The 144,179-nt window shown below is 38.0% G+C and overlaps 2 protein-coding genes across 2 annotated transcripts in view; both read right to left on the bottom strand.

Annotated features, from left to right (window-relative positions):
• The window catches only part of Amnionless (amnion associated transmembrane protein), a 162,200-nt gene extending 146,860 nt beyond the window's left edge, over window positions 1-15,340 (bottom strand). The window contains exons 1-3 of the mRNA XM_083123228.1: window positions 15,286-15,340; window positions 12,205-12,477; window positions 8,710-8,918 (exon numbers count right to left, since the gene is read on the bottom strand). Of these exons, the coding sequence (XP_082979354.1) occupies window positions 8,710-8,918; window positions 12,205-12,477; window positions 15,286-15,316 (513 nt within the window). The 5' untranslated portion in view covers window positions 15,317-15,340. The remainder of the gene's footprint in view (window positions 1-8,709; window positions 8,919-12,204; window positions 12,478-15,285) is intronic.
• Window positions 15,341-39,797: 24,457 nt separating this feature from the next.
• On the bottom strand, window positions 39,798-141,105 carry LOC145987798 (U4/U6.U5 tri-snRNP-associated protein 1). Its single transcript, XM_083122503.1, has 16 exons — window positions 140,840-141,105; window positions 84,266-84,511; window positions 82,981-83,174; window positions 76,646-76,774; window positions 71,480-71,596; window positions 70,185-70,335; window positions 69,280-69,440; window positions 64,515-64,728; window positions 61,056-61,186; window positions 59,286-59,459; window positions 54,082-54,163; window positions 52,143-52,341; window positions 49,621-49,761; window positions 48,075-48,156; window positions 47,429-47,547; window positions 39,798-40,063 (listed from the first exon to the last, which is right to left on the bottom strand). Exons 1-16 carry the CDS (start codon window positions 141,063-141,065, stop codon window positions 40,036-40,038), a joined length of 2,394 nt encoding a protein of 797 aa, XP_082978629.1. The 5' UTR covers window positions 141,066-141,105; the 3' UTR covers window positions 39,798-40,035.
• Window positions 141,106-144,179: the final 3,074 nt, after the last annotated feature.

Raw genomic sequence — 144,179 nt, 5'->3', positions numbered from 1 at the left:
TTTTTGTTTCTTGTGGTGATAAATTAAATAATGTGACGATAACGTAAGGAGAAAAATAATTATCGAGGCAAGACGGAGAATGTTCTGTAACCCTGTTATTGGAAATAGCAAATATCCCAGGAAATATTTCAGTTTACACTAGATAAACTTAGGTTTTTGGCTTCTTGAATAACGTGACAATAATTTAAGAAGAGAAATAATTATAGAGGCAAGACGGAGAATGTTCTATAACCCTATTACTGAAAATAGCACGTATCCAAGGTGGGAACCAGGGGGCTCGTATCCCCTTTCAGAAAATGATTCAGTTTGCCCTAGATAAAATTAGGTTTTTGACTTCTTGAATAATATGACGATAATTTGAGAGAAATAATTATCGAGACAAGACGGAGAATGTTCTATAACCCCTGTTATTGTTAATAGCGCGTATCCAAAGTGGGGATCAGGTGGCTTGAGCCCCCTGCCAGGATTTTTTTCAGTTTATACTACATAAAGTTAGGTTTTTGTTTTCTTGAATAATGTGACGATAATTTAACCCTTAGTACGCCGCGCGGTGTGACGAAAGTAAGCCCAGTGTCGCCGAGGCTTTGAGCGGGAAATTTGAATTTGTATACATAATGGAGAAAAATCGTAATAACTCTGGCACTATCGGACCAATCTACTTCGGATAACTTTTGTTTTGCAGGCAATACATCGGTGCATGCAACCATGTAAAATTTGGATGCCCCAACCATGGGTGGGTTACGGACGGGGGCTGCATCCCCCGAATTTCAATGAAAAAATCATAAAAATGTGGAGTTTGCCCCCTCTTCTCCAGCTACTTTGGGGAGAAAACCCGAACTTATGCTTTTTTCGTTCGCACTTGCATCTTGTGTAGCTACTGTGAATCTATTTCTCCCTTTTGACTCGGCTCTTTGTGGAAATATGTCCGGAAGGAAACGATTGTGCGTTACGGAAATCGATGAGCTGTTATATGATACGAAGTGTTTATGGTGAGGCCTTTGTTAGTCCTAACAGAGGAGGGAAGGGAGCCTTTGCAATCGTTTGTTTTGTCTATACTTCTGGATAGACGCACGCTTTAGACTCATGCTTCTGGCTATTGTCAAGCTTCATTGCATTTCTAACATTGAGGCGACAGAAAGCTGACACCGCCAAACCTCATCCAATCCCCTCTCTCCTTGCCCCCCCCCCCCCCGCCACTACTTCAGCTGGATCACCAGGTCTAAACACAAAGAAGAATGTGTGCCTTATCAGTACTAAATCACAGCGTTGGAAGCTTGGAGGAAAACAGCATCGTAAATACCAAGCATTTATTGTGTCAACTGAAGAGCGAACACGTGTTTGGGTGAGCCCAAACACCTGACATATTCCAAGAAAGGGGGGGGGGGATTTGGAATTTTCGAAACACGATTGCAAAACATGTTCCCGAACGAACTGTCAGTGTTTCAACCTCAATATACAAATATAAGTGTGGCAAACCCTCGATAATTGTATCTAAAGCTGTTTGTAACATATGTGTTACAGCGGCTACAAGGGACATACTTTTTTTGTAACATATGTGTTACGGCGGCGAACTAAGGGTTAAGGAGATAAATACTTATCAAGGCAAGACGGAGAATGTTCTATAACCCTGTTGTTGATAATATTGCATGAAAACTTTTCTTGCGCTTTCAGTGTTGTCGTAGCACTACGTAGAGACTTGTCAGCATTTGGAAGCTGCAAACGGAGCGCCACACGTACTGAGATGGTTCCGGCACACAATGTTTATACATGGAAACAGAATGTTCCGATTTCACGTTCTTATTAAAATGGCAGTAACAGTGGCAACGATTTAGTGGATAGTTGCTCGCTCTTTTTTTACCTCCACACTATGACATCTTAATAAACTTTCCTTGCACCGTCCCCTCCCCCCCTTTCTGGAACCCAATTGCCACCACTGGCCTTAAACAATTGTGAGGTTCTATCTATACCCCTTAAAAAGATGGTGTTCAGCTCCCCCCCCCTCCCCCGAGAGGAATTCCTGGATACGTGCCTGCCTATATGTCCAGAAACTAAATGCTTGGTGATTGTGGCCAAATCTGGAACTAACGCTGGTATGAGAAATTATTTGCAACATATAACAATGCCCCTTCACATTTACAATACGAGAGTTGTTTCACAGTAATGTAGACGGGAGAGAATAAGTTGCCACAGAAGTCTAGTTCTGAGTTGCAGACTTTAAGCCCCTATCACACGGAACTGGATTTCTAGTAGGAATGCCCTAGTTGGCGCTGAACTGACTTCTAGGTAGAAATCATGGCCGCCTGGCTGACTGCTTGACTGGTTTTGAGGAATAGGACATGTTCTAATTGCTACTAGCTTTCCTCGACTGGATCCTGTGGAACAGCCAATCGGAACAAAGTTTGGCCATGTGAAGATAATCTGTGAATTTGCAAAGGAGCGTTTTTTGTCTGTGGTTTCCGAGTGCTGGCTGTTTATGTTATAGCTTCTCCTTTCTCAGTTTCTCGATAAAAAAGTAAAGAGATGACGTGCAGTGCATTTGTGCAAATATGATTATCTGAAAATGAAAATCCTTATTATTACAAGTGTATTAATAAATGTTTCACTTTTTTTTTGTGAATGAATTCTGCGAATCTCATGTATGAATAATGCAAACCCGAGTTCAAAAGCTTGTTCGGTACGCATTGATTACCATATTTATTTTCGAGCCAATCTCTAGTTCATACTTTTCCTTTTTTAATAAAAACACAAAGCAGTAATTCTCCTACAACATTCTTCAAATTGCTCGTCCACGTCCACCTTTAAGCCGGTTTTAGACGAAAGCATAAATGCTACGTAAATGCTTCCAAAAATCTAATAGACGGTGTTCAAGGCGGAGCTACTGCGGAGCATGCGCACCGTCTGGTCCCCCTCGAACATCCGGTTACGCTTACGATGCTATGGACGTTAATATGAAAGGGCAAAGTGGAGATTCTTTTACAAGGAAATAGGATGTCAGCTGTGTAGCATATGGTTGCATAGTTCGATCGGGAACAAATTTATTGAGTCAAGTATCACTTCGTAGGTTTCCGAAGGACGTAGAGAGACGAAACCTGTTGATACAAGCAGAACGAGAAAGGATTGGTACCCGGAAAGGATTTTTACGACTTGCATTTTGTTACAAGCATGTTGATCGTTTATCTGCGTATTGTGTTGTGGTGAAAAGCGCGCCTCTTATTGAGGTTTCAAACCGACGCGACACGCGACACAGGCCCATTTAGTCTATAAATAAGCATTTACCGCTCATGGGAAATAAAGTCTCAGGCGGCACAATACACACCATTGGTAATGTGAGCGACACGTGCAGCTTGTCGTGTCGCTTCGGTTCGAAAAATTTTATAGATCACTGAGAATTCACTTTATTTTAAGTGGCACGGAGATTACACACCGAAGCGACAAGCAAGGCCCTTTACTCTAAAGGAAACAATTCACCTTGCATACGAGCACAACAGCGAGGCGACCCGATGTATGGTACTGGGAAAACAATAGTCGAATCCAAGCGACACGTACATTTTCTCGCGGTAAATTGGTTCAAAAGGAAGCTTTCAAACTGCAGCGATACCGGTTTCTTGGAAACCAACATTAAAAAATAAACAACACCTTCCGAACGACAAATTGCAGGCGTCGCTTGTCGCTCGGAATGGGCCGTTTTATCAATACCGTGCATTGTGTTGCCCCGGCCTGTTATTTGCGCAAGCGTGACTGGTGAATGGTTTGCTTTAGATCGAATGCTTCTGTACGAAATCCCGATATCGCTTGTCGCTTCAGTCTGAAAACTCCTTTGTTGCTTGAAGTAAATCCGTGCAAGTGAAAGTGGCATACCATATCATAGGTTTTCTCTAAATCCCTCAGGCGGAAAGGCGACGTTGAAAGCACATATATTCACTAGGATTTGTTATGTGTCATTACTTCTGCAGATTTGTTGGCAAAGATTCACTTAAGCATACTTTATAATATAATAATATCACTAGTTTTATTTTTTATAAAATTATATTTCCCTCACTTTTTCATTTACAAAATAATTGAATATATCTAAACGTCCGTCGTGCGTGTACATGAGATACTTGTATGTACGTAGCGTGCTATACAACTGGCGGCCACAAAGACACGTCATATTTTAGGCCCGTATTCATAGTCGTTTCTCAAGAAAGGAAAGCGCCTTGAGACCTCTCTTAAGATGCCATGCTGTTTCATAATCGTATCTCAAGATTTAGCCCAAGAGATGGTTTGCTTCACCATCTTGGATAAGAAGAGTCTGTGCCAAGAAAGTCTTCCGGACGTTTTTTTCCCGTTTCATAGTCCCCTCTCAAGATCCATCTTAAGATTCGCTGTTTCATAGACACTTCTTGGCAGCGTAAGAGCGATATTCGGTCTCTCAAGATCCTGTATTCGCCAAGAGAACGAAACAGGTCTCTTGAGATACAGAAAGTTATCTTGAGAAAATAAAAATGGACGTTGCAGTTCGAAACTATGATGAAGAGGATGGATATTTTGAATATTTCCTCATTACAACAGCTGTTTTGTCCAGTTTTTATGCCTCAGTTTTGCATCAGGTATATAAATTGAACTACTCTCTACGTAATTATCTTAGTTTGAGGAAACATAAACCTTGTTAATTGTGTACTGCCTCTCTTCCTTCTGTTTATTGATTCATAAGGAAAAGTGTAGTCCTGTATTATAATAATATTGCTTCTGCATGAACATTATTTGATTCTGAAGTAGTGCATCGATTTTGTTACCCAGTTGTGTAGCAAATTAATGGAATAAAATAGGATTTCGGGGCCGTTAACCCAATGTACTAACTAACTAACTAACTCCCTAGCCTTCTTAAACCCGAAGGTTCATGGCTGCAGCAACATAGGCATTCCATCTGTCCCTATCTTGAGCAAGTTCTATATACTCTTTTCCATCCCTACCGATTTCCCTTAGGTCCATCTCAACGTTGTCCCTCCATCTTCGTCTTGGTCTTCCTACAGGTCTCTTACCATCAGGTTTCCCAACAAGAATCCTGTAAACTCCTCTTTCCTCTCCCATTCGTGCCACATGGCCTGCCCACCTAAGTCTTCTTGATTTAATTATTCTAATAATATCTGGACATGAATACAAATTATGTAGTTCTAAATTATGTAACCTTCTCCACTCACCTGTCTCCTCATCCCTTTTAGGTCCAAAGATTTTCCTAAGGATCTTATTTTCAAATACTCTCAATTTATGTTCCTCTTTCAATGTAAGGGACAAAGTTTCACACCCATATAATACTACAGGCAAAATTACTGTTTTGTATATTTTAACTTTTAGTTTCTTAGATATTAAACGAGAAGACAAAAGTTTATGAAGAGAGAAGTAACATGCATTTCCTGAATTAAGCCTACTTTTTATTTCCTCTTTAATATAATTTTCATTTGTTAATATTACTCCTAAGTATTTGAATTTGGAAACTGGTTCAAACAAGTTGCTATCAATAATTAGATTTTGATTATTACCTAACACTTGGTTTCGGCCTGTAAGCATATATTTAGTTTTCTCTTTGTTAACTTCCAAACCTATCTCTTTAGCAGTTTTGAAAAATATTTTAGCATTATTCTTTATTGTATTCACATCATCCCCCAGTAAGTCTACATCGTCTGCATATGCTAACAACTGAGTCACACCATTTAATTTTAGTCCTTCTTTAGTTTCTTTTACCTTCCTAACAGCATATTCTAAGGCAAAATTAAAGAGCAATGGAGATAATGCATCTCCTTGTTTTAACCCATCATGAATTGTAAATTTGTCAGACATATTAATACCTACACGAATTTTACTTTCTGTTTCACTGGTGCATATTTTTATCATACTAACAAGCTTCTTAGGTATTCCTCCCTCGACAATTGTGTTTTGTTTTCTTTTCTTTTTAATGGACATATTTCGATGTTTTACGTAATATTAAATTGGTTCCAACTCGCGGAAAACACAAATAACGGATGTATATGATCCTAAAGTATGACCGGCGTAAGTTAAAACCTTCCATCTTCGGTTACTTTCGCCTCCTTTTATTAGTAAAAAACCGTTTATGTGCACACAAATATAGCGAAAGAACACGTCAACTCCAAACCTAAAATAAATTAATGTTGCGACTCGAAACAAATGGACATGGTGTTTATACGAGGGGCGTACTATAATGATTTACACTTTATTTTTTTCAGGTCCCATGGTCCACCATTCGAGAAGTGAGGACTGGCATATGAAGCTACGAATCTAGTCTACCGATTGCAGGCAGCAGTGCCCAAAAAGGATTCTCGGTGTTCACACAGCAGCACGTTCCGTACATCATTTGTGAGCGGACTATTGGACAACATGGAAAGCGATTATAATGGTCAGCGTTGGACAAGTTGGTTTCTATGGAGAGAGGGTGTGACCACAGCAGAGATTTACAGACGAGAGTACGCGGGATGTGGCAGGACCTCGAACCCCATTTCAGCAATGGCCGTGGTTGATTCCCGACTGGTGTGGGAGCGTGCGTTGTCGTGTTGCAGGAGCACTCCATTTGACCATTTTCCTGGTCGCTTTTTCTGAACCCATCTGGCTAACACTTTCCCTATATTAAGGTGATCGTGCACGTTTCGCTGCCGGGTGTTTCTGGACAGGCCCGTGGTTTCCTCCATTTCAGAAAACGTTATGCACCTGTTCTCAAGAATAACTTGGTCAACCAGTGTAATGTTTCTTGGTGCTGTCACAGTCACTTTCCTTACAGAACTTGTCTCTTTTTCTGTTGACGTGCGTCCTGTTTTCCAGCCTTCCACTCAATTGTAAACGGTTTTCCATGAAGGCGCATGTTCACCACACACTTCTGCCAATCGCCTGTAAATCTCTGCTGTGGTCACACCCTCTCTCCATAGAAACCAACATGTCCAACGCTGGCCATTATAGTCGCTTTCCATGTTGTCCAATAGTCCGCTGACAATGATGTACGGAACGTGCTGCTTTGCGAACATCGAGAATCCTTTTTGGGCACTGCTGCCTGCAATCTGTAGACTCAACTCCGCGTCAGGTTAAGTTTGCAGCAGGTTTTATGTATTAATCCGCGCGAGAAAGGAGCTCAGAATCATCCGTGGCAGTCTTGCCTGAACCACCGAGCTCTTCGTATCGCAGACAATGAGAGAATCGGCAGTATTGCCAACCCCTTATCAAAACCCGTACATGCATATCAAGCGGAATGCATTTTTGCTTCTTTTTGTCTCCTAAACCATACAATTTTAAAAGTAATTTCTGCGCATAGATTATGTAATAAATGTGTCCCTACTTAATATAAATCTTAAGACTTGTAGCTTCATATGCCAGTTCTCACTTCTCGAATGGTGGACCATGGGGCCTGAAAAAAGAAAGTGTAAATTATTCTAGTACGCCCCTCTTATATGTGTAGTTCTAATCTGTCGTCGTCAGCGGAGGCGCCAGGATTAATCATCTAGGGGTGCTGAGGGAGTCCGGAATGAAATTTAGGGGGTGCGATGTTGAAAAGAAAAGAAGAAAACATAAAAACACCGTTAGCCACCACATCATAAACCAATCAACTCTTATTAGGCATTTATGATAATATAAATAAAACCATTTATCACATTGGACAATTAACTGAAACCGGTCTTTCCGATGAATGTAGTGGTAATGTGGTCGCCTTGTAATGAAGGTGTTCCAGGTTCGATACACCCTGTGAAGGCACATTCCACAGTGGTTCAGATCCCACTTTCAACTGTAGGTCGAGCCTTTCTGTGCATAAAGTGGACGTAAACTCAAGCAAACAACCAATTATTGAAAACCTCAGACAACTTGAAAGAACAATCCTTAACAACAATGTTGACGAAAGAAAGGCAACCGCCGCTGATCTTTATACAGATCGTCAAAGAAGTAAATGCGGCTTCTCTTTCAGAGCAGGATCATTCAATACTTACCATTCGGCGCTCAATATGACATGATATAATATGACATTGTAAGAGTTAGTTAAGAGTCATAGTTTTTGAAAAAGTGATGCTGAAGGGGGTGCGAAAGAGTTGCGCAAGCACTCTTTCGCAGCCCCCTAGCGCCGCCTCTGGTCGTTGTGTAAATTCGTGGATTTCTCACCTCTCCTGTTTCATTACGCAACTCACAACAATAGAGTAGCCTACTTAAATTGTGAAAACTGCAATCGGCGTAAACAAATGCTGTGCAAACTTTTATTTTTTTGTTAATTCCGATGTCTTCCTTGTTTTTGATGATTAGATTAGTTATCAATCGTGTCTCGACATCATTTCTCAGGTTAAATTCAAATATAACGTTTAATTTAATATAATAACAGAGAATCGAATTCCCCATATTTAAATAGGAAAACAGTTGACTATCTCAAGCACAGGGACACAACTATCATGCTGCTATGTAGAATTATATTCTGTTCCGGGAATCTGTGGGGCGAGCGAACGAAAGCGAATCTCTGCGCAAGTAGCGAATCCAGAGGACTCGACTAATGAACACATGCAAGGGAACGGGATTGCGTGGAGGGGAAAGAGCAACTTCAGTTACCAGACTTTCCAGCAGCGTGTACTGCTTCGCTCCGCCAATTTGCTTTCTCCCCTACTCTGCTTTTATGCGCGGCCTTCCTCCACAGATTCCCGGAATAGAGTAGGCCTATAGCGTTGCCTCAACAGCAACACAGAAGTTACTCACCTTCCCATCCACAAGCATTGAACCCACGGACACAGAGACATCTGGTAGCTTCACTTTGAACGAATTTCCTTCCGGAAAGACAACCTCGTCATATGAACAAGGTATTCTTTCTGCATGCGGCACAGGGGATTTATCTTGATTTTTGCCGTTACTGAGCCAATTGCTTGGGTCAAACCAAGCATGGGCTTCCGTTCGAATGAATTCCACATCTGAAGAGATTAAAGAGTGAAAAATTAGAGCAAAATTTCAACTTGGTTATGCTGAGTTAAGCCTGAATCACACGGAACTGGAAATGCAGTAGGAATGCCCTAGCTGGCGCTGGACTAGCTACCCATTTGCTAGTTTTCGCCTCACACGATACTTGTTATCCTACTTGTCGATACACGAGTGAAAATGTAATGGCGGCCGCGTGAGATGTAAACAATGTATCACTTCACATTTTTAAAAGCCAATAACTATTGAACTGAGAGGAATAACGTTTCGTATAAAACGTTATTAGGTATAAAACAATGGCACTGCTAAAATACATACTTTATAATGGTTACTGTACACGTATGGAACAATATTTTAGTCATTTCAATTGTAAACAAATACCGTGCACGGCATAGATGGTGTAATTCATAGCATTTATGATAGCAAAAATGTTAAAAGGAAATGCTTTCGTCTTAAAGATGGACGATCAATTTGAAGAATGTTGTGCTTTTATCAATAATTTAAAAAGAAAAGTATGGACCAGAGAAAAAAAACTCTGGTAGCATATCAATATTCATACTTGAGATTCGCAGAATGCATTCAGAAATTTTAAAAAAAAATTAAACACTAATTTAATACACTTGTAATAATAAGGATTTTCATTTTCGGCTAATTTTATTTGTCACGTACACATCTCATCGCTTTTCATAAATACCTAAATATTAATGAACTGAACACGAATGCACTGCACGTCATCATCTCGTTGCTAACAGAAACAGCCAACACTCGGAAAGCACAGACAAAAAACTCCCTTTTGGAAAGTCACAGATTATCTTCACATGCTTAAACTTTGCTCTGATTGACTGTTCAACAGTATCTAGTCGAGGAAAGCCAGTATAGCTCGACCACAAGGAAAAAAACCTTCCGTCCAAAGCGTTCGCGCAACTTCCCTGCCGTTATCGGTGTTCGGGGCAGTGTTGCTAGGTCAGATTTGAAAAATTCGGGAGATTGTTCCTTGGAAACCAGAAGTTCTGCTACAAAATCCGATGATCTAATAGAAGAGGATGAACGACGTTCTTGGGGGGAAGGGCGGCATAGTTGTGCGCACTGGGGGGGGGGGGCAAGGGGGAGTTGCGCGCATTGTTTACGGTGTAAACGTCACAGATACTTTTGTAACAATGGTGCTAAACCCAGCACCCTGTGTTTGGCGAAAATATACCGAAGATCTCCATTTCAGGAGTGGACATGTTTCAAACAAAAGAAAGTAAACCGCCCGAAGGAACCGACCAACATCTTTCATCTCTTCCGCATTTTCCGGTTAAAGGGTACGTGGAAAACACACTCAAATTTACCCTTTCTCAGCATCGACACAAGGGGTTGGGATGCCTCTATTATCGCGAGGAATTTTTATGACAGGAAATGGTAGAAAGTTGTGTTCACAGATGAAGCTAACGTGCAGCCTTTCGTTGTCAGCGATTTTCCACAATCTTTCAAGTCGAATGCTAACAATAACAAATCAATTTGCCTTCTGATGGTGTTCGTGTGCAGCTATCGATAGGGTGGGGCACGCGTCCTGCACCATAATGAAAAAATTCATTACGTATGTGAAATATATTTGGTGAATTAGACAGCATGTCTTCCTCAATAATTCAAGATAGCAACGCTTATGCTAGGGTGCCACCCATCCTCCCCATCTGCTAGAAATACACACACACACCCACAAACACATACATGTATAACATCATTTGCCCACGCTACGAAGTCAGTGTTTCTACCTCGTAAGGCAAGGACGTTTCACTGTGTTTGTGTCACTTCATCCATTTCATCAGTTTTTCATTCATCCATATTGTCGTACTTACCCGTAGAGGCACAAAAGCGACGTAAAATAACTAAAATAGAAATAGAGTTTAGGGTGGGATAAAATACAGCCATCTAAAAATAGTAATGTAGTAAAAGTAATAAAATAATGTCCTAGCACAATTGAGTAGCGTTTGACATAATTTCACAGTTCAAACAGCACTTTTCAGGGCTGAGTGGAGTTCCACTCCACATCTCCCCTCCATGTTCAAGTAAAGATGAGCAGGAAACGTGTTTTTCAGCTGGCCGTCGGAGGTGCCATAGCAATAGTTTATTATGGAATCCTACCGAGAAATCAATAGGTCTGGCAACACTGACGTTGGCGACTCTGAAGGCTTCTTCCTCCTGTCTTTTCCCCCCACCCGCCAGCGCGATGGGGTCTGCGCAGGTTTCTTTCCTTGTGGTTCCACTATAGCAATTAGAACATGTCCTATTCCTCAAAACCAGTCAAGCAGTCAGTCAGGCGGCCATGATTTCTACATAGAAAGTCAGTTCAGCGCCAACTAGGGCATTCCTACTAGAAATCCAGTTCCGTGTGATAGGGGCTTTATATATTTTAAAGAATAGTTAGTGATTGTAGTGATGTTTTGTCGCTACTTAATTCTTGAGATTCTGGCAACAGTTATTAACGATCACTGCATGTGCACAAATCGAAAAAACATTGCTGGCGCTGTAGGTTACTTTGCATCTACATTATTCTTGATTATCGTGGAACGTTTTTCACGGATGAACTGCTTTTCTTCTTACGATAACATCTCAAAAAATTAACACTTTACCCTGTCTAAGATATATCTGGAGCAAGGCCGTGCATAGCGTCAGAGAAGGGAAGGAAATCAGTTCAAAGTGATCAGTTACCAGCCTTCCCAGCAGTGGACACAACCCAGTTCCTCCCACGTGTTCATTGGTGGAGCCGTCTCGCGTGACTACTTGCACAGACACTTGTTTTCGTTCGCCTGCTCCAGATATTCCTTGGACAGGGTATAATTTTAGTTTTGGACCTTTTTCAAAGCAGCCACCTCCTCCAGTGGAGGCCCCGGCTAAGGTCCCCTCCCAAATGCTAGTCTGCCTTTACCCCTAAGTAATTACCAAATCAACTCCTTTCACAAATCTAGATTCTGTACGAATAATCCAGGATTTATGGGGGGGGGGGGGGCAAGCCATGGGAGGGGTACAACATCAGGCCTCCATCTGCTAAAGGGTCTCCACTGTGGGAAAATTGCTTTGAAATGGGTGAAGAATGAAAATAACACGAGTTATTTGAACTGTGGTAAAAAAAAAAGTAAAAAAATATAACTTACCATCTGACATAACTGCATCCAAGAGTTTCAAACTGAAATCGACCCCACAATGTTATTATCACCCTTATATATCCGTAACTGTGTTATCGTGCAACAACAACAACAACAACATCAACAACAACAACAAATAATAACAATAATAATATACCTCCACCGCCGCAGCCTGCAGTCGAGGCAGCAGAGCCTGTCAGAACAAGATTGCCAGATGATGGTAACAAGATATCCCCATTGAATGGCAGAATCATTTCTCGCAGAATTGTCTGTCCACTAGGCAAAGCTATGGTTACATCAGCGCTTGATGGAAATATGACACGATCCGCCCTGCAAGGGACACGCTTCTTGTTCCAGTTATCTCGATTGTTGAAGTTGGTGTTCTGGAGCCAGGTCTTTGAAGTTTTATCCGAACCCACACATCTTGCAACTAGAAGAAAAGGTTATATTTTAGGTGTGGCATTGTTTCAGCACATTTTATGCAAAGATGCTAATCGGGATAGGAACTAAAGTCTAAAGTGTGATCCCGACAACTGTTACACGTGCCAGTTATCGTAACGCACTTTTTAGTCAATGTGCAAATTAGCCTTTATGTAACCAGCATCAGTGGCGTACGCAAGGGGGGGTTACCGGGTTTAAGCCCCCCCCCTTGAGCTTTTGAAATATTATGGAAAATGCTGTAGAAAAAAATTAAAAATGGCTAATTTATCACAGTCAAAGATCTGCGACAGTAATAATAATAATAATAATAATAATAATAATAATAATAATAATAATAATAATAATAATTTGAATTATTATTCTCATGCAGCATGAAGAAAAACACAACATTCCAACACAATCTAAGTGGCCGCAAAGTTCAATTTTGCAATTTTTTTTGCAAAAAGTCGCGCAGTGACTCTCGCGAGAATTGTGAAAATTCCTTGCTTCGTCCTTATTGCAAACGTTCTTCCCGGTACTGATTTCACACCCCCTTGTGAACTCTCAAGTGATGCTGAGTCTACATCCACATCATTAAATAATGTTGAAGAAGTCCTTTGTGAATCACCTAGAAGTGATAAATGTGTTGGAATGTCTATAAACTTACTTTTCAACGAAAACATAGACTCAGTGGAATTTAACTTCATCATCATCCTGGGCGAGTTCCATAGGTAAAGGTAATGTAAATTCCCCCGTGCATATAGCACCGTGCCATGAACGCACACATAGTGGTGTGGTGGGCCCCAAAGTTTCTCGATCTCGAACTACTTTGCAGGTGATGTGATCAGCACCGTGCTCCGGCAGCCTTCATCCCCCAAGGTTGCTACGAGGCTGGGTGCGGAGACAAGGCTGGATAAATTCCAACCAATTCCGGGAATCGAACCCGGATATCCCACGAAGTTGTCAGACTAGACCAGCGCGGCTCCTTGAATGAGTTTCATATTTCGATTATTTCAATAAATTTAATATATTTGCTTGTTTTTATGGATTTTCTTCACACTTAAAATGTCTCACTTATCATATACAAATAACCGTTGACTAGACAATTATTTTGAAACAAAAGAAATGAATTTTTTTTCTATTTCTTTCATAAATAGCAGCTGCATTAGTAGTAATTATTAGTAGTAATTAAATTAATTAATTAATTAATTATAAGAATTATTAATTAATTTATTATTATTAATTAATTAAAGTATAATAAAACAATGGTAATGTGAATTTGTAGAAAGTTTTCGAAATAACACCCCCCTTGATGAAATCCTGCTTACGCTACTGACCAGCATGCTCGCATTGTATGGAATTATGCATTCCTTCTTTGCTGCCTTATGCCATATTTGAAGTTATCTGATTTTTGAAAGGAACTTCGGGCCATTTAAAAACAATCAACCCCACTTGGGCATACCACTATTATGTGACCAAAACCAGATGACTTGTTTGGAAGATTTTACTTCGACAGCTGCTAATTAATAACAAGAAAACTGACGTTCGATTTTATTCTTGTTACTTAGCGTCGCTTTTCTGCCACTTTTGGTTAATCGCGAGCATGAAGATGAGTGATGATATTATGAAATTGATAAGGGGACGCTCACAAAGAACACGACTTCCCAGGCCGGAATGCAAACCCGAGACCTGCATTAAACCTACTATAAAAATTCTAATTATAAATCTTAGAAAAAATGCCTAGAAATAATACTAACAAAAATATAAATTCTAAATTTTAGAAAATGTACGATATTCTGAATTGAAAATGCTTAGAAGTGAAACTAATAATACATCTTCCTTCGATTAACTTATTAAGTAGTGGTGCAAGAATCTTTTTGATTTCGAGGAGCAGTGGGGGGGAGTTCAACTTACACACACACACACACACACACACACATGCACGTTAATAGGTCGGATGTAAATTGTCGCTGCCCCTAGGCCCAGTGTAAAATGCCTTCCGCCGATTCCACATATTTTCTGCGAAGGTTCTGTGTATAGAATATATATATATTATTCATTAGTAACATAAACGTACATACGTCCAATGTGGTATTTGAAAAATCTCCCGTGGTGGAGAAATTCCAGCAACTACTCTTATATCATGAGAGAGAGAGAGTGTGTGTGTATTCATTCCTAAAGCAGTGGCGTGCTCAGAAATTTGGAAAGGGGAATTACGTACAATTTTTTTAGTAGTCACCCGTTGTTTTGCCATCTCTTCTTTCTTGCTTTTGACGTTCTTTTTTTAGGAATACTGGGCCAAAGGGTGGTTTATGACCCCCACCAACCTTCCTTTGGGCACGCCACCGCTCTGAAGTACAAAAAATAGTTACCCGCCGAGGGACACAATAAATATGACCATGCGTACGCCCTATCGACAATCACTACCAGATCTAAATGAACTTTACTTTATGGAAACAATCCATAATTGATAGAAAATATAGTCGCACTATATTCAGTAGCGAATACTACATTTCAGAGAAATGTACTTGTTATAATTCACGGGACCTTGGTGTCGAATGTGTTGGGTGTCTGACTCATATGTACTTAATTTCTTTGCTTGGCTGACGATAGTGCCATTGAAGGTTTGTGGTTCGAATGCATATAGAATAGGGTGTGTAAGATGAACCGATTAACACAATATTACATCCATGCCTTGCCAAAGAGTCGAACCTGAGACCAATGTAGGTTTTAACTTGTTTTAGATGTAGCTACTTAACATGCTGCCTAAACAAATAAGTAAAAAAAAGCCGAAGTGGGCAGTACACGTAGTACTTACCAAGGGCAAATATTACGAGATGCCAGAACATGTCTGTCGAGCTCACTTGCTCCTCCACACTGCGAACTAGTGACCTGTAGTGGGCGGGTACGAAACTTTAGCCAACGTGTTGCTGCTGGTGTTTCAAAACCGACGAGGATATATGAAACGAAGCATTGGGTTTCCAACTAATAAAAACAAAGCTGATCACGAGTTTCGTTCTGTTTGCATAATCATTGCACATGCTTCCCGGATTAATCGCGAAGATGTAGATGATAGGATAACTGATGACTGCCAGTAGCCAGTAGCCGTTGCCTTGTAATCAATAGGTCCCGGGTTCGATACCCGGTGGAGGAACATAGGGTTCGGATCCAGTGGCGTAAATAACACCTCCGCAATCAACGCGGTGCGGGCGGGAGCAAGAGGTTTGGTAGCGCAGTAAGAATGATAAATTAAGTAAGACCGACAGTTCAAAAAAAGATTTTATTTCGGCGTTAAAATAGATTTTCAACCAAACATATTGTTATATTATACCCTTAGAACTGGAAACAGAAAATGTTCATCAAGAGAAAAGTAGAAAGGGGAATACCAGATTACAAGAAAACCTTCTACGTCGCCGAAGGGTAGACGATAGGCAAGAAAATGCGCTGGCAACGCTTTCACCCCTCCCCATTATTCACGACCCCCGTTTCACATTAAAAAAGAATAACAATTCAAAATGTCGGGTACTACTTTTTTTGTACAAAGTAGTTCTGGGAATTTTCTCAACATCAGAGACTTGCTACCAAGGTATGACCCACAAACCCATATTGAAAATAAGAAAAGCAAGACAAAATACTTAGTCCTACTATTTAAAATGAACTTTTTACCCTGGCTTCAAAACGTGTGAGTGGCGTGGCATAATAGATGACGTTCTAAAGGCACCATTTCCCCCTTATTTTGGATACAACGCAAGATGTTACTAAAATTAACCTTAACCTTCCGTACCAGTTTTTACATTGATTCAGATTACATGTATATATTTTCTTATTTGTATATATCTATTATAAATGAAGGCGTGAATTAATATTTTAGAAAGGAAAGCTAAAAAAATAACAACAACAAAAAAAAAACGAGTAGGGGCGCACAACTGAAAGTTGGGGGGGGGGGGTGCAGACCGTGTTAGTTACGCTACTGTTCGGATCCCACTTTAAACTGTATGCCCGATTAGAATGTACATAAAGTGGACTTACAGGGCCTCCCCGATGGCTTGTAATCAAGGGGTCCCGGGTTCGATACCCGGTGGAGGAACATAGTGGTTCGGATCCCACTTTAAACTGTAGGTCCAGTTCCGATTAGCCTTACTGTGCATAAAGTGGACTTAAAAACCCCAAATCAACCATAAAGTGGACTTACAACTCAATCTATCAATGAACTTAGCCAGTCAAGGTAGGAGGGCAAATCAATGCTGAAATGAATTTCTAGCTATGGGCCTGACTGAAGACAAAGTCGAACTGGGAGCGGTGGAATTTCTTGGTAGAGTGTCTTGAGTAAAGTACTCTCCCTCCCTCCTTTTTTTTTTTTTTTTTGCAAACAGTTTTCGGATTGCCATCAATTGAGCAGTTTATTTTTATTATTAGCCAGCAACTATGGGAAAGTCCAACCCAAGTACTTAACAATCCCTCGAAAAGTGAGGCAATAGGGTTACTATTAGCTTCTTTAATTGACTGTTACAGACTTAATCATAGCCTACTAATCAATATTGATAGAGCTCCTTTCCTAAGAACTAGTGGAATAGTGCATTTAGAAGAGTTGAAACGAATTTCTATACCATATATTTTAGAATCCTATTACCGTGTAAATTAGATGTAACACAATAATAGATTTTCTATCTTCATAGGAATTTTGTAACCAACAAAAATGATATTGTGTTGCAATCTATGAAGGAAAAATACAGATTTGATATTTGTAGACCGTAATTTGCCAACGAAAAGCGGATGAATTGAGGGAAAGGGTGTGTAAAATCTACATGGGGTTAGCTGCAGACCAGGCTATTCTTTTGGCGAGCGTGACCCTAACAGAAACACGGCACCATGGTTGGAGACGTACGAGTTAGACCGTGACTGACTAAGATAAATTCTCCTTTCATGGTGTCCTTTTAACAATTTCATTTCTATGAAATAGGAGTAGATAGTGCAAAGTTTGAATTTTCTAAAACTCTATTTGGAATTGCAATATGTAGTTCATACCAACATTATAACACTGTTTTATTGGGGTCTCCCCGATGACGTAGTGATAACGTCGTTGCCTTGTAATCAAGGGACCCGGGTTCGATATCCTGTGGAGGAACATAGTGGTTTGGATCCCACTTTAAACTATAGGTTCAGTCCCAATTATCCTGTCTGTGCATAAAGTGAAGTTAAAATACAAACTCAAACACTGTTTTATTGTGCGTCTCATTCTTCTGTGATTATAATCGCCGACCTCCATGGAGGTTATCACTGAGCGCTACGATGCCAGGGTTGTCTGGTTGGTAAGCTTAGGATGGACTTCTCCACATGTAAACTCTTCCAGATGTAGGACAAACAATGAAGGTGGACTCATCCGAGAACACGACACGTTTAAGGCCACAGATTAGTTTAAGGCCATCTAACGTGCACGATTTGCGCTGCTGGTACCAGTCAATCCACTCTTTGGCATTGGTGCTAGTGACCAAGGGTTTCGGTATAGCAACCGTGCCATAGATATTGGCCCTATGAAGTTCTTGACGGATGGTTTTGGTAGAAACTGGTTCAGTCAAGTGTGTATTCAATTCCGTGGTGACGTTTGCAGCGGTGGTTTTATGCTTTTTTGACACAATCTTCTTCAATACCCTAACATCCCTGTCAGACAGCTTCCGCTTCCCCACCCAGTTACTCCTCCTGGATGCGGTTCGTCCTTCATTATGTTATGCTGCAATGAGCCTTGATACCCTACAAATATTCAGTCTCCGTTACTGATGCAGCAGCGAGACGAGAACCAACGATTTGCCCTCTTACACCATTAGCCAAGAAGATGGTGGACATGCAGCAGTAAGTTACAGTTCAAGCATGGGTAATTGCACACCAGAATGATCGTGAGAGCTGTGAGCAATGGACTTAAAACTAAACAAGAAATTGATGTAAGCAGTCGTTTTCTCCACTTTCCCACAGTCGACGGCAACAGTTAAAATCATGTCTCACCAGTCTCACAATCATTCTGGTATAGAATTACCCACACTGCAACTGTAACTTACTGCTGCATGTTCAGCGCCATCTTGGCTAATGACATAAGCTTGGGCACGTGACACTTATCTGCAATGAAACAATGAAGTTTCCAGTTTAATATACAATTCACCATTTCCCTTTACATTGTACAGTAACACACTACTTCAAACATGAAGCCATATTTCTGACTCACCATGTATAATGACATCACTATTACTAGGGAACAGATTTATATGTACATACATACATATTTATGTATGAAGCTGAAATCAGTTTTAGTTTGTATTATCTCTGTGCATCATAGTATGTAGACTCAAAAAATTCAGTTTTTATTTTCCATATGTGTACTTATATTAGGTTTTGGCTCGTATTTTACATATTTTATTTATTTTTACATATTATTTCCATATTTCAGAACATTTATCAACATATACTCCATATAACTACATGTCCAAGTGTGACCGAAAGAGTTGGGTGAATTTCTTGCAAATAAATGACAAAGTCCGAAGTGCCTTTGAACAAATGAAAGTTTACGACCAGCCCATTGTTAACTCCACCCTCGCTACTAATTTCGTACCTGATAGCAGCACCAGAAGTAACAATTTTGTGACATACATATGGGATTCGCTTCTGGTTTCTCTTAAAGATAGTCACAGTAATACAGAGTGATCCAAAAGTGCAGAACGGGCCTAATAAAACCGAAATGCATGCGGTTATTGAAATTTTATGTGTGTACATGTAGTTTGGGGATGGGGGAGAACCTACCGAACTGCTTTTGAAATATGGTCGCCATCTTGGATCAAGATCACTTTTTTTAAATGGGAACCTAGGCATGTGACACATATAATTACAATGGAAAAAGCTCACAAACACGGTGATAGCATTCATTTTCGCAAAACTTTATTCATGTTCATGCTACAGGGTCTTAAAAAAGTATTTTCAACGGTTTCTCTCATTGTTGCAGGTGCACTAAGAAATGGAGCTCACACAAGCAGAACGTGTGGAAATCATCCTGATGTGAGGGGAAAGAAGCTCGAAAGTCATCGCTGATGAGTTCAATCAGTGCCATCCACAACGAACTCCCATTGTTGACAGCACTGTGCGGAAACTGATCACCTAAGTTCAGAGAGACTGGATCTGTTGCAAACAGGCCAAATCAGGTAGGCCTAAGGTAGCCACAGATAAAGCGACACCAACAGCTGTGTTGGCGGCAGTTACGTTGAGTCCGTACCATAGTGCCTGTAGTCATGCTGCTGTTACTGGTGTGAGTCATGCTTCTATTATGAGGATTCTGAAAAGGCACAAATGGCATGCATACAAGATCCAGTTGCTTCAACACCTGAGTGAAGACGATCCTGACCGCAGGGTCGAATTTGCAGAAGAAATGTCCCGTAAGGTGTTACAAGACCCTACCTTCCCTCACAAGGTGTTGTTCAGTGATGAAGCAAACTTTTATCTCAATGGGGAGGTGAACAGACAAAACATGAGATACTGGTCTGAATCGAATCTGCATTGGGTGGATACATCTGGGACAGTCCTCCATTCAAAAGTGATGGTATGGTGTGGCATATGGGGAACCCCTGTGGTAGGACCTTTCTTCATTGACGGTACCCTCAATACTGAGGATTATTTGAACTTACTGGATACAAAAGTGTTTCCATCTCTCTTGATCGAGGATGGCAGTTTCCCCGAGTTCTTTCAACATGACTTCGCTCCCCTGCATTTTGGGCACAATGTTAAGGACTATCTGAACATCCAGTTTCCCAATCGATGGATAGGTCACAGGGGTACTGTGGAATGACCACCACGCTCGCCGGACCTGACCACCCTCCATTTTTATCTGTGGGGCCACGTGAAATCACTGTTCTATTACGTAAAAATTTGTGATATGGAACATTTGAAAGAGATAATTGTCGAGTGCTCTGCGAGCATCACACTCGACATCTTATCGAAAGTCCATCAGGAATGGGCGAATCAACTCAATATGACACTGGCCAACAATGGTGGACTCATTGAGCATATCCTCTAACATACTGCAACAATGAGAGAAACTGTTGAAAACACTTCTTTAAGACTCTGTACCATGAACATGAATAAAGTTTTGCAAAAATAAATGCTACCATCGTGTTTGTGAGCTTTTTCCAGTGTAATTTCATGTTTCACATGCCTAGGTTCCCATTTTTAAAAAGTGAGCTCGATCCAAGATGGCAGCTTTCAAGATGGCGACCATATTTCAAAAGCGGTTCAGTAGGTTTTCCCCCATCCTCAAACTATCGTATACACATAAAATTTCAATAAACCGCATGCATTTCAGTTTTATTCGGCCCGTTCTGCACTTTTGGACCACCCTGTAGTTACAATACTGAGAGAAGCACAATCAATTGTTTTAAAAAATCAAATGGTAACATACATAGTGCCTTATGCTATTAAAAAGTAAATTTTTACAATTTTAAGTCTATATTTAACTCCATATTTTGGTGAAAATAACTAAATATGTATTTACATATTTAGCACATTTTTACTACATATTCATCCATTCCCTGATTATTACCATACAAAATATTATGTATTAACTTTTGAATTTCTGTGTATGTCCATCTGCTCCACACTCTAAAAATTTGTTGTGTCGCTACATGATAACTCTTTCAAATATGTATTTGTTCATATGATACGAAACGGACATCCACTTCCTTGCACCCTGCTGACCCCCTTGGCTATAATTTCAGACCTGGGTACGTTCGCAGAGAAGGTATTCTTGAAGGCATAATGTCAATGCCATCACCTTGTAATCCAGTAGTGTGGGATTCGATAGCAGGTGGATGAATATTACACATGGTTCAGATTCCACTTGAAACTGTATGCCCAGTCTCTATTAGCAGAATCAGACCTCTGTAGTGGAGTAGTTAACATAGTGAAATATGACACTAGGAATCCTGGTATCAAATCCAGGCCTGGGTATGTTCTTTGCGAGTGTCCCTTCATCAATTTCATCATATCATCGCAATTAGCCAAAAGTGGCAGAAAGCAATGCTAAATAACACAAATCAAATCAATTAGCATAAAATGGGCTTAAAACAAACAAAAACATTCTCAGGGAAGGAATTGATTAATTAATCCCAGCCGAGAAACCTCATGAATAGAATAGTACTTATCAGAAACAACAGTCTCTCACACAAAGCAGATACCAAATTATCAGCAAAGACTGTTCATAAAAATGTTTACTTTGAGACCCAATAACACCATTACTTTAAAAAGCAAAACATGTACGTATATATGTAGTGTTTGCCAAAATAGGCACCTTTTCTGAAATTTTGTCGATGTCCACCTGGTTGGTTGGTGGCCTGGGCCTTCTGCCACTCCTGGTTATACCTCAGAAGGTTTGTCCTGGTACCATTTCCACCACTCCATAGTGTGTTGTGTGCTATAAGACCTTGTCCACCATCATGCGAGTGCTTGCATCCACTACAAGAGGTACTGCAGACAGCACATGCTTTGTTCTCTGGTAGCCATAGGTAGCCGTTCCCTTTGGGAGGAAAATTAGAACACTGGGTTCCCAAGTTCACAGTGGAGGGGAGAGAAAGGCAACAAGCATATAGGGAGTAGATATTTTAGATGACCAGAGGGAAGAATTTGGCCTATACGGGTTTGAATAGCTTCAGCTACGATTTTTGCATCAAACTGACGTTTAGCAAGAATAGCCTGCAGGTGTCACACAATTTCCACCAACTGAGGTCTCAAGTGAGCCCTAGTTTTACGTGTGTGAAATTGTATATCATTGCTACTGTAAAAGGGGTCTGTTGTCTTTGAAACATTCACGGCAAATAGGGGTTGTATCAGTGGTGTATGCTGGGTTTAAAACCTGGGGTCTCTTTTTATCATAATGTTCAAATGAGAAGCTCTTTTTCGTTAAGTTTCTTGGATTTTAAGGTGATGTGACATTGCGATTAAAATACATACATTACAATTTACTAATAATTATAAAAATAACACTGTTTCATTAATACAAAAACAATAAGGAAAACATTTCAAATATTTCATGGTTATTTATAAAATATAGAGGCCCATATTGTGAAATATTTATGTAAGCCTACGTGTGAGAATAAAATATATGCGTATAATAAACTTCTTACCTTGAATATTTAATTTGGACAGGAACTCCATTCTTCTCTTGGCAACCTCTGTGGTAAAATGGTTATTAGCACAGTGCACTATGATGCCAGGGGTCCCGGGCTCAAATCCAGGCATGGACATGGTTATTCTTTGTGAATGACCCTTCATGAATTTCATCGTATCGTCACTCATTCTCATCGTCGCGATTAGCTAAAGTGGCAGAAGAGCAATGCAAAATAACAAATCAAATCCATTCTTCTCTTCTTTGCGATGCCAGAGGCCTGCATATCTTCACGATTTGAAGTTTATCCTGATGCAAAAGCCGAGTAAATTGTTTCGTCAATAGTTTGTTAATTATGTCACTCATTTTTGTTCACTATACGACGCAGCACAGATCATTCAAAACATACGACGTAATTCAATCACTCAATATACTTAAGAAAATCCACGCAGTAAGAAACCTAATTTTCTTAAAATTCCTTCAACGCGATTTCCACTCGCAAAATGTCCTTTGTCATCTCCAGCCCGTCAGTCTACCCCAGACAGTCATAAACAAAGCAGCAGAGGGGTTGAAAACATCGTAATGCGTGATTGGTTGAAGGTCAGCGGCCTGTGAGTTCTGCATGTGTTCGATGGGACAGTGTTGTTTTGGCCTAGATAACAAATTCCGTATCACATGCCAGCCACTCTTTTCCTGTTCCTGTAATAGTAGTTTAGTTTCAAAATGTCTCTTACCTGGGAAAATTCCATGCGCATTGGCATCGCTGTAAGGTTTTGCCGTCGTTGTAAAACGAAGAGTTCGCTGTCTAAGAAGCCACTACAAATACGTCACCGACCGCCTCCAGGCGCTGGTCGGGGAAGAATTTAACCGCTGAAGTCTGGTGGTAGTTTTGAAGTAAAGGAGTCCATCCCCATGTATAGAGCGAGCACAAGGAAAACAAACCTTGGACGAAAAATCCCCGTTCAGCTCAGGCCATAAGGAAGCATGGTCTACTATCCCCCTCCTCACTGGAGTACGGTGCACAGGAGTCGCGGGTTTTATACTTTCATTTTTTCCCCGCGGTCGTTCTTTGAGTGAAGCATCAGTCACATTTGATAGTCGATTATTTTCTGTATTTAATCTGGGCTTCGGCGATAGCCTAGGAAGCCTAGAATATACACACCTGGGTTGTACATTATCTTATGATATTCTGCACAAGCAGAAAATATACTATATACTTAGTTTCATAAAAACATATAGGCCTAGTCAGCAGTGGCATATGCTTGATTCAGAACCTGGGATATCTCACAATACCCTAGTGTTCAAATAACCAAAAAATGTGATGAAGGGGTCTTCCTCCTTAATTTGTTGGGATTTTGAGGGAATAGAATCTTATCTCCATAGCCCAGTGTTGTGTCAATAGTTCATTAAGGGGATTTAAAGCCATGTTAAAGAATAAGCCCAAATTCCCAGACACAACCGTAGAATTTAGATAGATTCGATAAGAAAGAAATTTTCTGATATGAAAGAAACATTGTTTTATTCACTAGAACCTGGAATACCTATAATTTTGTTACGATTAAAGGTATTTAAGTAAATAACAGAAAATATAAGGTCTCTGTCATGTTCAAACTGCTGCGTACAGATGGTGTTGGAGTGATAGTTCTTGTCAAGACCGGTGCATTTTTGTCTTTTATGGCCAGCAAACCAAGATTTTGTTGTGAAACAACTAATCCAGTGTGTAGCCGCTAGTACTTGAAATATAATGTGAAAAGGTGAAAACATTTCGTATCTTCAGAAAGTAGTGGTTATGTTTATGGTTTTTGAAGTGCCATATCATCGTGGTGCTAATTTTAGCATACACTGTTGACAAAATTTCACTCCGTGTTTTCTAACGATATGATCATTACAATTGTTTGATTTCCCGAAACTCAAACCAAGCTACCAGAGAATAACTAATGTAACTACTACATATAGTCCAGGCAAATTAGAAAAAAGAATGGAAAAAATTCCAACAGAGATAAAAATTGGTAGATATCACCAGTATGGTATTTCAAACAACATACTAAAAGTCCCTGACAATCCGAGTTGTGCTCTGTCCGCCATATTGGAAAATGGCGGATGAACGGTGACGTTTGATCATAATTGCTTTATTAACTAAAAATGATGAAGGCTGAGCTGAAAATGTGTTCAGACATAAATTAAAGAAAATAAAATTTCCAATAACTGTAAGAAGATAAATTTTTGGAAAACAAACTGAATAACCTTTTCGGCAAGGCAACAATGGATATAACCCAATATTGTATTATTTGTGAACAAACATTGAGTGAAGGTGACACTGTGGTTGTGATAAAAGACTTAAATGCTATAAAGAGCAGCAGTTTACGTCAAAAAGATGGAATATTTGAGAAATTGGAAAATGAGACGAATGTGAGGTTACATATTAAGTGCCGTAAAAACTATACTCGCAAGTAATCGTTCACCACAAAATTCAATACTCCTTAGATCAGCAGTACATATATTTGACTTCAAATGTGATTGCTTGTTTTGCAGTGAAGTTTGTGATTTTCAAGCAGAAACGGAAAAAAATGTGAACAGACAAGTTAAAATATTTGAAGTTCGATCCTTAACATTCAAGGATAAAATCATTGAAGCTGCCATCAAGAGGAATGATGATTGGGGAAGGACAGTGCTTGATCGAATTTGTACCGTTATTGGTCTAATTGCAGTTGAGGCTAGGTACCACCATCCTTGTTTCACTAAATTTTGCACATCCTCACCTACATCGGGAAAACGTGGTAGGCCTGAAGATGAGTGTATTTCTATAGCATTTCTGCAGTTATGCTGCTACTTTGATAATGATAACGACGAGTGTCAGTACTCGATGAATGAACATATGACGAAGATGAAGGAATATCTTCCACAAGATTCTGATGTCTCAGAAAAAACTCTTAGGAAAGGCCTATGTGATCACTATGGAGAGGACATGATAACAACAACACGTAAAGGGCAAACCGCTACAGTATGTTTCCGTGATACAGGATATAAAATATTATCCACATATATATACTGGTACACACAGAAAGAAGATCCAAAGAATGAAATACTTAGAATTGTTAGAAGTGCTGTCGCAATAATTCGGGAAGATATACGATCTGAAACATATGCCAAAGATATGTATCCAAATCCACATTAATGCTTGAAGACAGCTGATGATATGGTTCCAGAGACATTAAGGGTCTTTACAGAAGGTGTGATTATGAAACGAATAAAAGGAAATGAAGACTCCATCAATGTGTGTGTATTGAGCATGCTATTATATCAGCAGTAAGACCACGGTCATTCAATTCAATGATTCAGATTGGACTTGCAGTTCATCTACATAGACATTTTGGTTCAAGAAATATTATTGATATGTTATCAAGCATGGGTTTATATGCATCGTACAATGAAGCCATATTGTATCTTAGTTCTGCAATGTTAAGTGATGAGGAAATTGTTGCTGACAAGGAATTATTGAATCACTTTGTTTTTGATAATGCAGACGTCAATGTTCGGACCTTGGATGGACTAGGAACTTTCCACAATAAGGGGAGCATTACGTGCACTACTCCTGCAAGATCTGTTCATCCCAGAAAAGAAAATGTTCGATTCAAGAAGCAACCACCAGCATGTTACCTTGCCAAAGTTGGTAATGTTCCATTACTCACATACGTTGTTCCTGCTGTTCGTGGCCTGCAGAAAATCAAGATTAAAGAAATTGAATACACCAAACAGGTAGCACCATCAGTGCATGTTGCATCACTTCATGATTTTGTATGGATGTGTGGAAATCACCTTACCTTGTCACCAAGTCCAAGTTGGAGTGGTTATATGGAGCTTGCCACTGAAGGTAGCAAGGAATATCACATTTCTGAAATAAGTATATTACCATTTATAAAGCTGATGCCGACAAATCCAAATGCCATATACTCATCCCTTATGTTCGCAGTTGAACAATGCATGAAACATAGTCAAAAGACATGTATTGTTACTTTCGACCAACCTCTATATCTGAAAGCCTCTGAAATTGTTGCGGCTTCTCTAGACAACGGAGATATGTCGTCAGTTGTCCTTCGTCTAGGTGGATTCCACATGCTTATGTCGTACATGGGAGCGATAGGATATATGATGAGGGGAAGCAGATTGGAAGAAGCTTGGTCAGTAATATATATTATTCGTTACAAGTCACGAAATAAAAAGTGTAAAACTTCAATCAACACAAGGCAAATTTGATTACAAAATAATGGGAAAAGTTTCCACAGAGTTAAATGTATTTTTTACATTATTAGATAGGTTGGTTAAATCACAAACATTTATCTTCTTACAGTTATTGGAAATTTAATTTTCTTTAATTTATGTCTGAACACATTTTCGGCTCAACGTTCACCATTTTTAGTTAATAAAGCAATTATGATCAAACGTCACCGTTCATTCGCCATTTTCCAATATGGCGGCCAGAGCACAACTCGGATTGTCGGGGACTTTTAGTATGTTGTTTGAAATACCATACTGGTGATATCTACCAATTTTTATCTCTGTTGGAATTTTTTCCATTCTTTTATGACATTTTGCCTACTTTTACTGGACTAATATAGGAGAACAAGGGGACAAATATTTCATCGGGGATGCGAGAAAAGTGGAATAACTTGAAAGGTAAGTCCTATACTTAATTGTTTGTTGCTTGATATTCTCCATTAAAAGCAAAACGTTTGTAATATGAAACAGATGCAGAATGTATATGTATTTAATGTTGAGAAAATATAATGTAACTTAATTTCTGATGAATATAGCTTGAACGTAGAGCAAGAAATATGCTTCTAATATGGATTACACTGATTACATATGTTATATTAAATCAGTATTGCACGAAATGCCCCATCACCATTCTACCCGTTCTATTCACATGTACATTGAATTGTTTACAATTACAAACCAGGCGATTGTTTCACAATTTCATTTTGCCCTTGTATGTACATGGTTGAACAAGTCGTTCGGACATGTTTTCGACATTTTTTCTTTCTATTTAGAAACTTGGAGGCATTTTATACAACTTGCAAATATTCATGTACATGTTAGTCTAAGTAAGATTGGATTCAAATAAATTTGGTATTAGATTTCTGAATGTTCTGTTATCTTATTTCACTGAAGAACGTCATAAACCTGTTGTGGAAAGTGTATAATTCTCTGTTCTCTTGACCTTTAAGCATTTAGGATAGCTCGTAGTAAAAGTTTATCATAACTTCATGCTTTAAGGTTTGTTCTTAAATTGTAAAGTACGACAGCTAAGAAACTAAAGTCTCACAATCTACCAATCCATAGCTTGCATGTTCATGGAAAATTTACAAATTAGTATACTTGTATATTAGTAAAGATTATTAGCTCTCATATTGTGAAAGTACAAGGGCAATCACATAATTGTGGATAGCATAGAGCATCCTGGAAATCATATTTTGTTTTGATAATGTACATTTAATTCAATATCCTATTGAATTTAAGTAGTCGTTTGTACTTACAGTTTGCTTTGAATTACAGTTAGGTGTGAGTATGAATCTTGACTACAACATGAAATAATTATTTTCAAACAATTTTGTATTTCCAACTTCTTGTTCTAAATAACCATGTACATAAGCTTGTGATTTTGCAAACTCGAGTGAAGTGTTGCTAAAATATATTAATGCAATTAAAAAAAGAACAGTAGTAACTGAATTTCCATTTCATTTTGTTTTTGTTATCTTACCTCCATCTTCTACCTCTTGCGACAATGAAGATGAATCATTAATTTATGAAATGAATGATGAGGATAAACACAATTAAACCAGGGTTCGACCCTGGATGAACCTGACTCCATAAAGCGTTGGTTGTACTTGCCACATAATATGAAAACATATCCAATGATTATTTTGTATTTTTATGTGAATGTAATGTCCTCCCCAATGGCGCAGCGGTAGCGTCGTCACTTTGTAATCAAGAGGACTGGGTTCGATACCCGGTGGAGGCACATGGTGATTCGGATTCCACTTTAAACTGTAGGTCCAGTCCCGATTAACCTTGCATAAAGTGGACTTTTAACATCAAATCAATCAATCTATGAAAGTAACAATAAGTGCTGCTATTATTTATTACTTCGTGTACTTGTTAGGTACAAATTAATGTTTTAACAAACATTATAAAGTTGGATCTGAGGCACTGAAGTGAACTCCTATCGTGAAGCAAACCAGTAACCCTTTAATTACAAGACAATATCGTCAACCACTGTAGTACCATTTAGACCCATTATTTTTACATCTATTTACAGAAGATAAGTAAGTTTTGTATTTCATTATTAATATTTAACTTGTCTAAGGTTGTAACAATATAATGTAAATATTTTTTAAAAATACATTATAAGTTGTCTCATACACGATGTTAACTTCATTTTTATTCTTCTTTTTCAGATAAGCATTTGGGAATTGAACTTTTGTAAACGAGGACGACAAAATTGATTGACAATGGCAGCTGCCCACCATCGCAGCTTGAAGATAAGATGCTACGAAATACAAATCGTCAATGAGGATTGTGTGTAATTTACATAACAGAGTAATGTACACTCTTTGGAGTGCATAGGCCTACATTGTTTTTCGTTTCTCCAGACAAGAAATGATGATATATTAGACAAAAAGTGTGAATTATATTTTAGAGCAATTTATGGAAAAAACAGTGCCTATGGTGCGATTTGTTTGTCTTGTGTACTAATGAATGGCAAATAATCATCGAGATATTTGTTAGTTGCAATTTTAAGGGATATTTTTAACCAAAACCTAGGACATTCAGTTCGTCCCTGAACTGGATGAGTCTCGCACAGCAAGAAGCATACATCTCAGAGAACCAGATAATGATTTACAGGTTACGAGGAGAAAAAGTACCAAGATACATTGAAACAAAATATTAGTGTAAATTTTGATGATATCCTAAGTATCTAATTTTAGTAGTCCCAATAAGCAGAATTTGTTGTATCTACGTACTTTTGACTTTTTAAACTAAAACTATTGTATTGTATTTGAGAAAACTAGTTAAATATGTTTCACAACAACGATAACACTGTTCACCGATGACCATCTTAAGTCTCATAAAATTATAATTTAGTTAATATATGTTTATACATAAAAATATATGGGTAATAAAGTTTAAACTAATTCTCCGTTACTTAAAAATGAAGATCAGGCTTTTATTTTTGTTTGGAAAAATATATTTTAGTAGGAATGCTGATCAACCAAGAAGTTGTGTATTCCCAAGATAATTGTTGGGGATTGCATGCGTATGTACTCATGTCGTAGGTGTACTAATATAAATAAGGTAGGGACACGTGTAGTTGTCGGTTTTTGGTGATGGAAATATAACATTAAATTGTAGATATAGTTCCCAATTAGCCTTTCTTGGCATAGAGTGTACTTAAAACAAAAAAATAAAAAACATTATTATTATTACTATTACAATTTTAATAATCATCCTTCTTTCAGTTCGGCATTTGCTTGACAAAAATTGCGAATTTGCGGTTGAAGAAAATTCTTTTCCATGCAAAAAGTAAAGAAGAAAAACTAACACTTAATTTAGTTACTAGTTATTTGGAGGATTAACAGAGTTACAGTTACTAATTTCAAAATGTAACTAGTGTTAATTGAAAATCTTGTCACTTGTAATTAATTCGTTACTTCCAAGGACTGGATATCAGCCAAGGTTGCTTAAATGATTTTTTTCTCAGGGAGGCAGTAGGGCTCAGAGCGGGGAGAACGTGGAGTGATGACATCCTACAATTAAGAAAATACTCATAAATCTTCCCCTTCTAGGATATTTTTTCGGCATCCCACCACCCACTGCATGTTCTCCATGTTGTCCATACAAACTTCAGCTCACCTTTCCCCAAACTGGGTGAAGCATCCTCCCCAGATAGGAATTTCCACTTCGAGCTCTTGGGGTGGGGCAGAGTAAGATTTCTTATCTTGCCCTTCAGTTATGTTTAAATCAAAGAATTGGAATTCAATTTAATATACCATGGTGTTGAACTTCAGACCCGAGTCCGCTTATCGAACTGCAAACTGAACTCGAATTGCTTCCTTTCCATGAACATCAATCACTTTGCTAATGAACACTTCTTTGTTCTTTGCACCTTCTTTTAGATATATGATTTTATAAGATGCCTCTTCATTTTAAGTCTTTCGTGGCACCCCTCGATCATGTTTTTACGCTAAAATTTCACAATTCGAATTACATGCAGTTTTTCCAGATATCTCAGGGGTGCAAGTTCTCCCTGGCCTCCTTTTCTTCAGGAAATCATCCAAACCTGAAATGTCTACCCAAGAAAATTTTGAGGTAATACTAACGATAACCATCAAATGCAAGCAAAGAAATTCCTAGAACAAACACGTCTTACTGACTTCTTGTGTAGAAACAGGACTCTTTGTTTTATTTTTTCTAAAATTGTTGTTTTTCTGTAAATTGTTTTAAGAATGAAACATAACTCCACAATTAGGTGAAAAATGCCTATTATCTCATAGTCAACGCAACAGTTGCTTCAAACGTAATTGTATTATTCTTACTTTGTGACTGTCATCTTTTTATAACATTCACAATTAAGTTGAATTAATGATAAAAATCTTTGATAAGAAGAAAGACATTTCATTATCACTGTTACTGTTCTAATTATGTATTATGGGATATAGTGTAATATATACTATAGTTCAAATCACAAACCCTGACACCTTCTGTAAACAAAACCACCTGTATGCAGAAAGCATTGCAAACTCATAGAAGTAAAATAATCCACACGAAAATCCAGCGTTGTTACAGGATTCATTACGTAAGGTAAAACAATGGCAAATTTGTAGTATGGGATACGCTGCCGCAAATGACGTCTCACTTTAAACCCAATGCTCTTTCTTTTTTTACTTATTGCTTCACCTTTATGGTTAACTCTTTGCACCAGTAATCATTTCCCATAAATTTGGCTTCTTTCTTTGAATATATTTTACTTGCATTTTTTAGACAAAATGATATAACATGGTAATGTATATTTCTAAGGTTTGATATAGATAGGAGTGTATTTGAAATTTGTTTGTACATTTTATGTAAATTGTATCTTATGTAAATAAAATATATAATGGGCATAAACAGCCATATGCATTGCTGTAAGTCCAATAAATATATTGATGATGATCAAAACAAGACAAAAAGTTCGTAAATTTATTGCGGTTGGAAACTTTGACAAGCATCCTAATAACGATTTTTGTTCCGCCAAATATAGTGCACTTCGTAAAATAACTTGGTGACATGGCAAGGCAAGATAAGTGTGAACATTTTGTAGTAATATAACTTTCAATGAGCTTAGAGATTTGTGTACATAATGATATTTTATAACATTGGTTATTTTCTAAAAATAATCATGTGAACAGCAAGGAAGTAGTGCAACTTAGTAATATTGCCTGACTTAGCCTTAGAAAAATAACATGCCGAGTTCTATGTGTGAGGGAAAGTCTCCGTGTTCTCCGAGCTTGTTTTCAAAACACCCCTTTGAAAAGGGGTGAGAAACAGATTCTACTCAATATTTATGTAACGTTCTGTCAGTAGTATCCTGAGAAACCAGTAAATGAAGTGGTTAAGTTGGTATCCCAGTGCAGTGGTGTGTCAGTGTCTGCAGTTTTAAGGGTTATGAAAGAGAGAATGACCGGGAGAGTAACAATGTATGCGGCTGCATATTCGTCTGATGTTTTGAGAACGGGTTCTCACATTCAGAGGCTCTTATATAAAATGAATAGGTGAGGCGAACTATGAGTGCAACAGCAGATGATTGCGGTCATGGATCAGCTGACGCGGAGTGATACATCGAATCTGTGAGACCGTTTGTTTACAGAAGGTCTCAGGGATGGTGATTTAGACCTTAATTCGTAAGTAGATTTCTGTATTTTCTTTCATAAAACAAATAATATATTTTTACTAGTTGCTAATACAAAACTAACAGCAACAATTATGGCGACCTTCAGCCAGGATTCGTGAATATAGTGTGGAAGTTATCTTCTGATTACTTTAAATAATGGATCGGAAGCAACATTCTTACAACTTAAGAACGGGAGTTTTCTTAAGATCCGATGTCGTCGATAGTTTCAGGGAAAATGAAACTATTGAAGAAAATGCTGACCCAATGAAGAATATTATTTGTTGCAGTAACATTAAAGCAGATTCCCGTCTTGTGAAGTGCAATGGCTGCACTGGGTAATATTTAGTTCATCTAATGAAAACTATTTCTGCAAATCTTGTAAACCAGATTTTGATCCATTTTTGTTAAAATCTTATACAAGTACAGTGAATCCCAACTTGGACAAGATTATTGCTGCATTTCAAGTTACGGTTACCCAAAGTTTGCAACAAAATAATGAAAATCTTCAAGAAAGATTGCAACAGAACATTCGCTGTGAATTGCAACAAAATAATGAAATGTTGCAAAAAGGAGTTACAAAAGGATATGCAACAAAATAATGAAATGTTGCAAAAGGAGTTACAAAAGGATATGCAACAAAATAATGAAATGTTGCAAAAGGAGTTACAAAATAATGAAATGTTGCAAAAGGAGTTACAAAAGAAGTTGCAAAAGGATATGCAACAAAATAATGAAATGTTACAAAGGGAATTGGGAGTTCTTTATTACCAAGAAGTCCTCTGAATGCCAGTTTTCATAATGAAACTCAATGTTGTACAACGAAAGCTTATTCAAATAATCCAATTTCACAAATGTATTTTCAGCATACACCTTCATGTGAGAAGCCAATATATACTGTGGCTGGTAATACAAATGCTACAACTTCAATGAGTCCAATGTTTTGTAATCAAAATTACATTCCCAGAAATAACATTTTGAATGATCCAATTAACATTGCTTCAGGGATTCTAAGTCTCCAATTTTTTAATCAAACCAGTTTTGTAAACCTGCGCGTGCAGAATGTAATACAAATATTTCTGCAGGAAACCCATTTGGAGAATGCCCGGGTAAAGTTATTCGTGTAAATGAGCTAAGCCAGTTACCACGTTTTGGAGGTGACGTCTCGAAACAATCAGCTAGGGAGTTTATAGACCAGCTGACAACAATGTTAAATTTGATTGGTGTATCTTCACAACATCGCCTGCAAGTTATTCACAAATGTTTCTGCAATACTGCAGCTTATTGGTTCAATAGTGAAAGACGGAATTTTTCATCATATGATGATTTTGTGTGCAAGTTTCTTGAACAATTTGCTTCGAATGATTTGTTAGAAAGCCAACTGGCAGTTTTGCGTTCTCGTAAATACAACACATCTTCTGGTTTATCATTAGAAGCATATGCATTGAAGGTATATTCATCATATTGCAACCTTGTAGAAAAGCCTAAACAGGCTGAGATAATAAGAGTAATTCTGAAGCAATTGCCAGAAACAGTTTCTAAGAATGTGGGTTGTCACGAAATTTCCAACCTTAAACAATTAACACAAAAACTCAGGACAAGAGACCTATATCCTAGTGATAAAACCAAATCTTTGTCACTACCTGGTGATTATATAAGTGGGAAGTACAACTCGAATAGGTTCGAAAAATCTAGGCATTTTGTAAGGCAAGTGTCTGTGGAAAATAAGTCATGCAGTGATTCATCTACCCAAACAGTAGCTTCAGAGAGACTTATGAGCCAACCAGCTGCTAGGAATCCCAGAAACAACTATAGGCAATCTGGAGCTAACCAAGAGAGCTATAGGCGACAAGGTAACGATCGAAGTTTGTACTTTCATAATAACAATCGAAGAACAAACACTCAAAGGAACGCTAGTAATGGCAATAATACAGATGCACCTAGATACAACAGGAATAGAAGATTTCAAAGTCCGACCAATACAGAATTGCGAGGTGACTCCATTAACACTAACTCAGAGATTTCAGCAAAGAACAATGGAAATTTCCGAAATGGAATGAATTGCAATGACATTAGTTTAAATCAAGAATGTTCCTCAGTAACTAATGCTACTAGTGAGAGCCCTCCGAGAACATTAAACAACTAAGGTGGGGAAATGCGCTCCAATTCGCCCTGCCAAAGGATGGCCACATGGAGCTTACTTGTAATTATGATCCTTGCCTTTTGCATGTTAAGTCTTGTCTCGGTGACTTTAATAGAGTTAAATATTTAGGCGTTGATAAAGAAGATGTTTTACCTGTTGCATTTTTGCTGGAGTGGTTTGATTCAGAGCCTGAGTGGACTGTTACAGATAAAGGAACTCCTACACCTTTACTTGAAGCACCAGAAATACAGGGAAGAATTTGTGACTTGTTTCTTAATTGTTTAATTGACACTGGTAGTCAATGTAATTTGTTGAATTACAAGGTTTATTACCAAGTATAAAGCTGGAACCAATAGAAGGAATTCAGTTGGCTTGTTTCGCTGGTGAGCAACGTATAAAAGTTGTAGGTTTTAAATATGTCATTATGCAGTTGGGAGATGAATTTTTCCACCTGGGTTTATATGTAGTTCAACAATTACATGCCGATTTGATCTTGGGAGAACCATTTTTGTGGCAGTACAAGGCTATAATTAATTATCGTATGTCTACTGTTGAACTAATTCATTCAAGTGGTAAGGAAGTATCAGCTCCTTTTATTCCGAGTTCCACAAATAATACTTGCTCGCTAAATTCCGTAATTGAATCTTGTAAAACTTTGACATTTGAATCTTCTCATGTTAATGATTCTGCTTATCTAGCTTCTGAAGAAGATATCCATAAGAAAGTTTATGGCAACGAATATTGTGAAGCTGGAGTTGCTGATAATTTATTTAATGTATTACTGAAGTATCAAGATGTGTTTTCGGACAAACCAAAGGCAGCCAAGGTGGAATCTTATGACATAGAGCTAGATACGAATGAACCTATAGTGGCATCTACGTACCCTATTCCATTCGCTAGGCGAGATGATATGGAGAAAGAATTAAAGAAATGGAAAACGTGGGGAGTAATTCATGAAAGTACTTCTCCATACCGGAACCCTCTCCACATAGTTCCAAAGGCAGGTGGATTGTGGCATCCTGTTGTTGATTTTAGGAAGCTGAATGAACATGTAATTTCACCCATGACACAGGTTGAACCTATATCTGAACTTTTGCCTAGGTTGAGAGGCGCAAAATTCTTTTCGACGATTGACCTAACTTGTGGATATTTTCAAATACCACTGACACCTAGATCTTATAAGTTCACATCTTTCTCATATCGTGGAATTTTAATGGAATTTCATTTTTTGGCTTTTGGTATTAAGAGTGCTGTTAGTGTTTTTGTTGACAGAATGCATAAAGCGTTTGGCAATGATACTAGTTCATTTCTTATAGTGTATGTGGATGATATTCTTATATTTTCATCATCACTGCAAAGTCATTTAAAACATTTGGACTATGTGTTGAAAATTTTGAAAGAAGTAAATATGTCCATCAAATTATCGAAGTGCACATTTTGTAAAACTGAAGTGAAGTTTCTTGGTCACATAGTATCAGGTGAAACCATCGCTGTAGATCCAGAAAGAAATCTAGCAATAACTGAATATCCTACTCCAACAAATAGAAAAGCGTTAAGAAAATTTTTAGGAATGGTAAATTGGAGAAGAAAATTTGTGGATAAGTTTGCAATGATTGCTGCTCCTTTATACGATTTACTTAGAACGAATAAGAAATGGGGAATGGAATGAAGCACATCTCCAGGCATTTAAACGTCTGAAGGAATTGGCTTCGTCTCCGGAGATGTTAGCTCAACCTAACTTGAACAACACTTTCCATGTAAATACTGATGGCAGTAAAATTGGAATCGGTGGAGTCTTATGGCAATATTCTGACGATGGTGAAACTTTGATTATCCAGTATGCGAGCAGAGTTTTGTGAGGTTCAGAATTAACATATTCTGTGCATGAAATAGAATGTCTTGACATCCTTTTTTCCGTGGAAAAATTTTCAATATATCTATTAGGCAGACCATTTGTAATATACTGTGACCATCAATCACTTTCTTGGTTAAATTCAGCAAGATCGTTAAATCCCAGGCTTAATAGATGGGCTTTGAAATTGCAAAATTATGATTATACAATTCAGCATGTTAGTGGTTCTGCAAATACAGCCGCGGACGCGTTAAGTAGATATCCAATTAAGTCACAAAACAATTTGTTTCCTTCCACTTTACATGTAAACTGCACAGATATTGATTTACTTGAAGAAGAATACTTTTTGTATTGGATGAAAGTACAACAAAACGATGAATTATGTCAACGTATAATTTCTATGTTAGGCAAGGGTGATGACCATTTCGAAATTAAGGGAATATTTAAACTACATAAAAATATATTGTTTTATAGATCTACCAACTCGAATGATTGGAGAGTTTTTGTACCTGAAGCAGCTGTCAAGAAAGTTTTGTATGAACATGATTTGGCTGGCCATTTTGGATTTTCTAAGCTTTATAAGAAGTGTTCTAATCTATTTCTGGCCTAAGATGAGAGGAAGTGTCAAGTCATATTTAAGTGATTGTGTGGAATGTGCAAGGACGAAACAAAAAACACAACATATTAAAAAAGAGGAGCTTCACGCGATTTCTTACAAATTACATCACTTCTTATCTTTAGACTTGATTGGTCCATTGCCATTATCTCAAGGATATCAACATATTCTGACTATTGTAGAATTAACAAGCAAATATGTTATGGCTTATCCTCTCAGGAAGGCTACAACTCAAGAAATTATCAACAGAATTAACTTAGGTTATTTCCATCATTATCCTATGTGTACAGTTATGTTAACGGATAATGGATCACAATTTAAATCCAATGAATGGGAAAAATTTTTGAAATCAATTGGTGTAAAGCATATTCTCACTTCACCATATTCGCCTCATGCGAATACAATTGAGAGATATAATAAAGAGATCATTCGTTTGCTTAGACTCTTTTGTAAAACCAACCACAGATCTTGGTCCAAAGTTTTAACAAATGTTATAAAATTACTAAATTACTCATATAACGAGGTTGTTGGTTTCACTCCGGCTGAAATTTTTCGGGATAAAATAACTTCTGTTATTGACTGGCCAGAAGAGATGAACGAATTGTCTTGGAAAGCTAAATATATTCAGTTAATTGAAACAACTACACGTTCAAAATCTAGAAAGAAGACTCATTCAAACACAGAAACCCCTACAATTGTTCAAGGTGATTTGGTTATGGTTAGGAATCATGCAAGAAGTTCTGCCTTGAACAAAACTATCCATAAATTTTATGACATATGTGGGGTCATTTTTGGTGGAGGAAGTGAAGAACAATTTCGTGAACTTGGGTGTCTTTAGATGGACAACAGATAAAGTGTAGACACAATTTACAAAATATCAAACCCTTCCACTGTTCATTGGAGAAGAAACACGAGCTGTTGTTGAATGTTAACAAATAGGTGCGCAAGTTTCGAATTGATTGTCAATCTTTGAAAGATTTGTTATAGTATTAAATGTTGTTTTGAATGTTGAATATTTTAAAGTTATGTAACTGTTCGATGTGTATATTTAAGATCTTGTATCTTTTTAAGCCACCAAAGTATTATGTCTATATTTTCTTCACCCCAGGAGGGGAAGTTATTGTGACTGTCATCTTTTTATAACATTCACAATTAAGTTGAATTAATGATAAAAATCTTTGATAAGAAGAAAGACATTTCATTATCACTGTTACTGTTCTAATTATGTATTATGGGATATAGTGTAATATATACTAATTCATAAGTAGATTTCTGTATTTTCTTTCATAAAACAAATAATATATTTTTACTAGTTGCTAATATCAAACTAACAGCAACAACTTGCTCTGTTTGGTGTATGAACTAACCACACGATTGTTTTTATTTTTTGTTAATATTTTGGATTACTTTGAACTTTTACTACTTTCCATTGCTGATACACTCCTTTTTTTTCTGATAAGAGTATCTAACTGATCTCATAAAAATCAATAACATTGCTGCACACCTACGAATTTTGTCTAAATTCCACTAATCAACCTGACGTCATCTTTCATCAGTAAATACCCTGATCGACAAACCTGTATGTACTTACCTTGATTATGCACGTAGATCTGGAAACATGGCACTCTGTTGCCGTGACAAATGGTGCTGCCATCTGTTATGGAAAAATTACCGCAAAATCACCTTTAGTACAGCCTTAAACTGTGCCAGTAGTTTTAGTTCACTGCACACATCACAATGTTACACATATGACTTCGCTGAAAGAAATTCATGCACTTCTGAATTATGAACAATGAATTCCTTGTTATAAGTTTGCCCGATGACATTTTAGCTCCAAATGGAGGGGTTGTGACTGTTTTTAAACCCCAGTCAAACCCCACTCAGACAAAATGTAACATCTCTCCCCAAGGACAGAGCAAAAGTTTCCCATTACCACAATAATGCACCTCCCTGTTGTTTGAAGGGTTCAATGCCTCCTTTTTCTACTAGTCTACAAATGTTCATTGGAACAGTGATATTCTTGATCCGGAGGGAAACTTTCCTGCCTTATACCAAAATATTCCTTAAAATCAGTTGTTTTTCATATAATTACTCAACCCTTGCAGAAGCTGGCCTCTTTCTTTTCAACTGGGCAACACACTATAGTAGTTGGACTCGTGGTTGAGCTTGATGTAGGGAAAGATGCACTATCCTGCAAGTTTCTCCCTTAGTCTCTCTCCTGCAATTCTTTTGGCTTGAAAATTTCATCCTAGGAACACCTCTGCTTTCAAGGAAAGCTAAGGCTAGCCCTGAGTATAACCATGCATTAAGAGCCAGAATAATGGGGGTGGGGCATGACGACAACTTCAGATACTTCACAACTTTTTTATGAAGCCTGGACAGGTTGTCCATTTCTCAAGCACCATCATCTTATTGAAACAAATAATTTTACGCATATTTTCTAATATTTTTTTCTGTAATGTAGTCTCAGTGTCTCACAGATAGCCTAGCTGGCCTCTTTGTAGTCAGTCAAAAGTCAGTAACTTTACTGATTAGAAACATCTTAGAATATGACATTGTGTTTCACTTTTCAAGGAATTATCCACTTGCAAAATCCTGGACTGAAATTGAACAGTAAAATAATTTAGGAACCTAGGGAATGTGAATGAAACTCATTAACAAAAGCACATACTAAAAAAAATCAATTTATTTTGAAACCATACATAATTTACTAGATGTGAGAACTATTCTACGCCACTACATGGGGAGACTACCGGTAACCAGTCAAGTTTTAGTACGTGCATAGGTCACATTTTAGTTTCTTCTGATTCAATTTGTTCTCCACAAGGAGCACTTGTGAGCACACACACTATATAATGTCCTTCATATGTACATATTTACATAGCCTTGCTTATGCATCTTCAATTCTTTATTTTGGAGATTGAAGTCCTGCAAAAGTAAAGATACAGAAATGTCAGTTCTCGTGAAAAGTAAACTTACGAAACAAAAACATACGCTTAAGCAGAATAATGTGTAGTTTATTACCATTATTTACTCAATTATGCTGCTCCCTCAATAAGCTGAGCACATGGATATACATACTGTGCTATACATGAGCTGCATTTCACATTCATACAATAACATTTGTTTCCTTGCTTTTTATTAATTAGTGTTGCATGAAATTTTTAAAATAAAAGTGATTTTGATCTGCCTCTCTGGTTTATGATTAAACAAAAGAATGTTTCTTCAGCAACCTTACATTCTTCAACTGCAATTTTTCTTTGTCAGAACAAAAAACAAACTTGACACACACAAATTATCTGATGTCATATGTGTTAAGGCTTGGCTGATCTTTGGCAGACGCGGGGGCAGTGTTCTCGAATTTTCCTCTCCTTTCAAAAAACTGCTATGATACACAAAAATTCGAAAAATGACATTTGCTTAGATATCCTTCCAGAGCATTCATGTGATTCTTGTGTGTTTTGCTTTCGCTGCTGTGTAGATATTATCAACAGTTTAATAGCCTTAAGTAATCATGAAACTATGTCTTGATAATATCTAAGCAACAGAAAAAGCAAACCATGTGAAAATTGTGAATTTTCTAGAAGGAATTTTAAACAGATGCAATTTTTTGGATTTTTCGAATATTTATGATATTACGTGAAATTTAGAAAATTTCGCACTTCCGCATCTTCGAAATTAATAGGATTCAACCATTAAATTGTGCAATGCGGAAGTGCGAATTTTTCTAAATTTCACAGAAGCAATTTTAAACCGTGTTTACAGCAACCATCATGAATCATAACAGTATTTCGAAAGGAGAGGAGAGAAAAAAAATGCACTCGCCTTGGCCAAAGGTTCAGCCGAGCCTTAAGAAGTATTTCTGTCCCATCCATCTCCCTCCAACCTTAACATAATTATCAGTTTCACACAAATGTAGCACAATTAAACCAGAACACTTTTTATTCTCTTTTTTTTCCACTTGATCCACAAATTATAGTACAGTAAACATTTCATTTCATGTTCTACTTTCTTTCCCCAAAAAAATTCACCATGAGATGGCCTCTTGCCCTCCGTTCCATTCTTGTATAAGACTGAGTGTGCATCACAGGAACATATAAAACATAAGTTACTTCCCTAAATACTGATAGTACATTCATTCCAGTTTTTGAACTTTTAACCACTGTAATTTTTTAAAATAGATTTACCTACGTTTCGGAGGCTGAATCTGCCTCCATCTTCAGGGTAGCGTGTAGTCTGTTAGATCATAGAAATGGTTGCCTTGGAGGATTATTCTTGGTGGCCTAGGCTCCACCGCATCTGTCAGTCACAAGGACCTCTATACAGGGTGATTCTAAAGGTATAGTACAAACGAAAACCACAGATACCTCCCATGAAATAGACGAAAGTTCCCCTTCCACTTTGCCGAGAGATGCCTCCGTGAGGAGCTAGACAACGCCGAAAACGTGTGAAAATGAACTTCACACCTCTGTACAGCCAGTACCAGTGAAGATAAAAAGGCGGAACAAACAAAGTCAAAAGGAACACCAAAGTCGCCCATCCGAAAAACACTAGGCGGCAGCTGTGCAACGCATTCGCATGGGGTTCCACAAAGGAAATAGGAGTGTCCCGCAAGACAAGTGAAGGGAAAGGGTAGCGATCGACAACGGTAGGGACAAAAGAAGCAATGAAGCAGGAAGTAACAATTGCACAGCGGGAAACAAACACATGCAGCACGTGGGGAGTCCCCAAACACAGTGGGGAGACACCGCAGCAAGAACAAAGCACGGTTCAACAAAAGAGAAAGAGGACCGGACGGGGAATGGTACCTGTCAAGGAGACAACAAATGCGGGACGAGGGATTCCCCGTAGCAGCACCGAGGGGATGTCACACAGAGGTCGTGCGCCAGCAGGACAAATACAGCAACTACGGGCACAGGAGGTTTATTGCCACGCAAAGGTGCACTTACAGATAGGAATAGTACGTAGTACGTAGTCGTACCCCGGACTGACGTTGTTACAAAAGTTGCTCAAATTGACAACCACCACATTCAATGCAGGCATTGCAGCATCGCAGGAAATTCTGGCGAACCCTATCAAAAATCCCTGGTATGGTACACACCTCGGCCGATGCTGCAAGTATCCGCGCTACCAATGTTTCCTTGTCAGGCACCGGGGTCTCGTAGACGAGTGTTTTCACATGGCCCCACAAAAAGAAATCCATTGGTGTGAGGTCAGGCGAACGAGCGGGCCAGGGGATGGGGCCCTCTCTGCCGATCCAGCGCTGTGGGTAGGTATGGTGCAAAAGGGTTCGCACTGTGCCATCAAAATGTGCAGGCGCTCCATCCAATTGAAACCACATAACGATGTCGCATGTTGAGGGGTACATCTTCTAGCAGCTCTGGAAGGACTGATGCAAGAAAGGTGCGATAGAGGCGGCCATTTAAACGTGGTGGCAGCAGGTATGGAGCGATAATCTGTTCATCAATGATACCTGCCCAGATATTCACTGCAAACTGGGTCTGATGGTGTACCTCGACTGCTGCATGTGGATTTTCATAATCCCACACATGGCTGTTTCGGCAATTGAAGATGCCCTCACGGGTGAATGTTGCCTCGTCTGTGAAAAGCACATGGCGCAAAAAACGGGGATCGTCGGTACAAAACTGCAACAGTCGTTGACAGAATTCCACACGTCGTGGGTAATCCCCAGCCTGCAACGCGTGGACTCGCTGTGGATGATAGGGATACAGCAGATCATCATGAAGGACACGTCACACTGTCGACTGTGATACTCCCACTGCACGTGCAATGCTACGGGTGCTAGTGGACGGTGTGTCGTCCACGCGAGCAAGTATGTCCTCCTCGACCACCGCTGTGCGCACATGTCTTGGGTGACATTCGAAAACAACCTGCTGTCGGGTTGTCGCCTCTCCGGATACCGTCCGCGATAAAGGCGTGCAGCTGCTCGGCCATTGCCATCTGCAAGGCCGTAGACAAAATGCATGTCCCTCAGTTCTACAAATGTGTAGCGTTCCATAGTACGGTGAGAATAGTGCCAATTATGGAATACTGTACTGCAGTGCACAGGTGGCACACACACACACACTGGTCACAACGGCTTCGAAACAACGTACTCAATTGTCGTACGTCAAGCACACCACCACCGCACCGGCTCTTGCACTGACACGCTCCCTGACGATGCACTTCCAATCAGCCCACACGTCTGCACGGCGCTGTGGTACAATCAGCTGACGTTCCTGAGCCACCCGTGCCTGTGCTCTTCACTACCTGACCACTGCCGTCAGGTGGGGCCATGTACTCTGGGGCCTTGTCATCGTGGAACACATGTAGCGTCCTTCATTCTTGCCCCATTCACCCACAACATGTACTTCGTCCGTCTTGCTCGAGCCGACGGGGAGCACTACGTACGATCGTGTGGTGTTTGTGTACACCAATGTGGGGTAACCCAGCAGTTGAACAGACGTGCATACCCCCACGTAGCTTCATTACACGATTGTCCCACGCAGTTTATCTGTCCAGCCTTGCTCGGCCCTGTCTCACACCCACGCGGCAGTGTGCGGCTGCGGTGGTGTGAGGCCACGCTTGGTTTCGGAGCGGAAGGCTGCGGCCGAGGAGGGACTCGAGTTGTTCGGCTGGGGTTGCGCTCGGAAGCAAGCAGCCGCGTCAGGTCTGGGAACGGTGGACCTGGTGATCGGGATGGAAACATTCCGACCTCGTCCATTAGTGTCGTCTACCGTACGGAGTGGTGGGGTCCGTACGACACTCCAGCAGCCTTTCGCCCGCTCCCACCCAGCGATGTGCCTCCGGTTTCATTTCTAAGAGGCTGATTGGGCCCCATCACGACGTTTGTTACAACGTCAGTACGGGGTACGTGGTCCTATCTGTACGTGCACCTTTCATTAGCAATAACCTCCTGTGCCCGTAGTTGCTGTGTTTGTCCTGCTGGCGCACAACCTCTGTGTGACATCCCCTTGGTGCTGCTACGGGGAATCCCTCGTCCCGCATTTGTTGTCTCCTTGGCAGGTACCATTCCCCGTCCGGTCCTCTTTCTCTTTTGTTGCACCGTGCTTTGTTCTTGCTGCGGTGTCTCCCCACTGTGTTTTGGGGACTCCCCTTGCGCTGCACCGCCAGCGCCGCCATTTCTGCCCCGAACCATGTACGCGTCTGTTGCCTGTCGAGTGTCACGGACCACTTTGCTTGCATTCTTGGTGTGTTTTTACATCCTACGTCGTCCTCCCGTGGTTCTGCAACCCCGCACTACTTTTCTCTACTGCACTGCTTCAGTCATGGTGTTTGTTTCCCGCTGTGCAATTGTTACTTCATGCTTCATAGCTTCTTTTCTCCCTACCGTTGTCGATCGCTACCCTTTCCCTTCACTTGTCTTGCGGGACACTCCTATTTCCTTTGTGGAACCCCATGCGAATGCGTTGCGCAGCTGCCGCCTAGTGTTTTTCGGATGGGCGACTTTGGTGTTCCTATTGACTTCGTTTGTTCCGCCTTTCTATCTTCACTGGTACTGGCTGTACAGAGGTGTGAAGTTCATTTTCACACGTTTTCGGCGTTGTCTAGTTCCTCACGGAGGCATCTCTCGGCAAAGTGGAAGGGGAACTTTCGTCTCTATTTCATGGGAGGTATCTGTGGTTTTCGTTTGTACTATACCTTTAGAATCACCCTGTATAGAGGTCCTTGTGACTGACAGATGCGGTGGAGCCTAGGCCACCAAGAATAATCCTCCAAGGCAACCATTTCTATGATCTAACAGACTACACGCTACCCTGAAGACGGAGGCACATTCAGCCTCCGAAACCTATGTTAATTTTTTTAAAAAAAATTACAGTGGTTAAAAACTAGAATGAATAAATCACCACTGATTAGCTACAATGATAGTACATTGCAACTGTGTTCATATGATTGTAGTGAAAATTGGACATATTTGGAATATTTGTAACATAACTTTATGTCTTATACAGATATTTGCATTCAATGTTTTGTATTCAATTTAGCATTAAATTTTCTCTTTAAATGATGTACAGGGTAATTAAAAAATATCTAGACACTTTCAAACTGCCATAGCTGTTTAACAAATTGCAATATAGTAATGTGCATTTGTTTTATTACATTTCAGGAAAGAAGGTAGAGTCCAGCGCAGATAATTCTGCCGTGCAATGCGCGACAGAACTAAAGAAGCAGTGTTGCTAATGGAGCAGATAGAAAAATCGCTGCGGTGCGCCGATGCACAGCTGTTACGTACAACAATAAAATTAGAGAATTCAGGTCTATCTAACGTTGAGTTTTAAACGTCATGCATTATACCAGGACTAGGATTAATATGTATTAACAAGTGGCTTTGTATGTAGCTACATACATATGGACTAAAAATTCGCAAAATATGAACTAACACATAAGTAAAATTACCAAAAATGCTGCAAAGAAGACTTCTTCATACGATTCCTTATTTGAGTGATTTCAAACAAAATAAAAAATATATATATATTATTTTTCATTGCATTAATGCACTGGTGGCGTTCTAACTTTTCACTCCCAAAACCCGTATACACTGGTATGGAACTGCAACGGCAGATAATAACATGCCAACGTGTTAAACCGCTACAATTGCACCATAACACTCCTCCTCAAACAGTATTATTATTTCCTCTCTGAGATCTGCGACAGTCGGTTGCCTTTATTGTACATTTACAAAGGATGCCGGCTTCGACAACAATAACAAGTACATATACTGCCACTAGACGATAAGCTGCGCGGCTTTTTCTTTTGTTATGAAGCAGGGCCGGCGCTAGTCATTTTGCCTCCCTGGGAGGTGGCGGCAGATGCCGCTCTATTTCGACCCCCCCCTCCCCCCCCGGTCATTACGCAGCAACGGAAAATTGAAAATCAATATATTCCTAACTAAAACATCAAAATATAAAATAAATAATGTGACTTCTTATGCTATTTCAATACTATTCAGCGCAAAAGAATATCTCGCTCGATCACAGTTTTCAATAGGCTTATTTTTTTCTTCTCTTCAAATTTTGCCGCTCGGTTCGCCCTCCCCTTCCGCCGGCCCTGCTATGAACTTGGTCACCCATCAAAGCATGGCAATTTTAACACAGAAAACAATATGTATCGCATTAAGCAGCAAAAATGACGGCCTCCTCTATGCAATTTCTACAAGAACACCTGCCGGAGCCAGAGTTGAATTGCTTAGAATTTCCCGAGCTTGGCTATGCAAGGTTTTTGATTTCAACTTCGACAGAACTGGAGGCATTATGGAATTTAACGTTCATTAGCAAACACACACTTTTACATACACACACGCAATACACGCACACAACGTCAAACCGGTCAAATACTTAGTATAAAATAAAAATATGGTGCTTCCAATCCAACAAAACTCACCGCCACTTTACCTGCTTTCCCCTTCCGTGACAGAAATAGTGCTTCATTATTACAGTTGGCAACACTAGTTACTAGCTAGCCAATGAACATGCACTGCATAAAAGAAGCAACGACTACGCCGTGCTATATTGCCACATTGCCGTCCCTGCTGACCGGTGGGAACCGCGAGCTGGAGCGCTGTTCAATTGTTTTCAATGAAGTTTGCGCGAGTGTGTCCAGGAATGGAATGACAATATGGCAACAATAGCGAAGGTTTTCGAGCAGGGTAGAACACGTGATGCTAAGAGAGAGGGAGACGAAACGAAAATTCGTTTCTACGCAACGGCAAATTTACGTGTGTGGCACTCTACAAAATGCTTCTGTGTGATGGAGTTCTGCCAGACAAACTCCAAAGGAAGTTTAGTGCAAAGGAAGGCAGCTACAAAAAAATATCCATCATCTGTGAATACAAAATAAAACTTGAGTGCTTTCCTTTCCGTTCATGTACTCTATGGTAGTTTGTTACAGAGCTTTGGTGTTGTGAAAATACCAAGATCTTTTTGAATCACCCTGTATAAACACTTGAATTTACTGACCATAACATTTTATATGAACATTCAAAGTTGAACAACATGAATTGAATTGTTGATTTAAGTCCACTTTGTGCACAGAAAGGCTAATCAGGACTGGACCTACAGTTTAAAGTGGGATCCAAAGCACTGTGCAATGTACCTCCACAGAGGATCGAACCCAGGACAATATGCCATCAGGGAGGCCATTGAACAAGGGGACAATTTCACAAAGTGTCCACAATTCTGGCCACCACTGTATATGTATGTACAGCTCCCAGACAGTATAGTGCGCAACTTATCACACTGATAAACAAGAACTATGAATTACGTGATTACTTACGACTGAAGCTGTTTGTTTCCACTGAGAACAATGAACGGTGATTGGGTCTCCTTCTGCTTCTGCTGCAACAAGCTAAGCGTGCCCAATGGAGTGTCTGTCGAGCTCATCTGCTTCATCAGCTGCAAGTAGAAAGTACACTAAACAATTTAGTTTCTTTCTAATTTTAAACAAACTAAAATTTATTTTGGTAAGAGAGATCTGCTCGACCTCCACCCCACGAGTGTCTTTCACACCGGAAACATAGGTTCGATTCCCAGGGTGGGAGATCTCTGGTGAGAAATCTTCCATAAAAAATTGGCTTTTGAGGCTTACCAGCCTCTAATCAATGGATACAAAAACCTAGATCTCTAGTTATAATTCTATTTTTGGTATTTTTCATAATTTATGACACTATCTTACCTCTTTGGGGTAATCATCACCACAAGGATAAATAATTATTAGATGAAATTGTTGAAGTGAAACTCACAAAGGAACATGTATGCCAGAACTTGAACCATCAGTGACGAGATCATGAATTGGTGTGAATGGCTACCAAGGTGATGAGTTATTCAATGTAATGTATTAATCAGTCTCTAATGGTTACTTAACATAACAAGATAACAATAAATGAGCCACTATCTTCCTATGAAAACAAATAATCTCTTACCACTTCCTGCTCAAGCTTCTTCATCCTTTTCTCAACCTTGTTCTTCCCTGGTCCTTTGCCGTGGAATTTATGGGATAAGTACCTGTAAAGGAAAATAGTTTCTCAATATTATTTCTATCTTTTTTTCTTGCCATTCATAAAATGCATACTATTACATCATGAAATTTGTTACTTTTAAAAAATAAGGTTGTTTGTTTACATACATCTTAATAAAAATTTATTTCCTTCCAAAGTATTGATTTACATGAGCAGTTGCCAAACTGTGTTCGGTGAAGAGATTGTAAAGAAAAATAAATAGCATTATTTCAATTTGGCTTTGCCTGCCTGCCCTTTCTTGGAACCAATGACAATATCTAAAATTCCAATGTTTAATGACTGAATGGAAAATATTAAGTTTCAATCAAAATTTAAGCTATTCAGAATTTGAAAATATAGTTAGGGGGGAAAAAAAGAGCAAATAGTTGGAGCTAAGGAACAATCCACATGTCCATGAGACTTTCAACTTGGCATGCTCTCTTTGAAGGGAGAGGCAAGTCAACATTTTTCAACCCAGTCTGATGAATCCATGTCATAACTGTGCGCCCATGTCTCACAATGTGTTATGATGTCATCTTTCATTGTTTTTAGTTTCCCGACAGATCCAAAGGTTATTGATAGATTTTAACACTGCCTCCATTTTTCCTGCCAGAAGTGACCCGGTAAGGGTGGTGTGTTGCTGAACAGCTTTTGTTCTTTGGAGAGGCCTTGTGTAATACACTTTATTATTTACAGTCCAAAAGGTGTAATTATGATGAAATGTTTCATAGTTATTGACTACATGATTTGTGAAAACAACTGTTCATTTTTTTTTTTTATCATCATTAGGAAAATTAAATTCTTGAAGACTTGGTTTCAGATATCACCTATCTACCAACCTAAAAGAACTAAGTGTTAATTAATTATTAATGCAGAAACTGCTAAGTCATCCAAAAATAAAATAAAATATCACTGACCTTGATTTGCAGCAAAGGTTACTTGTATGTAATCACTTGTGCATATTGAATTTCAATTCAAAGTAGATAAATTCTGAGATATTGTAACAGCTATACTATCACAAATTAAACACATAAAAGTAAGCTACAATAGACAACCAAATGCATACAAATAGACATGCTTCTACCTATATCACTATTTGTGATTAGATTAATTCACTTAAGCTAGGTTCGTCTTCCACAGGTGAACATTAACAACACATTACCACTTTAAAACAGTGAATCACTTCACAAATCAAAAAATAAAACTTTAATAATATACCAAAAGAAAGTACTGTGAACCATTTTTTTTTCTCCATGTGGTTTTATTTTCTGTTAATTTCAGTGGTCATTGCCATCATCCTTTCACATAAACTTGTTCTATTGCTTGGTGGGTTTCTGTTGTGTATGTTTTGTGAGAACAAGTTCCCAAGTTAGAAGAAAAAAAAAAACGATAAGCGCATACATCCTTTCAGCACATTAATTTGTCCTCACATCTAACATTCCCCACAATATGAAAACACTGATATTATTACCTAAATGCTTCTTTTGCATTGAGAACTCTGCCTTCATCATCAATGTAATCCAACTTAACGTTTGGCTTATAACCGTCCTTCTCTTTGAAGTCAGAAGTGGGTCCCTGGTACCTGTCCCGCCTTCCAAACTTATCGTCATCACTGAAAATAAAAACAATGGGTGATTTCAGGTTAAACCACAAAATTCTCTAGTATGCACACACTGTTCATGTTTGAGCATATTTGTTTTACAGAACTTGTAACTTAATTCTATGTTACTTAGTGCAATTAGAGAATTAATTATATTTGCAAGTAATCATTATACAGCATTACATCCATTCAAAATTTAACAGTGATATTCTATTTTTACAATTCAAACTGTATAATGATGCAACGATACCCAAACTTGTACAGTCGTCATAATAAATATGCTGTACGCATTGGCAAATATCACTTGGAGCAATGTCTTAAACACAGAGAAATTAAATCACAGCTTGTATAAACTGTACCAATGAATGGTCGGTCTGGTCGTTACAGGCTTCCATTTCAAGAGCTATAGCTGCATATCCTTTCTGAACAATTGCTTCTCACACACTGAAATGGAAGTTAATATCTTAATCAAAAATAAGCTCTTGTAGCATGCCAGTGGTGCCACCAATTGACAAGTTATAAAGTCAGAGTCATTAATTCTTATTCAACTCTTCTATTATGAATATTTTAAAAATTATACAATATTCAAATTATGGTTGAGCTGATACTACTTTCAACCGATACTCATACTAATGCATATCCTCTTATTGATTCTCACCAACACTTTAACACTAACAATTTTCATTCGTCCAAAATATTTATACAATATTTTCCTCGATTTCAGGACATCATCAAATCCAACGTGCACCTAAATTTCCAACATATAAAAAATCATAAAATCATTGACATATGTTACATTAACAAGTTGACGTTTCAATACACACTCGGAGTATTTTTATTCAGCCATGTATCTCACGTTTACTAGAAGTAACAATGTCACTATTTTTCACATGCTAATAACAGTAATAGTTAATAATAGTAACAATAGCTGACATACAAAGTGATTGTTATTAACAATAAATGTTTTTGATTTTATAATTTAAATTCTTTAAGAAAAATTTCATATTAATGTAAAAATACAAAAATGTAAATTAATATAAAATCAGATTTCATATCCTTCGTATTATCACAAATTTTAGATTTTGATTTGAATACCATTGGTATGTATTGAAATGTATTCAAGAAATAAAAGCTTGTTTATGTGACATTTATGATTTTATTACACTGAAATATCAATCTAGCAGAGTTCTACTTTAAAATACACACAAGTTCACTTAAAAGATAATAACATTAAGTACCTGTCATTAATAACAAAATTAGTTTTCCTACAAAATACTGACACAAAATAAGTGAAAACTGTGAATTTTCTATAATTTCCAGGATATTTAGACTTAGTGTTGAGAACATGTTGTGGACTCCATAAGACAGAGGTTCTCAACCTTCATAAGACCACTGCCTAGTAAATATCTTTTTAAAAAGTTGGTGCCACAATTCCGACAATTTTACTGGCAAATATTTTTGTAATCTTTATACATTAATAAATACGTACTCTTGAAATTAAATGTCAATAAATACGGTATAATCATGGAGTAATAGTTATTAGATTTTTGTTATTAGCGTCACTTTTCTGAGGATGAGTGATGATAAAAGGACAAAACTGGAGAAGGGACACTCACAAAGAACACTTATGCCCACGTCGGGCTACTAATGTGGGACCCCTGGCAATCTCCTGGCCTGTTGTAACCGATACCTGGAACTGGTGCCAGCAGTTGAGAAGCACTGCCGTGAGATGTTCGGATTAGGACAAATATTGGCCAGTTTCAGTGACTGAATTTAAGGGCACGAGTGACAGTTTCCATGTCCAGCCAGAAGCGAGGACCCGATACTGCTCCTTCCCCACAGACCTTTCACTGCGGCGAGCCTGGGTAAGAGAGGTCTGTGCACCAGATGGTTGTAGGAGAGGGAGAAAACATTATACTTATGGGAGTATTATTTTACTTGTTCTCTTGGGAATATCAAACTTCTGATTATGTAGAAAAACACTTCAATGGAAACAGGACAGTTTAAAGATTTGATTTTGTGTTAAGAAAATTCAAAACTTCCATTTGCTTAGCTGCAACTTGCAGTTGAAGTTGTTTGTCCATAAGGAATACATGGGAGTCTACAAATAATTATTCATCATATTGTTTGCAGATCGTATCCAGCTTAATAATAAAAAACTTTAAAAACCCCTTCCACTTGCAACATGGGGAGAAATTCTTACTCTCTCATGTTATGTTTTGTTTTCTTCAGAAACTTTCACTCTTCACTTTAAACTGAAACTTTAGAATACTGGTCCATCCATATGAGCCCTACTCAAATTGACATCGGTTCAAAGTCATGGAGGCTCAGCCTTACCAAACGGTTACCATGAATTACACACAACTTTATCACCTGTTAACAACCATACTTACATGTAGGTTTTGTCTTCAATGGAATAGTTCTGTGCCTGGAGGTGTTGCATACGTGATGCTGAGGGCCTGTTCTTAGTTTCTTTTTCAAGATAACCCTTGCTCACAGCAAGGCGAAGGGCCCCAGCTATTCCAGCCCCCACATCTGGTTCAGCATCTAGGATAGGAACTTCAGCTGGAACAACTTCTACAGGTGTCTCATCTAAAATTAAACAATTTCAATTAGATTTAAAAAATCCTTCAATGTTTGCATCACTAACACTGAATCAGTAGCAACCAAAATTCATATTTCAGAGTACTCGAAAGTTATATTTGTACAGTTGGTTGACCGTTGACTGAAAAATGCATACTAAATAAAGATAAGAAAATAAAACAAAACATGAGGCTATGTGTACTTATGTGTACCTGCAATTCTGGTTGATTTATTGCTTCAAAAATGAAACTTGGTTTCTTCATCAAGGCATAGCTATTAATCAAAACATGAGAGGTGCAAACTGATAAGAAATGGGATTTTTTCCCCAGTATCATCCCTGGTTATCCAAATATTTTTTTCACTAAGAATAAAGCTACTGAGTTATTGATTTATGTCCATATTATAATTTTATTCGGTAATATTAGATTCCAAATATGGGTGTATAAAGGACTTAACAAAAACAAACGAATATATATTTTGCATGCCATGGCTCCAAACTTTACATGGAACTTCTGTACACTGTTGAATTTAGGGCAGAATATGTCTGGTGAAAGAATATTAGAAAAACAACAGCAACTCCAAAAATACCAAAAGAACATTCTGCACTAGTATGGGGCAAAAGTGGGATTAGCATGACAAATGATTGCTAATGATCTGGGAGTGAGGGGTTTCACATGGAACACAACATTTCAAAAATGTCATGCATTCTTATGTAATTTCCAATTTGAATGAACTGAAAATCTGCTTTCATTGGAGAATTATGATTGTTTCTTTTTGTTAAGTTTTTTTTTACACCCTGTACATACAATGCTCAAAGATGACCCAATAGGAAACTTTTAAATATTGATAACTGGTAATTGAATTTAATGCATTAAGTATGTCAGTGATTTCTTCACTTCCTCAATCAACTGATGTGAAAGCACATGGCAGTACCTTGTGCCACTAAATTAGGTTCCTGAAAATAGTATCTTAGTAAAATATTTAGAACTAAGAGAGATGACAAAGGAGGTGAGTAGAGAAGGTTACATAACAATGAACTGCATAATTTGCACTCATTTTCTAATATTATTAGAATAAAAAAGGTGATGTTTCATGCCACATACCTCATTCAGCTGGGTTTCTGAATTTTCGGGATAGTCATACTGTGGTAGCTGCAGGTAACAACTGGCCATTCCTCTGATGACATCAATGTTTTAAACTTTTAACACATTTTAACCATGCACCTCCATTTCAGGCCTGTCGACCCATTTCTAACTACCATAGTTTTGGTGTAATATCCTCTGACTCGTTATTTATTGATTGAGCCTCATACTATTAGCATAATTACATGAAGGAACTTCTAATGGGTAGGCACATGGTATGGGTAGGCACATGGTATGGATGGAAAAAAGAAGGGTTTATAGAATCTTTGTGGGAAACCTGATGGTAAGGAACCTACAAGAAGACCAAGGAGACAAAAAATGGCAATGTACAGATGGACCTGGAGGACATCATAAAGATTAATCTAGCCCAGGATAAGGACAGATGGGACACGTGCAGTTGCAGCAATTAACCTTCAGGTTTAGAAGTACCAGAGGGTCACTTCAGTTGGTAGCATTTGTTAAAATATTCGCAATATGATGACAACATATTAACTAATCTACCTATTCACAAGTATTGGCTATTCAGTCTCTAAGTACAAAAGAAAAACTTACAAAGTTTTCTAACACAATGCTGAAGTAGATTAAGAATTCAAAAACTTTTCCTTACCAATTTCTACTTCATTCCAAGCTCCTCTACGTCCTTCTTCTTCTTGCCTCTTTCTTTCTTCTATCATCTCTCTCTCAAAATCCTGCAAAATAACACAAACATTAATCTATCTACATATATTGACTTATTCACAAAAAAAGAAAAAAACTGACTGAATACTGACTAATTTCATTACATGACATTAATAAAGCAGCAATTTAAAAGCAAAACTAGGTTCTTGTTTGACACCTGACATGGTGTCACGTTAAGAAAATGTTAGTTGAGGATACAGGTAAAAAGGTTATGGTAAAAAAAACACTTATGGAAAAAATCTCACTTTGTAGCTGTAAAAACCTTCACTCTATTAAAACTCATATCTAAAACCATGCATTTCCTAATCTAAAAACACTTAAAAGAAACATCCTAAGCAGCTGTTAGAAGCTACCTGGCCAGTGCTAGAGAGAAGCAAATGTGCAGCGTGTGCTCAACACGGAGAAGGAAGCTACCTTCCCCTCTGTAGTTTTCCCCTCTTGAAGCTGGTACGTCACCAGTCCAAGGTGAACTCAAAACTCGTTTTGTCGGAATCCCCTATCGGAAAGGTGTCTCTGAAAGACTTGAAAAACAGTGAGAGGATATGGTGTAAAATGCAGGATGAAAGTGCATCGGAGCATCGAAAAGCATTTCACAGGATATAAAAAAGGGAGAGGGGATTGGCATGATAACCCAGAAGGGCAAAAGGGAGTTTATAAGATTGGATGCAAATGCGGGAAGGAATGCATGGGACAGACGGCGAGAAGCATGCACGTCAGGTGGGGTGAACACGACAAGGATATAAAGGAGGGTATACCCAAAACAGGACTATCAGAGCACATAGTTAGTGGACATAAGATCGCAACAAGGGAAGTTATCAGGAAAGTGAACAACCAACAAATTGGATAGGAATGTTTATGAAACAGCCTGTATATGAACAGATAATTGGAATAAACTTAACACAGACGACGGCAATTTGGAAGATGGATGGATTGCATTTTTCAAAAAATGGGATAAAGCTGTAAATAATAATGCCAAGATGGGTTTCCATGTTACATCGGAGGTCAAGAGGGCCGCCGAGGCGGAAATTTGAGTTCACCTTGGACTGGTGATGCACCAGCTTCAAGAGGGGAAAACTACGGAGGAGAAGGTAGGCTTCCTTCTCCGTGTTGAGCATAGGCTGCACATTTGCTTCTCTGAAGTACTGGCCAGGTGGCTTCTAACAACAGCCACTTAGGACGTTTCTTTTTAAGTGTTTTTAGATTAGGAAATGCATGGTTTTAGATATGAGTTTTAATAGAGTGAAGGTTTTTACAGCTACAAAGCGAGATTTTTTCCATAAGTGTTTTTTACCGTAACCTTTTTACCTGTATCCTCAACTAACACTTTCTTAACGTGACACCATGTCAGGTGTCCAAGAATACGCATCAACCTGAAGGAGGAGGCAGTCTTGACCTCTGAAACATTGTTTTGATTGATATTTCGTACTCACACACGTAAGTAATTGATCTTTCAGTTAAGTACGATGGTAACGATTTGCATTAATAGTGTTCTAAGTATAACGTTGAACTAAACGCATATTTAAGGTTCCCTTGTAATCAAATGAAATGATTAGGGCTGAGCTAATACTAATATCGATGTATTGGTATTTAGAATTTAATCACCGATACAGGCATAATGACGTATATTTTTCCCCCCGAAATTGAGTTATTGACATCTTTGTGGTCATACTGGTGCCTTACATCACCTGACGAAGTGGCATAGGTCAAATCTCACTAATAAGGAAGTTATGGATATTTTTTATTTAACGTATCTCAATTTGTTAAAGAATTTGGTACGACATAGCGACATATCTTGACTTACGTCGTTATGTCAAAGTAAATCCTGAACTGTATCACAAGTTGGTGTATCTCATTTTGTTTACAGTAGCAAAATGAAACAACAGGAGAAAATTTGCACAAAAAGAGCAAAAAAGGAAGTAATGCAGAAATGCATATTTCAATGTTTACAGTAGGACATGATTATGAAAGCAAGAGGTAAAATGAACATTGATATCTTTTGTTGAAGGAATGTCAGATGTTTCCTAATACAGAAATATATTGGACTGTTCGTAAGTCCGAAATATCACAATTCAACAAGACAGGCAGATATTTCCAAAGAAGGATCAAAGCTACATACTAAATAAGCATTGTTTTTATCAAAAAATCTCAAAGCTTTCAACTTGCCCCCATCGTTTTGCAATCAGTCACCTTAGGACGAAGATGGACGTCTTAGTACTCAGGGAAGATGGCTCAAAAAATATTGTTTCATCAATAAAACTACATCAGGGTGTCTACCTAAATAACAAAACCAAAATTCTTGACATTTTCATGACTTTTTCTTGACCTTCCTTTTCTTTCTTAATCCCCCCCCCCTTTTTCTTAACATTAATTGATTGATTGGACAATCACAAACATCGATGCCCAGGCTAGGATTCAAATCGGGACCTCTGGCATTGTAGCACGATGTGCTAACCACTCTGCCACAGGGGTTGGCACAAAGGGACTGTTATAGAAACAGTTAATGAAGAATCTGCTGTATGATCTGATGAAGATACACTTCTGTCTCAGCTGCTGTACAAATGGGAGTATGTCATCCCCTGTGCAAGAACAGGGTGAGAGTGACTTTGATATCGACAGTGAATTATTCGACGAAGATTTCAGTGATCCGGATGATCCTGATTATGTGCCAGGATAATCCAAACATTGTGCAAAGGATGTAAGGATGTATTCTTCTCCTCGTGTTCCAGGTGTCACATCTTGCTATGCTGGGATCATTTCGTTCAAGATAGCGGGTGCTTATTTACAATTCAAAATGTAAGGTAAACAAAGTGCCAAAGGACAATTCTTTAATACCTGATAGCATCACAATCACTATAGACAACATAGTAAGAAATCCTGAAAATTGCTATGAATACATAAGTTCAGCTACAGTTGTGTTGGCCAAAACAACAATAGGATTGTAGCAGCTGCATTGATGTGTGTAATATTAACAGCCGAGAATATAAAATAAATTGTGTTGATATTTTTTTTGCCTCATGATGCCATTTCTTGATTGGGTGTGTGTTGTTGCAGCTATAAATCTTTGCATTTAAGAAGGCTAGAGAGTTAGTTAGTTAGCTGAGATTTTTTTTAATTTGAGCTACATTATGGGCAAAACGAGGGAGACTGCCCACTGTCATCTCCAGATCGGTAAAGCAAGTTGCAAAAATCTTTGTCCCATCTCAGCTCATACTCATCATCCAACTGGCATGAAGAAACCATCTTTACATTGTGTACACAATGCAGATGGAAGATATTCTAGATTTTAAGGCACTTGAAGATCTGAGGATCCTCCAGCTTAAGAAACTGATGATGGTGTTAGGTTTAGTTGGAAAAAAGATATTCGTGAACTACGATTTCAGAGAAACAAGCCAAACACTATCTACATGAAAACAAGTTTACTGCAAGAGGATCTCGTAGTTAAGAGATATATATATATAACCCTAAGTAAATAGCTGCAAAAATGCCACCTCCATTGAACAAAGAACCTGTGAAAATATTGCACGAGAAGAGAAGTATATGGAGTTATTGCCAATGTGTGCTGGTTCTTTTCCCGTGGTTCGACAGTGATTACAAAAAAAATTACACAAATTTGAACCACTGGATTGATCTGTCATCAAACAATGTTTCCGCTCACTCTATTCCACAAAAAGGTTCATTCTTGATGCTAATGTGATGTAGACAAATAATCTCTCAATATTGTAGTGTTGTTATGTAGTAATTTTGCACTTTTTGTTTATTAACTGTACTTAGTACTGAAAAGTTTTGTAACTTGTCTACTCTATTTTGTAAATCTAAAGAACTTCAAAATAAATAAGCTTCACCGAAAATAACATCATAAATATTATGTGCATGATTTTGTTCACATTTTGATTTTAAAAAAAGATTTGTCAAATCGTGCAGCTGCAAGTTGATACCAATTTGCATGGCGTATGTCAAAGATATTTCCAAGTGATTAATAATTACGACGTGACATAACGATGTATCTCAACAAATTATGAAATTTCAAGCACATAAAGAAGCACCTGAAACATTCAACCACACTATTTTATTGCATAAACATAAGTCACTTTTGCATAAACATAAGTGTGTGTGAAAACGTTTTTTGCTTCTCCTGAAAAGTTTGAAAAACTGAGATACGTCATTATGTCATCCGATGGACGATATGGTTATCAGAATGAAGCTGAAAACGTAGGAGCTAATGTGATTATTTTTTTCTGTGGCGAATGGCCAGTATTTTACTTTAAAAAAAAATACAAAGTAAACGAAGATCACACACAATCAGATGCATTGAACCTAATAGCCAGCAGTTTGAAGCAGTCATTCACCGTCCCTAACTATGAAAGAAGGTCATGGTAATCACTGATTTTCACTGATGATATGCTTTTTTTCCTTAGGAATTCATAATCTTACTTTTTCCCCATTGTTAAATCATTTATAATGCATAATACTCCCAAGAAAGTTGATTGGTAGTAGTTTACTAATTGTATTTGAAGTCCTCCCCCCTTACACTTTCCCCTAAAATCAGGGTTCCACTGGATTTTTTTTATTATTATTTTTGCAACAGCATTATGGGAAGAAACAGATTTTGTGAGTAAAAGATCATCTCACGTGATGTAGTACAGTTCCAATGGAAAACTAATTATTTGAATTACTTTGAACTGTTACTATTTTCAAGCATCAGTATTAGTTCAAAGTGCTATCGGCTCAGCCAAGAAACGATCAGAAATTGTTACAAACATAGAAAGGCTTTCCAAGAATTTACTAACCAAATCCAACAGACACTTCTGGAACACTATCTATTACTTTTACTTCACTCTCAATGCATAGAACATGTATCACTGATTCTAGGGACTCTCAAAAACCTTGTATTCTTCCTAAATTCTTACCCACTCATCCCTAGTGTCTACAATTTGTAAAGATTCTGTTCGTTAACTATGATCTGGAACAATTTTTATCTGTAATGCTTGCCTACAATGCTGGCAAAATGTCCCGCGAACTACTCTTAAGTTCAGGGGCAAAGATGGGGAAACTTAAAATGCACTAAAGAGTTCAAATAAGAGGACATAGAATCAGATTTCTGTAGTATATCTAGAAATACACAAAATTCCATACCAGTAATTCGTCAGCATCCTCATCTCGATTCCCTGATAACCCGTATGTAGGAATGTCTCCCAAAGTTCTGCAAAATTCAGCAGTGGCGTTCAGCACAATGGATCCTCCCACTCCTCCTTTAACTCCTGCTTCCATCTCTTCCTCCTGCATCTTCTCAACAATGGACAATGCCACCTGAATGCAAAAAGAAAACAGTCATTAAAGGCATACAATACTAGTAACAAACAGCAGGATCCACATTACTTCACCAAAGTGATTCACATACAGGGTGTGGCATAAAAATGGGTCTTTTTGTTTTAGTTGGGAGAGTTTCTGTAATGGTGTTGGTGACACTTATTGTCATTTGAATCAGCAATGTATGCCATTTACATGGATGGCTGGAGAGGAGCTTGTGCTGTAGCTGTGAGGGCATTTTTTAAAAATTGTGAAACTGTTGCCTCTCCAACATGGGAATATTGACGTTATTTTAATCTCGGGACGCATGATCTTATTCCATCGGACAATGAAATCAGGATGTGGGTGAAGAACTTTCAAGCTATGGGGAAGTGCACTGAAGTGCATTGAAGCAGAAACTAACAGGTTTCAGATGTTGGAACCTTCCACGGACAATTTCTATCGCAGATTGTCCAAGTGTCAACGACGAAATGGTGGTTGCCTGTAGGATGAAATGTTCAATATATGAATGTGACTGCATATTTTACAAATGACAATGTTTAAGGATGTGGTTGATGTATTTTTTTAAAAAAAATAAAACTTAGTATTAGTTTTGTTGCATTTAATAAAGCCCATTTTTATGCCACACTCTTTACTGTCATTACTATTCTGCTTAATGGTGCACTGCATGCCCTCATCACAAGTTTACATATTAAATAAAACTGATCTGGATTCAAATCTCAGACTCTTTCAAGAATTTCCAACTATAACTTACACTTGACTATGCATTAAAAGGCAAATTGATGAAGAATATTTTCAGGGTGTCCACTCTAGGACCATGAAGGAACTTTACCAAAATTCAAAAGTACAAGTAGATGTTTTTGCTATTTCAAACTCACGTATTACCACCACACATATGCACACACATATATATTAACAATATAAAGGAGGGGGGTGTGTGATTCCAACATATTCAAAAATTCTAATTCAATACAATTAAACAGTATACATATTTAAAACATTTAATTTAAGGTATGGAGTTTACATTTGCCATTTTATCTACTCAGACTCGAAATATATCTACAAACACAAGTCTCATATGTTATGGTGTATACTAATCTACAAAAAATTGTTAATTGTAGAAGAATTTCACACTTATTTTAACTAATCAACTTCGAGATATATTTTCTTGCAATAAAATTCCATCTATCAGATAGATTGTTCTGCAAAGGACACTAACAAAGTACACGAATAGAGAGAATTCTTTATTTTCCATGCAGATTTTTTCTCCTTCCTCTTTAAAAATAAAAGCTAAACTGTGTAATACTTGCCTCAGGGCATTTATAAATATGTATAGACTCGGTGGAATTTGGAATAATAAAAGTTGCAATTTTTCATGTCTACGGATAAAAATTTACATAGAATTCACGGAATTCATGGTAAGTAGCCACCCTGGTTTTGTACACATACAAAAGTTCTTGGAACATATTGGTTACATACTACATTTGGTGCAATACCATACAGTAGTTGTAAAATTGTCCATATGCTAAATTTTTAGAAACATTTAATATCACATTATGAATTACTTCAAGTGACAATTAAGAGTATTTACATTACCTTTTCGACACTTGGTTTTGGATCAGCAACTTCCTTTTGTTTCAGCTTCCGAGCTTTGTTGAGTGCAAGTTGTAACTCCAGCTCACTCTCATCTTGATCTATCTTCACGTCTGTTAATTCCTCTGGTGGGGCTAAAAAATGCAATGTGATAACATTAGGTTAAGAACTGACATTTGTGTACTAGCACACAAATAAAAAGAAATGTGTCGTCTTACTTTAAAATTTAAACAAAAGCACAATTCTCAATAGTTGTGAACCAAAATTGTGGGTACCCTGGTGTTTTGATGGGGAAAGCAACAAAAACTAAATCTCGTATATAATGTACAGTACAATTCAGGTTAAAGAAATAGCTTTCTTAGTTGTAGGTTGTACATCACATTCTCGGTGATGTAGGGACATTGCTGCAAAATTCCCACCCAAAATCACTTGCCCTAAGAATTGAATCTGGGTCTCCCACATGGCACCCACAAGCTCTACTCACTGGGTTGTTATGGCTCTTAACAGATACAAGTAGCAGTCTGATTTGCTGTATTCATATTGTTGCAGGGCAGGTAGTCTTCTGCAATGTTTGGTCTTTAGGACATATTAAACAGGATATTAATGACATTTCACTTTCTCCACTACACCCTGTCCACAATGGGCAACAATATTGTAATAACTAGGGGGCAGATTTTTAGGTGCTATAAAAATTTTAAAATATTTATTTTTTATGTTCTAAAAACAACAGAAATATGTCGCTAAAAGTAAAAAAAAATATTTTCATTAAAAAACAAACAAATAAATTAGGGGTGGGTTAGTTTAATCGGTACTCTATTGGTATTGGCCGATATAGGCATATCTGTGTATCGATTTATTGGTAAAATTACCAATCTGACATATCTATAAATAGGGCAAAATTCTGCCATTTTGTTAAAATTTTTTATGGACAATCTCAATGCCCTACTTTTTTTTTTAAAAAAAAAAGTAAATGTCTATGCAAGTTATTTTGCATTGTAGTCACCTGATAACATACATTTATTAAGGAGGTCAATGAATCATTCAGATTCTTTCAATAAATCTTGAAGTATGGCAAAATAGACAATGTGTTACTTTTGTTGAACTCAAAACAAGGGCAAAAGTTTCACAATTATTTGTTGTGGAATTACAAATAGGATAGTAATTTACTAATTTACTCTATAGTAATTTACTAATTTACTGTGTGTTTTGTCTAGTTTATGCATTAACTGCAAAATGTGCACTTGCATAAAGAATTCAGAAACTTTATTTTGTCTACAATGTCTAAAATATGTACATTTTATGTTACTTCCCTAGACGGATGTGTTTTATGTGCTACAGGTAAAATTATGCACTTCTATGTCAAATAAGACTTTGCAGTCATATGGTTGGCACTCCTACCGAGTTTGGCCAACTTCCGAAGCAACAGAAAAAATATGCTTTTACCTAAAAATCCACTCCCTAGTAATAACAAACAAATAAGTGCAACATATACAGTAGGGATGGGACAGATTAATGAGTACTCTACCAGTATTGGTTGATACAGGGGTATCGGCATATTGGTAAAATTATCGAAAATTTTACCAATCGTATACACTATCTGGCCATTCGTCACCGGACACCCAACCAAAGGCATGTGGAAGCATCATGATGTGGTCGTGCTTCTCCTGGTATGGTCTTGGTTGCCTTGTGTTAGTGCGTGGAAACATGAATGCAGATGCATACCTAACGATCCTAGACAATTCTGCACTACCGACATTGTGGGCACAATTCGGTAGTGGTCCTTATCTGTTTCAGCACGACAATGCTCCATGTCATACGGCAGGTGTGATCAACACGTGGTTCGAGGATATGGGTGTGCAAAAACTTGATTGGCCCACCCAAAGTCTTGATCTCAACCCGATTGACCATCTTTGGGACGAGTTGGAGCGCCGGTTGAGAGCCAGGCCACACCGCCCAAAAAACACTAAAGAGTTGTTCGCCGCTTTGCAAGAGGAATGGAGCAGGATTCCCGTCGAAACCTATCGCAATTTGGTGGACAGTCTTCCTCAGACGGTTGTGGCTGTACTTGCTGCGAAAGGTGGCCCCACACGATACTGACGGACGCCTGAAACCGGATTAAAGTACTCGTTCCAGGTGTCCGGTGACGAATGGCCGGATAGTGTATATCTATAAATATCTTACAACTTAGTGCAATAGTGTGCCATTTGTTATAATTTTTAATGGATATACGCATATAATCTGCATTCTGTACTATTTAAAAAGTAACTGTCTAAGTATGCAGCTTCTTTTGCACAGTATTCTAGTTACTGCTGAAACTGAGAAATTATGCTAAGAATGTGTTCTAATAAAATCCACAAATTTAGTTTTGTAATTATTTCACTGGGTCAATCCACGCCATTTCAACAAGGTCATGTCACCCACCATCTCAGATTTCAATGAAACTTGGTGTACACCCTTCCCTTATAGTTGAAAGAAACCCCTTGAATTTTTCTTCACTTCATCTCAAATGGCTTATATTTTATAGTACTTCAAAATCTGCGTTGTCTGTCACTCTTGAGGCTCTCGGCAAGATTTGTTTTCCTCCTTAACCAATGATCAGATCTCTTTGAAATTTTAAACAAAACTCAATGAAATTATGAGGATTTCAGAAAAAAAAAAATGCATCAGCTCTCAAAATATTTTATAAAAGACTCAAAAAAATTAAAATCTACATGTAACCTAATTTCTGTGGTGGAAAACTAGGTTATAAAACCCTGAATTTTCAGCATGTGAGGATGATGGTACCAAAAGCAAAGACATGATCTTTCTCTAAAAGCGACGCTAACACTGCGCCATCGGGGACGCCCTTAATAAATAAAGTATTTTGAGTGCTGATATATTTTTTTTCTTAAATACTCATAATTTAATTTAGATTTGTGTAAAATTTCAAAGAGATTTTATCATTGGTTAAGGGGAAAAAATAAAATTTAAGCAAGGGTATTTTGTGCTGAAGGCCTCACGAGTGACAGACAACACAGATTTAATAACATTTCAAAGTGTTGTAAAATTAAAACCATTTGAGATAGTGAAAAAATTTCAGGGGATTTCTTTCAACCATAAGGGATGGGTGTACACCAAGTTTAATCGAAATCTGAGATGGTGTGTGACAAAAAAATCTTAATTTTATTTGGTGTTGATTTGATGTGGAATGATCCTACTTTAAAGTAGGGGTGGGATAGATTAATCAGTACATTACAGTGGAATTACAGTACATTCAGAATCAGAAAGTATTGGTTAAAATTTAATCAACACATGTCGATACTTTTTCAGTCTGCAAAAATTATGCACGACACTTTCTCAGAATCTAAATATCCTGAAAGTAACAGCATTATGGGCAGAACTGGATCATGTGATTAAATGATTATCTCATAATATTACGAATATTTTAATGGAAAACTCCGGTAGCTGCAAAAGTATACTTACGTGAGGAGTTATCCACATCCATTGCATCAGGCTCCAACCCTGGTTCCGTCTTAACCTGAACCTGAGTAAAGTCGAAGTCCACTTCCATCTGGATACCATCGATTTCTTCTTCGTATCGTTTACGTTTCCTGGACCCTAAGTCTTGTGGCTGCACAGGGTCATTTTCAGGTAACAGGTCATCTGCCTTTAGGATTTTCTGGCGAATCTTTTTGGGCTGAAACAGAGAGAATCCCATGTCTATATCTTGATCCTTAGTACTTAAAATGCTTTGAAAAAAATAATATACGAGGTGGATCCAGAAAGCAAGTTTCCCGAATGGCCAACAGATAGCAGGCCATGCGTTGAGAGATACTTGATGTGGCATTTGTATGCAACAGGCAGCACTCCCAGACAACTCACAGCAGCACCGTAGTTGCGGTTCAAGATGGCGGGTCTTATTCCAGCTCCCACTGACTGTTAGGTTCAGTTGGTGATAAAGTTTTTGAACGCACAAGGCATAGCATCATAAAATAGCATGAAATCCATCGTCAGCTGTGTCAGGTGTATAGGACAGACATCATGAGCAAGCAGATGGTGGGTTGCTGGTGCAGGCAATTTGCGGAAGGTCAGCAAAATAACATGGAGGTGAAGTCAGTTGTCAGACACTGGTTCCGATCCCAGGCGGCAGACTTCTACGACACAGGGTTACAAATGTTGATCCCACAATACGACAAATGTCTCGATTCCGGTGGGGAGTATGTTGAAAAATAGCTGAACAATTGCTGAATCTATTCCAATTTCCATTGGAATTGTGTTTCTGTCTGTAGACGGTCCCAGGGAAACATACTTTCTGGATGGGCCTCGTATTAGAAATTACAAGGCAATCAGGATTTGAACAACAGAGCTATTTGCAGAGTAATTTAGCAGTTCTCAAATTTTACATGATGATTTGCCACGACCTGGACATCCATCTAACCCCCCTGAAATTCGGGAAGCAGTTGTGGCAAAGTTCCATGCCAGTCCAAAAAAGTCCCTACATTGGACAAGTATGGAATTAAACATACTAAAGAGCACGATCCATGATATCCTCAAAAGGGAGAATTTTCATCCACATAAGCTCCAAGTTTTTCATCATCTGTATGAAGATGATCCGGACTGTAGGATGGAAATGTGTTAGTGGTTCCTTGATGAGACAGACAGAGATGACAGGTACCTCACGAAAGTTCTATTCTAAGACAAGGCAAACTTTTATGTAAATGGAGAAGTGAACAAAGAGAATCTCTCCCTAACACACATTGGAAGTAAAGAACAAGGAGCACAGCACATCATGGTGTGGTGTGGAATCTGGAATTGTCACATCATTGAACCATTCTTCTTTCATGGAAAGATGAATGGAGAAATGTATCTCAAGATGTTGGGAGAACAGCTTATGCCGGAAGTTGATCTGCTAGGCGATAAGACCAGAATGGTTCATGGAGGATGGTGCTCCAAACATATTTAGAACTTGGATGTGGTCATGTTGAACAAGTTCTATGCTTTAGCCTATGATACAGAACTTTTCGGACATTCTGTATAATTCATCCAACAACAGTGGAAATCTCATCTTGTGCTTCTCTGCCTGCAGGTTATCTCATAGGTTTCCTATTATGGCAGATATGAGGTCCTATCCAGTGTACTAACTCAACTGGTTTGCACGTGCAGGAGGAGGCTGCTTATATTTTCTCCTCAAATGATCAGATAACCTAAGCAAAGTGTAGCCTGTTGTAACTCATTTACCCTACTTCTCCTTGTAAGAGCCACAGTAACATCTTTATTCCAACTCCTGTAAGAAACTGCAAACTAAACTGTGTAGAATTGCCTATATATACAGGCAAGGCTGGGCATTTACATATACAGCGTATATATATATACATATAATAAAAGAAAAAATCACAACTTTTTCATTTACCAATATTTTTTGTCCAAACTTTGTACAAACATGTAACAACTCAGAAATTTATTTTACAAATCAAGAAAACTAGTGCACTTCCACATGTGAACTGTTAGTGGTACGGCAAATGTCAAACCAGTTGTCAGCCTCAAGCCACACGTTTTGAAGCATGTGCGGGGTAATGTTGCTTACTGCAACCACAATTCTTTCACGCAAGTCTTGCAAATCTTTAACCGGTGTACAGTAAACTTTGTCCTTAACACACCCCCACAACAAAAAATCACACAGTGAGGTCTGGTGACCGTGGGGGCCATGCAATAAAATTTGAACCTCTTCCTATCCATTTTCCATTGAAATACTCGTCCAGGAAGTCTCTAATGAGATTTGAGAAATGAACCGGTTTCGCGTAACTGTTTTTCCCATTTCCTTATTGAAATGTATGATGGAACTACTTCTTTAGCACCTAAACCATAATGTGCACAAAATAGTCTCTGAACAAGCGACACAGACTTTACTTCAGACAAGTAAAAACACACAACACCTTTTCTTGTGGTGACCACATGACGAATAGCTACTGAGAAACTGATAATATCAGTTTTCAAGACAGTCTGGATACTGTGCATACACAACTACCACTGAATGTGTTGCTAAAAAAATAATTCTGAGTCATTCTTTAAAATGAAACAACAATCACATCATTCTGGCAGTTTGTTTAGAAGTTATGAATTTTTCTTTTATTATACGTATAATCGGGACACACTGTATAAACAGGGTGCATGAGGTATTTGAGGACACTTTGGAGGCAGTACAAAAAACATCCACATCTGATCAACAATGAAATGTATTGATGCAAAACTTGATACACCTATACAATGGTTGGAGTACAGGGTTATTCGATGTAACTGCCATCAGCCGCAATGACTACTTCAATGCAGGATCGGAAGCATTAACATGCAAAAATCAAATGGTCTGTTATTGATGTTGGACAGTGCTTGGATGATGGTGCCTTTTAGGGAATCACTCGTATTGTGGAAATGTCGATTAGTATCCCATTCAACAATCGATTGATTGATTGATTTAGTGTTTTAAGTCCACTTTATGCACAATAAGGCTAATCGGGACTGGACCTACAGTTTAAAGTGGGATCCGAACCACTTGTGCCTCCACCGGGTATCGAACCTGGGACCCCTTGATTACAAGGCGACGACTCTACCACTGCGCCATCGGGGAGGCCCCATTCAACAATCCTCACACATAATAGTCTAGGGGATTTAGGTCTGGCGAGTTAGGTGGTCACATGTTTGGTGATGTGGTCATGCAGATTGGCACCCATCGAATCTTGGGTCATCACAGTTTTGTGAGCAGGTGCAGATTCCTGGTGAAACACATATGTCTTCCATTGCGTAAGCTGTCTATCCAGGGCTTCACAACTGTTTCCAGCACCTCAATGAAGACCCTGTGGAAAGAAATAGGGGTGGCATGACATGTCTTTCCCTACTCACCCACCCCTAAAACCATCACAATTGTGGGAAACTTGGTGTGTATAACATGGGGACCATCTGTAATTTCTTCTGTTCATGTTTTGATCCTGGTCGATAAAAAAAGGGGGGGTGGCAGGCCAGGTTCTTCCAGCTGTTTCACCTTGTTCAGTAATTGCTTTGCTCGGAGCACCCGTTGTTCATCACATAGGACTTATATTGAATGCCATTATGCACCACAGTGTGGAATGTGACCTCCGACACCTGGAGATTTCTGGCAATGGGCCTCATGGACGTTCTGGGGTTTGCATTGATGGTGTCCTGCACCTACTCTATGAAATGTTGTGTCTGCGAATGCTTTTTGTGCTTGGCAACAGGCGACACATCCCAGCCGGAGGCTTCCAACTCCTTTTAATCTTTTGGCAACAAATGACCTGACAACTTTCAACGCCAGTGCAATCTTAACATTGCTGTGTTTTGCATATATCACAACAATCACAGTGTGCCTTTTCATCTCTTGCATGAGTTCATAGTCAGGCAATTATGATCCCAAAAGACAAAAGTACAGCAATAGTTTGCACAAAAATGCAGGTGCACTGTGCACATGTCCTCAAATACCTTATCGTATCGTACGCAAGGTATTGGGTAAGAAGTGTCAAGTCTTAACATAGCAGAGAAAGGAATGCTGAATAAATAATCAGGCAAAGGTCAGGTGATTGACTTGGAAGGTGTATGTGGCATGAGAGTTGAAAGGCGGAGAGAATGGACAGTTGGCGAGTGGACGGGATAGAGCAAGGAAGTTGGAGGGACGAGAGTGCATGAGTGCATGAGGAGAGTGAACTCTGACTGGAAGGTCAGATGTGTGTCAATTACCATTATTGAGAGGACAATCTATGGAATAACCTTCATCTATTTGTGAGGCAAGTATTATCCTCTTCTTATCTGTTCAGTCATGGAGAGTACAGAAGCTCAATTACTGTACGTGTGAATTCTTGTGCCATAACTTTGGATGTAACCTTTCGCATACATTATACTTTAGGCTAAGCGAGTGATAACCATCTGAAAGGTTCTTGGTTCGATCCCAAATGCAGAAGTAACATTGCGTTACGTGATGAAAGCTGCGTTACATTATACACCCTGTATATGTGAAAACTGTCCTGCCCTCATTTTATGGAATAAAGGACATTTGTTACACTGAAAGACACCTATTTGGAAAAAGCCCATCCTAGAAATCACTACAAAACAGGAGCCACCAATGAGTTAACAACAGACCAAAGAAATGTTCAAGAGAATAAAGAAGTGTTCACAAATTTAAAATCCGAGGCTATGGGAGCACTTAATTAATTAATGAAATATCCACGACAAATAAAAACCTTACCTTCTTCTTTGGCTTCTTGAATTTCACCATTTCTTCTTCAGTGTAATATTCTGACGCCAGACGTAGAGCAGGGAGGTCAAGGGATTCTAATGTCTTTTTCTGCAATTTGTGACGAACTGATTGCATTTCTTTGTGCTTCTTTTGAACTGCATCTTCACTTCCTGGAAAGAAAGAAGAGAAATATATAAAGTAAAGGTATGTAGCTGGAGTACTGGCTGACATAGGCATTTCAGCGGTTGCATGTGCAACAGAGAAACTACCTTTGTCTATTGGCAACCATGAGCAATCGGCATTCATTTCTTCAGTTAACAACAACTAAAATTAACGTTTTTGTTAGATCGTTATTTTGTGATTACAACTATAAATAATTGGTCAATTGATAAGTTCATCGATTAGGAACACAGATTATTTTAGTCGAGTTTCCTTATTCTCATGATAAAAGGAATATCTCTCTCTCATGAGCTTTCTCAGTCATATCAAACATGTACTTAAACCAGAATCTTGAATTATAGTAAATAAATGTTGTACCCAAAGAATTGTAATGAAGCTACATATCTATAAAATAATTGTACAGTAGATTAGGATGTTACGTTTTGAGTTCTGAAAATCCTGTTACTTCTCCAGCATTAATGACTTCCGACGGGCCAGGTTTTTGGTAGGAGTACAACCCCGACATTACCTGCAATTTTACTGATTAGATATATTTATAAATAGCTTGTAATTTTAGTGCAAAATTCTGACATTTTGTTATTATTTTCATTAATAAAATCAGAATTTGCATGTCAATTTTGTAAAGAAATGGCTAAATATGCATTTTATATGTAATATTATATATACACATATAATATTTTTCATCAGGGTGGCCTATAGTGAAAGTTGTACATTATATGAATAAAACAACTCACCAATTGTGAAATTAGACTTCTTTTCCCCTTGGATTTCATCATCGTACTTGCTTAACACAGCCTTCTTAACATTTCCAAATTCATCAAGTTCAGGTTCGTCATATACATTGTACCCATACAAATGCGGCTTCATCTTCTTCTTTTCATTATTCTGTAGAAAGGAAAATGTATTACAAATTATCAAAACTAAACTGACATGACATCTATAGAACAAATCAGGAGTTACATGTCAGTATTGTCTGGTAACAATGTAACAATATCAAGGTCAAACTTGAACGAGATAGAGAGAAACATTAATATTAATAAAAATACATTTTCAGTCTGGGTATCCCACGGACGTGGAGATTGATTGATTGATTTGTTGTTTTAAGTCCACTTTATGCACAGTAAGGCTAATTAGGACTGGACCTACAATTTAAAGTGGGATCCGAACCACTTGTGCCTCCACCGGGTATCGAACCCGGGACCCCTTGATTACAAGGCGACGACGCTACCACCGCGCCATCGGGGAGGCCCACGGACATGGAGATGTATAATAAATTAACTATAGATTACATGTTTAGAGATTATTTTGCATTTTCTGCATAATTTCATTCAACAAAATGTGATAGAAAATGCCTAACATAATAAGCCATAATAAGCATTACAGTAGGTAACCTTATATTCTACGTGTCGGTTTAAAACAAAGTATGATTGTCAGTTAACAATTGGAAAATTATTTCCCTTGTAGTTTATGGTTGTTGCAAGTATTTAAACATGTTTTTGATGTAATATTTTGAGAGAACACACACTCCCTTCATCAGACATTCATTTGTAGCTTTACTAATGATTATAACTACAAGAGAATAATGGTAATACTATTAAGCCTTTCTTTATGTTTAATAAAGCACACAAAAATTTGACCAAGGCAGAATTTATTACAAAATAACACACTATAAATGTGACGTTTCAACCTTACAGCAAGGTCTTCACCAAACTCTGAACCAAATTAAAATGAAATAAAGTTCAAACAGGAAGATATTTTAAGTATATACACATAGCACAAGTCTGAGACTTATGGGTGGGGTTTATCCAGAGTTTCTCGGAAAATCTATTGAACTTCTTGTGCTGGACTGTCACAAGAAAGGATCAACAAACCTTTGAAAAGGACAAACGTTGAGATCAGTTGTTCTTGACTGCTCTTCTAGCTACTCAAAATCATTGATATTGGTGAAAAAAATTCAACCGGTACCGATCCTGGTAAGCATTACATTCAAAGCTTGTATACTTTTCTGTTAATAAAAAAAATTACATACCTTTTTATATCTTTCATCATCAATCATGTTCACATTGACAAGGACATCATCGTCTTCATCCAAAACCCCCTTGTCCTTCAAGGTCAAAATAACAGTTCTTCCTTCTGAGAAATTGTCCTGTGGGAAGAAAAGGAGAATTCATAAGAATAACCACTAAGCTTGTTTCTCTTGGAAGTGTCTTATATGATTTGTAGTATTATTATTCACTGCATAAAATCAGAGATACATTACAAACTGCAGCGGTTATTTTGTGCTAAAGTGAGAATGAAAAGAAAACTAGAGTATGTAAAATTTGCAAGAAAAGGGAAGAAAGAAACTGTAAAAGGGAGGGAGAGAGAACACCTTTATATTTAGAAAAACAAATACAACATAAAAATTAGCTGATCAGTTATAAACTACTTGTGAAAGCGATGAAATTAGATTTCTTTTAAATCTGTGAACAAAATTAATGAAAAATACATTTTGTCAATAAGTTCATGAATCCAGTTGCAAATTTGATACTGCATTTGTGTAGGTCAAGTATCGTATTTCCACATTGTTGTTTTGTTGTTGTCCGATTAATTTCAAAGGACTACTGCCATCAGTAACACAGGTCATAGCCTACAGGATGGAGACAGTACCTATAGATCTCCATCCTAGATGCCACAACCTGTGTTAATAAAGGCACCAGTCCTTCAAAATTAATCAGATAACCATGTGGAAATACGGAATTTCACCTTCACAAGAACTTCACTGCGTTTATCACACCGAATCATTAATACTACAAATGCATGCTGAAAAGTAATGCCTCCTATTTCTTTTTATTGGAAAACGGTGGAATTTATTTGAAGAAAAGGAAAATCAGGTAACTTTCTAGAACTTCACTGTCCACATCTACACAATTACTTTTCCGATATGAGACACCAGTTTCTTAATGCCTTCACTAAAATTTGTTCATCTTGACGACGGAGCAACAGCCTCACTTCTCACCTGAAATGGTGTACTGAACTTTCATCACCTTTGGCAATATTGTTTAACAACCATCACCAAGTTTGTAGCGCTAAAGCAACTGTTGGCTAATGTCCAATCTTTTCTGTTTCATGTCAGGAGTGAGTTTTCGAGGCACCCACCGTGCAAGTTTTCGATATCAAAGATCTGCAATTATCGACTGCACTCACTCTCGTGATATGCCACACTTGATGAAAGTTCTTTGTGGGTTATGTGTGTATCTAATGAGTTCAACACGATTCCGATGACCTTCATCAGTTGCAATACACGGCAATCCACTCCGTTCTTTGTTGCACACATTGAGATTTCCTCGACTGGGGTTCTCATTACAAGCAGAAACAGCCCAATGTCTTACAATACTGACATATACACATTCATCCCCATAAAAAGCATTCATTCTCCGATGAATGTCAATTGGTGACACATTTCATGTGGTTAGAAACTCGATCACCGCATGCTGCTTCACGTGCACCAACATAGTATGGTTACACGCTGCCATTTTCTTTGCTATAGTTCAGCATCTCCTGATGATAGAAGTTTGAAACTTGCAATGGTGGTTGCTCAAAATCCCAAATGCGTTTAACCCTTAGATGTTGAGGCTGATTTTCCAGGTATTTGCACTAATACCGAGCGTGTTTTCAGTGGGAAATTTGAAATTCTGCATGCTTCTAAATGAAATTTTATATTTCCGGGACGAAGAACATTAGAGGTACAAATGATACCTTGTTTTCTTCAGTATACTTTGAGCTATAATCCTGATTGGGAAAAAAATCCATAATCAGTTAGAACAAGAAGAAAAAAAGGAGGAAGTAATTACTGTTTTACACAAAATTTAAAATTCAACGGACCCACATGCAGTCTATGCTAGGACGTGAATTCCCAAAAGGAATCCGCATAACGCCTGGTATGTTTGCCATTGATGTGGAAAAATTTACGCACTTATTATCGGAGAAAAAGAAAATTTTTCAATATGGATCAAAAAAAATCGAAGCTAAAAAAATAATTTGTTACCTTACCTTGACCCCACCTGGCAGACATGTACCCCCTACTGGGCATGGTACTTTTGGAAGCATAAGGTGCAAGAACATTGCATTCTGGGCACTGGAAATTTGTTTTCTTCTCTTTGCCCCCTTCTGCACATAACCTACATTTCTGTTGCCCCTTTGCCTCCATAGGCATGTGGAGGGCCTGTCTGGGTGTTGTTGATGGACCTGGGGCACCTTAACCTTTTGGAGCCTAAGGCCATTTTCACATGTAACCCCCTTGATGCCAGGGCCGATTTTGAGCAAAATGCAGAGTTTCAATTAAATGAGTGTAGATCGGAGGCTAATTGCCCTAGAGAGATGAGTGATATACTGTTGTATGTGGAATGAACCAGAAATTCAGACTATATAAAATTTATGCAAATTCGGTGTATATGTGGTGGGGAAGGGGGAGAACACTCAAAATTCCAAAATTTCAGAAAAAAATGAGGATTCCCCCACCCCCAAGAAAAAAAGTGTATGACAGTGTCGAAATGCACATGGAAATTATCGCTGACATGTAAGGAACACAAAAATATTTGCATTATTATCATATGACCAATGTAACTCGAGTTCTACTCCCAAAAGGAATGGTCAGCACACCACTGATTCAAGCTTCAAAATGCAGTGGTACCTTGAAATTACTGTAGTTTAGAGGCTAATTGCCGTAGAGAGATGAATGTTATACCGTTGTACGCGGAATGAATCACAGATTCAGACAATATAAAATTTATGCACATTCGGTGTATATATGGAGGGGTGAAGGGGGAATCCCCACAAAATCTTTTTTTTTTTTTTTTTTCACGATGGAGTTTTAACAACCCATCTTCCCCCTCCCCCAACTCCCGCACGGAAAACATTCCTTTTGACCTCAGGTACCGATATACAAACTTCCTTCCAATGCAGTTTCCAGGGGTGAGGGAAACGCATTACTTTAGAACAACAAAGCTGGCCTTCCTTTGTCGGCAACATTTTTCCTTTGAAAAAAGACGCAAAAAAGAAGTTGCCTTATTCCAGCCATTTTCATGAAAAGAAAAAAGGTGCAACAATCATTTCTGTTAAATACATGTGTTAACAACAATATGAAAAAAGAAAATTGAAATTCTAGCCAAAAATAGCGAAGTTATAACGTAAAAACTACGACCTTGACAGAGCATCTCGATCGAGACGATCGGGCTCCTAAAGGTTAATAAGGCCCAGCAGAGATGACCCTTTTCCCCTTCTCCAAGAGGAGGCTTATAAGCTGCAGTCTTAAGTCCTGGTGTGTCACGTTCATATGGTAGAGTCGATACATTAGGTACGCATTCAGAACTGTCTTCTCAAGCAAAGGCATAAAAAGTTTGGTCGTCCATTTCAGAGTCCGTCTGTGCTGGGAGTACACACACGTCATTTGGCCTGATTTGTCAACATACCCCATGGACTTGTTATAGTTGACAACAATGGCAGGCTTGATAGTGTTGCCATTGTCATTTTTGAAATTTCCGTCTAGTGGTGGTGGGAGCATTCTTGTCAGAATGTAAACTTCTCGTTTGTCCTTCCAACAGGTTGCTGTCAAACCTCCACGCAAAAAAGCACAAATATCTCCTTTTAGAGAGACATAAGTACTTTCGTGTCAAGAGGTGGGGTATAGCTTGTCGACTTGGATTCACAGTACCACAGCACGGATTCTGAGAGTCGCTAGTTCATCGTACAACGCAGGTGATGAGAAATAGAGGTCCATAAACAATTTATGGCCAACCTTCTGTGTCAAGTCAATGACTAGCTGATGTGTCACTGTCCTTGTCTGTGTGGCTAGGTCTCTGTTTTTTCCCAGGCATATTGTCATGTTGTAAGTATATCCTGATTCATCACTGATTTGGAATATCTTTATTCCAAACTGCTTGTGCTTCTTCTGGATATGCTGTTTAAAATCACCCTTCCTTTGAATAGAACCATGACCTCATCAACAGATATAAGTTCGGAAGGAGCGTAGTGTCTGTTGTATTGGTAATTAATTCCATCAAATAAACGTCTCATCTTCCACAACCTATCACACCATGCTGGTCGTAGTATCTTTGGGATCCCACAACCAGTAGACAGAACAGAAAAGGGCATCTGTGAACAATAGTCGGACGAACTCAAGGGGAGATGAATTTGCATCTATGGGGACAGTCACACCGTGGTTACCTGTAAATGGTAGGGGAGTAAAATGTTGGTGCCGTCCAGTTGGTTTTTGCCAGGTCGAGTCATCAGGAGCAGAGTCGCTTTCGTTATCCAAAGATCCACCCTGAGTCCCCTCCTCGTCACTGGAGTCACTCCCCACAGTCATCAGGTCCGCGATTTTGAATCCGTACCTAATAACTCATTGTGAATTTCACTCTGACAAACCAGGTCTTCTTGCCATCTTATACACCATTTACTCTTGTTGAGGAGGACAAAAAAGCCTGAATGCCACAGCTCGCCGCTGGCCACATGCCACAAGCTGGGGAACACACACACTGAACGAAAGTTCAAACTCAAATAATTTCAATTCGTCCAACTCATTTTTTTAGTCTGTCATACCCTCTGCGGCAGCTTACCTTAGTAAACACGTGACGAAAGGGGCTAAAAATAGCATGACCGACAGAAACAAGGCCATTCAACAATACTTCCTTTGTAATCCTACGGTACAGTTTTGTGAAACTGCAAAGAGCAGTCGGCTGTTTTCCAACCCTTTGTTGGCAGCTGGAGGCTTTTGACTTTATCTGCCCTTCCCACTCCCACTACCCAAACCCATCCTTTTGGCACCAGGAATGTCAGAAGGTTGTACTTATATTGCCAAAAGTGTGTTTTGAAACACCAAATTTGAGAAAGAAGGGATGTTTTCAAAACCAATGAAAACAAAAAAAAATCAATTTTTCAGACATCACCTTTCCACCCCTAAAAAAATAGTAACAATGAAATTAAACTTTACTAATTGTTAATTACATACCTCTAAAACTCAAAACATGTATCTCTGAACATTATCCAAGTTACAGTATGTTAAAAAAGCTGCTTGTGACACTGGTGTAACAAGCCGTCCTTAAAAGAAATAACGTCCTTTAAGGGTTAAATCATAACAAAAAAAAATAGGAGGCATTACTTTTCAGCATGTCCTCGTGCATTTGCTGCCATCTGTACTAATATTAAAAAGACTAACCATACTATGTTCCACTCTCATTCCTTTCAGGTCCTTTGTCGAATAGGCAGTCCTCTTATCATTCCTAAATTCATCATCCACTAGTTCACCAACACCAAATTCCTGGTCAAGTTCTTCCAACATTTTTGCCTAAAACAAAAATGAAAACTTACAGTAACACCAATCTTGGAAACTTTTATCAACTAACATTAACTCCTATTTTAAATTTGCAACACTGTTATTTTATTTATAAGTAACTAGTAATCAATAGGTACTAAAAACTTGTAGTGGGCAGGCACATAGGCACAAAAATGATGAAAATAGGTAGGAACATGAACTTATATATGAATGGCTTATTGCAGAAAGGGACCCCGAGTCACTTTTGCACAATTCTGAGAAAAACAAGAAAAATCATATAATATTGATACTGTAAGAAAGAAATATACCGCTGTTGGCTCAAATATTCAGCATAAAGAATAGTTAATTTTGCAACCCTCAATGCGCCCCCCTGCAGTATGCTGCTAGAGACAGTGGAGATGAAAAGGTTGTGACTCCGGTACCATTCTGCAATAAAAGTGGAAACTTTGAGAAATAAGACGAGAAATATCCTACAAACGCCCGTTTGTTGTTGCCACATAAGCTAGGTTAGGCTAGGTTATGTTATATATGCCATAGAAAATTATAGATTCATCAATAAATGACAGTGTACTGCACTTTCTGGACTTTATTGTCGGTGTTTGAAGTACAATAATGTACGAGCTCATACATGCTTGTGTTATTCTACACCTGAGTCTGTTTCATTGCCATGTGTATGGGCCACTGAAGAATATCTTCATAAAATCCTTTGACGTCGTCTGGTACATACGGCAAGGCAGCTCGTATGTCCTTCAATTTAGTAAGCTTGATCCGCATACGTGCAACTGGGTACATACGTGGCGTAGGAATTACAATTCTTGCACCTTTGGACAGATAGAAGGTGTAAGACGTCAAACCTTTGATGAATTCGGAAACCTTGACAGTACCCTTATGTTCAACACAGTATTCAAAGAAATGATACTTGGAAATCTGAAAATACTGCCTATTCTTGTAAGAACACATGGTAGTTTTCACAGATGCCACATTTTTTTGTAGACATGAGGCCATCACGTTGCGAAACCAATAATGTTACTGGTGTCAATAAGTTTGACAGTATTTTTACCACCCCGAGCTGCATTACAGATTAGTGTACACAGTTCGTATAGGGTCATTCCATGCCAAACCATCCAATGGTGGTTGCATGCCCATTTTAGAAAAATTTCATTTTTAGTACATAGGTTTGTACATGTTTCTAGATATCAAAACCAATGTTCAAAAAAAATTATTGTCTTTAGTTCTCCTGGGGCAGCCATTTTTCCAACATGGCGCATGGCTTTTTTGCTCATGTAACAGTATACAGAAACCTTAATATCTCAAAAACCATTAAAGCTAGAGACCTGAAACAAAATTCATTTTGTAGCTAATGAAGTATACTTTATATGATATTCAGGTATGTTTTGCTTGAAATTGCATCGTAAGTACGAAAATTATGGTGGAAAATGGGGTAACAATAGTTAAAAAATTGCATTTTTAAGCCTGATTTCTTTAATGAAGGGGTTTAGTCTACGGCTTGATTTTTTTCGTGTGTAGATCTACCTGCAGGGTGTCTGTAAATAAAATATTAGTGCTTAGAAATGCATCCCTTTTTTACAGCATGGGCTCAAACATGACCGTTCATTGAATTTTGACAGTTTTCGGAGTTAAATATCTCAGATGGGTCCCCTTTAAAAATTCTGAAATTTGGCACATAGGAAGCCCTTCATGAACCTAACTCACAGTAAAAATCTCAACTTTTAGATTCAACTCGTTTTGGTCAATATGAGGTAACGTATGTCACCTAATTTATGATGTTGCAAAGTAAGGTTAAACTACATTCCATACTTAGAATAATGAAGTCTTTTCTTTTTCTTTTTTAAATTTGTGTTAAATAAAGGTTCAGAAAATATAGTAACATAAGGTTTTAATACTTGACTTACCATAAATTGAAATTACAAGGTATGACAATTGAAAATCTGTGAAATTTCATTGCAAAAGGTTTGATTTATTAGGTACCCACGCACGACCAGTTGGTATTGTCAGCTCCAAAACTGAACTTCCCCCATATTTTTATCAATGTAGCAGTACTTGCAGCTTAAGATAGGCATGACCAGGAATTTCAAAAGGGAGGGGGGTTACATATACTTTTTTTTAGTATACAGCCCTGTTTTTGCCACATTATCCTGCCTTTGACGTAATTGTTTATGGATTGATTGATTTAGTTTATTTTACTTCGCGTTTTGTGCCTCTTGGCTAATTTGCGAAGATGGGGATGAGAGATGAAATGATGAAATTGATGAATGGACATTCACAAACAACCAAGCCCGACCGGGATTCGAACCCGGGACCCTTCGCGTCGCAGCGCGATGTGCTAACCACTCGGCCACAGGGTCGGGCAATTGTTTATGGAATACTAGGACAAAGGTATTGGGTTATGACCTCCACAAACCCCTCCTTGGGCACTCCACTGAAAGTAGGCTATTTATTTTGGGGTGTCAAAGCTGGTAGAATATATTATCTTTTGTTTTCTTTATTTTCCACTTTTTTTTTCTTCCAAGAAAATACATTTGTTGAAATAGATGTGAGTCATGCACAGCAGAAGATTCAGAAACATGTTTTGATAGGATGTGAGGCAAGCCTGGAATTGATCTGTGCATGTACAATCTCTGCTGTCATTCTTCCTTTGCCTAATGTGCCGAGAGTAGTGACTTGTGAATGTTCATTATCTGTGACAGGAAATGGAGTGTTCTGTAATATTTTTAACTGGAGAGGACTGTCATAAATACCCTTTTGGTAAGGTTCTTAAAGACCTAACTAATCTTAACAAAGTCAGTGAAAATGATAACACTTCTTAGGTCAAGACTACAGGTGTATGGCTTAGAGACAATATGCAAATACTACTTAAAGAAAAGATTAAGTAAGGTAAGGTAAGGTAAAAAAAGTGTTAAGAAAGCCTTATACCAGTTAAATCAATATGCCTGATATGTTGGAGTAAAAGTTTCATATGCGGAGAAAGTGACTCACTTAAATGCCAGAATGGAAAAGAAAAAAATATGTGATGAACTGAAGGTTTCTGATAATTTACTTAGGAACTTAGTGAAAGAACAAAGAATCCTGCCTGATTTAACAAAGAGAATGAATAGGAAACTGGAGCTGACAACACCAACTGGTCATGGGTATCTAATAAATCAAACATTTTGCAATGAAATTTCACAGATTTTCAATTGTCATACCTTGTAATTTCAATTTATGGTAAGTCAAGTATTAAAACCTTATGTTACTATATTTTCTGAACCTTTATTTAACACAAATTGAAAAAAGAAAAAGAAAAGACTTCATTATTCTAAGTATGGAATGTAGTTTAACCTTACTTTGCAACATCATAAATTAGGTGACATACGTTACCTCATATTGACCAAAACGAGTTGAATCTAAAAGTTGAGATTTTTACTGTGAGTTAGGTTCATGAAGGGCTTCCTATGTGCCAAATTTCAGAATTTTTAAAGGGGACCCATCTGAGATATTTAACTCCGAAAACTGTCAAAATTCAATGAACGGTCATGTTTGAGCCCATGCTGTAAAAAAGGGATGCATTTCTAAGCACTAATATTTTATTTACAGACACCCTGCAGGTAGATCTACACACAAAAAAAATCAAGCCGTAGACTAAACCCCTTCATTAAAGAAATCAGGCTTAAAAATGCAATTTTTTAACTATTGTTACCCCATTTTCCACCATAATTTTCGTACTTACGATGCAATTTCAAGCAAAACATACCTGAATATCATAGGAAGTATACTTCATTAGCTACAAAATGAATTTTGTTTCAGGTCTCTAGCTTTAATGGTTTTTGAGATATTAAGGTTTCTGTATACTGTTACATGAGCAAAAAAGCCATGCGCCATGTTGGAAAAATGGCTGCCCCAGGAGAACTAAAGACAATAAAATTTTTTGAACATTGGTTTTGATATCTAGAAACATGTACAAACCTATGTACTAAAAATGAAATTTTTCTAAAATGGTCATGCAACCATATTTTAAAAAATTGGTTGATTTGACATGGAATGACCCTACAAAGTATAAATATAGCTAAGTTTATTGCAGAAAAGGACCCGAGTCAGTAACTCAGGTACCTTTCTGCATTAAAGTATACTTTTCACTGTGCATTTTCTTGGCTATAGACTCGTGTGACTGACGTCCTTCCTGCACTAAAAGATGTGTCTGTAAATAGAAACATCAAAAATACCATTAACCCTGATACCTCAAAAATGTGACTCAGGTCCCTTTCTGCAATAAGCCATTCATATATTTTTTTTTAATTTGCATGCTTAGTGAATTGAATTCTTTTGCATTTTACAGTATTGTTCTTATTTACGTATGTGCTAGTCTTGGCAATTGCAATGATGAATGGTGGTCGGATAAATTGATGAAGACACTCACAAAATAAGACTGCCTTTGCCGTGTTCTGAGAGAGCTAAATTTAGGACAGGAAGTGGAAGTAAGAAATAAAGAAAAAGAAAGAACATTTGCAGGTACTATAAAAAGGCATTATCAGGATCGAAATAATATGAAATAAATTAAAAACATTAGAGGCATTTTTCATACGTGAAGTTTGGTGTTTCCACGTAGCAAATTTGGATGTTTTCCGATTAATTTCGAAAGCCCACTGACTTAATGAACTGAGGATGCGACTTGTGGGAAACCGCCCATCCAAGGAACACGAATCATGTTGCACTAAGCAACACAATGCAGCAGACAACTCCATCTGCCAATCATCATCCTGGAATGCCACCAAATGGGAGGAAATTGAACTACTGCCACCTAGGAGCAAACAAAGCAGTGATGCACTACCATCTCCATTCCAGAAGCCGCTTCCTCAGTTAATGAAGGCAGTGGGTCTTCGAAATTCATCGGAAAACATCCAAATTAGCGATGCAGAAACAACAAACTTCACGTATAAAATACTTCAAACCACGTTTACTGCATCCACCATGAATTAATGAATGTTTGAATAAAAGGAATAAAAAAGGAAAATTGGCAAAAATCTGTGCCCCAGTAAGTTACATTTCCTTCCATTTTCTCATGGTAAAAAGTTGCTCCAGGCAGATTTTTGCAATATTTTGATTGAAATGCTTTTCTCAATGATTGGATGAGATGGCAATTATTTAATGTGTGACAAAAATGTTATGATCTATCATGAAAATCACTCCTGCATTTGCTCCAAGCGTATTTATTGTAGAACACAGACAACAAGAATAATACAATCTCTGACAATTATTGGTTCAACAGTGATAATCAAAACTATGCTTTGGTAGAAAAAGGAAATAAAATTAGGTCCAAGACAATACCACTTTGAACCAAATTTCTACCAATACTGAAGCAGATTCACACAATTTAATGTCATTCAAAATATTTACAGATTTTAATAAATCATTTTCACAATAGAACTATACCATAGCAATCTATGCTTTGCAGGGGGTGATTCATAATTTCACACGAGACAACTGTCACTCACAAAATCCACTCCTCCCTGCAATATTATTGCAAAAATAAAGAAAATTATGGATTCTGAAAAAAAATTCAAGAAATTTAGACTTGGTGAAAGTGTCACGTGGCATTTTTGTGGACTCCAAGGGATACTCGAACACTGGAGAAGTATTGACTGGCAGATCTACTTTCAATTATAAGGGATTACTTGGAATTTTATTACTCTATATTTTTTGCATTAAAATGAGATTAAAAACATTTTAAAGCAAATTAATGCTAACTTTTTATGATCTCAATGAAGGAAGGAACATCCTGCTTGGAATTTATGCATGCAACATGTTATACCAACAAGTATAACTCTCATCTAGAATAAAGGAACAAAAAAAATTACTTAGTACTGGGTGGAGTTACCGAGTTAACTGATTAATACAATAGGTAAGGGTAAAGTCCCCCCCCCCCCCCTGGGGTACTCATTGATTTGAGGATGGGTGAGGCCCAGAGCCCCGCCACTTTATGCGGGGACAAGGCTGGAGAAATTCCAACCTTAGATCACCCACCATGCATGGTAGTCAGACATCCTACCAACTAGAAAACCCTGGCTCTAATACAATAATTCATAATATTTTTATAGGTCACCAATTACTCTCTACACAGTTGATTATTTTAACTGAAAACCTCCTTAAAAGTAACTCACTATGATATTGTATTGCATAAGGAGATGAAGTGAACTAAAATTAAGAACATTTCCAAAACCTACCCTCTTCTCAGCCTTTTCCCGTTCCTCCTGCATCTTCCGACTTCTCTGTACCCAGACAAGAGTATCATCAGCCTCATCATCGGAGTTTCCCAGAGTTTTTGTCTTCAGCAACCTTGCTTCTATCTTTCGCTTTTCCTTCTTCTCTTGTAGTTTTTGCTTAAGCTTTTCACTTTTGTTTTTTTGGGCAATATTTTCTGTAATATGAAGAATGCTTGTCATAGTCAAAATCACTGACCAATACTAATTACTTGCTATTGTTAATTTAGCATTTTAAAAGTGAAACTGGGATTTAATTCAAAAAATTATATGGCATCCAGCATCTTCGTTGTCTGTTACGACATACTTTTTCAGTCTTGGCTATTCATGAAGATGAGGATGAATTGTGATAAGATGAAATTGATGAATGGAGAATTTTGTCTTGTGAACTCTGCTGCAGCTAAGACACAAATGATTTTCATTCCAGGAGCAAGGCAAAAAACACAAATTTCAAGCACACATGGGCAGGATACAAGACAGATTTTACAGGCAACAGGAACGTTGGATGCATAATAATTTTTTGAATATTGGCTGTTGAGTCCAGTGCCAGAGTCGCATTAGTCTGCAAAAATTCACTCCAGGTTGAAGGAGTATCTTCCGAAAAGTCACTCTCTACACTTCTCTTAAGGCCAAATCACACGGAACTGGATTTCCAGTAGGAACGCCCTAGTTGGCGCTGGACTGGCTACCTGGCTGCTCGATGAAAGCAAAAGTAACAGGTGATGTGCATTCATGTTCATTAATGGAATTTATCCAAAGTGATGAGATTTGTAGACTACAAATGTCATTAGCTGATAATGAAAATCCTTATTATTCCCAGTGTATTAAAATGTTTGATATATATTTACTTGAATAAAATATTTTCTTCTATGAATGAATCCTGCAATTTCTCATGTATGAATGTTCATACCCGAGAAAAGTTTGTCAAGTACACATTGATTAACATATTTTCTTTTGAGCCAATTTCTAGCCCATACTTTTCTATTAATTATTTAATTTTTAATAACAGCAGTAGTTATTCTCCTACATTTTTCAAATCGATCGTCCATCTTTTTAGCTTGTCTGCTCTGTGCAATGCCTTGTGGAAACAAAGCACGAACCAGTACCACACAACTAGTCCAAGTCCGACTGGAAAATCCAGAAGGAATCTAGCCCCGTGTGATTCAGGCATTATTCTGATTGATTACTCCTAACGTTTGATAGAAAAACCACTACTGCACAATGGTGTTACCATGTACGATACACCTACCTGCTGGTTTGTGAACAAATTCACCCATGTCCTTTCCACCTTCAAGAGTCTTCTCATCCTTCTTTGCCTCTCCTTCATCTTTTACTGGAGGTATCCCATCCAACTGCAAAGGTTTCAACCCCAGGCGTAGCCTTATTCTGTTAGTCTCCTCTATGCTGAGGGAATTGTCAGATCGTGAAATGGAAGGTGGTGGTGGAGTGTCGGGACGTGAGATCTGAGGTGGTGGAGGAACATAGATTTCTCCTTCTGAAAGGAAAAAAAAACACACATTATCTTGAGAAAAATATGTTACATAAATCTTTGCACCACTGAACTTTACATGTATTTACTGAATAATGCAGAATATTATTGATTATTACTAAATACTGGAAAATAAAACACCAAACGAGGAGTAAGGTTTGAAAAAATACAATTTCAAATAAGATTAAATCTAATTTTTACACATAATTGTAGACCACACATACAAAAATACCTAATCTAACTAGCATTGGTTCACACATTTCAATATATTATTAATAATCATATGCTTAATATAAATTCAGTTGATACTCTGTAAATAAAGTATTAATAGCTTAATATATAACCATTCCTTAGTTCTAAGTTGATCTGCAATTATTAAAATTATAAATTTAAAAAAAAAATTAAAATTGAATATATTGTAGATGGGGCAAGAGATACGTAAACACGATCCTTGCTCAGTGCAATATACGTGAGTTCCAACCTGACAGGAGCATTGCATCAACTTGGGGGTTATGCACCTCCGAGTAGAAAAGACCGAGATGCAACATCTCATGCTCTCTTTTCTATAACGCTTGTCATCGATTGTAAGTGCATATATGTGAACTATATCAACCTTGAGCCTACGTAACCGAACATAAGTCTGAGCAAGGTGAGTGATGAAATTGCCTTCCCGATTCTACAATCCACTGCTACTATCGCGTGCATCATTAAATATATGTGGAACGAGACTACGGCCTTTTCTGTAAGGAAATACTATCTCCCGGTATGGTCTCTATTGTCCCAAGATAATAGGTGTGAGCGAAGCTGGAGGCTGGAAACTGACACTTTCTCTAATTCTCTAGTCAGCTACTAGATCTCAGGGGAACAAGACTAAAGCATGTAGTGTTGATGCTGTTGGTGTGTGTGACAATCTGCAGTCACTTGGGTATGTGCATTATTTGGTTAATGAATTGGTTATTGGCAAGGACGTGAAGTTTTTGTTTTAACGATAACACCGAAAAGTTGAGGAAAGCAAAATAAAGTGTTTAAAATGTATTTGGGTAGGTAAAGGAAAAGGAGGCAAGTTTTCAGTGTTTTGGAATCGCGAAATAACGTGAATTATGCCATTTTCCAGAATAACACTGAATTTTGCACTTTAACATGAAAAATTGCATGGAATATGCAATATAAATGGGGATAACACTTATGTTTCACAAGAAATACCTGAAACACTATGGTAGTTCAATTCAAAAGAGATTGTCACGCTTCATTTATTGCAGTTTGGTGCAGACAGACTACACAGTGCTCCACCTCGTTTGCTGTGGGATATTCCCAGAAGGGAAGTTTCGTAGGAACAGGATTTTTTTTTTTTAGGGAGAAGCACCTGTTGTGTTTCGGGTTTTTTCGGGGAAAGGGGGGTATGTATGTGTGTGTACAGAAAATTGTATTTTAAGGTTGCAGAGGGAGTTCTTGGCACTGTTAGGCAAACATAATGTGTATGATCGATTAAAGATTTGGTTATCATTCAATAAACATTTCATATTTAGTGGCTGATGAGATTAAATAGGTTTCTAAATGGAAGAAATTTGGTCATTTTTCACAAAGGTAAGCCATAATTATTTTTTTGTCATTAAAACTAAAATTTGTCTCAATTTTCCAGAACTGAAACAATGTGAAAATATTAAGCACAGAAGGAACAGTAAAAATGCATGTAAAAATAACACCGAATTTTGACCTAAATCGGGAAAAATTACACCGAATTGCAGTAAAAAATAACATCGAAATTTAGGGAAAAATAAAACGAAAACTTCATGTCCCTAGTTATCAGTATTACAATGTTATACATGTAATTATGGGCACTGGTAAAAATTTCATATCAGTCACAATTAACCAAAAGTGGCATAGAGAAAGAGTACACATTCTGCACAATGTATACATTCAGGAAGGTGACTTGTCTGATGGAATAAGACCAGGTGAAATGAGGATGCTGAACTGATTAAGTTGATTCAGGAGAGTGGAGAAGGACAGTTCCTCATGAGACCAAAGCATGAAGATATCTATAAATCTGGGACAAAGGGGTGGTTTCTGCAGTTGGAAGTCAAGGAACTCTTCTTCTTCAAGTCTGCCCATGAAAAAGTCTGCATGTGAAGGCCCATTCTGTGTCGCTTATTCAAAGTAAGTGTCTGAACACCAGAAACCACTCTTCTGCCTCAGGTTCGTTGAGAACATCTCCTGAATCTATCATCTCAGCACCCTCAATTTAGCTGGCCCTATTCTACCAGGCAAGTCACCTTCCTTGATGTATGAGGGCTAGTCAAATAAGAGTGAGAATGAATTTTTATTATATCACACAGACAACATGCAGCAGTGAAACAAATTTGCACGAGAAGAATGTGTGTCATGGAATTGGCAGATAAATTTGCAAGCGCGTATACACATGCATCTGGCAACACTGCGCAAACAAAACATGAATGTTCAGAAGTTGCATACGGAAAGTGGAGTCGGTTCGTGAGGAGCAGTACGCAGCTTTGAAATGATGCGTCTGCAGAAATCCACCACGGAAGCATACAAAATGTTGCAGCAAGCATACGGAGATGATGTCCATCCACAATCAACCGCATTTCGGTGGTACAAACAGTTTAAAGAGGGCTGTGTTTTGACCACAAAGCAGGGTGGTCTGGGTTAACACAGCTGCCGTCATTGTTCGGGAAGATCGCCGAATAACAATAGATGAACTAGCGGACGTGTTACACATTTCCCATGGTTGTGCATTCACCATTCTGCACAATCGTTTGCACATGAGATGCGTATGTGCAAGATGGGTGCCGAGATTGCTAACGCCTGAACAGAAGCAGGTGAGAGTGGAGGTGTATCGGGAGCTTCAGTATCTGGTAGCAGAGCATGGTGAAGCCTACCTGAATTCCATAATAACTGGTGACGAGAGTTGGCTTCACTGCTACAATCCCGAAAGCAAACAGACGAGCACAGTCTGGAAATCACCCACTTCTCCGACGCCAAAGAAAGCCAAAGCTGTTCCGTGGCGAATAAGGTAATTGTAATTTCCTTCTTCGACTACTGTGGTATGGTCTACCAACATGAAGTGCCCCCCCCCCCCTTTACCACAATTACTGGGCAGTTTTACATGACAGTTTTGAAGACCCTGGCTGAACACATCCGTCGGAAATGCCCTGAGCTGCATCCATTTGGTTGGCGCCAACACCAGAATAATGGACACCCTCACATTTCCAACATTGTTGCCCAATATCTGGCTCGACAAAACATTGAATGTGTCCCGCACCCTACATATAGCCTGGATCGTGCTCCGTGTGACTTTTTTTTGTTCCCTCATCTGAAATCGGAACTGCGGGGCAAGCGTTTCGACTCATCAAAGGCTGTTCTGAAGACAATGTCAAAATATGGGTTCCAGCCCGTCTTCCAGGACTGGCAGACATGTTGGCCCAAGTGTATGCAACTCGATGGGGACTACTTCGAAAAAGACCAGAGGAACCTGGAACCTGCCTAATGTATTTCGTAAGTAAAGAATTCTCATTCTTTTTTTACTAACCTTTGTACATTGCAGGTCAGCTAGCAGCCTCCATCCATACAAAACATACCAGCCATCTCTTGCCACATCAAAAGAGCCATTTCATTCTCCCTGGCCCTCAAAGGACAATGCCTATACCAAGCACACACACAAACAAATAACCAGAGCTGTTTTGCATTATTCCCACACCCCCAACAACAAACCTAACATAAACCATCCTGTGTTTGTAACCTGATATCACTACAACCCACACTTCCTTCTTTCCTATGCTTCACAGCGATCCTGACACTAAGGATATCTTCTGGATAAGTCATTTTCCATTGACCACCCAAACTCAGAAACATGGTTCGAAAAATGTCCACTCATAGATGCAAGGCTTGCTCACTTTTCAGCACTTCCTTCACCCTCCATATTTACACTATTATGGGCCACTTCACCTGCCATGCAAAGGCACTTACTTACAACTCCTCTAACCTTCCTGAACACCAGAATCAACAATGACAGCTCATCCACTCAAAACTCAGACTTTACACAAACAGCCACAACAAACGACTGTTTCAGAGTAGCTGAAACTAGCTTTACCAATCAACACCTATTCTTGTTAACACTGGGAAACCCCATGACTTAACCTAGCTGTCCAATAACCATTCCCTAACCCATACCAACCCCCTCAATCCTAACCACACCAGCAAACAATCAAACACTTGTGAAAGTGCCTTTTTGACCATAGTGTATGATCTTGCATCATCTGGCTACACGGCTTCTCCAGTGAATATATGATCAGCACATAAATGCAAATAAACTTGCATTTTGTCAGGTGTTTATTGTTTCCTTACATTCATATTTATCTGCCCTTCTGGCTGCTTTTCTACCTTCTTACATGTATGTGTGTGTGTGCATAAAATTTAGTAAACCAAAAGCTATAATATTCCCCAATACTGACATTTCATTTGACTATTTATATTTAATTGAACAGTGTAACAATATATACTGATTACTCAGAAATAAGTGCAAATATAAATATAACACTTGGTGCACAGAAAGACCTAAGATAGGGTTGCTATACATCCTGGATTTTTTAAGGACAGTCCCAGAATGGTATCGTCTTGTCTCAAGTGTCCCAAAAAATTTCTTCGGGACACACTAATGTCCTGGAATTGGGTGGAAAAGCAGAAATAATTAAGAATATATTTTCATGAAATTCACTATTTATTAAATTCCTACACACACAAATATATTATATATGGTATAAAATTGTATTCTTTTTAATTCTTTCTAAGTTTTGAATTTTTATGACTTTTGTTGCAAAAACACGTCTTCTAAAATTAGACTACAAGGCAGTGTTTTCACTTTCCTCTACATTCTTGAAAATCATTCCTGAAATACCTTAACACCCAAGATCACTGTAATACAAACTAAACTTCTTGGCTACTCTGTTTAATAATGTGTAAATGCTAAAAATATTGATTTATCAGTTTGATTTATATCTATGAAGCAAATGACGATTATGTAGTAAATGATGTTTCAACTTATCTACCACAAAATCTGTCAGAAACAGCTGATAGCATGCATTAATGTTTAAAGGATGCTGGGACATATGCCTCCCATTATCTCTGAAACAATTGTTATTTTCTTCCTGTTGGATTTTTCACTTATGCACATGCACGCACACACATACCCAAAATAAATGGGAATTTTGTAATAAAAAATTGCATATTTATTTTTAGGTGTTACAAATTTAATCTCCATTCAAAGTATTGTCCATTTGATTCAATGCACCAATCTAAACGTGTTTTCTACTTTCCGAAGCAGTCCTGAAATTCTTGCGAAGAGATTGCCTCAGTCGTTTTTTCTTCACTTCTTCCACGTCTGGGAAACGTTTTTATTTGAGGACTTTTTTCATTTGGAGGAATAAAAATAAAAAGAAGTCGCACGGAGCGAGATCGGGTGAATATGGCAGGTGGATAAACTGGGTCATGCAGTGTTTGGTTACAAAATTTTGTGTGCTGTCATGTTGTCGTGGTAAAGCCACCCCTCCAGAAAAGATATCTTGCGGCAGAAGCATGTTCTACAAGTTCTCACCAGAGAACGATTCTGGTTTATTTTGGGTCCCCAACATTTAAATAAATTCCAGATTTGGGGCTATATGATCTATTCATTTTACATACAGCAAAAGACAACTCCTTAGAAAAATATCAACTTTGTCACAATTTTTTAAAATGAAAAAATAAGAAAATCAGACAATTTGAACTTTAGCCCTCCCCTGTTCATGCCCCCATTACATGGTAAGAAATATGGTTTGTGTCTGTTGGACAAAATGTGAAATAACGTCCAACGTAGCATGCATCGCCTCAATACCTGGTTTGTAGCTCAAAATAATTTTGTTCCCTAGATTTTGCAATATATTTTTTAAATGATGTGCACATCAGCACAGATAATAGTAGGCAAATTGTCCATCACTTTATTCATTATTTTTAATTCTGCAACATGGGACATTTTTATGTACAGGTCCTGATGATAAAACTGATTTTTTTGGATACCTAATTCCTGCTGGTGGTTGCTCCAGATTCTACTTTTCTTTTTATTGTGATGAACTATCCAACAATTTTCAATATGGTTTGGCATGATTGTTGAGAGAAATTCCCTTTACTTTGGTCCTTTATGGTGCCAAAGTGAATTGCCAAAATATGTTTTTGTGTACAGTTTCAAATTCCTTTTCCTCTGATCTGCTTGACGGGAGAAGGATGTCAAAATATCCATTTCACGAAAGCATAGTCTCTTATTCTAAAACATATACCCTATATGGTACATAGCTAGACTCTTACTTTGTTGTTTCTTTTGGTACATGATTGCACATCTGAAAAGCACATGCTGTCGCAAAAGGGTTTACAGAAAAAAAATATGGAGGCAGTCTGCTAAAAGTTAACCAAGAAAATATTAATAATTTTATTTTAGCGTTTTTATCAATATTGTGTATGACATAACTAGACCTCGGATTTTAGGTTTTTAACCTATTTTTTCCTTTACAGGTATGGAAGAAATAATAAGTTTTGTCAGCATTTCGTTAAAAGACGCAACAACAGATGAAATTTTATAGTGCCTAAAAAAAACTATTTTCCTTGTTATAACCTATTTTAAGTTTACGTACCTAAATCAAGCCCTTGTTTTTTAGTTTTTTACATATTTTTAAAGGTTTTACAGAATTTTTATGTCACACAGAGCCATTTCCTTTGTTTGGTCACGAACATGTTGAAAAGTACCTCTGTCGATTTCCCTTCCTCCAAGTCCATGGTGGTTTTTCAAAGCTCTAAACAAAGCAAAATGCCTGGTGCCACTGTTACCTGTACAATCCAAACTGGTCTGATCTGTGTGGTCTTGTTCACTTTTACATCACTTCGGTGATTTGTGACCTTCACGCCTTGTGAACTAACATTTCAGCCTTGAAGTTTGCACCACTGACTATGTTTTTTGTTGAAAGATTATTTTCAACATATAAGATGATCCTCACAGACCAAAATTCCAGAGTTTGACTGTGGATAACATGAAAAAAGATGGTTGCCTAACTATACGGTGAAGAGTGGATTTTATTAGCAAATTTCCAATGGAAAGTTCTGTCATTGCCATAGGGCTAGGCAACACACATAACGTTATGCAAGATAGTGCATATTTCAGGATATAGGTGAGGAGGAATATTGAACTATTTTAAGTTTTTTTGAACCTACTTCAGGATTTTTCGAGCCTAACTTAAGATTTTTAGGAACTATTTTAGGATTTTTAGAACCTATTTTAGGCTTTTTTGAAACTATTTTAGGATTTTAAGCCTATTTTAGGAACCTAAAAAAAACACTTTTAGAACCGAAAAATCCAAGGTCTACATATAACATATGAAAGGTAAGTGGAAAAAAGAAGGAATGTCACAAAAACGCTTTTTCGAGAAAACTACACTTTAATGTTGGGACATTCCTTGTTCTTTCCCAGTTCGCCAATCCTTTTGCCACTTTTTCCATGGACATTTTGACATCTCAGCACATATGAAATACTCCATCAAATAGTACCCAGAACCACCAACAGAATGAGCACAGCACCCGAAAAAGTGCAAAAATGGACATTCCTTCTTTTTTTCCCCTTACCCTTCATATCAGACATACAGACTCAACTGTGGTGTAAAATCCTGATGTGAAGAACAATTCTAGGTAGGATAGAGCAGGTATGGTTGTAACACTTTTTTGTTCTCGAGTATATTGCACAAGAAACTATATATTTCTAGTTTATAATATTAGCAACTTATTTGCCTCAGAATGAGCTAAACTGACTCAATTACAATGTTACAACCAGACCCACACATTTTATTACAACCTACCCCATAGTGCAGTAGACATTTTTATCCTTATATTGATAACATACATCGTCCTTAGAAATGAGTATCAATTCTTCCCTTTGTACTAGAAATTACACTCAATCATGTGATCACATATCCAACCTATCTTCTACATATTCACAAATAACACTTATTTTTCTCAAAAGGCAAATTTTTACTTCCTCCTCAAAAAACAGGAAAAGTGCTGTGTCACCTCCAAGTCACGAAGATTTCTCTTGCCGAACGGGCAACTGAGGTACTAATAAGTGCTGCCACCACAACTGAAATTTCAACGTCATTTACCAAATAGTACCAGAATTATTAGCTCTGTTACCTGGACGAGTTACAACCAGACCCATTATCCCCTACTCCTGGATGAATTTCAAGACTAAAATTCCCTTCCCCTGTATTTCAAGGATATAGTTTCTCAGTGCTAACAAAGTTTGTTTACTTTACGTAACAGAACAAGGAAAGGAATGTAACCTTAGCACACGTCATTGCCATTGAGTGGTAAGGAACATTAATGAGAAAAAATGCCGACCTATAGAATGACCTAAAAATAATTTTTGCTCTGGAAATGAAAGCTTGACTTTTCATAAATTACAAGAGAGTAGTTGAATAATATAAAAACTGTTGTTTGGTGGATTAAACCACTGAAGCAAAGGGATAAAAGCAATTGAGAGCTAATGTAGTTTTCTTTATTTTTACTTCAAGGTTACATAAAATACGCCACAAGGTCATTCTTTGAAGTCATTCATCTTCTTTCAGAATAGACCTTCCACGATAAAGTAATTGGCCAGCATCTGAAACTACAATTGTGTTTCGGGTACATAAGATTATATTTCTTAAAGATTGTGACTAATTTTAATTTAAAACCACAGATTAACGTGATAAGAGAGGCACACCAAGGGGACCTCAAAGTAGGCTTCACACAAAGTATATTAAGTTTGCTGGAGGAATAATAAATTTACCACAAGAAATTATTTAATGCATTGAAAAACATTTCAGTTAAAATAATATTATACTTTTCCATTGACTATATTATCGATTCATGGTGAACTTGTTAAAAGGACCATGTCAGGAAATTGAAATAAGTTATGCTAGCAAATGCATTTAAAATTCATGAAACAACAGGGGAGGAGAAACTAAACCTCAAAAATGAAGAAAAATGCAATAAAAACAGTAAAAATTACTGAAAAAAATTACCTAAAAGCCAAGAAATGCAAAATAAAAAAAAATGTTTTCTGGTTCTAACTGAAGGGGAAACTGACTGATATCAGGTTTAGCATTGTTTTCAAGGCTCAGAAAAAAATATGATTTGTCATCAACTTCCGAGCCCTATTAATGAGCTTCCATTTGTCACAATTGCACTTTGAAAAACTGTATTCAACTAGTTCATAATATGCATAATTGCTTTTTATAATTACATAGTTTTACAAGTAAAATTTCAGGAATTTGCACATGAGGCATGAGCTATCAGTTTCAACAACTGTAATTCATAACTTCAGATGTACAAATCAGACATTTAACATTGTGATACACAACTACAGAATAGAAGAAATATAAAATGATTTTTATCTTCACCAATTGCACCATGAACTTAGGTGAAATCCAGTAGGGTGATGCAAGGGAATATTTTACCTCAAAACTGCACCAAGTTGACTTTCAAAAAATTCCTTGCATGCACTTATCATTCATTTGTCACTTTGGAGTAGATCTTCCTTTGGGAGCTTTCAGTGTGACATGACAGGCTGCACATGTCACTTGCATGTCTCCTTGGTCTGCTGGTTATGCATCCTCGTGAATGCTCTTTACTAACTGGAGGTACCAATCTCCTCCCCTTTAATGTGAAACACCCATGTTACATGTCATTTTAAGCTTGTCACTTTGGTCTGAAAGCTCTTACACTGCTAAGTTCGTTTGCTTGGATTCTGCACAGTCAAATGGTTAGTACTCTCATTTTTGGTGAGAGTTGTCCAGGGTTTCATCCCCATTGGGATTTTCAAAATTTCAGCATTGGCACAACATTGTGAGGGCAATTGGGGAGCTACTTGAACACACGTAGTAGTCGACTCAGGTCTAGAAAGCTAGAAAATAGTGTAAACTAGACCCAATACAGTGACCATGTGTTATCAACTTGACAAGCCTTGGTGCTCCAAGTGCTGGTGCACCATGGAATTTAAAATGGTTTAACTAATATTACACACTGCAGTGTGTCCAAAAACTACCTCATCATAAGCCAAATGGTAAAATTGACTCTTTTGTTACAGTGAATGATGGTGTTGCAGGAGAAAATCGTAGAAATCATTGCATTGTGTGGATGTGAAGGTTACACCTACACATTGCAGCAAGTTCAATCAAGTTGAATCTACTGCACTTTGCATTCAAGGGGTTTATGATATCACAGTTGTACAGTGTGAAGAATTGCAATCTGGTCCCCCACAGTGGATCACGATTGAGGAAGAATGCCATGCTACAGCTCAAAATAATGTTCCACATGTACTCAAGAATCTCTCATGAATCTGTGATTCCACTTAATGACCTTAGTGTGGCAGATGACATGTTGAACAAATACTGTGATTTGGTCTATGGTGCATTACTTTTTAGACACCTTGCATATTGTTCACGGGTCCATAAGGAAAGCAATATTTTCTATGGACCCAAATTATTCCATTTTGTGATTGCTTCAAAGTCACTCACACACGCATGCATACATTCACACTGGCGAGAAAAATGCAGATAAAGCAAACAACACCCTTTCCGTACTTTTACTACAAGTACAATGATGAATCACATGATATGCATTGAAAATAAAGCTCACAAGCCCACTGGTAAGAATATTGTACAGGGTGGGGAAAAAAAGGTAACCGAAACATGGAAATGAGATATAACTTCGGTTACCTTCTTTTTGCCCCACCCTGTATACTCATGTATAATGCACACTTATTTTCCCCCAAAACTGTGGTGCGTATAATGCACAGAATAATTCAGACAGGTATTAAAACCATGTATGTTTTTACTATGTTACTGTGTATGACACGTACATATCAACATGTGCAAATACAAATTACCAGGTTGTTGAATTTCTTCAGTAATAATAATTTGTATATATATAAAATGAAAGTTAAATTTTGCGACATGGAGAAAATCAGTGTGCTGCACCATTCTGGCAGAATTTGAGCATGAACCCCCTTCACAAGGGATGTGTATCAGCGGTATTTATTGGGCGAGAAATAATAGGAAATAACTTCCTGAATGCTGCAAATCTACAACATAATTTTGATCCCACTATATCTACTAAAGAATAAACAAGGTGGTTGCAGAAGTGAAAGCTTTGGGATGCTAAAGACAGAGGAGGGAAATGGGAGGGGGGGTTGGTGACTCATTGAATAGGCATGATGTCATTTACTCTTGATCAGCATAGCAACAGCTTTACAACTTACAAGGAAGAGAGACATTTCTTAAACCTGCACTGTACTGCACATTATATACAAGATATAATTGTTTGTTGCTTTTCCGCATCAAAAACCAGGGTGTGCATTATACATGCATAAATATGGTAAATAAGTTCCATTTCATAGATTGGTCCTTTTGTGATTAGCCACAAGTGGCAGAAATGCAAAGTAAAATAATACAAATTATTAATCAATCAATAGGTTGGTCCCTGTAATAATCAACAGAGCAATTTTAGTATGAATGGAACACATTGCCCTTTTTCATTTTCAGCAAGAAAAATCTCATTCATCTGTCTGTTGTTCATGTACTGATATTCCATTTTGCTCTTTTTAAATGCAGCACACAGCATGGAAAAAACACACGGGAGCTTTATTTACCAGGCTGCACATGCCACCTGAGTTTCACTTTGTTGTTTTCTCAATAGTGTACACCAGTTTGTTGGCCACACATATGCAGTGAAAGACTTTTTACAAACTGAAGGGACCCCATGTCATTTTGATTTTAAAGCTCCCTATGAATTTATGTGGATATAAGTGAATCCTAATGGGGTGATGGGTACATGTGGGATGGAAGGAAAGGGACATGAAGTCAAAGTGTACATGGCCTCCATTAAAGGTACCTTCCCATTATTTACCTACATTGAATGAAGAACAGTCATGGATAATTGAATTGTTGTTTTAAGTCCATTTTGTGCACAGATAGGCTAATGGGGACTGAATCTATAGTTAAAGTGGCATTCGAACCACTGGGCAATGTGCCTAAGTTATATAGGTTATCAAACCCGGGAACCCATAATTATAAGACACATTACCACTACGCCATTGGGGAGACCCTTACGGTCATGCAGAAAAGTAGAGGCAATAGGAACAAGCCCCTCTAATGATGACAGATCTTGTAGCAAATTAAAAAGTATGCCTGAATAAAACTAGTTTTGTAGGAATTCTGAAAACTACACTCTCTCCATCAATAGAAAAAAAGGGACAGCACAGCAGAGCGATATGTTACAATTACACACACACAAACAGACATATCAATGGAACAAAACTGGAAGCACTTCCATCAGTTTTGATATTAAATTTTCCTTCTAGCACTTCTTTTGTTGTATATAGTATATTGATAATCTCATGGCAGAATGGTTCAAAACTAGACTTTACTACAAACAAATTTGCATAATTTGTCCCCAGAGACAAAAATAAAATTGTTTTTCTCAATTTTTTTATGTATTTTCAAAATCTTGGCTTTTGCTTACTGTGAACAACAGGGTGACACATTTTATACAAGTAACTAAGAATGAAGTCATATTGCCTAATGCTACTTCACGCTTCTAACATCTAAGTATCACCACTGAAGATGTTCTGTAGACAATTGCAAGAGCTCATGGCAAAATATGGTTTCTTCCAGTGGCGTGGTGATATTTTTCGTTGGGGAAGCAGATCCCGAAAAATTAAGAAAACCAAGAATTCATTGCTTCGACATGTTTATACTGCAATAATGAGCATTCTACATGATATTGTTTCCTTTCGTCTTTGGTACTTTAAGATTGTCTTCAATCTCTGAGTGTCTGAAGGGGAAAGATGAATGTTCTGGGGCAATTTTTCATTTATTCGAACTTCATTTGATCTGTTGTCAAACATATTTGATGCAACAGACAAACGTGAATGATTGAAACAATTTTCACGATTTTCACACTTTGCAATATTCACAAATCCACTTTGGCATCACATAGTTCTTTCCGTAGAAATAGTAAACAATGCCAACACTGAAGTTTCTGAAGCTTTCGGTTTCCACATAACTCGAACTTCGAGTAGTTTGAAAGTTGATTCCATTTGAAGCCCTTCTCTGTTGGTACAATTCGGGAATATCTGGAGTTGGACACTTTACACTTCAGATTTCACACCACCCACACCTACCCACCCACCTACCCACCTCAACATAAAGACTAAACATTTGCTTTTGTGCGCCTCATTAAACATTTTTGGTTCCCATCGTGAGTACAATTTTCGATAGTTTAAAGCGTTCGGTAACAATTTCGTAGATAACACTTCTTGAAACTTCAGGGAACTGCTCTGATAACGAAGAAATCGTGAAGCATCTGTTCTCTTTCACTTTTTCGTCAACTTTCTGCACCAAATCGCCAGTGATCACTGAGGGTCGCCCACTCCATTCCTTGTCATGAACATTCTTTCGGTCATCTTTGAAAGCTCTTACCCATTTGCGTACCATTCCATCACTCATAATGTTTTGTCCGTACACTTCACAAATCTGATGGTGAATTTCAACTGCTTTCACGCCTTTAGCACTAAGAAAACGAATAACAGCACGTATTTCACAGTCGGCGGGATTCTCAATCGGCGGAGGTATTTTAAATACGCAAAAGCAAATGTATACATGATCGATTGTTGCTGCAATGGCATCTGTGACTTGCAAACAGATGTAGGTACACAGTGCGCATGCACGGGACACTGACCGCAGTGCTGCAGCGGCGGGATTTCAAAACGGTACTTACTTTAAAAATATGCCTCGTATTTATAGAATCCCATGTATTTCTTATGGAAAATCAGCTTCAACTCTGTTACGGCTAATCAAATGAAAGTTTTCAATCAAACTCTTCCTATGACTAAGACATAGTTCAACATGTCCCTTTTCCATCCATATACTGTTCTACGCCATTGGATGTTTGATATTCCCAAGAGAAAGAATAAAATAATGCTTCCCTAAGCGTAATGCATTTCTCCTTGCCTCCTACGACCATCCTGGCAGTGTTGCCAAACCTGATTTGCATAGAAGAGCTAAATTTAACCTAAATAGACCTAAAGTTGACTTTCAAGGTGCTACATTAACAAAGGCTGCATAAAGTGCCTCCTAGGGTAATTTTAAGTGTCAGAGGGGTGGGGGCACTGCTATTACTGTTAACTTTAAAGCGATGGAAATTTATTCATAGCTTTCACTGTCTAGATCTGGTGGCATCATCCATCCCAATAATCCACGGATGGTTGTATGAAATCGAAAATAAAGGATTCCCGGATAACAATATTGTCATCTTCACCTTAGCCATGGTGCTACATAAATGTAGGTGGGGAGGTAAGAGGGGCGGGGTGACAGTCATTAAAACAGTATTGCATCATATGCAAAATGTCTACTCATGGCAAAAGTTTGTCTGTGAGCCGGAGCCAGTCATGGCATCATAGTGGAACAGGGGGCGGGTGTCACAGTTCACAGCCAAACAAGTGTGCAAAAGAGCAAGATCTAGCTTCAAAAGAGCTAAGTTGGCAACACTGCTTGACAACTGCTGCAGAGAGGAGAACCTGGGGGAAATTGTCCCTCATCCCCTTAACCTTCAGCAGACGGCCAGATTCAAGCAAAACAACCCAAATTATGGAATTCAAGATCGCTACTTTTGATCAAAACTACCTCCACTTGGCAGTAACTGACAGATCAAATCTTGAAAACTACACATATTTCAATTCTGTCTTTTGCATGCATTTGTATACAATACATATGAAGGTGTGACATACTTTGAATTACAAAACAATATATGAATTCTTACTGTTAATAACAAGCGGAGATTGTTTCTCTTAATATTAATGGATAGTTATAAAATTTGCTGTAACTTCTAAACCACTGCTGTTTTTTGAAAAAAATAAATTGGACATGTAATAATGTGTAAAAAGCAATATGCGATGATCAAGGGTCCAGGGTGGAAATAGGTGCCAAGGCACGATTGTCAAAATTTGCCCCAAACATGTGGCAGCAATTAACTCGCCACTGTTTGAAAACTACACATAATATTTCAGTTTGTCTTCTTATGCATTTATATGCCTCTAAAGGTATTACATACTAGAAATACAAAACAATACATCCATTGTTACTATTGAAATTCCGGAAATTGTAACCGTAAAGTGGCAACACTGCCACTTATACATTGTTATTATTTTCTTCTACAAGACGTATCATTTTCTTTTTAACGAACCTTTGCATGGTTGTAGGAGTGTACCATTGCTACATGCTACATTTTTTAAATTCATTTTTTGAAAAAAAAAATCATCTTTCTTTAACACTAATCATTCAGAGGTTCTATGTGTAAATTCCATCTCCACTAAAAGCTCTGCCTTTCCGAAAATTGAAACAGATTTCTTATCTCTATGACGATTAGTTCTAGAGCTGGAATAAAGACAAAATTTCAGAAGAACCTTAAGAAATTTTAATTGGTATACATAACAACCAAATATTAATTTTCTAACCTAATTTTCATGTGCACACATCATTTTGAAATTTATCCACAAATTATTGTAATACTATACTAGTGCTGTTAGCAAAAGTTCCTTGTTGATATGAAGAATTATACAGTGTGTTACAAAAGTCACACAACCCAAACTTTGAAAATTTATATCATGAAAACCATAAGAGATATTTACACCGGGTTTGCTTCATTATAAAACCTCATCCATTGAGATATTTTTCAAAGCTTAACATTATCAATTTATTCCACACAGAAAATTAAATAAAATAATAACTTGCGGAAGGCAGCGTTAATTTTTTTTCAGAAATGCACTTTTGAGTGAGAAAACTATGTAAGAAATTATCGTAGAGTCATAATTAGACGTCTGATGAGTGATGCCATGCCAATCTGTCGTTTGCAACCAATAAATCATGTACAGCATTTGATGGATTTATGACTGGCGATTTTATGAGTTGAGTGAAAAAGTGCCATTTTTGGGACATATCTCCGTAGCTCGCAACACTAGCAGGTCAAAATTTTGTCACCAGACTGACGCAACATGTGCCTAAGTATTGTCCATTCATTTACGCATTTACGTGAAAAAACTTAAATCATGATTTTGTACCGAAATTGGATTGAGAATCCTAGGCTGCCCCTGGCTACCCTGAATTGGAGCAGCGCACATTCATTGTTGAAGAGTATTTTACTACTCATTGTTACACTCATATGTAAGAAGTTTTCCTGGAAAAATACCCTGCTTCTGCTGTACCTCACAAAGCGACTGTTGAACTAGTGCGTGGATTTCGGGAAAGTGGAAGTGTATGTGACAAAATACGAAGTGGTCACCCATCGGTTTTAACCCTTGTGGAAGTGAGGGAGGTGCGTACATATCTGGAACAATCTGCAACCAAAAGCTTGGGGAAACTTGCGTCCCAAGCAGACTTGTCCTTTTCCAGTGTTTAGAGGGCTGTGAAGAAAACTACCCTAAAACCATATCGCGTTGGCGCTGTCCAAGAACTGCGGAACCTTGATAAGGATAAATGTTTGAAGTATTGCAGGTGATTTCATTCTCTCGTCATAATTCTTTATTTCGATTTGTTTCACAGATGAAGCTTGGTTCCGTTTGAATGGTTATGCTAAACAGCATATTTGCTTTTATTTGGATAAATGATAACATAAATTTATTAACCCAGTGATAGCCTACATGATTGGTTTACCGATTTAACCAGAACACTTAATGTCCAAATTGTAATAATAATAAAAAAGTAGACGTGTAGTAGCCGGATTTATGACTTGCCCTTACCATTTCGTAACAAGCTCCCGGCAGTTGTGTTGGAATGGCAGGGTTGCCAGGTGCGGAGAAATTTTCACTTAAAAGCCAAATTTCGACTCAAAATTATGATTTTGATTTTTAACGTAAATGTATGGACAATACTTAGGCGCATGTTGCATGCGTCTGGTGACAATATTCCGACCTGCTAGTGTTGCCAGCTTCGGAGATATGTCCCAAAAATGGCACTTCTTCACTCAACCCATAAAATCGCCAGTCATAAATCCATCAAATGCTGTACATGATCATTATTGGTTGCAAACGACAGATTGGCATGGCATCACTCAACAGACGTCTAATTATGACTCTTCGATCATATCTTACATAGTTTTCTCTCAAAAGTGCATTTCGGAAAACTTTTAACGCTGCCTTCCGGCAGTTATTAATATATTTAATTTTCTGTATGGAATAAATTGATAATGTTAAGCTTGGAAAAATATCTCAATGGATGAGGTTTTATAATGAAGCAAACTCGGTGTAAATATCTCTTATGGTTTTCATGATATAAATTTTCAAAGTTTGGGTTGCACGACTTTTTAAACACACTGTATGTGTGTATAATTTGCCGCACGTATCTTTTTAATGTTATCCACAGTCCTTTTTTTCTGTGAGAATCATATTTTATACTGAAAATGATCTTTCAACAGGAACATAGTCATTGGTGCAAATTTGAATGATGAAACTTTACTTCAAAAGGCGTGAATGCTACAAAGCACCAAACTGATGCAAAAGTGAGCAAGACCTCACAGATCAGAAGTTTGCACTTTGGGCTGTGCAGGTAACAGTGGAGCAAGACACTTTGCTTTGTTTAAAGCTTTGAAAAAATCATGGACTTTGAGGGAGGGAAATTTATAAAGTATGCTTCAAACACGTTAGTCATTGAATTCTTTCGTTACCAAACAGAACAAATACCTCTGTGTGATATAAAAATCCTGTAAAACCTAAAAAAGGTTCAATTTAGGAGCATAAACCTAAAATAGGTTATAACTAGCAAAATAGGTTATCTAGGTAGTATAAAACTTCCTCGTTTTTTAATGGAACTCTGACGTAACTTGTGATTTCTTATTTACCTGCAAAGGAATAATAGGTTAAAAACCTAAATTCCGAGATCTAGTCATGACAAATGACAAATATTAGCATGGAACAGGAAATGAAGGAGGCTGAGTCCTCTTTGATACCAAGATTTGAGAAGATATGCAGAGAACGACAGGCTCACCTGTCCCCCTAATTACAACTGCAAATTCAATCAATGATATGGTTGTTCCAATTATGTGCCTATTTAGTACTTTTTACAAGTTAGGTGGCTGCAACTAAAGTACACAAATGATTGCACTGTACTGCATGTTGACAACTGAAAACTATGATAAAAATCAGGCTGCATTCGATATTAAACTTATCAGAAAGATTAGATGGCACATAATAATCGTATCATTATTCTTTGTCTTCTCAAGCAGTATGGGAGAATTTGGATTGTTTCCAATAAAGCTTCGACCCTTTGAACAAAACTTCGTTGTTTAAATGTTAACTCTCCTTCCTTCCTTTATTTTTTGAAACAACTGCTATGTCCTTTGAAGTAGTGTTTGCTATTTGCTGTTTGTGCAATTCTTATACTTCATATATTTGATGGTTTTACATACATAACATTTACAAAATACTGTTTCATAAGCATTAACACAAGAAAATAAAAGCAGCATACTCAAAGTTCATAGCAATATAGTAAACTATGCTGGGAAAATTTGATGAAATCATTTCTTTTTTAATTTTTTCTTGTATCAACCAAGGTCAATTTAGCAACTGATGCTAATTATACGAGGGTCACTATTTATATTTTGAGCCTAACAATGAAAAAACAGGAATTTGGCATTGAAAACTGCTTTATTGTTTTTCGAAGTATTCTCCTTTATGGTCAATACACTTTTGCATTCGTTCGAACCATTTTTCAAAGCAGTTTTTCCAATCTTCTTGAGACACCTCCATAATATGGTTTTTGAATGCATCAACGGCGTCTTCCGCCCACGAAAATCGTTGTCCACGCAATTTATTCTTGACATTCGGGAACAAGAAGAAGTCATTGGGTGCCAAATCAGGACTGTATGGCGGATGACCCATCAATTCCATTTTTTGACTGTTCATAAAGTCGGTTGTTAGACGAGATGTGTGACAGCTGGCATTGTCTTGATGAAGAATGATCCGACGGCGTTTGTTTGTTTTCCGTATTTGACCGAAGACCTCTGGCAAAAAAATTGTTGTGTACCATTCAGAGTTGACCGTTCTACGTTCCTCTAAAGGCACAGTTGCCACAAGACCAGTTTTCCAGAAAAAACAGGCGACCATTTGTTTCGATGTGCTTCGAGCGCGAACAACTTTTGTTGGATTGGGTTCATCTTGAAACACCCATACAGTCGACTGCTGTTTACGTTCCGGCTCATATGCATATATCCATGATTTGTCACCTGTTACAATCTTATATACGTCTTTTGAAGCACCACGATTGTATTTATTGAGCATTTGTTTGCACCAATTGACGCGAGCGTCTTTTTGAGTTTTTGTCAAATTGTGTGGGATCCAACGAGAACATACCTTTCTCACAGCTAAATGATCATGTAATATTTTATATATGCTGGTGGAACTAATGCCTATGGTTGCCTCAATCTCACAGTATGTCACATGACGATCTTGCAGTATTAGGTTTTGCACAGCATCAATGTTTTCTTGAACAACAACTGATTTTGGACGACCTTCGCGAATCTCGTCGGTGAGCGAATGGCGGCCACGATTAAATTCGTTATACCAGCATTTCACAGTGGCAAAGGATGGGGCTTCATCGCCAAATGCGGAAGTAAGTTAATCGATGCACTCTTGTCTTGATAATACACGTCGAAAATCGTAAAAAATCATCGCACGAAAATGTTCACGAGTTAATTCCATTTTATTGTTGTCGCGCAATCTCCAAGGCAACATAAACAACACAAATGAAGCTATTGACAAAACGTTTGAAGTACGTTATGGTCAATGATGCCAGACGATTCGTGCAAACGTCAAATCGCGCCTAACTTCAATCAGTGTTGCCAAGGCTCAAAATATAAATAGTGACCCTCGTGTATATATAATGGACAAAAATATGGAAACACCTGGTACAAAACAGGTGGCCATTTCAAACACGATTTGCGTCTGAATGGTAGGTGGCGCTGTGGTCACTGGCACTTCCTGCGAGGTATACAGATATACCTGACAGATGGGCCAGTGACAGTTCAGTGACCGGTCCGTGCAGGTTATCGTGAATCATGTCTGAGCTGACAAGAGTTTCAAAGAGGGCAAATTGTAGGTGCACGTATGGTGGAAGCTTCCGTGACGAAAGTAGCGGAAATATTTGGTGTATCAAGAAGCAGTGTCTCGAAGATCGTGACTGCCTACGAGACTTCCGGAAAAACCGCATCAGCGAAGCACCAGCATGGACGTAAGTGTGTGTTGCGTGACAGAGACAGACACACATTGGGTAGGATTGTGACCAAGCAGAAGATCACCACGGCTCCAAAAGTCACTGCTGAGCTGAATACAGTGCATACAAACCCTGTTAGCGTCAAAACAGTCAGAAGATAACTCCACAAGCAGGGTATTCATGGCAGATCTGCAATTCCCAAACCACTCGTGACTGTTGACCATGCTGCTAGACAGAGACAGTGGTGCAACGCCCATAAATACTGGAAAATGGAGCAGTGGAAGACTGTAATCTGGTCGGATGAGTCATCCTTTACATTGTTTCCAACTGCTGGCCGAGTGTACGTGTGGAGAACGCCAGCCCAAGCGTATGATACAGACTGTCTGTTACCAAGAGTGAAGCATGGCGGTGGTTCAGTGATAATTTGGACAGCCATCTCCTGGTATTCTGCTGGACCCATCATCAGCCTGCATGGATATGTCACTGGCAGGGACTATGTAACCATTTTGAGTGACCAGCTGCATCCCATGGTGCAAACTTTGTTCCCACATGGTGATGCCGTGTTTCAAGATGACAGAGCCCCTGTTTATATAACTCACATCATCCAGGACTGGTTTGATGAGCACGAAGATGAAGTGTCACATCTGCCATGGCCTCCACATTTGCCAGACCTCAATATTATTGAGCCCCTTTGGTCGGTTTTGGAGACCAAAGTGCGAGTCCGCTACCCACCACCATCCTCTCTACAACAACTTGCAGCTGCTTTGAAGGAAGAATGGTACAACATCCCTTTGACAACCACACGCGGCCTGTATTTGTCCATTACACGTCGTTTGGCCGTTCTGCGTGCCAAAGGTGGTCCTACTCGATAGTAATAAAGGTAATGTGCATTTCTGTAGGTGTTTCCATATATATATATATATATATATGTATGTATGTATGTATGTATGTATGTATGTATGTATGTATGTATGTATGTATGTATGTATGTATGTATGTATGTATGTATGTATGTATGTATGTATGTATGTATGTATGTATGTATGTATGTATGTATGTATGTATGTATGTATGTATGTATGTATGTATGTATGTATGTATGTATGTATGTATGTATGTATGTATGTATGTATGTATGTATGTATGTATGTATGTATGTATGTATGTATGTATGTATGTATGTATGTATGTATGTATGTATGTATGTATGTATGTATGTATGTATGTATGTATGTATGTATGTATGTATGTATGTATGTATGTATGTATGTATGTATGTATGTATGTATGTATGTATGTATGTATGTATGTATGTATGTATGTATGTATGTATGTATGTATGTATGTATGTATGTATGTATGTATGTATGTATGTATGTATGTATGTATGTATGTATGTATGTATGTATGTATGTATGTATGTATGTATGTATGTATGTATGTATGTATGTATGTATGTATGTATGTATGTATGTATGTATGTATGTATGTATGTATGTATGTATGTATGTATGTATGTATGTATGTATGTATGTATGTATGTATGTATGTATGTATGTATGTATGTATGTATGTATGTATGTATGTATGTATGTATGTATGTATGTATGTATGTATGTATGTATGTATGTATGTATGTATGTATGTATGTATGTATGTATGTATGTATGTATGTATGTATGTATGTATGTATGTATGTATGTATGTATGTATGTATGTATGTATGTATGTATGTATGTATGTATGTATGTATGTATGTATGTATGTATGTATGTATGTATGTATGTATGTATGTATGTATGTATGTATGTATGTATGTATGTATGTATGTATGTATGTATGTATGTATGTATGTATGTATGTATGTATGTATGTATGTATGTATGTATGTATGTATGTATGTATGTATGTATGTATGTATGTATGTATGTATGTATGTATGTATGTATGTATGTATGTATGTATGTATGTATGTATGTATGTATGTATGTATGTATGTATGTATGTATGTATGTATGTATGTATGTATGTATGTATGTATGTATGTATGTATGTATGTATGTATGTATGTATGTATGTATGTATGTATGTATGTATGTATGTATGTATGTATGTATGTATGTATGTATGTATGTATGTATGTATGTATGTATGTATGTATGTATGTATGTATGTATGTATGTATGTATGTATGTATGTATGTATGTATGTATGTATGTATGTATGTATGTATGTATGTATGTATGTATGTATGTATGTATGTATGTATGTATGTATGTATGTATGTATGTATGTATGTATGTATGTATGTATGTATGTATGTATGTATGTATGTATGTATGTATGTATGTATGTATGTATGTATGTATGTATGTATGTATGTATGTATGTATGTATGTATGTATGTATGTATGTATGTCTGTCTGTCTGTCTGTGTCTGTGTGTGTGTGTGTGTGTGTGTGTGTGTGTCTATATATATATATATATATATAGGGTGTTTCAAAAATACTTTTACAAACACTGAGGGGTGGTTCCTCTAACCAAAACAAGAAAAAAGTTCATATAAACATATGTTCGAAAATCCTTAGTTTCTCAGTTATTAATGAAAGTTTACGTTCAACGCATTTTAAGGTACAATCCACCATTTACCCTTGAAAATAAGAAGAAGCATGAGGTTTATGCATGATGGGGCTCCTGCACCACTCGCCTTGTTCGAGATGCACTGGCTGATATCTACCATGACAGATGGATAGGTAGGGGAGGACCAGTTCCATGGCCTGCACGTTCCCCCAACCTCAATCCTTTGGATTTCTATCTGTGGGGCCACCTAAAACAATTGGTTTATACAGTTGACATTCCTAATGCAGAGCCACTTCATCAACGTGTCATGGCAGCCTGTGAAACCATTCAACACCGTGTGGGAGTATGTGAAAGGGTGCACCGGTCAATGATCCGACACATGCATGCATGTGTGGAAGCAAGAGGAGGCCATTTTGAACATTTATTATGAGTTTCTGAGTTGATGACAGTTTCAATACTTGCTAATAAGCTGACAATGTCTAACAGATGTGGCATTATGTTCTTTCATTAATAACTGAGAAATTAAGGATTTTCGGACATACTAGGTAAATCAAAAACTAAAGGCAATTTTGAGTTTTCGCAGGAAAAAACGAAGACTGGGTGTTGTCTGACGTCACCACGTGAATACTTGGAGTAACGTGGAAGCATAAGTATCCATCACTTTCCCATTCAGTCGAGTGTCAAGGAGCAAAAAGGTCACACGTATGGATGCACCACTCCACGAATGCACCATCAAGGAACAGAGATTTAACTCTGATGATCATCATCAAAGTTCATGAACAGTAAAAAAAATGAGTGTTCTGGTGTTCGCCTCAACGAATTTCCAGTTTGAATTGTCACCCACACAGGTTTCTTAAATCAAATGTTTGCATATAAGCAACACTATCTGCTGAATTTCTGAGAATATACAAAATTTCAGAATCACATTGCGGAGGCAGCCTCTACGCCATTGAGTGGTTAGTACACCGAGTCAATATATATAGGGTGATTCATAAGTAATGGTGCAAAATAAAATCTTATTTATTTTGATATGAAATGACCCACTGCAATCATATTGACATGAAATAAAAATACAAATTTTCCAAGTTTCATATCTCATCATTACAAGTGCTCGATATGGGCACCATTGGTGGCACAGCAGACATTAAGACGGTACTCAAGTTATGCCCAGACACATCTCAGCATATCCCCAGAAATTGACTCCACTGCTTCAGACATGATTCATCAAGGTTTTGTGGCATTCGATAGACCCTGTATGAGAGAATTCCAACATGCAAATTGCTTTCTCTTGCTTTGATGTCAGCATCTTGAGAGACTGCGCCACCAGTGCTCTCCTAACAACATTTAGTTACACTACGTCACACAAACAAAAACTCATGACCTTGCACCTTCATCTCCTTTCGTGATTGGCAGCTTACCATTTTTAGTATTCTCGCTAGAGGTCTTTCTTGTTCCACCATCACTTCTGAGTTATGGAACTTTTGGTACAAGGAGTTGTGCATATTTTATATCAGAACCAGTGTTTAAAAACAGTTTCTGCACTTATTCTCCTGCGTGGGCATTTTTCTACCTAGGTAAAATGCATCTGCTTTTTTTTCAGCTTGAACTCAAACAAGGCTGTTTGTGAAGTTTTGACAGTTTTCGGGGTTAAATTATCTAAGATGGGTCCTCCCGAAGAAGAAAAAAATGGAATTTGGCATAAAGGAAAAATTACATGTACATAACTCACACTAAAAATCTCAACTTCTAGATTAAACTGATGGGGTAGCACACAAACCTTAAAAATGAGTTGTTTTTTTTTTAATATGTAATGCTAATTGGATAATATCCATTGTGTAGTGCATCTCACTAAACTTATTCTAACATTATGTTTTGAGAAAGCACCTCTTCTATTGGCTTCAGGTGAACACATTTCTTTTTGCCAGTGCACAGTGGGCCAGAATTCTGAAAATGGGGACAAAAATCTGAATTGGTGAATAGAGATACCTTACAAGGTCAGTATTTCTAAGAAAATAATATAATACACTAAATGATTCAAATTCTGTAGTTATTCACATGATAGCAGTGCAAAATAATAAAGTAACATGTTGTGTACAAAGAATGTCCTATGCTCACGTACTGAGAAAAACTGCAGTTTGTTATTTGTTATATGACATATAATCAGTTGAATCCTGTGCTTGTTGGCATGAATACACTACCAAATGAAGATTTTGTGGTCCAATTGGTACAGCATCTGACTGCTAAGCCGGGACTCGGATTGGATTCTTGGGGTGGGTGATCTACGGTCGGATTTTTTCCTGCCTAGTCCTGCATAAAAGCAGCTCAGGTTGACACACCATGTAATAAATGTGTACCTAGAGGCAACCGGGGAGGGAGGGGGTGTCAGCTTGATGCTGATCGCATTACCTCCACAAATGACCCGAGATCGTGAATATGTTGAGCCCCAATATTCACCTACCTTACTCTACGAAATAAATTTTACTAAATTATATTGTGTTCATATACTGACTGAGATAAACTTTAACCTTCACTTTCATTATTAGTAATGGATAGATTTTCAATTGGTCAGGCAGATTGTTGGGGTTCATCTGCCATACTGTGATGTCGAGCAAGGGAGTGATGTCTTCTGATAGCTTACATGATTTCTTAGCAGGCAGAGACCGAAGGCTTCATTGTTAGTGGATCAGATGAGATAAGCAGATGATGCATAAGATCTTTGTTGGTTGAAATTTTGGAGCTCTCGCGGGAAAGTTGTTCTCTGATGTTCTTGATTCTTGCTACTTGAACCTCCTCAGAGAACTGCTGGCCGGAAGAACAGCTGCTGAAATGGCATCTGAACAATGCACCAAGATCTTGTGTACGCCACCCGGCATATAATACCAGAAATATTCTGTTACAAGAAGTTTCACAGTTTCCAACGTATATTCACGAAAACTGTGAACGTTCCTATGGTGACTTGACAATCGTGTTTACAAAATAGTTGCATCATTTGATTAACACCTCGTTGATGCCCGAGATATCCACTGACTTTCTTAGGATCCTGAAAGAATTTGTGTTATATCTTTCCATCATTAGTGGTGCCACTACTATCTTGTTTAGGCTTGTCAATGAAAATACCCAAGAAGCGTTCGAATTTCTCATGGACGTTCGGTTTTCGGGCTTTCATTTTTCCTCTGTCTTCTCCATGAGCCTGCCCCCTCTTGAATTCAATTTGATACGACATGTCAAGGAAGAAGTCAATAATCAAATCCATGTACGTAGGATTGACAGTCAGTACTGAGCATTTGCCGTTCTTTGAGTGATCTTGTCAAATTTGTTTTAATTTATGTAGGCCAAGCGCCACAAATGTAACTCACTTGAGCAGATGATGTACCGCTCGCTTTGTTGCAAACTAATGAAAGAAAAACTGTCAAGATTTTCCACATTACCAGCTGAGAGGTACGTAGGGCTGAGATCCTGTATCTGGCCTCAATTGTATTCTGATTTTGCTATGTTTACGTTAATTACTCCGTTTTAATGCAATTCTATTTCAATGCAGGCATATTTGTCAGTGTGAATCCACGTGCAACTTATATTCTTTTTCCATTTCGTAACTGCGAATAGGCACGAGTTAGCAGCCAGTTTTCACCTGGTTGAATTTATAAGACCCATTGAATCATTCGGCATGAACATCTTCATCCCACAAATTTTAAAAGTCAAAGGGAAGAAACATACGTCATTGTAACTCAGCTGAAAACGGCAGCGTATGACCATGCTTGTATAACAATGCCCACAATTCATTAAATTACTTCATACTCTACCCACAGAAAAGTACATACCTTGGTGATATGTAGAATGTGTGTCACAGAAGCCCACACAGATAACGTTCTGAGAATTCAACACTAGTCTCAATAGGTGAAACTGTGTGAAAGACAGCTGTGAAATGGCATTTAACAAATGTATGGGTTTGCCCACATTAAATCTCCATTTATGTTTGGTGGAACTTTTTGCATTTTGAGGCAGCCCCATCATTGCTCTACAGGAAACTAATGGTTTAAAGGCTCTGCTCTATAGTAGGAATTTCAATTTTTGTCCCCATTTTAAGAATTCTGGCCCACTGTGCAGTGGTGAGAATAGGAACCTATAACAGACCTTTGATTTTACTATAAATCTGGTGTACTAACTACTCCATGATGCACTGAATTTTTAGTAAATCACAGATGTCATGGGTTTGATTCTCATCAATGGCAAAAAGAAATTTGTTCGCCTGAAGCTAATAGAAGAGGCACTTTCTCAAAACATAATGTTAGAATAAGTACAGTATGAGGAAGTAATGCATGTAGTGTAAGGAAAAGCCAATGGAGCCAGTACTTCAACAATGGACGAGATGATCTGTGCTAAAAAATATGTGTTGACAGACAAAGCATTTGAGGCATGAGCAGCTCTCGTGGAACTGCCTACAACATCATGCATGTACGAGGGCATGCTGAAAAGTAATGCCTCCTATTTCTTTTGTGACTGTGTACTCCTCAGACTTTCCCCCTTCTCCATTCCAAGCTTCAAACTTCTATCACCAGGGGTTGCTGAACTAGAGCAAGGAAAATGACAGCATGTAACAATACTATGTCAGTGTACCTGAAACTGTGTGTGGTGACAGTTTTTCTAACTGCAGAAAATGTGTCCCCCCCATTGACAATCAGAGAATGAAGACTTTTTATGGCAATGCATGTGTAACATCAGTACTGTATGATGTTGGGCTGTTCATGCTCACAATGAAAACCTCTGCCGAGGAACTCTCAACGTGTGTGACAAAGAACTTCTTGAGAGTTAAAGAGTTCTTCAGCAGAGGTTTTCATTGTGAGCATGAACAGCCCAACATCATACATATATTTTAAAATTCAGTGAATAGTGCAAAAATGTATAATTGCATGGCATTATTCTGATTTAATGATACACTTGATATAGAAAACACATGGTGTACTCATTATTCAACTCTAGCAGCCAGACGGTTGATATTTTGACAAGTGGCATGTGGCAGCAATTAATGCATCATTTCTTGAAAACTACACACGCTATTTCAGTTTTGTCTCTTTTATCTCTAGTATACATATGAAGGTATGGCGCACGAATTACAAAACAATATACTAATATTAACAAGCGTAGTTTGAAAAAGTATTTACTTTCCTTTCATTTCCCTTTGTTACCACCAGATTATCATGTGATAGATTTCTAAAAGTGGGTATAACTCCAAAACTACTACATCTTTTTGGAAAATCTAAATTTTACAAGCAAGAGCGAGTAAAAAGCAACATTTTAAGTAATGGTAACAATTAAGGATTCAGGGGGGACAGGAGGGCAAATGCTCAATTGTCGAAATTTGCCTCCAACCATGTGTTAGCACATGGCAGCAATTAACACAAAATTTCTTCAAAACTATACACTATATATCAGTTCTGTTTATTTTGTTCATTAGTTTATGTCTAAACATATTATATACTTGAATTACAAAACTATACATCCATTGTTCCTATTACTAATAAGCGTTGTTTGAAAAACCCTTGCTTCCCTTTTGTTATTATGGGATAAATTGAAGGTAAAAGGCTGTGACTCCTCAACCACTGCATCTTTTGGAACAATTTAAATTCTAAATATAAGAATGAGCAAAAAGCAACATTTCAAGTAACATCCAACAATTAAGAGTCCAGGGAGGAAGCAGGACAAAGGCCCAAAATTCTATACTATCAGTAAATTTCAGGGTTTTTTTTCTTTTCAAAGTTGTGTTACGTGCATTACATATCCTCATAGAGTGGCCCTTTGTTGTGCTTCTCTCCCAATGTGGTCCATCCAGCATCCATGCTAGAAACGAAATTACAGACATTGTCCCAAAGTTGGCAACACTGCCACTGTATGTAAATATAAATAAATCACAGTTGAACCTGAGTTATACAGTGCATTCGAAAAGTAGCTATACACCTATATAAACACGATAATATGTTGAGGGATTGTATTCCGTGCACTGCGAGTAATGTTATCTACAAAGGTTGGTAATCCTGCATTGTGTGGAGTTTGCTTCCGCAAGCCAGTCATGCTGGAGCTTTGAGACGAGAAGGTGTGTCTGATTCTTTGTTCTGTTCGTCACCTTTGAAAAATTGAGACCGTGTCTTTCCATGTGTGCTCAGAATAGTGTTAACTTTAGAACATCGAATATTTCTTGTTAAATATGTCTTCCGTGAACATGGTAAGTACACACAGACAGTGAAAGACCAGTTTTCCATTAGATTTCCAGATACACCGGTTCCTAATCAACATAGTGTAAGAGTGCTAAGTGAGAAATTTAGGGAGACGGGATTGGTATGAGCGAGTGGTAAAGCCAATGAAGAAAAACTGCAAGACATATCAGCTGCTAAGCAACGTAGTCTGAACAAGTCCATGCGAAAGTTGGCCCAACAGGAAAAACATCGGTGTTGCAACTGCACACATTGTAGTTCATAACAAGCTCAGTCTCATCCCATATAAAGCGAAAGTGGTTCAAAAGTTATTGGCCACAGACTGTGGAAAGTGAATGCAATATTGTGAATGGTTTCAAAAGTTTCTAGGGACAATACTGACGATACTTTGGACTATGTTTCCTATTCCAATGAAGCATGGTTCCATTTATCAGGGTATGTGCACACACAGAACTCACATTTATGGTCTACCAACTGCCCACATGCCGTACATGAAATTCCTCTACATGACCAGAAGATTGGGGTGCGGATTGCAATATCTAAGAGAAGAAAGTCGGCCCAATATTCTTCGCAGAAACAAAAAATTCAGCTCGTTATTGTGAAATCATTCACCAGTTCATGGGAGAGCTAACCGAGAACAAGATTAATAATGCTTGGATTCAACAAGACTGCATGCATTCAGCAAGAGGTTTTCGGAGATTGAATCATTTCTAAGAGCTTGTGGCCACCTCGTTCTCTGGACTTATGCCCACCGGATTTTTACTTCTGGGGTTATGCAAAAAGTAATGTTTATCGAGGAAATCCCCACAGCCTTCCACAGAAAATTCCACATGAATAACTTGTGATAGTCTTCGAGAACAACAAGAAACGCATGCAGATATGTCTGGATGTCAGGGTTTGAAAAAAAAAGGTTTTTTTAATCGGTTTTTTCGGGTTTAATTGGGTTATTTCAGGTTTTGTCGAGCTTTTATAAATAAAATGTGAATACATGTAATACAATTCACATTTGTAATTGCCGCTCAACCTACCCATTGCACTTCGCCGCCAGGCACACCAACTAGAAGACCACAACAAATTGACAAACCATAGTAATGTTTATTTTTTATCCTTTATTCTCTTACGATTTCCTGGTTACCTCTGTACCTCTGTGGATAGAAAGTTTGTATGTTTGAATTGATATTAGCAGATGTTGTATCAATAATGGATACATTACGACTTTTGTCAGAAGCATCAAGAGATCAATTGTAGGTGTGTACTAATATCTTCAGTCACAAGCATAATAAAATAGCGATAGCATAGATAGTATACATAGTATTCCCCGATAGTAGATATTCTTTTTCAAGAAATACGCTGTTACATACAATGTAATAGTTGTGTTATTGTAATAATGTAGTAATCATGTAATTCTATTGTATTTGGTATACCAACTGCAGTAACGAATGTATTCAATATTGAGCAAACATAAATACGTTGCTGTTCAACATACATATTGGAATCCCTTTTCTAAAGAACCTGCAGAATCTACAGCTTAATATAGGCCTATATAATTTCTTAATAAAGATTAAACGTTTATATTGGTGTACTGAGTTCTGATATTTCATTCTACTTCATTTTAATATTACAAGTGTTGTGCATTTTAGATAGCAAAATTAATCTCAAGTTATAATGACAGTCGTGATCGCATTCTAAGAATCTAAAATGCAATCTTCTTTAATATACACCTCTATGACGTTCCTTTATTTTGGAAATCATTGAAATACCAAAGTTAATGAAAAAAGTCAGTGGATGTCCATGGGAAACATTTCCAACAACTACTGTAAGTTAAGTCGATGTTGCATATTATTGTAATAGTGCATGACAGGCGTTTACTTTTCGAATGCACTGTATGTACGTATGTCAAGGTGAAGAGAAAATAATATGTATAACTGAGAATTACTTACAAGTCAGATTAAGATACCATGTCATATCATTATTAAAATACTGTGATTGTATCTATTTTGAGGAACTAGATACAGTACAATACTGGTTATTTGTGTCACAAAGTGGTAACTTAATGAATCTAAAGGTTTGATTCTTAAATTAATTATATTTAAAAATACACTTCCTGTATAAATTTTACTGGTCTGGTCAAGCAGTATCAACTGAAAACGTTCACTGAAGGAACAACAGCTCTGCTATTCACTGGTCAACATGATTCTTTTCACAAGAAGACTAAATGGTGAGTCTAAAGTATTTTTTGTCCTGAATTCAAATACGTAATTAGATTTTTCCATCAGGCACAGTTTTTCTGATAGCTATTTTTGAAAATTGAATTGTATCGTTCATTACAGCCTATCATGGGATGCTTTAACCTGTATTTAACTAATATGCAGTGTTTCTTTTGAAGATGTGTAGGTGTTGTTCACCTAGTTTGTTCATAGATTCTTCCAACGTATGTTTGAAGGTTGTGCTGCTGCATAATAGCAATGAAGTACCATCAGTATCTGGAGTGCATGCAGCTGGTACTAAAGCGAGACATGAAAATATGAGATTCCTGTTGGAAAAACTTGAATATAGAAAATATAACTGGGATATCTGTGGAGACTTAAAGTTGATTGCCTTACTGCTTGGTTTGCAACTTGGATACACTAAATTTTGCCATTTCTTGTATGAATCGAAGAGTAGGGATAAGAAGTCTCACTACATGAGAAAATTGTGGCCTAAACGTGATCTCTTATTCCTAGTCAGAAAAATGTGACAAATCCCTTAGTGAATCCTGAAAAAGTGTATCTACCACCATTGCATATCAAATTGGGAGTCATGGAAAACTTTGTGAAAGCAATGGATAAAAATTCTGCTGCATTTATGTACCTGAAATCTAAATTTCCTAACGTCAGTGATGCGAAATTCAAAGAAGGAATTTTTATAGGGTCACTAACGGCTAATGAACATGTTTTGAGGAACCATTAAATCCACTGAAAAAAGTAGCCTGACAGTTGTTCAAAAATTGATGTTGCAATTTTCCTGGAAATCAAGACATAGAAACCTCTCGTAATGTAGTGACTGATCTTGTGAATGCTGTGGAATGCAACATGTCTTCTTCTTAGAGTTTAACCTATAAAATCTGGCTGTCAGCGATGAGCACGGCGAGCACTTCCAGCAGCAGATTTCTACAATAGAAAGAAGGTGCAGAGGCAAATGGAGTCTCCCATATGCTGGCTGACTACTGCTGGACCATGAAAAGAGATATCCCAAATGCAAAATATGCCCGCAAATCATTATTGTTAACATCTTAAGTAAGTCAGAATGACATATATCTTTAATATATAGATTTACGTTGAGTATGGATTTCATACAACTTTGCATGTCAGCCTGATGGAAACAATCTAAAAATATATTCGAATTCAGCATGAAAAGTACTTGTAAATTCAGTTCATTTTGTTCTTGTGAAAAGAAAAAAGTTCATTTTTGTAGACCAGTGTAAATTAATTACATTTAAGAATACACTTCCTGTATAAATGTTACTGGTCTGGTGAAGCAGTAGCAACTGAAAATGTTCACTGAATGAACTGCTGTTTTGCTTCAATTATGGAACATGGCAAATGTCAACTATCGGCATCTATTTAATGCATGTACTTTAATATCGTGATTATGTACAAAAGAAAATGTGTCATGTTCTGAACAATTGTGGCAAATCTTTCTCCTCTGATTTAATGTCATGCACCAGGTTTCCTTCCTTCTCTGTGACACCGTCATGCCACACTCATCTTTCTCGCAACTCAAGACCAACCACCGCCATGCTAGCCTATCCTCTTTTGTCACACCATTAAGCCTTGTTTTCATGATATGAAAAACAATCGTCCACATATCTGCAAAACAGAATTATTTTGTCACCTCCTTTTTCTATCCAATGCTGAAACAAGTAGTGGACCTCATAAAAGGACTTAAGTTAAATGAGATGAAGACGACAATGTCTAGCTTAGACGTGAAAAATATGTTCCAGAGCATAAAGAGGGGACACGTTTTGGACATTGTTAAAAAGAGAATGGGACAAGAAATTATAGGAGAATGGGTAAGTGAAAAGGTAGTGAAGGTCCTGGAAACCATTTGGAATAACAGTATAATGGGGTATAAAATAATGTTAATGAGTGAAGGACTGAATATAGGTTCTAGCCTAAGCCCAGCATTGGCTGAATTGGTTATGAATGAATGGGAAAAGAAAGTGATAGAAAAAGGAGGTGACAAAATAATTCTGTTTTGCAGATATGTGGACGATTGTTTTGGCACATGGAAGGGAACGAAGAGGCAGCTCGACATTTTTGCCAACAAAATACAAGATGAAGAAAGAGGGATATTATTGGAACTCGAAATAGAAGAGGAAGACAAGTTAAGCTACCTAGATACAAGGGTTGTTCAAGGTTGACCGGGATTTTCTTACGTAAAAAATCGATGAATAGCCGGATCATGATGAAACGTGAAGGTGACGTAATGTATTCCTTCGCGAGTAACTTGCGCCCGGCATGACGTATTTCGCGCATGCGCAGCAGTTGCAGCGAACATGGCAGCAAGCAGTGTGTCTGTGGCTGTGGAGCAGCGGTGTGTAATCAAATTTCTCGTGAAGGAGAAAGTGAAACCAGCTGAGATTTTCAGACGATTGCAAGCACAGCATGGTGAACAAACGATGTCGCGGACAAGAGTGTACAAATGGTGTGAGCAGTTTCGCGAAGGACGGGAGCTGGTGACAAATGAAGCACATGGACACATTCGCCCGACTGCAGTCACACCAGTGAATATCACACGTGTTGAGCAAATGATTCTTGAGAACCGGCGAGTAACAGTGCGGGATATTGCTGCCAAGGTGAATATCAGTGTCGGGAGTGTTGAGACAATCATTCACGACCACTTACGCTTCCACAAAATCTGTGCAAGGTGGGTTCCCCGCCAGCTGACATTCGATCAGAAGTGGACACGCAGGATGGTCTGTGAACAGCTTCTAAATCAGTTTCAAGCAGAAGGTGATGAATTGTTGCAATCCATCATCACGTGTGATGAAACATGGTTGCACAATTCAACCCCAGAGACCAAAAGATGCAGCATGGAGTGGCGGCATAAAGGTTCCCCGCTTCCCAAAGAAAAGCAAAACGCAGCCATCCGCTGGAAACATCATGGCAAGTGTCTTCTGGGACATGAAGGGCGTTATCCATGTGGATTTTCTGGACAAAGGGAGCATGATTAATGCCCAGTATTACTCCACATTGTTGAGTGGTGCTGTACGAAAGTCCATTCGCAAGAAAAGACCTGGGATGTTGTCTGGAAATGTCATTCTTCTCCATGACAATGCCCACCCTCACACGGCCAATGTGACAACAACAACTCTGGCCGACATGCACTGGGAAGTTCTGCCCCATGCCCCCTACAGTCCGGATTTAGCCCCCAGTGATTATCATTTGTTTGCACCCCTTAAAGACCAACTGGGAGGGAAGAAAGTCACGACAGACGAAGCACTGCGGAGCAATGTCCTCCAGTGGCTACGACAACCTAGTTCTTTCTACGCCAAAGGAATTCGGGAGTTGCCAGAACGATGGCAACGGTGCCTCGGCGCGCATGGAGAATACTTTGAAAAACTGACATAGTTTGGTGTTTCTTCTGCTACCTATTTCCTCTGCAGAAATAAAAGTCCCGGTGAACCTTGAACGAGCCTTGTATATTGATGAAAAAGAAGAGAGGACAAGAAATTGAAATCGCTTGGCATCAGAAGAAGTGTGCTGCAGGGGTATTCTGCCACAAAAGAAGTGATGTAAGTGAGGTGAAAAAAATAAATTTTATAAAGAATATGGAGGACAGAATAAAGAAAATATGCACGAAAGAATGTGAAAAAGAAGGCAAAATAAATAGCTTATGGAAACAGCTGGAAAAGAATGGCTATGAGAAGGAGGATAGACTGGACATAAACAGAAGAAGGAAGAAATGTGGCAGGGGAGAATTGGAAGAGAAAGAAAACGAGAAGAGGTTTGGAATAAGGAGTATGGGGAAGACCACAGAAAAGATATGCAAAGTGCTTAGGAAAGTGGCCATTAAAACTTACAGGAATGGAGGGAGAAGCATCTTAAGAATAGCGGAGAATGCAAACAAGAAAAAGGAAAACAGAGAAGAGGAAGGGATTATCTACGAAGTGAAATGTAAAGAATGTCAGTGTGTGTACATAGGAGAAACGAAAAAGAGGCTGAAAGACAGGTTGAAACAACATAGGGATGATGTACGACTTAACAGAGAGAAATGCGATATTTAAACACACGAGAGAAACAGGACATGACATAGAGTGGGATGAGGCTAAGCAGATAGGAAGGGAGGAGAGAATACTAGTGAGAAAATGGAAGGAGGCCAAGGAAATAGATAAGAAAGGTGAAGAAGACACAATGAACTGGAATGGGAGACTGAAGTTAAACAAAGAATGGAAGAAGATGTCAGAAAGAGTGGAAAGGACAAGAGAGAAAGAGGAGAGAAGAAGGAAGAAGAATGAAGGAAAAAGAGCGTGAGATAAAGAGTCCAACCACATTCTAGATAGAAGTAAAAATGTTTAGCCTTTTACGTGAAAGTACAGTTGACAAGGGAAAGTCACCTGCTAGAATGTTCCAGTACAACTTTCTAATAGTCTGGAGGGGAGCAATGTTTGTGCATATATATCGTCCTGTTCTTGTTACATTTGTACTTGGTGCAGAGTCTGAAGAAGACCTTGCTAGAAGGTTGAAATGTTACGTTTAGTTTATGTTTTATAATAAAATAAATTACTGGCTTGGTCAGTATATTGAGTTTTTCCTCTTTGGTATTTCAAACTCACCTTGTGTTTTTGTAATGAGAAATGTGTACTTCAGTGACATTGTTATAGCTTGGTTACATACACATGAACTGTATTTTGTGAAAATTAGTACATATAATACAGAATACTTTAAATGCATTACGTACAAATAAGGTTTATTTAACACATTTTTAAATTATATTTTGCCGGAACATACAGTAATTTACGTATGTATAAAACAGAATTGTGCACAACTGAGTTACTTATAAAGCAGTCTCAACTGTAAATTAAACATGACATTCTAAATAAAGGCATGTTCTAGTAATATGTAACAATTTTCAACAACAAAACAGCACAATATATAAACTGTACTGTACACCATGCATAACTTGCTTGTATATATAATTCTAATTTGCAGTGTTGTACTTTCCCTTTGTTTAAGTTAGTTTCAATATTTTTTAAAAAAAATCTTATTTGTATACTTTCAGCTGTATATTTTCATGCAAGGCTATGGTAAGAATGCATTTACTTATTCAAAATACACTATCATTTGAAACTTGAGGCTTTTACAATTGGCAATTAAAAGTACATAATTATTATTACGAGTCACTTCCTTCGACTTGGTGACATTTCAGCCATACAAGCAAAGTGTGGTGTTAATGAATAACAAAAAATATACCACTATACAGTTTGCAGTACCCTCACCACTGGTAAACAAAAACAACAACCTTGTAAGAAATTAGTTACCTGAAAATGCAAAAGACATTAGTATGGGGTACACTATTTGACAATAATTGTGTTTCATCTTGTATTTGATTTTTCATAATGTTAAGTAGTATCCTTAATAATGCATATGTACAAGGAAAAATTTACAAATGGTGGTGCATTTTGTATCAAAAAATAAGTATGCTCTTATGCCTTTACAAAAGTACATACTGAAGGTTTACAAGACATGAAGAATTTTTGTTTTTTAAAGGAAACACACATGCAGTATGATAATTTATATTTTGTTTGATTTTGTATTTATTTTTTATTGTTAAGTAGTATCCGTACTGCTGGTATGTGTGTACATGAAACAATTCCCAAATAATGGTGCATTTTATGCAAAAAAAAAAAAAAAAAATAGGTAAGCTCATACTATACTATACTACCTGAAAGTATATTTTTTCTAAACGAAACCTACATGTGCACTACAATATCTTCCATTACATGTGATCAATCATTCACTTTGAGCTAAGATAGTAATAATAAACTCAAAAAATGTACTTTTGCTGCAGAACAGTTGATTAGAGTTGACGAGCTGTATCTTTGCGGGTGAACCCTGCCCAAGACCGGCTGTGCAGTAGCAAGGGGGAGGAGCTACCGGCTGCACTTCATAATCCTTGCGTCCTATCCTTGCTGTCGACCACCCAAAGGGCGAGTAGGTGACAACTACATAAACATATCTCTCTCACACTCTGCACGGAGTAGCCAAGGCCACCCGCAAAGATACAGCTCGTCAACTAGTAAATAAACATGTTTCCTTCCCCATTTTATTATGTTCTCAGAATCTGTTCAGAATACAGTAATTTAATTTTCATTCACATGGTTTATTACTAAGTTAATTTCCAATATTCAGCTTGGACAAAAGCTAAATGATAATAAAGAAATACATGAGATGGTCAACTGAAAATGTTGATATTTGCTATTGGATTAAGGAAGGAGCTGCAATTTGCTATATTCTAACAGCAGAAATGAAGACTTTATATCTCATCCTGTATATTCACACAAACTGCGATTTATCACTCCTGTACTTCATTTTTAAAAATGCAACTTGAAATTGTCATGACTTTGTAGAAACTGCTGGTTCTGTTTAGTAACAAATCTGACAATTTATCTTGCTGAAACACAAGGTGAGGGAAGTATTGTTTCTTGTAGCAGCGAATATGGCTTTCTTTGCGCCAGCATGAAATAAGTTACAAACAAAAGGAAAATACGGAAGCATTAAATTCAGAATTTGAAAAGATAAACATTTGTGTCTAACATTTTTCCACTGCAAATAAATCATCTTCTCTGCAATACATTAATGGGAGTACCTATTTTTTGACCACTTGCATAATTTAAATCAATATTGCATTTTATAAACATATTTTCAAAGTTACAAAGCCAGGTGCAGTTGGACATATAGTGCTCAGAATCACTGAACCCCTCTAATGTATACTATTTACTTCAAGAATGAACAATAAATAATATCTTTATCTTTTCACAAAAATCTTACATAATAAGTAATGTCTTTCGAGGCCGCAACACGACAAATTCCTTTGCTGCTAAAGAGAAACCAAGAGCCAGCCATGCTGGTGCAGTTTCTCAGTTGAACTCCCATAGGACAATAGTGAGGCAGGCAGAAACTGCAGGTGGGTAAATAGCAAAATACATGAAAACTGATACAGGTGAACCTTTGTATCAGTAAAACTGACATGTGAAGTTCATGCTCTCACAGGAGCTGCAGCAGAACACATTGTGCTCACTGCCAAAAAGCTGCTATCTCTCTTGCAATGTTGCCCTGTGGGCTTCAAGTTTCAAGCCAATATGTGACATATTCAATCTTATCTTTGCATCAATTTTGTGCCAAATTTCTTACACTAACTGCAAGCTTGTGACAGAGATGAATGAAAGCTGGGATTACAGATGGATTAAAATAAAAGAGATACATTACCAAAATAATTCATGCATTCATTCAGGCACTTTACCTTAAAGGTGGAAACATTTCGGGCATGCGAAATCAAAAGAATGGCATAACTGGAATTAACATTTTACACTGTTATCACGCATCAATTAACATTTTAAACTTTTATCATGTTTGCAAAAAATCAAGGTCCCTGCTAATTGGAACTTACTTTCTGGATGCCCCTCGTGTAAATCAGTAGATGAAATGTGAAAATTTAGCAGGGCTAGCAGAGAAACGTCAATTACTGAAGAAAGTGATATTATTTTAGGACTGAATCATTTGTGTAATTATAATATTAAAATATTTACATATTCATTATTAGTATTTTATTTCATAACATTGCACATTAACTTGACTCAGTGACAGATTAATATCGATCTCTCACAAGTTTAGACAGACAGGATGGGGGGGGGGGTTAATTGCAATACGAATGTTGCAAAAAACTTGAGGTTGGTAGCATGAGCTTGTCAATTTTTTATAATGTTTACCAATACAGATTTCTGTTTCACCTTTTTGTGATACCATTCAAAAACACATTGTAACTTGTGCAAAACCAGTATTAAGCCAAGGGGAAGAAAGAAAACCTTTTGTAGGGATTGCTACATTAAATAAGGTTAAGTGAGACAGAAGAGTAATAAAATTTCAGCAGCATATTTGCAATGGAACAGCAGACCAAGGCTCTGTTACGTTTCTCATATATCAGAATCCCAGGCTCGCAGAGACTTCGTTACAAGGACCGATGGAGTGAGGCTGCTTTTATGGATGTATAGAAATACACACAGAGTGAGCACTGTAGTTTAGGGACATCTGTGTGATAAACTGCGGGGGTGGGTTAGCGCTATGGTAAATAGTGCGCTCGTAGCTCTAATAATTTGTACTGCACTTAATACGAGGATGGCGTAGGGATCTTCGCGTGATAAACTGCAGAGGCGAGTTAGCGCTATGGTAAATAGTCCGTTCATAGAGCAAAGTCCTAAGAAGTGCGATTCTCTGTGTTTTGGGGCAAAAGGCAACCGGGAGTATTTGATATTGGATCTGTAAAGAAAATATGTATATACGGCGAAGGGTAGAAGTGTAAATAAATGTTGTACATAAAGAGATAAATATGCGAGACTTTATTCATTTCAACAGATGGGGGCTCGTCAAAACATACCAAAAGCTCGTTGCCGTATACAGTACTGAATTTGTTAAATTGAAGGTTGTGCTCCACACTTTCTCGACCATGGACTGCATGCACTCTATGACATTGCATTCTCAAGTACGTTCAAGACACAGTATGGCTCAGGTGCCAGGAAATATAGGCGCAGCGTAGCTTCGCACAGCAATGGGTTGGTCGGACAGAGAACTGAGCACAGAAAATGTAAATGATCGATTGCGCGAATTGGCATTAAGAGCCGGGGATCAAGCAACAACACGGGTAGGCGAGAGTAGCCGGGTTCATCAGCTGGTCAGGGTGTGCAGGGAAGAAGACATGGGAGAGCATCTTCGCAGGGAATACAAGTTACCCCTCCCCAAGTTTGGCACAGTACCGTTACAGGAAACAGCGTTAGAATTTTATGAGAAAATAAAGTTCTTTCAGGAAACGAGTCGCATATTGGATCAAACAATGCTAGATAATTTAATGTTCGTAGCGTTATCAGCGGATCCGTTGGAATGGTACAAATATCGGCGAAATGTACTTCGTGATATGAAGGCATTCAGGAATTAATTTTTGAGTGAATGTTTTCATTCCTCGCATGCGAGGAATTACTACAGGAAAAAATTCGTAAGGCAAAGCAAGGTGATAATGAAGTTTTTACGGCTTTCATAAGAAGAATGCAGAACTTGTTTGAAATGGAAGAGGTTTCTCGAACGGAAGCTCAGAGGGTGCAAATCGTCGTACGGAAAGTGCAGCCTTTGTATCACCAGTATCTGTACAGACAGGAATTCGGAACAGTTGTGGAATTGTACGAGGGACGTCGCATACAGAGTTTCGAGATGGTTTCCTTCAAACATTTGGCGACACAAGATAGCCAGTAAGAAGCCGTTATGTCTCCCCCTCCTTATAGGTGAAAAAAAGCAAATGCGGTGGTTAAGAATCACAAAAGGGGGTTCGGACATTTCTAGGGAACCAAGGTCGCTGCTGGCTCAGCTTTCTTCGCAAAATAGCTCTCAACAAAAGGGACCAGGGCCCGAGAAGGCTAATGACCTCGAGAACAAGGAAATTCCCAGCAGAAACAGACACCTCCCTCAGGGCGTCCGCTTGGAAAGGGGTGCGGCTTCAGGTCAAGAAGGGAGTCGTAAGAGGGATGTGCTTTGTTTCGTTTGCCAGGGTAATCACTATAAGACACACTACCCGAAGCTCAAAGAAAGGAAGTCTGCTGCCCTGGTGACAGGTTAGGAGGTCGCGGTTAAGGCTAAAAAAAAGGTCCAGCTGCAAAGATTCGTTGGAAGCACGTTCGTCGCAACCGGCGAGAAACAAAAATGGAATCTGTTGCTGGGGTTGTCAATTACAGTATCATATCTTCCGATTCTGCCATGATAAGTCGAGAGAAATTGAAAGTTCCCAACACACTCGCTGGAAAAAGGATGAATCAGGGCTGTCAGGCAACATGGCATGCAAAAAGGGAAACACTGTTCCGAAATACGTGAAAGAGCCTCTTGTTAGCTGCAAGATAAAAGGCCTGGAATTTCTAGCTTTTGTTGATGGGGGAGCCAGTTGTTCCTTACAAGATGTAAACACGGCAAAGTTGCTACAGAAAAAGGGGTCTAAGCTTTATCATAATGGCACTATATTAAGTTTAGCGGTCGGCATAACGCACATTGTCGGCCGGATGATCTTATTTGTTGAATTAAAGGGACTCATGATTAAACAGACATTCCTTGTGCTGAGAGATGCAATAAAATCAGTTTTATTGGGAAGGGATTTTATATCAAAAGCTAGGATGAGTCTGCATATCTACGTCAATGCATGGAGTTTCTATGGGGAAAAGGATGTTTTTTTTTAGTTTGACGCTCCAAGAAAAGCACAGAAAATGCCGGCGGCTATTGTTGCAACTGCACAGCTGAAAAGGTCAGTCCATGTACTAAGTGTTTCTGTATTGGGCCGTTCGAATAAAGAAACGGAACGAGAAGCGCAGGGGCTTCAGGCCAAGGCCTTGTTACAAACACAAAGGAGAGAGTATCTGCCTGAAAATGCACCGAGGCTAACCGAGATGAGTGTGCGTCGGCATCCACTTGTTTCAAGGCAACCTGATGTCACCAGCAAGAAGACGTAGACTTGGCACTTTGTTTGCGGGAGAAAGGAGTACCAGGTTCAAAAAAGGTGCCTAATGATGATGATTCTGTCGAGACGTGGGTCCGCCCACAAGGGAAGAAAAGAGAAACGCACTACAATTTACACGAAAAGCCACCGTGATTGGCCGAAAAATTTGTCTAGTCTTGAGTATGGTATCAACAGTACAGTCACGAGCAAAACTGGATATTTGTCATTCCACCTTCCCTACGGCTGCCAGTTAGGTAACAAGTTTGACATGTTGCAACTGGAAGTGGCCCAGGATGATCTGAATGGGTTGGAGGAAGCAAAGGTCGTCCACGTAACAAGGCTGCAGGAGAAATGGGAAGCAGGTGTTAGGAATCAACATTCAGCCCAAAATAGGCAGCCAGAGCTGGAAATGGAGATTAGGAGACCTGTGTGGAAAAATCTACGTTCTAACTTCAGAAATCGGAACTATGAGAATGATTTCGGATACAGGATTTCTGGTGCGGTCTTAGTGACGAAACAATTGGAGTACGTCGTGAACAACACCAGCAGGGTAACCGCGGAGAACCAGGATGTGCTGGAGAGTGGAATTTCGACAGAGGAGAATTTCTTGGTTCCAGAGAATCTACACGATGTACCAGATGTGCCAGGAAGATTAGTGAACCTTTTTCAGGTGACTCTATTTACCAGTGACAGACACTTCTTTTTTTTCAGGAGACCTTATTTTGCGTGTGAAAAACACTGTAAGAGTGAATATGAACTGTGACTACAGAAGGTTGTTTCACGTTGATGGTAACGATTTCGATCACCAGGGAGCAGCACGTAGGCACAGCACAGAGCAGCCAGAGCCAGTAGGACGAAAGTACTGTGTGTTGACTTTCAAAGACGATGGTTGGAGTGTGAGTGAGTGTTTATATGGCACCAAAAATTCCAGTCTTTTGGGAGGGGTACATCTGTGTCCTTTCCGACGTTGGTTATAGTTATAGTAAGATAATTAAACAGTGCCACATGAAAGCATTCCATGTGTCAAAGAAGGGCATCAATGCAGTGTTGAATCATCATAAAGCTTGCACTGTACCTGTTGATGGAACCAGTCAAAGTGGGCCTCGGACATATCGGAAGCCCAAGCGTTCCTCCGATGTTGTGCGGAAAGTGAGATCCTTGGTGCGATGTGAAAACCCTGCAACGCAAAGAGTGATTGCACAGGCAGTGCAATGTTTCCCTGCAACTGTAAATCGCATCATAGTCCAAGATTTACAATTTGTGCGGAAGCACAAGGCTCAAGTTCATAAGTTGCGTGCCCCACATGTCCAGGAGAGGAAGACCAACAGTCGGAAGCTCTACGAACGCCATCTGACAGGGGACCGCTGGAAGTATGTTGTGTCCCTGGATGAAGCATGGATGTATCTGTTGGGATGTGGTAAAAAAAAGGGCCATCTACTATCGTCCACGTGATGCAAGAGGTCGATCTGAGTGGGTACGTGAATGTGCTTAAAGTTTTCCACGCGGGTTCATGGTTGTTGGTGGTTACTGCCATAACGGCAAACTTCCACTGCGCAGAGTGGAAAAAAAGGCTAAAATAAATGAAGCCTATTACCACACGAATATTTTGGAGCCACTTTACAGACATGATATTCCTTCTCTCTATGGCAGCGACACATCTCGTGTTGTCATCCACCAGGACAAGGCTTCCAGTCATACGGCAAAGTCCACGCAGGCATACATGGATCGGATGGCACGTGAAACGGGCATTCATGCAATCCCCTTTACAGACGTCCCTGTGAAATACCCCCGATGCCTCTTCCATGGATTTATTTGGGTTTCCGTTCTTGAAACGAGCCTTGGGAAGCAGACGGCCCCGCACAATTGAGGGTCTTTGGAAAGCTTGTCAGGAGGACTATGATCGTTTGGACCAATGTGTTCTTCAACGCAGTCTCCTCCAATGGAAACTCCGCTGCAGGGCCATTGTTGCAAGACAGGGGTATCACGTGGAGCACCACCGCTCGTGGCGTCACGGTTTTTCTTAAGGTGACGTGGGTTCTAACTTTGTTACCATGGACGTGAAACGACCTTCTGTAGTGAAGTGTATTATAGTTTATTTTTTGTGTCTGTGTACGTGCTCTGGCCTAGGTTGCTTTTGCTCGGTAGTATGTTTACAAATGACAAGACTGATCAAGATTCTTTTGATCTCGAGGTGGCAGACATACTCAGACAGAACTTTCTTCCTAGCAAATCTTACCTTCACACAGCAAAAAATATCACAATTCCGGAAAATTTAAAATCTCGATTCGGAAATTTTACTACCTGGATTTCGGAGGCAATCAAAATTTCGGAGAGAGAGGTTTAACAATTTTTGTATTTTTCAACTAGAATTTATTATCAAAGTTTTGTCTTTACTATTTTATGATCATGTACTCCGTAGAAAAAAGTCCAGATTTGGCTATCCCTACTTCACACGTTATTACACAGTTATCATCATCATCAATGTAGGAATGGCACCTTTCTTCAATCTCTTCTTTGGTGTAGTTCCTTGTAATTCAGATTTTAAATCAAGTTCGTAGTATTATAGTAAAAAATATTGTTTGAAACCTGAAATTTTGTATTTTCAATGGGATTTGTATGTTTTTCAAATTTTCAGAACTTCTCATTGGATGTAAATGTATGGTAAACAATCTCAGAATATTTAGTTTTCTTGAGATAATGTGCACATGCGTTTACAGCACCGTGAGATATTATTATCACTCTGATACTAGAATATGAATCGCATAATATATCACAAGACCTTGGCGTTTACCATGGAGAAATATTGCTCCCTTCTCCTGGTTGAAAGATTTACCATGATGTTTGGCAAGTCTTGCGATGATTACCTAAAAATGTTATGCTTCGCCACTGTGTTTCAGAGCAACAAATCCCATTGCAGTAGCACTGACAATAGACAATTCGACATAGGCAAAACATGAGACGAAATCAGGTCTGGTTCAGTTGGTACAGCAAGGGCACAACATGTCAGGAACCTGAGGCATCTCTGATGGTATAGTGGTAATATCGTCACCTTGTAATGAAGGGTTTCCAGGTTCAATGTCCGCCAGAGGCAAATAGTGGTCTGGATCCCACTTTAATTAAACTGGAGGTCCAACTCTGATTTGCCTATCTGTGCATAAAGTGAACTTACAAACTCAAAAAGAGTCCAGGTTCAGCCTGGATTTTTGCTACAATTTCTAGTTGTATATCTCTTGTGTGTGCCAAATTGTAAGATATCGTATAACACCGCCGACCTTCGAAAGTTCAGGAATCAGCAGGCACGGGAGTTTAACAGGAAATAAAACAAAAGTCCGCATTAACTCAGAGAACGGTTGGGTGCAGGATAGAACATACACAGCCAGCTAACGTTCGGAAATTTGAATGGGGAAATACCGCATGGTCCAGAATCTTCGCCTCCAAACACCCATACCGTATTTGATGCAATTGCGATAAATGACTTAAATGAGACCTTACATTCTATAGGGGGTAAGCATTTTTATTGTTCCCTTGACTTATGATCAGGTTACTATCATCTGGCCTTAACAGAGGATTCTAAGCCTTATATGGCCTTTACAGTCCCTGGAAAAGGGCATTACAAAATGAATTTTGCAGTTATGGGAGCCTCCACGAGCCTCGCAGGGCTCACGCGTTGCATTCAATTAGCGTGTGACGGTATGGACAGCTCCAAATTCATTTCGTAAAGCCTTCGTATGATATTTACTTTTGTCACTTTTCACAACTGCACCAGGACTCGACCACTGGATGTGAAATCATGAATGCACTCAGCCACCGAGGATGGAAAATTGTTAATAGGTACATGACAAAATAGAATATCATTACTTGTGTTGAAATACTAGCATTTCAGTTGTGGTTCATTGACACTAAACCATTCTGAATTATTTGAAATAAGTATCTACAAGGTACAACATTATTATAGATAAAAATGTGACTATTTACATCCTAAGTATATACTATACCTTCAGACTGTATGTCTTACACAGGCATTCCCTTAGGAGGCCTTGCAGACTCTTTCTTGGCATGTAAAAATCTGAAAATGATAAGAATGCAGGCAAAATTACAGGCTTTCATTCAGATAACTGTTCAACACAAATGGCTTCTGTATAATGCTTCTACAGCCTCAGAATTTTATCGCATTTGTTGACATGGTATAAATCATCAATATATCAACCAAGATTTTCTTAAGGATTTAGTTGAAATTTAGCCATGTATGTTGAGCAGCTTGGAATAATTTAATTAACAATACACTGACATAAAATACAAACTGTTTTAATTTGCAGTCTACAACAGCTCTGTATGTTTCTTGTAAACAACTTGTTTACTTTGAAGCTCAAGGTCTGCTGTATGGGCAGTATTTTAGGATCATATATCAAAAACTATACTGTAATATCGCCACTACATAATATATTAATTTATGAAATGTGTGAACCAATATCAAACAAGACACATATCCACAAACATTCAACTGTAACAAGAAATCATGTAAAACAATACACTAATAAAATTTTACTTCATAATACTAACCTCTCAGGTATTATGTATATACATTTGTTGTTTAATTCATCAAATAAATTGTAATGCCAATTTCAGAAGTGTCGTTTAAAGAAAAATAAAACAAGACATATAATGCTATTCTCTATCTCATACATTAAGAAATCTTACTATGTACCTAAAGCATGTAATGGTCAGAGCAGCATCAGAGTTAGGACTTGACATGCTAAAAAATAGCACTATGGAACAGAAAAATATTATCAGTGTTTTTATTATAACCTGTGAACAAACTGGAACATTTTCCTGAATTTATGCAAGTACAAAACTGTAACGTTCAATAATTATTTCAAAACAAACAACTTCTGCATAAAAGTAGAGAAAGCTACTCCCATGTACACTGCAACATGCCGGGAAGGCATATAAAGGAGGAGGGGGGGGGGGTGGAGGTGGTGATCAGCACCATGCTCAGGGCAGATTTACTCTTCTCCCCAGGTACCTACCTATTTGTTAGATGGGTCTGAACCCCATAGCTGTTCCAAGAAGGGAAATTGCTGGAAAAATTCCCACCATGGGGATTGAAGTCAGGTTTCCTGCATTGCAGCCAGATGCCATACTAACTGGACAACTGTGGCTGGTAAATTATTCCTTGTTCTTAAGGAAGCAAGTGGAAGATAATATTATGAAATCTTACAGAGAATAATTCTTTTGAATTGTAAGTCATTTAAAAATGTAAAATCAGCAGGTTTTAACCTACATCAGAAATCTTTATACTAATTGATTTATTTTACTTTGCTTCTCTGCCACTTTTGGCTGGGAACAATTTGATCATCCTCCATACAGACCCGATCTAGAACCCAGTGACTACCACACGTTTCTGCAACTGAAGAAGCATCTCAGAGGAAAGCGCCACGATGATGCAATGATGAGGAAGATTGATATGATGAAACTGATGAAGGGACACTCACAAAGAACATGCATGCCCATGCCAGGATTGTCTGTGCTAACCACTCCACCACGGAGATCAGCAAATCAGCTGTCGGACAGATCTCTCACAATTGTGAGCAACTTGCACATAGATATCCACTGGTGACCAATTAGACAGACGTTTGTTCAAAATGGTAAAATGTGCATGATTTGGTCGTTGTAAAAGAAGGCTGAAAACAAAGTCACGTTTTTCTCCGTAAGCAGGCAATTATGAAATGTATCATGCCAATACATTGCAGAGAAAGATGCTCCCTCTGGCTTGGAAGAAAATCATGCTCCCTTCAATCAGTGAAATAAGAATTACAATGTGTGCAGACACCATATCCGATTAAGTACAATTAGGATTTATCTCTGCAGGTTCGAGTGTAAGAGGTAGCATTATTGTGTATCCATTAGTGATATGCAACATTCAGGATGAAAAAAAAATGGCAATTTCCTGACTAAGTCGGAACATGAAAAGTTGGAAACTTCTTGATACCATGACTAGCTCAAGTTTTACACAAGAAAAGAAATAAAAGTCTACAATTAACTACAACTTCACAACTAGTGTTTGTCTTTAAAGTATAGTATTTTAGTCTTCAATATAGTAATGCAAATACAAAAAAGTGAATTGAGAAGAAAAAACAATAAACTTATATTATGATACTACGGGTGTGCAGTCACAAAAAGTCTACACAGGATTGAAAAAATAATACTTCCCTGATTCTAAATACAGGAAATGATTTTCCTACTTGTTGTATTACTACATACTCTTAGTACATAATTGTTTTTTTGGTAACACTTTCGTATAGCGGAAACGGATTTCTTACTTTTACATAAGAAAGTACTTACGCAAATCATTTTCTTTAGCGTTGTTGAAGTTCAGGAATGTAGTTTTGATCCATTTTAATGCGAAATCATGTGTTTATCTGCGAAAATATCTCTCCAACACGTTATTGCTGCTGCCACCATTTGCTTTCTGCACGTGAGCTCAATGTTCCGTGTGTTACATTACCTAACCTCGCCATGTTTTCACTATAACATGACGTGTCGAGTATTTTTAATTTTTTAAATTTTTTTAAAAATATACTTGCCTAACCTAACCTTACGGGAACTGGTTTGTGGGGCTAACATCAATAGTTTGCAAGGTATTAGCATAATTTCAAATCATGGCACGAAAGTAGGTACTTTTCGGTGAACAAGGTTGCAACACTGCATAAATCGACAAAACACTCACACAACGTGCGATGAACCAGTACGCTATCACCATAATGTGTGTTACAGAATCGAAATACTGAATAACAGTAAGTACTCGTAAATGTAAGAAATTGCAGACTAATACGTTAGCAATGTAAAAAAGTGTGAAATAAATTATTTATAGGTGTTTCACCTATATGAAAGTAGTGCAGATTTTTCTTCTTAATTCACTATTCCTATATGCATTACTACGAGGGTGTACCCAAAAGAAACTTTTTTTTTTTTTTTTTACAAAACAACCTTATCACCTTCAAAGTTCTCTCCATGACACTTAATACATTTTACCAATCTGTGATTCCATTCTTGGAAACATTTTTTAAACTCATCTGTTGTGATGGTTGACAGCTCCTTCCTCATTTTTTACTTCACCTCTTCTACGTCGTCAAATCGCTGTCCCTTCATGTCCCTCTTCATTCGGGGAAACAAAAAAAAGTTGCACGGAGCGAGGTCAGGTGAGTAAGGGGCGTGGGGCAAGAGAGTCATGCTGTTTTGTGCCAAAAACTTGTGCACTAAGATGGCTGTGCGCGCCGGTGCATTTGGTGGCACAAATTTCGCAGCGACCCTTCTCATTCCCAATTCTTCCAAGATAGTCCAGATAACGTCGCCAGCCCTTCAATGGTCCACTGTCGGTCTTCGAGCACAAGTTCACGAACGAGGTTTGTCATCAATCGACATGTCATTTTTCTTGAAGCGAGAAAACCACTCGTACACTTCAGTTTTCCCCATAGTGCTGTCCTTGTAAGCTGTGTTCAACATCACAGCTGTTTCTGCGGCATTTTTCCCGAGCAGGAAACAAAATTTCACAGCCACACGCTGTTCTCTTACATCGGCCATCACAAAACACGAGGTGCGAGCAAAACTGCTTTTACGAAAAAAAATCACCATGATGAGAGACAACCTTCCCTGGCGAAGCCACTGGGTGCACTGAACTCACAACGAGTTGCTCGAAGCTTGCCTTGAGGGAAAAATTCGTACTACGGAAGCTCCACCCAGCGCAGCATTATTTCCGGTTTTTTGGGTACCCCCTCGTATATTAAAAGACAAAACATAGATATGAGTTGTGTCTGTAGAGTGCTAATCAGTTGGAAAAACATTTGTGATATACTCACATTCACTGTTATGAGCTAATTTTCCAATCCTGCCAATGTAAATCTTGCATTATTTGTTTGTGACAAAATAAATTCTCTCTTCCTTAGCAGTTATTAGAATCTCAATCTGTGAAGCAATACACATTGTTCATGCAGTTGCTTTGCTATCTTTAAGGCTGCAATTTTCAAGGATTGTGTCAAACCCCTCCTACTCCCTTCCTAAACCGAGGAGGCAAAAATTCTACGGAAGGTTCAGTGCTGGTGACCGACCCTCTTTACACTCAAAAGAAAGTGGTTTATGAAGGTTGTATTTCACATGAACATCTATGAACATCTAGCTTGCAACAATGAGTTGTAACCAAGTATTTAGTAAAACACTTAAAACTGCTGACCAACAATCTATATTTATGGAAAACACTACACTATACATGTGACATTTCCACCCTATATCAAAAGATTACCCTGATATTAAGTGGAAACGTCACGTGTATAATGTAGTGTTTTTTTTATAAAAAGGAAACAAGGCTTAATTGTGTCACCACTGAGCATTTAGTGATTTTATGTGGTATTTTATGCAATTGTGATGAGATCTCCATGTGGAGCGTTTCTTGTTTGTTTTCAGTCCGGAGTATAAAAAGTAACAGCTTTTGAATATTAGGATGTAGTAAAGAATATGAAATGTATTGGAAAACAAAATGCATTAATGTACATTTTTGTTCTAGGAATTAATTCGTGCGGTTGTTACGCACACATTGAAGCTGTAGTTCAAACACAAAATACATAAATACCTTAAGAAAAATATTGTCCATCGCGAGCCACCACTTTCGCCCATCTGTCAGGCAAGTTACGGATTCCGTGGCGAAAGAAGTCCTCATCCTTTGAAGCGATCCAGTCAGAGACCCATTTTTTGATATCTTCTGAAGAAGTGAACCGCTGTCCAATCAAATCGTTATTCATGCAATCGAACAAGTAGTAGTCCGAAGGAGCAATGTCTGGTGAATATGGCGGGTGGGGTAAAACTTCCCATCCGACATTTTCTAAATAGGTTTTGACCAGTTTTGCGACATGTGGGCGAGCGTTATCATGTTGAAAAATAAGTTTATCATGTCTGTTCTCCCATTCTGGTCGTTTCCTGGCCAGAGCTTGCTTCAAACGCATTAATTGTAGTCGATAACGTTTCACCCGGTTGCAGCAGCTCATAGTACACCACACCTGTCATATCCCACCATATGCACAGCATAACCTTTGCACAGTGAATATCTCGTTTCGGTTGTGATGGACCTGGTTCACCTGGCTTCACCCAGGCCTTTTTTCGTTTCGGGTTCTCGTAATGGATCCACTTCTCATCGCCAGTAACAATGCGATGCAAAAACCCCTTTCTTTTCTGTCTTTGAAGCAGCAATTAGCAAATGGTTTTTCGTCTTTCAACGTCTCTGTCTTTCAATTCATGTGGAACCCAATGTGACATCTTTTGAATCATTCCCATGGCTTTGAGGCATTTGGAAACTGTTGTTTGATCAATGCCTAATGCTTCTGCAAGTTCTTCCTGCGTTTGACACGAATCCTGATCGAGCAATGCTCTCAATTCTTCGTCTTCAAATTTTTTTGGCTGTCCAGGTCACTCTTGGTCTTCCAGGCCGAAATCACCACTTCTAAACCGTGCAAACCACTTCTGACACGTTCGCTCAGCTAGCGCATGGTCACCATACACTTCCACCAAAATACGATCACTTTCGGTAGCACTTTTCTGCATGTTAAAGTAATGAAGCAGAACACCCCACAAAAACACTTTATCTGGCACGAACTGCGCCATGTTCAGTTGACTACAAAATGCTGTTGTTGACGCGTCAATCAACTGCCCTATACTACGAACGATGTGCGCTGACAGGAGTTTTCAACGCATGTGTGGATACACGGAACTGTGGGACGATATGCTCGTTACGCCATCTCTTGTCCAGGCGCATGAATTAATTCCTAGACCAAATAATATAGGATTATCATGAATGTCTGTTGTTGAAAATTGGCCACATTGATGTAAATTCAGCGACCTAGCTGTGGATCATTATCATGTGGTGTTGTGCTTATCATACAGAGATGCTCAAAAGCATGCTTGCATGGCTAAAGGTTATCAAATTGTTCCACTATTTATCATATCTACGAACCTGTGTTAGGTTTGATGCTTAGAGTAATTTTATGTTATTCCATAAATTTGCATGTAAGTTGCTTTTTAAAAAGTGAAGAACAACTTGGAGATACACTGGTCACGCTTCAGGGCTAAATATTTCACTTATTTAGTTTCTATACCTTGAAATAAATTTCAGGCTTCGTATTATGTGCTTCTCCAACCACACAGCTGGAAGTGCATATTTTAAAGAAATGTATGTAAATGCCTGACAATGATTCTCTTGCATTATGTGACACATTTATTTGGTAAGAAACATGGTGAAAATTAAGATATTGTACATTGTTAGGTTAGCAGTGATAAGTTTGATATCAATAGTAATATTTTGATATTCACCGAATTTGCATGTGTTCTTCTACTTCTAGAACAAAACCTACTTTTGAAAAGATGGTGAAAGTGGTCCAGAATATGAGGAATTGAACATTCACTGGTCACACTTCAGGGGTAAATATCTTGCTTATTTGTGGTTTCCACATCTTGAAACACATTCAGGCTTTGTAAACTATCAAAATCTGTACAGTAACAGATAAAAAAATAAAAAAAATTTGAGGGTGTGCGGTCGGTCAATGGCCCCGAAATTTTTAGCATAATTTTTCCACAATATCAAAGATTATATCAAGTACTGCATGAGATCAACTTGACCTGTCTAGCATAACAAACAGGCATTAAGACATGTAATACCACATCATAACTACATAACGTGACATATAAACAGCAGTATTGTTCCAACTCCTTTATGTGCAGAAATAAAGTACTTGTCACCAGCATGAAAATAATGCAAAGATGTAAGCTTGATACATACCTACAACTAAAAAAACACGCACATCAATACAACAGGCCAGGTCAGGTCAAAAAGATCATGTGTATGTGTGCTTTAAAACCTAGTGAAAATAACTCAAGAACTACTCCCTAAAAAGAAAGGGAAGAATTACGAGAACCAAATCTCTGTGACAACTTACTCTACATCATGTGAAAACATGTCATAGCTGACTCATGCTGCTTTGACATAACAATCCTTTCACCTAAATCTTCAAGCTGCCAACATATTTTTAATGGGTTATAAATCGTGGCTGTAAATGCAGAAGTCAGGTCAAAATATACAAATTTAAATACTATCCACATAAGTTAAATTTAAGCTCCTGAGCCACATCAGTAGTTTCCATCTGCTCCCTGTTATCAACTGGGAATTTCAATCAAATGATATGACCTTTGGGAGGAAAGAAAACCCACACAGATGGGTAATCCTTCAGATTATTTTGTGCTGTGCTGTCTATATGTAGCAGGGGTGGTGCCAGAACAGTGCTTGCACACTTCTTTTTCACAAAATGTTTCGAATTCAAGAAGAGAAACAACTCTTGGACTGTCATATTACATCATGCAGTCTTATTGAGCGTGGAATGTATTTAAGTGGGACATATATTTGCATACAACAGACATTGATCTTATTCTGAAAGGGCATTCACTTCCCTGCACTGGTGGCAAGTCTCTACCAAGATCAGTGGCTGCTGTCTTTTGTCAGCATTGTAGTTAAGAATTGTTTCTACTTTAGTTTATTCAGGTTGCCTCCTTGTGGTTTTTGATAATTGCCGAGACAGTTCACTGTGAGTTGTTTATTTTTTAGCACTCCTGATAAAAAATGGTTTTATTTTGCACCTACTAGATATCAGGTCGTGATCGGAAAATTATGTAATGCAAGTTGTACCATGAAGAACTTTTTTTAATACACACTTCTACAAAACAGGTCTAGAAAACTTACCATTTCAAACTTTTTACAGATCATTACAAAGAGGACCATAATTCTTGAAAAAATGTTAACGTTTCTTGTTGAGTATAATGTAACAGGTGGTGTTATTAATGACATTGCTGTGCAGTTTGCACTTCGTCCTGACATTGCAGCATCAGGAATAAGCTGAAGATAGGGTTATGTAAATGAGCACGGTAACAGTTTCGATTGTTTTATATATTTTTTCATTCTCCTAGCAGAAAGACTAATTATTGTAGAATTTTGGAAATCATTGCCACACGAAATTTGAACCTTCCTTACCGTAATGAGCAGTTTGGATTAGATTGATTGATTGAATTGTTGTTTTAAGTCCACTTTATGCACAGAAAGGCTAATCAGGACTAGACCTACAGTTTAAAGTGGGATCCGAACGTCTGTGCCATGTGCCTCCACCGGGTATCGAACCCGGGACCCCTTGATTACAAGGCAACGACGCTACCACTGCTAACCCTGTTTGGATTAGAAAAAATATATTTACGTTGAAAAAAGGTGCCATTATGCTTTTTACCCGAAAACAAACACAATTTTTCACATACAGTGATCTTTTTTTATTCTTTTCTTCGCTTCTGTAACACACAATATGGCGGGCACATTTTGACTCATGTTGTGAGTATGTAGTGTTTCCAACCTTCTTCACCGAAAAATACCTACCATCGTGTTAGTCACGTGTGAAAATTTTACATTAACCCTCAATTACAGTTGTGACGTCCCATGGACCAGAGTGTTCCTTTTGCTTGTTACCCCGCCATTAGTTTTGACCTTGAGGCTACCTCTTTCAGTACCTTCCTCAACTTCAGTGTACTGTGAAAGCGTAAAGGAAAAGTTTGCATTATCTGCTTCTGTGGTGTTCTATTTATATACTGCAGTCCCGCGGGTGTTTGGGAGTTAAAATCATCGACAATTTATTACGATCAATAGGCAAGAGAATTGCAGATTTTTTATTTGAAGCATATACTGAATAGAGGGAGCCGTGATTTTGAAGAATGAATGTTAAACAATAACTAAGGACTAAATTCACATTGATCAGCTGTGTTTGAATACTCAGTTAAGATATATTTTGGCTTAGTGAATTTCTTTTTGTTAAACTCACAATATAAACAAAATACTTTTTTTTTTTCAGAAATTAAAAAAAGAATGTTTCGTTCTGAAAACTATGTAATTATGTTCAGTGAATAACAAAGCATACAACATAATTAAATTCACATCATTTAAAATATGTCCTGATATAGTTATATTCCTTTTTTTCTTAGAGGTCCTGTGGACCGCACAACTGTGTTAGTGCCCGAAACTTTCACGACAGCGGTTAAGGGTTATGCACGGGTAGCCCCACGAACCATTATGCAAGGTAGCTGATGGATAGCCCCACGAACAATTTCCGATAAGGTTAGGTTAGGCAAGCATAGTGAAAAAAAGGGGGTTGGAAACACTGACGGTGAGATATTTCTCTTGAAAAATACATGATTTCCCGGTCAAATATATTCCACGATGAAAGAAAAATACCTCGATGAACGTTGGAAACCTTGGCGAAACTCATTTTCGTAAGTAGTTTCTTCTGTAATAATGAAGAAATGTGTCTCCGATATAAAGAACTGTTACCATTGTCCCATCATCATTTTCATCATGCTTATTTTTTTAAAAAAGTTCTCCTTATGCACAGATAGGCTAATTGCTACTGAACCTAGTCAAAATAGGATCCGAACCACTGCGAGCCTACTAGGTATCGAACCCAGAACTCCTTGTGTTTGTTGTGGTCCAAGCAATGAAAAATGAAGCAAGTCACTGGTAGTCATGGTATCCTTGACCTTCTGAACCCCTTGGAGAATGTGAAATATTTTGTATAGTTTATGAACGTTGTGTTGTTCATGAACGTTTTCAGTTGATTTTAGCTCTCGGACATGTGTTCTTGTGAAGTAAAGTACGTCTGTTACTTTACCATGTAGTAGAACAGCCCGACAGCTTCTTGCAAGTTGGAATCACTTATATATTACATAAAACATTGAAATCTGTCGATTAAAAGAAAATTCGACAAAATTCTCGAGGGGGTACAGTGGGTAAACAGCTCCCATACATGTTTCAGGTTTTCTTTATATTTTTATATTTATCACACTCCTCTCAGCACATCTAGATGATTATTCCTGGGGCTGTTGCTGATGTGTTGAAAGGCATTTCACAAAAAAAAAAAAAGGTACTGGGTAAGGTTACATCTGATTTCAGCACATTGAAATAATTGTGTTACATGAAATGTCGAATTCTCTGGATTAAAAGAAAAATAAAACCATAAAGGGTGTACTTGGTTACGGGACCGTTTTATGTACAGTGTACATTAACATATTAGATTTGGACAAAGTTTGCGAGATATTGTCAAGTTCATAGGCACTCGTCTCGATTGTTTGGCGCTCGTCGAAGTACAGAAAAGAGTAAATGTGAAGAAGAAAAATAGCATATTCTTGAATAAAAGAAAATTCCTCTGAATACTCTCATATGCTATTTACAAATAGGATCCTAATCAATTATCCAATAACAGTAGCGATCACTTACATGGCATTTGTAAAACGTTTCGATACACCTACATTGTATGAACGGATTCCTACCAAACTCTTTTCAATACGGTATTGCTGGAAAAGAATTAATCACGCATATAACCAAGTAAATGTTATTCCCCACAAATTTTGTCAAAAATTACTTATTTCACACTTACCTTCAGGTTCTGGAGATTGGAAGCTATGGCCCGAATTCTCAGCATCGTAAACATCACCATTGCGTTCCCTAACGAATTTTTCCTTCTTTCTGTCTTTATGATGCTTCTTATGGTGACGATGCTTCTCTTTCCTTTCCTTTTCGGGAGATTGAGATCCAGATTTACTTCGATGCTTCTTTTTCTTATGTTCTCGGGTTCGTTCTTTATGTTTCTTCGAGGAACCCATTTTCTTCAACTTCACTTTACCACTGGTAAATATTCAATATGGCTGCTAAAATGGGACTGATATTTATCCTACATCGGACAGCAACAGAGTAACTGTACATACTTTTATTACTTCTCATTATATATATATATTATTTGATGATAGTTAATTTATTTCCAATGGTGATCAAGCTTATACACAGGTTATAACTTACAAAACCTATGTCAAGATTATAATTTTCAATCTACAAGTTTACTGTGCGGTATGGGACAACCAGTAGAACACATACAGGATCCGGAAGTCGATCAGCTCGATGGTTCTGCACATAAATTAAATTATATGCTTGGTCTGCGTACACTTCCAACTTTATTCTCTGGTGTAAACTATAATCCTAGAATGGACAATTCCACTGTGACATGAAAAACGTTTTAAATCCATTCATTTTACAGATAATGACAGTGTACAGTGTACATTAACATATTAGATTTGGACAAAGTTTGCGAGATATTGTCAAGTTCATAGGCACTCGTCTCGATTGTTTGGCGCTCTGTAAAAATGAATGGATTCAAAACGTTTTAAATCCTTTCATTTTACAGATAATGACAGTGTACAGTGTACATTAACATATTAGATTTGAACAAAGTTTGCGAGATATTGTCAAGTTCATAGGCACTCGTCTCGATTGTTTGGCGCTCGTCGAAGTACAGAAAAGAGTAAATGTGAAAAAAAAAAATTCACATTTACTCTTTTCTGTACTTCGACGAGCGCCAAACAATCGAGACGAGTGCCTATGAACTTGACAATATCTCGCAAACTTTGTCCAAATCTAATATGTTAATGTACACTGTACACTGTCATTATCTGTAAAATGAAAGGATTTAAAACGTTTTGAATCCATTCATTTTTACAGATAATGACACAAACATGAGATGTGCAAAATATCTCGGCGATATTTGTTTTGGTTCTCGAGAAACACGCCTTCAAACACCGCTGAAATTCACCTACTGCGTCACGGATTTGAAAACGTCCTCTCCACAGACAGGAGGTCCTCTGACGTCATCACTTAGCAATGCGTGCAGGCATGTCTTCTGCTCGTCCCGTCAACTTAGCATGAGCCGCGGAAGCAACAGCAAGGTCACTTGTTACTGTGTAAGACAAGTATCTTGTAACTTCCAGTGCAAAAATCTGTGCTCCATTTCTTGGAGATGAATTATGCCCTAGCAGTATAGCAGTATTTACTATAATTCAGCCACTCTGTAGAGGGTTTTCCCATTAGGGTGACAAAGCAAAACTTGTAACAGTCAATGGCTGAACAGGTGAACAGCCTTGTTCTTGCGAATACATAGGTTGGTTCTGACTGGCAAGAACTTAATGTTATAGGAATCATAAGATTTTCTTGCAAATTTTAAGATAATACGTTTAGAACACTCTGGTTTACACGCCAATTTCTGCAATATAAAAGGTGATACTATATAACAAGGTACGGGGAGTTTTTTAATTTCCTTCAGTAAATGAGTTTTCTTCAGTTAATATATATATTGCAAATTTTTGTATTTAGCCTACTTTTCCGTCACTTTGTTTAACCGCAACGATGAGAACGCATGGTTAATTTAGTATGTACCGTATCTTCTCTAACATCACATTTCTTCCCACTTTTGGCTAATCGCTACAATGAAGATGAATGACTACAAGCAGTATTCGAAGTTGGGGTGCAGGAGGACACCCCCCCCCCACACACACACACAGACACACACTACCACCACCAACAAGCACAATCTAAGTATCACCCAACCTGCCACGATACGAGACGAACTTTTTCTTCTGTCCCATCTCATTTCGAAAACATTCACTAGTTCTTGTCCCATCTCCTTTTATGAGACGAGACAGAAAATGTCTCGTCTCGTGAGCAACACTAACATTAACAATAGAAGCTTCCCCCTAGGTGTCCCCAAACATCCTCCCATGTAACAATTTCCAGTTCAATGAAATGTCACTCACAAGGGAACAGTCATGCCCAGGTCGAGAGTCAAACCTGGAACATGTGACTTCATCAGATACATCATGAATTTTATGTATAATAATTACAACGGCAGTTCATTCCTGGAAATTCTGAATCTGTGGTTTGGTTTGCATATATAAGCAGGATAGTATTCAGTTTTCGAAGGCTCGTACCGTTAAAACGAGGAGTCAAAAAAATATATATTAAGAAAGTTTTCTTTCTTTATATTTATAATGATAAGCCTTTGCATACGTTGTTAATTCTATATTTTTCGAGACTTGATATGAGAACGAGAATTGCCCTCCCAAACCGAGTCGGATGTTTATACATCGAGACGAGACTGTCAATGAGACATTTACAAATAAACACGAGACAGACATTTATAATTCTCAACGAGAACGAGACCAAGGCTGCCATATCTCGTCTCGATAGGATCCTTAGTGGTGAAGTTGTGAACCAATCAATTAATGCATTCGGGGTAACGAGATGAGGCGGCTCAAAATATATCGTACCATTTCAGTATGGGATATTGTTATGCACATGGGCGTATATATAGTTGACGTGGGGAGAGGGTACGGATGGATCAACTTTTGGTATGATTAGAGTTGCTTTATTTCGTAAGTGAAAATCCAGGACACTGCTGGACGGAAGCTTGTTGGGGAGCAGGGGGTGATGGACCCGACAAAGAAGTCAAGCTAATATTATTATTTTCTGTTCATCTTGTGTCACTGCGTTTTTAAAAATCAAATATTTTTAAGATGATTCGAGGGGGAAAAATAACTGATTTGACAGTCTCAATGCAGTTTCTTATCGCAGAAATTCCGAAACTATCAGAAAATTGCAGACGTTTGGTCTGCAGTTCCCCATCTGGTGTGTGGAATTACGTAATTTCCTTACCATCCGTATGCCGTCTTACGTCTCTAATTTAAGAGAATAAAATAAGTCCGAATAAATGTTTATGAACAAGCGGATACAACAGGTAATCTGGGAATTTTACTGAACCTAAAGGGGGATTGGACCCGTTGAACCCCCTTAAATATGCCCTTGGTTATACACATTATTTCCTTGTAATAATTATACATAAACTAAGTAAGTATCGATATATACTGTGCAACTGATGTAATCTTCTCAGTGTA

This window comes from Lepisma saccharinum, chromosome 5, assembly GCF_977018435.1.
Source record: "Lepisma saccharinum chromosome 5, izLepSacc3.1, whole genome shotgun sequence".
NCBI lineage: Eukaryota > Metazoa > Arthropoda > Insecta > Zygentoma > Lepismatidae > Lepisma > Lepisma saccharinum.
This window is presented reverse-complemented; position numbering and strand designations above follow the sequence as displayed.

Coding starts and splice junctions, on each gene's coding strand:
- LOC145987798 (XM_083122503.1), bottom strand. CDS start 141,065: ATGGGTTCCTCGAAGAAACATAAAGAACGAACCCGAGAACATAAGAAA. Junction 76,775..82,980: donor GGGAAAAGGCTGAGAAGAGG/GTAGGTTTTGGA, acceptor TTTTTGTTTTAG/GCAAAAATGTTGGAAGAACT. Junction 52,342..54,081: donor TTGGAATGAAGTAGAAATTG/GTAAGGAAAAGT, acceptor GTTTAATTTTAG/ATGAGACACCTGTAGAAGTT.